We start from the raw sequence: 121,896 nt of genomic DNA, 5'->3' as shown, positions 1-121,896 counted from the left end.
ACCCAATATGGCCGCCACCGCAAAGGATTGTGGTAGCGTGACCAGACCTTCCTATACTGACCTTGGTCTCGCCCGCTCATTACGACACGTTCGAATATGATAAACTATAAAGAATAATTAAAACTAATAATTTCAGAAGGCAAGAAACAGATATGAGATCAAAGATAGACCAAGAGCAATTGTTTGACTTATTTTCTACAACGTATTTCTTACAATATGCTTAAATGAAATAAGTAATTCACGAAAGAAGCAGAGAAATCTGATAGCGAGTTTGTCACTTCTTACCGATTCCTTTAATTGTGCCTCAGAGTATGCTGTCATAAATAACTTTGGGTTTAATCGCCCTTTATCCAATTATCAGCGATCCAATCTTTTCCTCCGCACATCTGATATTTTGACATTCGTATTGAAACCGCTGTTTGGTGAGCGATGTTCTGCCCGTTACGCAAATATTTAGCGTCGTTTCACCGTATTTCTCTTTTTTCTTCTCGTAAAATTACATTTTTGTTCGCCTCTGTGGTGTAGTGGTTAGTGTGATTAGCTGTCACCCCCGGAGGTCCGGGTTCGATTCCCGGCCCTGCCACAAAATTTGAAAAGTGGTACGAGGGCTGGAACGGGATCCACTCAGCCTCGGGAGGTCAACTGAGTAGAGGTGGGTTCGATTCTCACCTCAGCCATCCTCGAAGTGGTTTTCCGTGATTTCTCACTTCTTCTCCAGGAAAATGCCAGGATAGTACCTAACTTAAGGCCACGGCCGCTTCCTTCCCTCTTCCCTGCCTGTCCTTTCCAATCTTCCCACCCCTCCACCAGGCATAGCAGGTGAGGCTGCCTGGGCGAGGTACTGGTCATCCTCCCCAGCTGTATCCCCCGACCTAAAGTCTGGTGCTCCAGGACACTACCCTTGACCGGTAGAGGTGGGATCCCTCGTTGAGTCCAAGGGAAAAACCGACCCTGGAGGGTAAACGGATGAAGAAAGAAAAAAATTAAATTCGTTCTAACAGGAATAAAGCTCCTAAATGACAAATTTTAGCATGCTTTTCAATTTGATTTGCTTTTTGGTCAAGTTCAGATACCGTAAAACTTTTTTTCTGATTTCATTACCCGCATCCTACTTCTCAATTTATAGATTATTTTCTGTAATCTGGTATTTAATTTTCTCATCCATACATTTTTCAGATTTAACAGAAATACTTGTAAGGCCGGTCTCCACTGATTAACATTTAACAACAACATGTTAAATGTTAACTGGTGGCACCATCAACATGTTAAATGTTGAATACTGTTTCATTTAACATTGTGTCCATACTTAATAAACATGTTAAACTTAACTTTCTTGGTTTATATATAGGTAGTTCATCATATCAGTTTGCGGTAATAAATTTAGGTGGTGTCTAGTATTTTCAAACAAGGACAATGGACTCAGATGAAAAAGATTTGGCCTTTGTTATTGCCACTGTTGCTTCTTGTTATGATTTACAAATGAAGTTTTATTAGACACATTTCCTCCCCTCATCCTGCTCATTGCTTCAAAAGCAAAACACTATGAAGTATAAACTTCGTCCAGTCCCGCCCCCCGACTTCAGACTTTTTCTGATTTTTTGCAATACTCGACTGTACTGGGAGCAGAGGTACGCTAGGTTTTTTTTTCGATGCACTCGCGGGAATAATTATAATATAGAGTTCCTGGAAACTGTCGGCTTTCTTCGCTTTGTCTCTGTATTCCTTTGATGAGACATCCCACAAACAAGGCCTTTCTATTATATCATTAATTAAGCCCAAAGGAATCTTGCTCCACTCCATTTCTGCCTATAAATTTTAGTATAGTGCAGACAGAACGACACGCGTACGCGTACTGGTACTGGTACTGTATTTGTAGCTTATAACAAAGAGAATGAGTGTTGCAGAGCGTTGTAACTATAATCCTACTTCACGAGAAGCACGTTGTTGCGTCGTTTGGCTATCTGTTGACAAGGAAACGGCAAGGAAGTTGCCGAAGATGTGCCAACATCTCACGAACAACGAATTGACTTGACATGTTTTCCACTTGGAGCGGAAAACACGCCGACATGTTAAAAGTGTTAACCTCAACATTCTGAGTTAACATGTAAAGTCAATTGGAAGACACAAACACAATATACATGTCAATTGTAACATGTTAAATTTAACATGTTGGTGTTAAATGTTAATCAGTGGAGACCGGCCTGTAGAGTTTCCTTGATATAGAAACGAGACTTATACTCCTTTTTTGTTTGTGGCTGATGTATGAAATGGTATGTTCTTCGTTATCTGAATCGGAACTTTTATTAAATTTTGATGGCAATACATCATTTTTTGAAGCTGTACGCTTCCTGCTTTTGACATTTTCCTGTTTGTGAACAGGATACACAATGAAAACAGAAGGAAATTTGATTGATGTGCTTACACTGAAATCTGTTTTATGAGAAGAATTGCTTGGTACCTAAAGAGATCCTACTATATCACTTTGCCTAGAAATAGTTTGCTTCCATTTCTCCCTTAAACTGCACTCGGAACGGAAACTATGGAACGTCAATTTCCATGCTTTTTTGTGTCATCCGAAATAGAGAGGTACCGGTACACAACAGTGCACCTTCTTCTCAACCTCACAAACACTCACCGACAGAAACAATTTTCACAATAAATTGCACAAATTCAACATAGCATCACAATACTCCGCATATCACAATGTTAAAGTCCGCCAAGAATAGAACGGAAACCTGACATCTAGCGGCCAAATCGTGAACACGGTCGGGCCGCTTTTTCAGCGACAAATTAGTAGCTATGTCCCGGCCTTGTATATCTCTTAGGCAACGACTGTACGCGCACCTTTTAGCGATACATGAACACCAACGAGCTAGAATGATGAACACCCTTGTTTAGAATAGGTCGACCTCGGGCATCTTCGAGATTCATATTGGCAACCTTTGAAACACAAACTATAAATCGCTTATGCATCGCTGTGTGACATCTGGCGTACACTTTACGTACTAGTACTGTTTTTGTTTACACAGCAAAAGCCAAACTATAGAATTCATGCTGGGAACAAGGTTCGCATCGAGAAATGTTATATAATGTTACATAAAGTGTGTATGACACAGTTGTTGGCTTAAGATTATAAACGTTTAGAAAATTAATATCGATCGATCATATTATCGATTCAATTCAGATTTCATTTTCATTCGGTTGGCAGTATTACCGGAACCGTGAGAGGCTCCTTACTTTACCGCCCCGTACAAAGAAATATCGCTAAAAGGTGCGACAGACATACAGAGTTTAGAGCAAAGAGAATAGGATTGAGAGTTGTGACAGGATGGCCGGTGATTGATAACAACGCTGCATTCGTAAAATGTAACTCTGCAACTCCCAATTGACACTCTCCGTTCATAAAACAAAATTATCCAGCAGAGTCTACTCTGTGAGGCGTTCATAAAACTGTAAGGCAGGAGTGAACCAGTGTTAACTCTTTTTACTCCGTGTAGGTAGGTGGTTAGAAACTCTTCATGCGCAATGTGGTCCTGATAGAGGACTACATAAATGAAGCGACGGAATCGTGGAATGGTAACCGCAAAGCCAAAAAAAGGTTCGACAGTGAGTGCTTCCAAGTAAGGCAGGCAACTTTGAAGAAAATGCGAGTAGCCAGACAAAGTATGGACGTCGTCCACCTAGCAGAATACCAATCTGCTAGAAAGGCATACAAAACTCATTTGAAGGATAAGAAAGCCAGTTACATAGAAGCTCATTATCAGAAGCTGATGAAGGAAATAAAGGAAAACCCGTACAAAGAAATGCGTCCACGCCAACCAAGATTCCCAGCAGACATACCAATGGAGATCTGGGAGGTGTACATGGAAAATATACTATGTAAACGGGACTTAACACCTACAATGGAAGGGGAAGTTAAACCATGCAGTCCTTTCACTCAAGAAGAAGTAACGAAAGTGATCTCAAGTGCAAAATCTAACAAGGCAGCAGGCTCAGATGGCCTCTACAACGAATATCTGAAGACATCTCTCCCTTACCTAGAAACAGTATGGTTAGAACTGATGAGCAAGTGTCTGGAAACAGGAAACCTTCCAAACGTATGGAGAAAATCAGTCGTTAAGATGCTCTATAAAGGGAAAGGAGAAGTAAACAAACCGGAATCATATCGCGGAGTGGTTCTTGAATCAGCGGCTTTTAAGATTCTCACCAAACTGACAATTCAGAGAATCAATAGAATAGCAGACCCGCTTCTGCCTGACGAACAGTTCGGATTTAGAGCCGGGAGATCGACTCTGATGGCAGTGGAATGCCTTCTGCACGATATTCATGAAACAACCAAAAAAACCAAGGCAAAATGTTCGTAATATTTATTGACTACTCCAAGGCTTTTGATACAGTAGATAGACGGAAACTTGTTAGAAAACTAGAGGAAATTGTTGGTCATACCTGGCTCACAAGGCTAGTTACCAACATACTTTCGGAGAACTATATTCAAATAAGTGACAATCTCTGCACATTAAGTTGGGTCCGGCAGACAAATGGGGTATTACAGGGGGAACGCACTAAGTCCTCTGCTGTTTAATATCTTCACACAGGATGGAATCAAAGAAATCAAGAATAAATACGGAAGGTTAACGCATACGTACATATGCGGACGACATGGCTATTGCGTCTGAGAGTAAAGACGAACTACAAGTTGCCATGGACTTAATCGTGGAATGGGCAGAAGGTAATAAAATGTACCTTAATGCGAACAAAACCGAATTATATCCTATGTAAAGGACAAAAGGTACGAATTAACAACCAATACAAATAACTGGGGATTACAATAAAGGTAACAGGAACAGGAACAACTTTCCCAATACACCTAAACGAGAGACTCATCGCAGCTATACGAAGCATTAGTGATATTAAACACCTTCCACAGCTATCTTTGGGGACAGCCATGGCTCTGTTTAATACGAACGTTGTTCCAACAGCCATATTATGGTCTAGAGCTAATATAGGAACATCTCTCAAAAATACAACTACAAGAGCTGGAATGTCTGAAGGTTAGATTCTTGAAGATAGTTCTATGTGTTTTTAAATATACATAATCAAAACTGGTATACGTTCTTGCAAAGGAGACGTACTTCATTGAAGACATAAGATTAGATTGTTACTTTCAGCGACAAGGAGTTACAGGGAGTTGCTACAAGAACTGCAATCAAAGACGGCTTTGATATGGGACGAGTTTTACTCACTGATGCGATGTTAAACAGGGATTGGACGCGCGGTGGCTATGATCTGAGGCATACAGTGACCAGGTTTGCCGTACACGGGTTCCGCCATAAGGTGTGCAGAACCATGTAATTTCACAAGGCAGGGCCAGGCTGCATATGTGTCTTCTTCGACTAACGATGCGATATGTACCATGCCATCGAACGTGCCCATAGAAAAGGAAGCTTGACACAATTGTGTAAATAACTGATGATGTTCTGCACACATTGATTGCATATTATTATTAATGCATTTCTAAGTGTATTTAAGTGTATATATTATGACCATTTTGTTGCAATAAATTTATTATTATATTTAGAGAAACAGGGCTTGTTGCACGGGTGGGCCAGACTGGTAGCGCAGTAGATGTTAGTCTTGCTCGTGACGTCATCATAGGAAGCGATTTCCACGTAATATCTACATGTAATTTCTTTCCGAATATTTCAATTGGTTTGAATAGTGGTCTGCTGTATTTTGCGTAGTGTGTGTATCGTAGTTCGTTTCTGTGAGGTCTCTGATAAGTTGCTGTGTTTCGTGCAGCGAGGTGAACTTATTTTCGTTTCGTTAGTTGCGTGAACATTATAATAGTAGCTGAAGTGAAATTTCTGCCCGTTCATAGTATCACTGTAGTGTAGATATTTGCGTGGGCTTTTTTTTTTTTTTTTTTTTTTTTTTGCGATACGTCGAGTGTGAATGAAATTTCTTAAATGTGTTATAGCTGATGAAAACTGTTCGAAATACTGACAACAATGCCTAGATATGCAGTAACTGACTGTCTATCATACAGCAGAAAGACGAAAGGAAGATATATGGTGTATAATTCATTTCCTAACGCTTCAGACCTGCAAAAAGTTTGGATACAAGCATATACAAGGAAGGATGTCTTCAATGTAGCTATATCTACCGTATGTTCGCGGCATTTTACGGAAGCCAGTTATGTTCGTGATTTAAGAGCAGAATTGCTGCATTTCCCTCCCAACAAAATCTTGAAAACATCAGTCGAATGGAGCCATGCAAACGGAGCAGACGTGTGTGCCGAGTGCTGAGTGTTGTGGCGTAAGCGAAATGGGAATAAGCATAGAGCTCTACCGAGCGGTCACCTGTCGATGGAACAATCGAATAAAATATCAGGTATGGGGTTTAAAATGTGATATAAAATACTCTGAAATCGTGCTGGCATCGTTAGTGATTGCTGCGTTATTAGTAATTGGAAGCAGTGAAAACAACCCTGGGCCACTGAATTGGGAAGATATAGCAAAGATCAAGGAGGTGATAAAAGAGGTCAGCCAAACAGACACAACGAGGGAGCTCATTATGGCACACAATTAAGATATTCGGGGTGATATGGCAGGTATAAAAGAATCTCTGGATAAATACCAGGAAGAAATGGAAATTGCTAAGGAACACCGGAGATCAGTGTTTGCCCAACGTAGCAGATGCCTGGTCATACATGGGATCAAGGAGAATAGAAGCGAGGACAAACTGGCATTACTAGATGCTGTTTTGGAAGTGTTCACGCTAGGAGTGAAAGTAAATTGCACGGAATCCGATGTGGACGACATGCAGAGAATAGGAAGAACCCAAGGGAACAGGCCGATTAAAGTGCATTATTGGTATCTGGAATAAAAACATACCAAATTCTTCGGAATGCCAGGAATTTAAAAGGGACGGAAGTCTGGATCCAGAGAGACCTGGGAATTGAAGAAAGGGGGGAGATGAGAATCCTACGATTTCACATGGGGAGAGCTAGAAGAGAGGGCCTTACAGCGTTTATTCGAGGCAAGAGACTATTCATCATAGGCGATGGTTGGAGAAAGAACTACACGCCATCCCAGCTGGAAGCCTTGACGTGAGAAGGAAGTGCGGTACCAGCGCAACACGGAAGAGGGAATGATGACGTGCAGGAAACAGGAGCAGAGCTCGTGTCGTCAAGGTTGCTGACACCTACTGAGAGTGAGGGCGTTGCCACCAGTACGGAGAGACAACCTGTAAGTAAATGTTTAACACCTGATGAGGAATCGGGAAATAGCTCGTGTACTACTCCGGTAGCAGCAAGACACCGGAGGATAAGAAAAAGAAGCATGGACAGAGCTTGAAAGACTTACGGACTAAGAAGGGGGTGCTTTCAGATGGAAAAGGTAATAAACGGCAAGGAAAGAAGCTAGGGGAAATTTATAGTTCTCCTCATGGAAGTATAGTACAAATTGATAAAACAATAAACGCATGTAACAAAACAGGAAGTGTCTCTGATAACAGGAAAGCGAAACAACTAGCAATTAAGAATTGGTTTTGTTAATATAGAAGGTTTATTAAGTAAACTGGGGAATGATGGAGTGTCTGAGCTTGTGGAAAAATTTGAAATATTTGCTTTTTTAGAAACATGGATGCCCGAAGGAAAGATCTTAACATGGAAGGGGTATGTTACGAGAAGTGTAATAAAAAGAAAACGAGGGACTCAAGGGAGAATTCCGGGAGGAATATCACTTCTGATAAAGGAAGAGTTTAGTAGTCAGATAGAAGAATTGCCTAACGATATGCAAGATGTCATTTGGATCAAACTTAAACTGGAAGAGAGTAAGCAGAGAGATATATGCATAGCCTTTATATACAACCATCCGATGGGGTCACCATATACGAATGTGAACTCTTTTGAGGATTTAACAGAGGAGATTAACTTAATGAGAGGTAACTATGAAGAAGCACGAATCATTATGTTGGGAGATTGGAACGCACGAATTGGAGAGTCAATTCCAGCATATAGTAAAGAAGGAATAGAGCCAATGATAGGTAGCAGAAACAGTCGGGATAAAGAACGTAATGTGTATGGGCATAAACTACTATAACTATGTGCCGCAGAGAATTTATATATTCTAAATGGATGGTGGCGGGGAGATGAAACGGGAAAGCTAACATATATCACAGCGCAGCGAGGTAGTGTAATTGATTTGGTTGTGTGTACAGGAGATATCTTAGAGATGGTAAAGGAAATAGAGATCTTAGAATGGGCCGAAACACATCATTCCCCGGTATCTGTTACCCTAGAAGTGTATGAGAAAGAACAGGAGGAACGTAACACTGTAAAAAAAAAATATAATAATAGGATCATTAATAAATATAAGTGGTGCGAGAATACCCCAAAAAGATTAGAGTCATATTTAAAGGGAGAATAATTCCAGATAATTAAGAGTGGAATAGATGTAGCGTTATTGAATAGTAAGGTGGACCTAGCGGTAGAACTGGTAGAGAAACCCTTTAAAACTGTAGCTCGCGTGAAAAGAAAGCAGAATAATAATAAAGATAAAATAAAAGAATGGTATAATGATGTGTGTAAAACAAAGAAATTGGAGGTGATTAGAGCCCTAAAGGCGTATAGAAAAGAGGGGGAGCCTGAGGTTCGGGCACATTATTATATACTAAGAAAGGAATATAAAGTGTTGTTAGTAGAACAAAAGAGGACATGGCAACAGGAGGAGGCAAAATTAATAAACATAGACTGTAAGAATAATCAAAGTGATAAGATATGGAATAGAATTAACAAAATAAGTAGAGGAGAGAGAGTATATTCCAATGTTAAAATTGCTAATGGAGTCTGAGTTGATTATTTTAATAAATTGCTAGGAGGACACGATACTTGGATAAATAATAGAACATGTATGGATATCTCGAGGGGTTTAGAGATTTGTATCCCCTGCTTAGATGAAGAAATATCAGAATGTGAGGTTTTAGAAATGACTAGAAAGGCCAAATGTAGGAAAGTGGGGGGCCTCACTGGTATAACTAGTGAATTTTGGAAAGAAGCAGTAAAAAGTCAACAAATGCTGGAAATACTAGTAAAATTGTTCAATAGGATATTTGATTCTTTGGAGTTTCCTAAGGCATGGCAGACAGGTATGATATGTCCAATCTGCAAGAAGCGTGAGGAGAGAAGTAATCCAAGTAACTATAGAGGTATAACACTATTGGACTCCCTAAGTAAATTATATATAGGAATTCTGGCAAATATACTGATGAAATGGGCGGAAGAATTCTCCATCCTCTTGAGATATCAAAGTGGTTTCAGGAAACGCAGAAGAACAATAGATAACATCACGATTGTAAAAACAATAATAGATAAGTATATAAAACCGAAAGCAGGAAGACTATATACAACGGCTATAGATTTTGAAAAGGCTTTTGACACAGTCAGCAGGGGCGCATTGGTCGCGAAATTACGCCTATTAGGGTTATCTAGTAAGATGGTACAAGCATTGGAGCGGGTTTATCGAAGGGTGCAATGCAGTATTAGGGTAGGTGATGGGGTAGCATGTGGTCAAATAGAATCTCGATTGGGTTTGAAACAAGGATGTAAGCTATCTCCTATTTATTTTTTTAAATTATAAACGGTATATTAAATGGACATGGAGGTGATAAGTGGATGAGTCCAGTTTTAGTAAATCAAGGAATACCAGAACTAATTTTCGCGGACGATGTCCTGCTGATGACGTTAACGGCCAGAGGCATCCAAAAGAGCATGAATGCTGTGACAGAGTTTGCTAAAAAATGGTCATTAAAAATTAACATTTCCAAGACGAAAGTTCTGATCTGTAAGAAAGGCTGTAAGCGAGCGAAAAATGAACAATTGACGATAGATGGATGTCAAGTGGAGGTCACAAATAGATTAGAGTACCTGGGAATATATATAGCAAATAACGGGAAGTGGGTCCATCAAATAAAACAAGCAAAATGGAAGGGTCTTGCAGAATTATCAGTGATTAGAATTCTTGAAAATAAATTCCCAATATATAGATTATAAGATTCCGAGAAATGTCCTGCAAGCCGTAGTAAAAAATCGAATGCTATATGGAGCTGAGCTAGGGGGTGTAGAGAAAGAGTGTGAGATGCTGAACCAGGTTATAAGTAAGTTCTGTAAATTTGTAATGGGTTACCAAATTGTACAGCAAATTGTGGAGTAAGATTAATATGTGAAAAAAATATCCAAGTAGATATTCTTAAGAGAATTTTGAAATATCTGTTGAGACTGAAAGGAAGAGAGGGTGGCGAGCTTCTGCAGATCGCATATCAACATCAGAGAGAAAATATCCAGGGAGAATATTGGTTAACAAAAATCAGAAGTATATTAGACAGGTTGGGATACGGGAGTTGGGAGAGGTTGGAAAGGTTAACGAATAAACTAATCATTAGACGACTCAGAGATATTCAAAGACAGTGGTTGGTATCCGAGTGTAGAAGCAAGGCGACCCTCACAGAGTTTAATAGGATAAGGCAGGATATGAACATAAATATTGTAAGTGTAAATAGAAGAGAAATCCTGGGTTTGATATGGTGGATGATGGGAATTTACAAAAACAAGGGATGGGTTAGGGTGAAGGATGCAACAAGGTGCCTTCTCTGTGGTGAAAACAGAAAAGAATTTCACATGTTGAAATCAAATAAAGAAACCATAGCGGTGGGAAGGAAATTTTCGAATAGCAAGGAACAATAAATGATAAATGAGGATGAGGATGGCTATAGGGTTATTAAGACGATAAGCAAAGAATGGTATAAGCCTGGTAATCTCAGTAATCTGTTAATTGTAATTAGAAATTCATGTAGAAGAGTGTTGAAAGAGCCTACAATGAGGGTAGGACAGATTACGGATGGATGATTGTGTTACAAACCGGTTAGTTAATAATTTGCCAACAGTGATATGTAGTAAAAGGAATATTAGTATAAGTAGCACTGTAAAGTCGATATGTTAGTAAGCCATAACGTAATTAACTGTTAAACTGTTTGTAATGAGACAGGGCCCAATGGATATAATGTTTCTTCCTCAGCTGCTGGCGATCCGTAGCTGTAGGTTGATAACATTCACTCACTACTCATTCCCCATTTAATATTCATTCATTCAATCATTTATTTAATTCAAAACAAGGGTTCTCTCCCCAGTTACTGGTTATCCGTACTGGGAGTGATGAGTCTTCTCCCCTCTCATGCATGCATGAATATTCATATACCCATTCATAAATCCATCCATACATGTTTCCTCAATACCGTTAGGGAATCATTAATTAATTTGCTTCATTTCTTCATCCATTCATGTAGATAAAATCGTATGCGTAGCCCTTGCACGTGGAATGGTGATCCCCCTGTGCAAGGAGGCACTAATATAGGCAGGGAATCATAGTTAAATAATTCATTCATTCATTCATTCATTCATTCATTCATTCATTCATTCACTCATTCATTCATTCATGCACTTTTGTAAGGATATAACCGAAGTATGACGGGATAGGACGGGCCTATCCCAATCGAATATGTAGAGTGTCCACAAATGCAACAGAGAAAGAAGAAAGGGAGGGGGCACATGGGGAGCGGGATTTCCGCTTACGTGTGCCTTGCAGAAATTAGGGAATGTTGAGAAATTAGTGTTTGACAGCTATTAGATCAGGCGGGGTCTTCCGTTTGGGCCTCAAGAGAAAGGGCCGGGCGTGTTATCCCTGGGAATGTGGTCCCTTTCCTCACTAGGGGTGGATAACACGACCGGGCAGTAGTTATGCATAATCCCATCTATGCATTTATTCTGCGAATCGAATGCTCTCTCCTCGGTTGGTGGCTATCCGTGACTGGGAGAGAAGCGTTCATTCCTTTATTCATGCATGCATGACAATTTAATTTAGTCATGGAATCATTCATTAAAAAAACTCGTTCAGGCATTTATATACACATATGTATAGTGCCTGTGAAAATGAAGGAGAAATCTGTACAGACTTATGACAAATAAATAAATAAATAAATAAATAAATAAATAAATAAATAAATAAATAAATAAATAAATAAATAAATAAATAAATAAATAAATAAATAAATAAATAAATAAATAAATAAATAATTAAGATCTTGAAAACCGATGCAGTACATACAAAAATCCTTCCCGGTAGCATTTACAGTAGTAGCCCGGTAAGTGCACAAGTACGGTATTCTTAAAAAAATCGTCAGTTCCACAGTCTTCTTCTTCTTTCACATTCTGTAATTTAAAAAAGTAGAAACATCTATGCATGGCTTCGAATATGTACTTACTTTTGCTGCTGCTATAATAAGTGTTAGCTTTAAACTCGATACCTGTCGAAGTGTGTCAGTATCTTCTTCTCCCTATTCTACCGCTTTTTCCCACAGATGTGGAGTCGCGGGTGCGAACTGTGTCGCACATATGAATTGGCCATGTTTACGGCCGGATACCCTTCCTGACGCCAACCCTATATGGAGGCATGTAATTACTACTGCGTGTTTCTGTGGTGGTTGGTAGTGTAATATGTCGTATGAATATAAAGAGGAAAATGTTGAGACAAACACGAACACCCAGTCTCCGGGACAGAAGAATTAATCAGACGCGATTAAAACTTCTGACCCGGCCGGGAATCGAATTCAGGACCCTCTGAACTGAAGGCCTCAACGCTGACAATTCAGCCAATGAGTCGGAAGTGTGTCGGTATATCGTATGTTAACATACGGTAGTTCCATTTCCTAAGCTTTTACTGCCAACATTTAATATTACCAACATTTCTAATCTCTAAATATTTATGTTTACAGATCTGAGTGCGCGTGACCTTCTTTAAACTATGGAGGAACTTGGAAATGTTAAAAAATTTCAAGCGTTGGCCACTGCACCGTCAGATATTCACATATTAAATTTGCGCCTTATCCGTATTATAAATAATGAAAACCATTCTGTACAATTTATCCATCTTATAACAGCAGTAATCTGTATGACCTGCTATGAGTTGTCAGAAACTGTAATGTTTGCTCTTGTTATGAGTTTCGTACTGATTTGCGTGTCGCACGCTCAGGGCTCAGTTGCTTTGCTCCTACGGTGACGTCATTTCATTAACCAGTAGCACTGCCTTCATGATGTCCAGGCCGCACTGTAACGAGCGCGGGAAAGCAATCAGCTGATCGTTAGGGGGGAAGTTTAGCACATGAGTTAGTAGAGTTAAACATAGATTTTCGCAGTTTTATTGACATTTTTAACGATGGCCGCGTGTTCACTCAGATGCATGGGAGAATGAGTCGTCATCGACTGCATTATTAAGTGGAAAGTCGTTAATTAGTGAAGAAAACTTAGTGTGAGCGTGTATTTATATGAAGCCATAGGTTAAGAAGATTCATTCTTCAGTGTTTTAATTTTGTAGTTTATTTGTGTACAGTTATATTTATAGTGTAAAATTAATTGAGTTAGTGCATTCTGTGTTTTATTATTAACCACGAATTGTATATACGGTACTTGAATTAAGATGATCAGTGAGGGAAATCACCATGCCTAAGAGTTGCTGTGTGCCTGGCTGCAAAGCCAATTATAAACAAGGAGAGTACACTCCGGTATTAGTGTTTCCTTCTGATGAAGAACGAGTTAAGTTATGGAAGAAGGCTATTCCCAGGGGGAATTTAATAGTTAACCACAATACAGTTGTGTGTATCAAGCACTTTCCTGAAAATCACATCCTGAGAGAAATAAGAGTGTCCCGTCCAGATGGTGAGTTAATTTCTTTTATTATGTCATAAATAGAGACGAGAATTATAGGCACTAAAAACAGTTAAAATAGGCAGGCATATAGGCTCCTAAATTAGTCAAAATAGGCATGTAAATAGGCACTAACGTGTAAAATAGGCAACAAAATAGGCATGAAAAATACTTGTATAATTTAATAACACGTTCAATTACTGTACTATAAAAGGAATTTACAACAAGCAACGTTTCAATGTTTTCCGGTAACAATCTTGTTCTCCTATCAGGCAGAGTGTTTCCTACAGAGAGTCTGTGGTGTAGTGGTTAGTGTGATTAGCTGCCACCCCCGGAGGCCTGGGTTCGATTCCCAGCTCTGCCACGAAATTTGAAAAGTGGTACGAGGGCTGGAACGGGGTCCACTCAGCCTTGGGAGGTCAACTGAGTAGAGGTGGTTTCGATTCCCACCTCAGCCGTCCTGGAAGTGGTTATCCGTAGTTTCCCATTTCTCCTCCAGGTAAATGCCGGGATGGTACCCAACTTAAGGCCACGGCCGCTTCCTTTTCTTTTCCTTGCCTGTCCCCTACAATCTTCCCATCCCTCCATAAGGCCCGTCTTCAGCATAGCAGGTGAGGCCGCCTGGGCGAGGTACTGGTCATTCTACCCAGTTGTATCCCTCTACCCAGAGTCTGAAGATCCAGGACACTGCCCTTGAGGCGGTAGAGGTGGGATCCCTCGCTGAGTCCGAGGGAAAAACCAACCCTGGAGGGTAAGCAGATTAAGAAGAAGAAGAAGAAGAAGGAAAAGAAGAAAAAGAAGAGAAATCTCTCAACATCACAGGAAGTGATTGGACAAAACTTCACTGCTTCTTCTACCTCACCTCGTAGCACCCTGGCTACTTTTACCGTCGTTTTCCATCATGGAGTGGTGGTGGTGATTATTGTTTTAAGAGGAAGTACAACTAGGCAACCATCCTCTATATAACACTAATCAGAGGGAAAATATGGAAGGGGTCCGACACTTCGAAAAGTGAAGATATCGGCCAAAGGAAGACAAGGGCCACGAAGGGCGTGAAAATGAAAGACTCCCTAGCCCTCGCAAACGTAATAGCGTCAGGGTCGGAAAAGAACAAAAGTTGACCAAGAGAGGTCGGGTAGGATAGATGAAAGTGAGGAGCCTGGCACAAGTAAGTTGAAGCAATGCCAGGACTCAGCTAAGGACCTCGTGGTCGCTAGCCCACGCTCCAAAGTTCAGAGTCCCTGGGGCTTTTCCATCATGGATTCTTTTGCAGGACTCTTATGGAACTTTTTGCTGACAGCGGCTACCTTCCCAGAGGTTCGGTCAAAACTTCTCCTGACTTCTTCCACAACCCTAAATGACTCTACTGGGGGAAAGCCACTCGTCTCCAACTCGGTAATTGCTCCCGGCAGCTTTTTGAAGTTTGAAGATGCACCAGTTTATGCAGGGGGATGTTAGCTCCCACCATTGTAGTGCACAGGTCTATAGAAAATTGTTGTTGATCGCTGTTCACAGTGGACTGGTAGGAAAGCTGCGATGACAATGCTTTCTGTACTCGTGTCAAATGCATCGCAGTATTTCTATGTTGATCTATATGGTATCTTTTCACATTTGATCTGAAAAATAATAAAATTGACTTAAATTACAATGGTCTTATATTTCTACAGCTAGGCTAATTGGCAATAATGGTTAGTATAAAAATAATGCCGTATGGCCTGCGGAGAGGCCTGGTGCGGGTCTTTTTCTCGTAGACGGCCTATTAGGCGACCGGCACGTCCCAACCACAGAGCCAGTGGAATTAACCAATTAAGGTTAAAATCCCTGACACGACCGGGAATTGAACCCGGGACCCCGTGAACCGAAGGCCAGTATGCTGACCATTTAGCCAACGAGTCGGACAGTATAAATATGTATTTGTTTCATAAAAAAGAGAAAGGCTATTAGAGGTGATGTTTCTAGAAGTACAAAACTTTAAAGTAGGAACAAGGGAATTTAGAGGTGACCTTCCTATATGCTTCCCAGAGACTCACCAAGCTGCCTCTAGCAGTAGTCTTACTTATATAGACGAATTAAAACGGAGGCACTATAAATCTCAGATTTGTGAACATTTCATATGTTGCTATTGGCCGGCTTTGATCAGCCGGGTCAGCTGACATGAAGAATATTTTCTGTTGTCTACAATAGATCCTGCATCATATGTGCCCACAAGGCTGCCACCCTCGTTGAAAATGAGAAAACCGCGTGATTTGAAATTGTCGTGGCATGCGCCCATAAACTTACTTTTTGTCGCAATTTAGCAAAACTCTAGATGGGATGTTCGAGCTTACGCACCTCACCCCTCCCCAACCACCAGCACACCGTACCTCACCAATCCAGACGAACAGTCTTTTCACTGACCTGGTCTTGTAGAGATAGTCTTTGTAGCCTTGTTAAACACGCTGTGATATCGTCCAAGCCGTGCCATCTTGTACTGTATGTCTAGCTTCTGTGACATCGTCCTAGCTGCACCACATTCGATCTTCAACCCATGCTTTTTTTTTCTTTTGTTAGTTGCTTTACGTCGCACCGACGCAGATAGGTTTTATGGCGACGATGGGATAGGAAACGCCTAGGAATTGGAAGGAAGCGGCCGTGGCCTTAATTAAGGTACAGCCCCAGCATTTGTCTGGTGTGAAAATGGGAAATCATGGATAACCATCTTCAGGACTGCCGACGGTGGGATTCGCGCTCCTAACCGCACGGCCAACTCCCCCTACGTTTCGCGAAGGCTTAGCGGAATCGTAATAGAGTTCACTAGAGCCTACACATAGCGCTGGTGAAAGTTACTCATGATTTTTAAAAATTACATTTCATTTGTAGTCCGCTACTGTGATGTAGTAGTCAGCGTGATTAGCCGCCGCACACGGAGGCCCGGGTTCTATTCCCCGCTCTGCCACGAAATTTGAAAAGTGGCACGAGGGCTGGAACGGGGTCCACTAAGCTTTGGGAGGTCAACTGAGTAGAGGTGAGTTCGATTCCCACCTCAGCCATCCTCGAGGTGGTTTTCTGTGGTTTCCCACTTCTCCTTCAGGAAAATGCCTGGATGGTACCTAACTTAAAAACGCGGCCACTTCCTTCCCTCTTTTTTGCCTGTCCCTTCCAATCTTCCCATGCCTACACAAGGCCCCTTTTTAGCATAGAAGATGAGGCCGTCTGGGCAAGGTACTAGTCCTCCTCCCCAGTTGTATTCCCCGACACAAAGTCTCACGCTCCAGGACACTGCCCTTGAGACGGTAGAGGCGAAATCCTTCGCTGAGTGCGAGGGAAAAACCTACCCTGGAGGGTAAACAGATTAAGAAAGAGAGAAAATATTTCAGTTGTAAATGTCTATTTTCACGGGAATTGAATCAGAGTTCAAAACACCGATTTTTAATTTTTATCCACTCTGTCACAAGAGACCACCGGCGTTCTAACTCCTCATTCAGTAGTTAAATGATTATTTACATGTTATCAGTATGAATTATTGAAAATTTACGACTACAGCATTGCAACAAAACAACTTTCCACAATACGTAAATTAATAGGCCTATAAATGCTACAATGAAATGCAATCGTAGTTCAGTCACCAAAAAAGATACAAGGAACAAACGAACTTACCTCGTTACAACAAGCTTGGCAGAAGACTACCTTTCCATCCGTAGTGAAATTAGGATCCTCTGTGATCCATCAATTCAGCCAGTGCAATTACAATTTTTTACGTCACGCCGACGCAGATAGGTTTTATGGCGACGATGGGATAGGAAACGCCTAGGAATGGGAAGGAAGCGACCGTGGCCTTAATTAAGGTACAGCCCCAGCATTTGCTTGGTGTAAAATGGCAAATCATCTTCAGGGCTGCCGACAGAGGGGCTCAAACCCACTATCTCCCGGATGCAAGCTCACAGCTGCGCGCCCCTAAGCGCACAGCCAACTCGTCCGGTGATTTTTCTTTGGGCGTTGCCACAGACACACTTCTTCTTCACAATAAATCACAACACGTTCTGAAGATAAAGCGTACGCGTACAACAGTTCATATCGAGAAGGAGGTATAAGGGTTCGACGTTGATTGGTTCTCGCATATGTCTTAGAAGGGTGGAGGGGTTGAAGGCTTCGAGGTCAAATTGTTCCTTGTTTCTCCTGACCGAAATTTCCCAGGAACTATTTCTGGTGACTTACAAGAATTCCCGTTTTTGTTCGTGGGGTAAACAGACCTTGAGAAATGAGAAGATAATACTGTCGAGCACATCAAATACAATGTAATGAACCGGAAGAAAATCGGCTTCTTTAAAATAGATTAAAAAGGCATCAAATAGGCAATTATACTCCAAATAGGCACAAACTCCTGAAATAGGCATTTATAGGCACAATAAAACCAACGAAACCTGGCTTAAAGAACCCTAAAACGGATTGATATCTCAAAAGCCTACGTTTCTGAACACAGGAATAAAATAGGCAAGTAGGCAAATTCCCGTCCCTAGTCATAAACATGGGTAACATTAGGTAGGCCCTATATTTTTATGTAATCAGACCTACGGCTAATCTAAATTCGGTGTATTTGAAAATGCAAGTCTTATTTATGAGTATCACCGAGCTCGATAGCTGCAGTCGCTTAACTGCGGCCAGTATCCGGAATTCGGGAGGCAGTGGGTTCGAACCCCACTGTTGGCAGCCCTGAAGATGGTTTCCCGTGGTTTCCCATTTTCACACCAGGCAAATTCTGGGGCTCTACCTTAATTAAGGCCACGGCCGCTTCCTTCCCATTCCTAGACCTGTCCTGTCCCATCGTCATCGTAAGACGTATCTGTGTCGTTGCGACGAAAAAAATATAATAATAATAATAATAATAATAATAATAATAATAATAATAATAATAATAATAATAATAATAATAATAATAATAATGATAAATTATTAAAAAATAAAGAAATTATTAGTATCACACAGCAGTGTGATTTATGCAAATCTTATCTTCTGACAGATTCAGATCTTATTTATGAATTACCTCCAGAAGTAAGATACCGGTATCTGAATTTCCTAAATCGAGGGGGCTTAAGGTATCCATCAGACATGTCAATAGAACTTGGAATTGAGGTGTACAAAGTATTTTGTGTGTTAGTGTCAGATACATAAGTTATAAGATGGTATTTCTAAACTCAGACAATCCTAAGTGTGTCACAAAATCCTTGGCTTTGGAGTCAATGCAGTTGGCAGATTCCCTAATCATTTGTGACTGCGGGAAAAATTGGAAGACCTGGCCGGACAGTGTATATATATTTGGGTGAATATATTTTTAAATAACTTTTCCAAAATTCACACCGACTTGTGTATTCAACAAAGTGCTTCAAAGAGAGCAGACCTACTCCATACTGGTGTAACTTCCTGTAAGAGGTCCAGGAAAGCTGCAGTGTTCATGGAGTGGAAACAGTGAGGTACAGAAATAATTTATATTTGTAATAAATAGTAGTGGTAATTGGCTGCATGTTTTCTGTCAGTGTGTATGATGTGAATGTTCCAGTTGACCAGAAAATGGATAAAATCGCAAGAAAATGTCTCAAAGTGTTAGGCTGTACTCACGCAAACGAACGTATATACGCGAGAAATAGAACGTTACGGAGAAGGTTATGCATTGTATGTCAGAATTAACAAATATTTGAGGATAGGTTTTGGTTTTGTTACCGTGTTTTAGCGGTAGGTAGAGGTGAAAGAAGGTGCGGGTGTGAACGGGTCTCAAGCTACGAAAGTAAAATTAATTTAAAATGTAACAAGGTTATATTTTCTTTTCAAAAATAAAGAAATAACAAGCATGGCAGGTACAAAGTAGCAAGTCCAAAGGGTAGTTACAATATTTACAGGATTTGGGCTTCGCGCCCTGACTTCACAATGCTTGGGCAATCAGCTCAGTTTTACCCCAAACGCAAGTTTCAACAGAGGGGCAGAAAACCCCATTCATGCCTAGGAGCCCCTGCTCCAAATTACACTGAAAAGCCTCCACGAGGCATACAACACTCAATTTTCAAAAGAGCCACTCACTCTCAACTTTAAGCCTCTCCCAGGCCACACCAAACTCCACCTTCAAGCTGTCCTCAACGGACATAAACACAGGGGTAAAATACCCAATCTACTGAGGCCTATTAAGTGAGAAAAGGTTAATTATATGGCCTCTAAAATACCAACTTGAAAGGAGGCTCTCCGCACTCCTAATACACTTTATTTAAAACCTACTTGGCACTAGGCCGTTAATGCAAGGGCTAATCCCATACTACAGAGGTGACTTCAGAAAAGAACAATTTACATTATATTAACGAAGAATAGGTTGAGAAAAATAAGTTCACCTCAAAACAATATGATTGGGAGCTCGAGAGGGTTAAGCACTCTCTATCCCGATATGCAGTTTAAGAGATGAAATAGATACAAGTTTCTTTACATTTTAAGAAAGGTTACATAACGGAAAAAGCTTCGGACCCGCCCCGAGAGTTAAACTGCTGAGCTAGTAAAGAAAGAAGTTATTAATTGGCCATTACCTTGTTGTTGACCGCTGCCGAAGAAAGAGGCGCTTCCCGCCCTCTGCTATGTACTTTACACACAGAAAGATGGAACAGAAGTGGCGCAGAGACCCTAAAATCAGCAGTTTATATACTCTCGCGGAAGGTTCTAGGCGTTAGGGGAATGAGAACACCCACCCACAATCACTTTATTGGAGAATAAAGAGAAACCCCTACACCAGATGAAGAAGAAACACATTATTGGTGGAAAATTAATTTCAGAAATTCGGGATTGGCTAGATTTAAAACAAGGGGAAAGAAAGGGGTAATATTGCCAACTTAACCAATGACTGAAAGAAATTTAACAAAGAACAAACTTTTGAAATAAAATTTTCTCCAAAGAACAGTTCTTTTTCTTCGCACTAGGGTGCACCATTGTAGTTCTTCAGTAGTGTCCTCTAGAAGAGAAAGTTCACACTTCTTACTTCAAGCAAAACAAAAACACATAAAAAATGACACAGTTCTAAAACTCCAAAATTTACAGGTAGTGACATCTTCTGAGAAAGTAGAAAATTAATACCGTCAATAAAGTTCAGACTTCCTCCAGCAGAGGATTTTCAACTGGCGCACCTTTTAAATTAGCGGCGTGGAGGTGTACCGCCCGGTACAGACCTCCCCCCCCCCCCAAAAAGTTCCTCCAGGGGTGACACATGAAATTTGTTTGAAAACTAGGTCCAAGTTTTGATGTAGATGTGGAGATTAATTGCAGAAGTATTTTTAAGATTTTCTTAATATGGTTTGATTCAGTTTCAAAATTTTGTTTTTGCAGGTGAAGTAAAGTCTTTATGCTTGTAGAAGTTGAATTCAGAAGATAAACTTTAGTTTTTAAAGTTGAGAAAAAAAATTTCTAAGTCCACCAGGTATTGCAGAAAAATCCAAGAGAAGGTAGTAATGTCGAACTGGAATGTCCATGTAGTTGATGTAGACTAAGTTGAATGGCCAGATCGGCCGTTGCCGCTTGCGTCCAGGAGAGGCCGCTCGGACCCCTCAAGTACCCTGAGATACCGCTCGCCCGCACCATGAGGGGAGCAGTGGTGTTGAAACACGCCGCGCCCGCGGTGAAGATATACAGGCTGCGGGCAAGTAGCAGGTCGTGCGCCGCACGTCAGCCTTGGCCGGGAGGAGAGCTCCGGCTCGCCGTGCACATGTCGTCCTCGCTGGGGTCGAGGGGGCCCATCCTCAAACCCAGTCGCGGCACAGCGCCGCGCGGCTGCGGGGGCACTGAAACATTAAAGCTAGGCGGCAGAATTGTTGGACTATCATCATTTTTTGAGGGCGCAGGCTTGTTGGAGAGGTTGAGGGGCCAGCAGCGTGCAGAAATCCATGGTATTTAATATAAGCAAGCCACAGTGTGTATAGCAGGAGACGGGAGCGTGGTAATGGCCATGGTAAGGACAAAATGGCAGATTAACGGATCGGGGAAGGTTTTACAAAAGGCTTACATATAAAACAAAATATTATAGGAGGAGCAGAATGCCTTAAGAGTGGAAACTCAAAAATATATATATATATATATATATATATATATATATATATATAACCTTCATATTCCTATCAAATTATATGAAGCAAGTTGACACAAAATTTACACCGGTTTCACCTGGGACAGGTGAACCCTAAATATCCTCTCGGTGGCTGGATTGCTTACTAACAATGTAACCGGCGTAAGAAAATCGAGAATGATACAAGGCCCATGAAATCTGGGGGCAAGCTTGCCCGCGGGAACAAAGTTCTTGACCATAACTTGGTCACCTACCTTCAAAGGGGTGGGTCTCCGTCCACGATCATACCTTTCCCTAACCTTTTCATGAGACACTTTAAGATTGGCTTTAGCCTTCTTCCAAAGATCTTTAATGTTGTCCGGATCTATTGTCTCGGGTAGAATGTCACTCAGAGACCAGAGGTTAGAGAGCGGCGTGTTGGGAACAAACTTGAACATCAACGAGGCTGGAGTAAATTTATGTGATTCATGAACCGCCGAATTCAAAGCAAAAGCTAACCAATGCAGGGACGTGTCCCAGCTGGAATGATCTTCATGATGATAGGCAATAAGTGCGGACCTGAGATTACGGTTAACTCGTTCAGCCAGAGATGGTTGAGGGTAATAAGCAGAAGTAGTTACATGAGAGAGGGACAAGTCAAAACAGAATTTACGAAATAAATTAGATGTAAAAGCCTTAGCATTATCAGATACAATATATTGGCACGGACCAAAAGAAGCAAAAATAGAATTTAAGCAAGTAATGGTAGACTGAGCGGTAGCCAGCTTAGTCGGAAATAACCAAGAAAATCTAGTAAAGCCATCTACGCATACAAAGATGAACTTGTTAGCATTTCCCTTTGACGGGGGGAGGGTCCTACATAATCAATATACAGGCGTTCCATGGGGCGCGACGCTTGATGCGAAGACAAAAGGCCTACCTTGGTGGACATGGTGGGTTTACTGAGCAAACAAGCTTTACAAGCTTTTACAAGTTCACGGATTTCACCGTCCATACCTTTCCAGTTGAACATTTCACGAATCTTTTCACGAGTTTTAAATATTCCCAGATTCCCCCCCAATGGGATCTCATGATAGAATTTGAAGATCATAGGCACAAGAACAGCTGGAACGACAACCTTCATCATCTTGTCATGCCTCGAAGGGCAACATAAAACACCATTCCTCAGAACATAGGGGACGACATGTTCCCCAGAAGAAAGGGTTTCCATTATCGGAGCCAGCGTCGGATCTTCACGTTGGTATTTCTCAATATCCCTAAAAAGAATGGGAGCATCTGTTAAGATGGCATTAACACCAGATGGTATGGACTCGGGAGGTGACGAACTGTCGACCGGTTCATGGGTCTCGACGTCGTTAGAAAACATACGACTGAGTCCATCAGCAACAACATTTTCGGTACCTCTGATATGCCTGACATCGAATTGGAAGGCAGAAATACGGATGGCCCAACGGGCTATACGACCAGTACGACGCGGCCTACCTAAGACCCAGCTTAAGGCTTGATTATCTGTCTCCAGGTCGAATTTGACGTGTTCCAGATAGAGACGGAACTTTTCTAAGGCGAATAAAACTGCCAAACCTTCGAGCTCATAGATGGAATACTTGGCTTCTTGAGCCGACAAGGTCCTAGATGCATAGGCGATGGGTCGCCTCCCTAGTTCAGTCTCTTGAAGAAGGACTGCAGCTACTGCTGACGACGACGCGTCAGTTTGGACGATGAATTTCTTCGAGAAATCAGGCATAGCAAGTACAGGGGCATTACAGAGAGCTAATTTAAGATCTTCAAAAGCGGCTTGTTGAGAAGGTCCCCACTCGAATTTGATGCCTTTCCTACGAAGAAGGTTCAAGGGCGCCGCTCTATTAGCAAAGTTAGGAATGAACTTTCTGAAGAAATTCACCATACCAATAAACCTGGCGATACCTTTAATGTCCTTGGGAGGTTTAAAATCACGGATGGCCTGTGTTCTCGAATGATCGACTGCAACACCATCAGGTGACAGAATATGCCCTAGGAATGACATAGAGGGCTTAGCAAAGGCAACCTTGGACAACTTGACAGTTAACCCAGCCTTACGAAGGCGATTGAGAACTTCTCGCAGATGATCTAGATGTTCTTCGAAGGTTTCCGAAAATACGACGACATCATCCAAGTAGTGGTACAAGTATTCAAATTTGATGTCGGAGAAGACCCTATCTAGCAGCCTAGTGAGTACAGCTGCTCCCGTGGGGAGCCCGAAAGGCACGCGGTTGTATTCATATAAATTCCAGTCCGTGGCAAACGCTGTAAGGTGTTTAGACTCTTCGGCAAGGGGAATTTGATTATAGGCCTGATTCAAGTCCAAGATAGTAAAGAACTTGGCCTTACGAAACCATGAAAAACAAGAATGAAGGTCGGGAAGGGGCACAGATTGTAACACCACCTTCCGATTGAGAGCCCTGTAATCAATGACAGGCCTGAAGCCCCCTTGGGGTTTCGGGACTAGAAAAATAGGCGAAGAATACGCTGACTTAGAGGGCCTAATAATACCATCCTTCAACATCTGATCGATAATTTCTTTCAGAGCCTTCATTTTAGGTGGAGATAGCCTATAAGGTGGAAAACGGACAGGAATCGAATCCGTGACCTCAATTTTGTATTCAATAAGGTCAGTAACACCAAGAGTATCAGAGAACACCTCTGGAAAGGACTGACACAATTTGCGAATACTATCAGCCTGCTCCTCAGGTAGATGTCTAAGGTCTAACAACATCTCATCCTGGGTAGGCGAAATAGATGAACATGATACAGAATTACACTTTAACAAGGGAATGTTACAATTGGACGCAAATTTGAATGTGCACGACTTACTCTGAAGATCGAGCACAAGACCAGTGTGAGAAATGAAGTCCGCTCCCAGTATGATGGGGCAAGACAAGTGCTTAGCCACAAACAGTTTGGTTTTCCATGTAAATTTAAAAATACGAATTTTGACCAGTAAGGAACCTAGAATTTCTAATGGAGATGAATTAGCCGAAACATATAGAACAGGAGATGAGACATAGTCAGGTAGTTTACAAACAGATTTCAATTTAGAATACCATTCAGCCGAAATAATCGAACAGACACTGCCTGAATCTAATAGAGCGGTTATAGGCTCATTATTTAACTCAATCTTAAGAAAAGGAATAGGTGCGGGGGAATCCGCCGCAATCCTAAGACACTCTTTGGGGCATTCAAAAGATGCATTTGAAAATTGCTCGTTCCCTGAATTTACAACCTGTTTACTAGGGGCTGAGTCTCGGGAAGATGGATTTGTCGACTCAGCCGAAGCCACTAGTCACTTTTTATTATTGGCATAGGTGGAATTTGCACCAGAAGTTGAGGAGGAGGGGGTGCTATTCGAATTTGGGCAATTCTTGGCAATATGTGAGAAAGCCCCACATTTAAAACAGCCTTGTGATGAACCAGCCCCATTACTTGTCCCACTCGACTTGATCAGTGGACACTTATTGCGCAGGTGGTCAGGCGACCCACAAGCATAACATTTACGAGGGGTGACTGATCGGCGAGGTGGAGGCCGAGTATTACTAAAGGAAGGCGGGGGTTCTTTCGCTACACGCAAAGAATCGGCGTATCTAACTCCTTCCGCAGAGACGGCCAATGCTTCAAGTTCCGAGAAAGTTTGCGGGCACGCCGCGAAACACAAATATGACCTGTAGGGTGGTGAGATCCCTTCCACAATAGCTTGTACAATCTGATCCTCAGGGAAATGAAGAGCAAACACCCTAGTATAAAACTCAATATCTTGGATGAAATCTGCCAAGTTTTCATCCAAGCGCTGTACCCGATAATAGTACTTCTGAATAAGGGAGGACCTGGCCCTAGCAGGGATGAAGTTAGCTAGCAAGTGGGCATGGAAATCCTCAATAGATGATTGCTCGGCAATGGCTCTTACGATTTTATCAGAGAGAATACCAATAGCATACGGATAGATAATTTGCAAAATTTGACATGGAGAAAGAGAAAAAACAAGGGCATGATCCTGAAATTCAACTAGAAATCTTAAAAATGAAATTACGTCACTGGTGGTATTAACGGAAAACTTAGAGATACCTCTGAGCAACATTGCCAATGGATGAGGCAAGCTACTAAACCCGGGTGACATAGTAGGTAAAGGTTTCAATGGCAAGGTGGTTAATTCAGAACGTACATTATTTAATGAGTTACGGCGTTCAGACTCGTCCAATGGGGCAGAGGTTGTTTGAGCAGCAATGGTTTTCCTATTGACTTCTCCCTTATGAGGCTCTTCCTCGCTACCTACATTCACCGTGACGGGTTGATCAGTTTTGGGAGGAACCTCCCCAGTTAACAATTGAGTGACCTTGCTAGATAATTCAGAAATATTTTCAAGCAGCGTACTAGCTTCCTTCCTCTGAACGTCATTCAACTTCAGAGACAACAGATCGTTAACTCTATTTGAAAAGTGATATAGCCTGGCTTGCACACGCTTAATTTGATTAGGAGAAGGATCATTTTCATCAAAAAAACTAACTACAGATGCTAGCCCAGTAATATTCTCGACGATCGTGGAAAGAGAGTCGTCAACTTCTTTCTCTCCCAAGGTGGGGATTGAAATGGGCAATTCAAGGGACTCTCTAAGCTTGTTTGTGTCTACTGCAACCGTGCCTCCAGATTGCACATTTCTAATAGTTAACTCATATATCAACTCCTCTTTGCGCAAATAGTTAAGATGAAGAACATCGCGAGGTCCGGGCATGATGACAGAACAATTTTGAAAAACTCAAAAAAAAAATTCCAGCAACTGAGAAAATTGTTAGAGTTCGGAACAAAACAATGTTTAGCCGTCAAAAAGGGCTAAATTGAGACCCATTCAACCACGCTCTGCTACCACTTGTTACCGTGTTTTAGCGGTAGGTAGAGGTGAAAGAAGGTGCGGGTGTGAACGGGTCTCAAGCTACGAAAGTAAAATTAATTTAAAATTTAACAAGGTTATATTTTCTTTTCAAAAATAAAGAAATAACAAGCATGGCAGGTACAAAGTAGCAAGTCCAAAGGGTAGTTACAATATTTACAGGATTTGGGCTTCGCGCCCTGACTTCACAATGCTTGGGCAATCAGCTCAGTTTTACCCCAAACGCAAGTTTCAACAGAGGGGCAGAAAACCCCATTCATGCCTAGGAGCCCCTGCTCCAAATTACACTGAAAAGCCTCCACGAGGCATACAACACTCAATTTTCAAAAGAGCCACTCACTCTCAACTTTAAGCCTCTCCCAGGCCACACCAAACTCCACCTTCAAGCTGTCCTCAACGGACATAAACACAGGGGTAAAATACCCAATCTACTGAGGCCTATTAAGTGAGAAAAGGTTAATTATATGGCCTCTAAAATACCAACTTGAAAGGAGGCTCTCCGCACTCCTAATACACTTTATTTAAAACCTACTTGGCACTAGGCCGTTAATGCAAGGGCTAATCCCATACTACAGAGGTGACTTCAGAAAAGAACAATTTACATTATATTAACGAAGAATAGGTTGAGAAAAATAAGTTCACCTCAAAACAATATGATTGGGAGCTCGAGAGGGTTAAGCACTCTCTATCCCGATATGCAGTTTAAAAGATGAAATAGATACAAGTTTCTTTACATTTTAAGAAAGGTTACATAACGGAAAAAGCTTCGGACCCGCCCCGAGAGTTAAACTGCTGAGCTAGTAAAGAAAGAAGTTATTAATTGGCCATTACCTTGTTGTTGACCGCTGCCGAAGAAAGAGGCGCTTCCCGCCCCCTGCTATGTACTTTACACACAGAAAGATGGAACAGAAGTGGCGCAGAGACCCTAAAATCAGCAGTTTATATACTCTCGCGGAAGGTTCTAGGCGTTAGGGGAATGAGAACACCCGCCCACAATCACTTTATTGGAGAATAAAGAGAAACCCCTACACCAGATGAAGAAGAAACACATTATTGGTGGAAAATTAATTTCAGAAATTCGGGATTGGCTAGATTTAAAACAAGGGGAAAGAAAGGGGTAATATTGCCAACTTAACCAATGACTGAAAGAAATTTAACAAAGAACAAACTTTTGAAATAAAATTTTCTCCAAAGAACAGTTCTTTTTCTTCGCACTAGGGTGCACCATTGTAGTTCTTCAGTAGTGTCCTCTAGAAGAGAAAGTTCACACTTCTTACTTCAAGCAAAACAAAAACACATAAAAAATGACACAGTTCTAAAACTCCAAAATTTACAGGTAGTGACATCTTCTGAGAAAGTAGAAAATTAATACCGTCAATAAAGTTCAGACTTCCTCCAGCAGAGGATTTTCAACTGGCGCACCTTTTAAATTAGCGGCGTGGAGGTGTACCGCCCGGTACAGGTTTTATAAGGTGTTAACAGTTCTTTAAGTAATTTAAACGAGTGTGTTATTCAAGCGGAGCGTATGTGTATCGCCTTCAAGCCCCCCCCCCCCAAAGCGTGACGTCATCAGAGGTACAGTACGGCCTGGACATTACGAAGGCAGTGCCAGTAGCAGCTCGTCTCACGTTGGACCCAACCTTTAGTAGATTTTAAGAACCTTGGGTTAGGGCGAAAATCACAAAGAGCCCAACACAACATTTCATGAAGAAGAAGAACCTTGGGTTGTTGGAAAAAGCGCAAAAATTGGCGAATGTGTTGACACAATGGTCGTGAAGTGTAATGAATATTAATAAATATAAGTGAAGTTTCAGTTACATCAGAATCTATACAAGTGCTACAAGTGTTACCTTTGAACTAATTTGAGTGCACGGTCAGGATAATCCTGTAACAAATTTCCGAACACGAGTGAAAGCAAGATCCAGAATCTAGCATTCAAAGAAGTTATAGCTTAGGAGTTCGCTCCGATAGCACGAAATAGTGACGGGACAATCGAATGGAAACTACAGATTAGCAAGACCTACTCCAATCCTCAGACCTTCATGCTACTCTCGATCGTTCAAAGATGGCGAATCGAGTAGCTGGAATTGTTGGAAATGTGGGTTTGTTTTGGTTTGTTGTTATCGTATGTAGTCGGTGTAATTTTATGAAATTTGACGATATATGTTAGTTTCATTGTAGAATATAAGTGTGCGAGTGTATTTATATGAGTCAGTGAATACATAGGATCTGTAATTATGGTACGCAGTAATGTGAGAATGTGCTTGTTTTGATCGTGTTTTTACCCATTAAGGAACATGAGGACACTAGGTGGCCCAGTTTTTAGTCTAACTATGGCAATGCCTCTCATATAACTATTCTTAAGTTTACTATGGAATAGAACATCTTCTTCTTCTATCTTAATCTGTTTACCCTCCAGGGTTGGCTTTTCCCTCGGACTCAGCGAGGGATTCCACCTCTACCGCCTCAAGGGCAGTGTCCTAGAGTTTCAGACTTTGGGTCGGGGATACAACTGGGGAGAATGACCAGTACCTCGCCCAGGCGGCCTCACCTGCTATGCTGAACAGGGGCCTTGTGGAGGGATGGGAAGATTGGAAGGGATAGACAAGGAAGAGGGAAGGAAGCGGCCGTGGCCTTAAGTGAGGTACCATCCCGGCATTTGCCTGGAGGAGAAGTGGGAAACCACGGAAAACCACTTCCAGGATGGCTGAGGTGGGAATCGAACCCACCTCTACTCAGTTGACGTCCCGAGGCTGAGTGGACCCCGTTCCAGCCCTCGTACCACTTTTCAAATTTTGTGGCAGAGCCGGGAATCGAACCCGGTCCTCCGGGGGTGGCAGCTAATCACGCTAACCACTACACTACAGAGGCGGACGGAATAGAACATTAGAAGAGAAATCGATTATGAATGTACATCGTGATTATTTTGAAGTCTATGGCAAAACCGTAGCGTGCATATATCATTTTGAGAATAAGTCTTGAGGTTAGGGAAGCCAGTTCTTTACTTCCAAACTATTCGTGTTTCTCGAAAAATATTAACTTAGATAAAATATAATTGATATTGTGTTATTCAGTCAGTGTCTATGTGCTTCAAAGTGTCTAGTGATTTAGATGCAAGTATATTTTACAATAATCTGTTCTTTGCCTGCGGAAATGTTTGGCTGGTTCTTGGAGTATAACAAAACTTATAAGTGTGACAGATGGAGAAATCGGTATACTGTTATACAAAAGAAATAGTGACTTGGAGGGATTAGCTGGGTTTGTAACGTTGGGTTTTACAGTACCAACACCTTCCGATTCATATTGTGGCTATCTGTTATCAAGCAGACTGTGCCGAACTGAAGCTCGTACCATGTGGTTAATTATCAATATTTAGAAAATAGAGTTTTTGCACTCATGTTTTTTAATGGGTAAAAGCCTATTATATCTTTAGTGTCCGAAGGTTTCAAGGTCACTATCATTGTGTGAAATCCTGCTATGCCATATGTCAACATTGCGTTAAAATTACCAGGGCCGTTCATTGGGTTAACATAATCATTTCGGGTGTACTTGATCTGAGTGACTCAGACGGTTAAGGCGCTGGCCTTCTGATCCCAAGTTGGTAGATTCGATCCTGGCTCAGTCCGGTGGTATTTGAAGGTGCTCAAATACGTCAGCTTCGTGTCGGTAGATTTACTGGCATGTAAAGGAACTACTGCAGGACTAAATTTCGGCCTTTCGACGTTTCCGAAACCCGTAAAAAATGTAGTTAGTGGGACGTAAAGCCAATAACATTATTATTTCGGATTTACTTTCCATTCATTGGGTGGTGAATTTAAGAAAATATCCACCACTTCAAAACTAAGGCAACAAGTTATGTTTCACAGTTCTCATGAGAGCGAATAAATCGAGGAATTTCGCACCTGAAATTATTTTGAAACATTCAAAATAATGTTAGAAATATCATTTTAACTGTTTTAACCGAGCTCAATAGCTGCAGTCACTTAAGTGTGGCCAGTATCCTGTATTCGGGAGATAGTGGGTTCGAATCCCACTGTCGGGAGCCCTGAAGATGGTTTTCCGTGGTTTCCCAATTTCACACCAAGCAAACGCTGGGGCTGTACCTTAATTAAGGCCACGGACGCTTCCTTCCCACTCCTAGCCTTTTCCTGTCATATCGTCGCCATAAGATCTATCTAAGTCGGTGTGACGTAAAACAACTTGCAAAAAAAATGCAATACGGTGTAAACCTAACCTTCGTCAGAAAGTACGTAATAGGTGTTATTTTATGAGCAGACGACCTTACATTCATTAACTTGTGGTTAGGGACACAAACATGCATTTTATTTAAAATGAAACGTAATGACCACACCTACTTTAATCGGGACATTTTATCTTATTTTATAGACCAACGTAAGTACTTCAGTTTTTAATCGCTTCACTGGAACATTGTGGAACGTTTGTTACTAGTCTCAATATTTACGCTTATATCACTAGCAACAAAAGAAAGACGCTATAAAAATCGATAGTATAATACAAAAATCCACATTTCGGTAGTTACTAGCAAATGACTTGTTACTAGTACTACCGCAATACAAAATGTATAATACTACTTTATAACCGATTTCAAACCGAATAAAAACTATCCAATGTTTTCGTTCGATAGTCACGCTTCACTGTGCGTAGTCTACCGATAGTTAAAATAATCTATTTCCCCATCACATAAAGTGATACGAAGCGGGGTAGGCAGGACGGCTGCGAACGACGCGACATCTTGCGGTTAACTTTATTTATCTTCTACTGTGTAATGGCTGTAAGGGACGTGTCTTTGAACAGCTGTTCTCCAGCCGTGCACTTTTAAAACTCACCGTAATAAAGACGCGTAATCACAAATTTCCTTGCTTTACACAACAAACTTGGTTTAAATTATGTACGGTAATTAAATGTTATAAAAATCGTCTTCGGAATACTTGATTGTAAAAAAGATATTGTTTATACCTTCTTTTTAATTAGGCCTAGAGGTAGGGTTCCCATTAGAGGCGGCGAACTATCGATAGCAATCGCAGTAGTATAAGTCAGGGATTCTGGAACCACCTCCACATCCGGCTCTCGGCAGAAGCCTAAACCGCCTCCACCTCCAGAGGTCCCTCCGCAGAGGGCTCCACCGCTACCTCCATCCCCGGCTCTCGGAAGAGCCCTCCTCCGCCTCCATCACCGCAGGTTCCTCCACCGAGGGCTCCACCGCATTGCTATGCTGGCTAAGAGCGCACTAACCTCACATCCGCCATCTTGGAGGAGCTTAACCAAACTTTTTACCCTAAGAGAGCTAGCCTAACATAATGGAGGGGCTTAAGCTCAGTTTTACAGCAGGATGCCCTTCCTGGCGCCTAAGAGACAGAGCCTAACCTCACATCCGCCATATTGGAGGAGCTTAACCTAACTTTTGACGCACGAGACAGCAAGTCTAAACTCATGGAGGATCCTAACCTCAGTTTTACGGCCAAATGCCCTTCCCGACGCCAATTGCACAAGATCTCGGCTATGCACGGCTCTTTATGAGACGTGTTAAGTGTGCTTACGCAAGATGATGGCTGCAAGTTGGCTGCAATACATAGGCTCTTATGAGACGCCTTAGGGACGCTTGCGCAAGATGGAGGAGTAGTATAATTGGATGGTTCGGCGGCCACCACCCCCACCGGCTCCCAGAGGCCTCCTCCACCACCACCACAGCCAGAGGGCCCCCAGATGCCTCCGCCACCACCACCACAGCCAGAGGCCTCCCAGAGGCCTCCTCCACCACCACCACCACCCCCACAGCCAGAGGCCTCCCAGAGGTCTCCTCCACCACCGCGGGAAATTTGAATTTGTAAACAAAGCCACGTGCTTTTTGACAGCTATCATCGACAACAACTCATCGCTAACCTCAGTACTGCCATCTTGACGGGCCTAAACCTCAGTAGTACCAACTTAACCTAACTTGCGCGAGATTTGAATTGGTAAACAAATCCACGTGTTTTTGACAGCCACGTGCTTTTTGACAGACAACAACGCATCGCTAACCTCAGTACTGCCATCTTGACAGGCCTAAACCTCAGTAGTACCAACTTAACCTAACTAGCGTGAGATAATCAAATCCACGTGCTGTTTTGACAGCTGTCATCCGCCATTTTTAAACTACAGAGCACCGTGCTGCCCTCTTTATCACAGTAGCTGCAAATTCGTCACCTGTCATCGGCAGTGCTGCCATCTTTCCGGGCCTAAACCTTAGTGCTACCAACTTAACCTCACTAGCGTGAGATAAACAAATCCAGGTGCTTTGTTGACAGCTGTCATCCGCCATCTTTAAACCACAGAGCACTGTGCTGCCCTCTTTATCGCAGTAGCTGCAAATTCGTCACCTGTCATCCGCAGTGCTGCCATCTTAACGGGCCTAAACCTTAGTGCTACCAACTTAACCTCACTAGCGCGAGATTAGAATCGGTAAACAAATCCACGTGCTTTTTTGACAGCTGTCATCCGCCATCTTTAATCTATAGAGCACAGTGGTGCTCTCTTTAGCTACTTACCTTTGAAATGTGGTGGCGGATAATTTGAAAAATGCTTTTTGACAGCAGCCATCTTTAATCTAGAGAGCACCGTGCTGCCCTCTTTAGCTAGATACCTTTGAAATGTGGTGGCAGGCAATTCCACATGACAGCAGCCATTTTTGAGCACCGTGCTGCCCTCTATGTGGTGGCGGCAATTTGAAAAATTCTACATGCTTTTGTTTGGAGACAAACTCACGCGCTTTTTTGACAGCCGTCATCCGCCATCTTTAATCAACAGAGCACAGTGCTGCCCTCTTTAGCTAGATACCTTTGAAATATGGTGGCGGCAAATTCCACGTGCTCTTGTTTGGAAACAAAGCCATGTGCTTTTATGACAGCTGACATCCGCCATCTTTAATCACAGTGCTGCCCTCTTTACCTACTTACCTTTGAAATGTGGTACGTCACAGCTGTCATCCGCAGTGCTGCCATCTTAACGGGCCTAAACGTTAGTGCTACCAACTTAACCTTACTAGCGCGAGATAAACAAATCCACGTGCTTTTTTGACAGCCGTCATCCACCATTTTTAATCCATAGAGCACAGTGGTGTCCTCTTTAGCTACTTACCTTTGAAATGTGGTGGCGGATAATTTGAAAAATGCTTTTTGATAGCAGCCATCTTTAATCCAGAGAGCACCGTGCTGCCCTCTTTAGCTAGATACCTGTGGTGGCAGACAATTCTACGTGACAGCAGCCATCTTTGAGCACAGTGCTGCCCTCTTTGTGGCGGTGGCAAATTCCACGTGCTTTACAAACTCACGTGCTTTTTTCTGACAGCTGTCATCCGCCATCTTGCATCACAAACCTCAGTGCTGCGCTCTTTAGCTAGTTACCTTTGAAATGTGGTGGCGGCAATTTGAAAAATTCTATGTGCTCTTGTTTGGAAACAAAGCCACGTGCTTTTTGACAGCTGTCATCCACCATCTTTAATCAATAGAGCACTGTGCTGCTATCATGCGGGCAATTACGTCAGCTGTCATCCGCCATCTTTAATCTACAGAGCACCGTGCTGCCCTCTATGTAGTAGCGGGCAATTTGAAAAATTCTGTTAGGTGTCATCCGCCATCTTTAATCAAGAGAGCACCGTGCTGCCATCTTTAGCTAGATACCTTTGAAATGTGGTGGCGGCAATTTGAAAAATTCTATGTGCACTTGTTTAGTAAACAAAGCCACGTGCTTTTTTTGACAGCTGTCATCCACCATCTTTAATCAATAGATCTCCGTGCTGCTATCATGCGGGCAATTTCGTCAGCTGTCATCCACCATCTTTAATCCACAGACCACCGTGCTGCCCTCTATGTAGTAGCGGGCAATTTGATAAGTTCTGTTAGCTGTCATCCGCCAACTTTAATCAAGAGAGCACCGTGCTGCCATCTTTAGCTAGATACCTTTGAAATGTGGTGGCGGCAATTTGAAAAATTCTATGTGCTCTTGTTTAGTAAACAAAGCCACGTGCTTTTTTTGACAGCTGTCATCCACCATCTCTAATCAATAGAGCACTGTGCTGCTATCATGCGGGCAATTTCGTCAGCTGTCATCCGCCATCTTTAATCCACAGAGCACCGTGCTGCTCTCTGTAGTAGCGGGCAATTTGAAAAGTTCTGTTAGCTGTCATCCGCCATCTTTAATCAAGAGAGCACCGTGCTGCCATCTTTAGCTAGATACCTTTGAAATGTGGTGGCGGCAAATTGAAAAATTCCACGTGCTCTAGTTTAGTAAACAAACTCACGCGCTTTTTGTCAGCTGTCATCCGCCATCTTTAATCTATAGAGCTCAGTGCTACACTCTTTAGGTACATACCTTTGAAATATGGTGGCGGATAATTTAAAAAGAAAAATTCTACATCAGCCATCTCTCGGCGGTAATTGCACAGGATGGTGGCTATACATGACTCCTTAAAGGTGCTTATGCAAGATGGCCGCTATACATAGGTTCTTATGAGATGCCCTTGGAATGCTTGCGCAAGATGGCGGTTATACAAGGTTCCTTATGAGACGCCCTAGAGATGCTTGCGCAAAATGTCGGTTGCTCTTATGAGGCGGCTTAAGGGTCCTTGCACAAGATGGCTAGAGATGCCCTAAGGATGCTTGCGCAAGATGGCGGACGCAAGATGGCGGCTATACACGACACCTTATGAGACGCCTTAAGGGTGCTTGCGCAAGATGGCTGCTGCTCTTATGAAGAAAGCTAGCTTAGAGGCTAACGTGTCGTGCTAGTTCGATTCATTAAATTTAGGGCTTAAATGCAAAATGTTAAATATCTCGAAAACGGTGCCTCGTAGAGCAAAACGGACAAAATTTTTCTACCCAATACCTCGGTTCGCAGTATGGGGAACAAGTAAAACATAGTCTAATGATGAGATCAATGCCCTTTGGCATTAGCTCTGTTTCAGCTTGTAATGAAGCAAGTCTTCGTAACATGATCAGGTCTAGCTATGGTAGAGAGTATAACGTACCGTGCAGGTTCGATTCATTACATTTGGGGCTTAAATGCAAAATGTTAAATATCTCGAAAACGGACAAAATTGTTCCACCTGATACCTAGGTTTGCAGTATCAGGAACATGATAGCATAAGACAAACATAGTCTAATGATGAGATCGACGGTTCGATTCCTACTTAGGCCCTTTGGCATTGGCAGCTATCTATTTCTACAAGATGGCGGCTATACATAGCTTCTTATGAGACAGCTTAAGAGCGCTTGCACAAGATGGCTGCTGCTCTTATGAGACGCCCTAGGGGTGCTTGCGGGAGGTAGCAGCGAGAAGACGATGACTATACACAGCTGCTTATGATACGGCCTAGAGGTGCTTACACAAGTTGGTGGCTGCTCTGATGAAGAAAGCTAGCCTTGCATCGTGCAGGTATTTTTACAGCACTAAACCTCATACCTTTGAAATGTGGTGGCGGGTAATTTGAAAAATTCGACGTGCTTTTTCATAAGCAGTTAAGGCCTCCTCTTATGTCAAGGCATAGCTCTATCGAACAAGTTTAAACCTGCATCGGAATTGCTAGAGAAAGCACGTGCTGCAGTGATGACGTCATTAAGCATGTTTAGATTTGCAAATCACAGAAGAAACGTAACAAGGCTGGAATCGAAAACTGCACTCTATGCCGTTAACTTTATCATGTGATCGGAACATTGATTGAAGTGTTTAGAACACTAAATAAGTAGAACCGAACACTGTACTCGATGCAACATGTGTTTAGAACATGTCAGGGGATACCTTTGTTCTAAGAAGATTAGTTTACCGCACATTCCTGTAGGGCTAATAGGCTAAGGGGCTAATGGACAAAAGGGCTAATGGGAAAAAGGGCTAAAGGGCTGAAGGGCTAATGGGCTAAAGGGCTAAAGGGCTAAAGGAGCAACAACCTCATCGATCGCTATCAGCAAGAACGCTTGTACTTTGTTAAGTGTAGAAAATTAATCTTTATTTGTAAATGGTTTCATGTTCAGAACAAGGAATGGAACCTAGGGGTTACGTCTTACCTAATAAAATCCCCGAGGTGCGATGAGTTACGTTTTCGAACTAGTGTTTGGAACACTGAACTTTTCAAGATGATAGCAGAGAGTTTAGCAATGTTCTGTTGTTGGATTATAAATTCCGCGCTACAACATGCCTTGAGGTTTACTGCCGTAAAGATGACAAGAGTGAGGTTAACAAAGTTCCGTTGTTGGATTTTAAATTCCGCGCTATAACATGCATAAGGTGGCAGCCTTGAGGTTTACCGCCGTAAAGATGGCAGCAGTGAGGTTAGCGACGCTCTATTGTCCTTCAAAGTGAGGTTAGGGTTCGTCAAGAAGACAGCTGTCCAAAAAGCACGTGGCTATGTTTACCAAACAAGAGCACGTGGCTGTGACGTCACTGTCACGTAATCAATCCTTAGCTCGACGTCGTTAAGAACAGTATTAGGATTAGCTATCCTTAAAAGTCTTGGGAACAGAGCAGCAGTATGAATTGCCATGTTTCAAAGCGTGTACACATCACCTATCGATACTACATAGAGGGCAGCACGGTGCTCTGTGGATTAAAGATGGCGGATGACAGCTGACGAAATTGCCCGCATGATAGCAGCACAGTGCTCTATTGATTAAAGATGGTGGATGACAGCTGTCAAAAAAGCACGTGGCTTTGTGTACTAAACAAGAGCACATAGAATTTTCAAATTGCCGCCACCACATTTCAAAGGTATCTAGCTAAAGATGGCAGCACGGTGCTCTCTTGATTAAAGATGGCGGATGACAGCTAACAGAACTTTTCAATTTGCCCGCTACTACATAGAGGGCCGCACGGTGCTCTGTAGATTAAAGATGGTGGATGACAACTGACGAAATTGCCCGCATGTTAGCAGCACAGTGCTCTATTGATTAAAGATGGTGGATGACAGCTGTCAAAAAGCACGTGGCTTTGTTTCCAAACAAGAGCACATAGAATTTTTCAAATTGCCGCCACCACATTTCAAAGGTAACTAGCTAAAGAGCGCAGCACTGAGGTTTGTGATGCAAGATGGCGGATGACAGCTGTCAGAAAAAAGCACGTGAGTTTGTAAAGCACGTGGAATTTGCCACCGCCACAAAGAGGGCAGCACTGTGCTCAAAGATGGCTGCTGTCACGTAGAATTGTCTGCCACCACAGGTATCTAGCTAAAGAGGGCAGCACGGTGCTCTCTGGATTAAAGATGGCTGCTATCAAAAAGCATTTTTCAAATTATCCGCCACCACATTTCAAAGGTAAGTAGCTAAAGAGGACACCACTGTGCTCTATGGATTAAAGATGGTGGATGACGGCTGTCAAAAAAGCACGTGGATTTGTTTATCTCGCGCTAGTAAGGTTAAGTTGGTAGCACTAACGTTTAGGCCCGTTAAGATGGCAGCACTGCGGATGACAGCTGTGACGTACCACATTTCAAAGGTAAGTAGGTAAAGAGGGCAGCACTGTGATTAAAGATGGCGGATGTCAGCTGTCATAAAAGCACATGGCTTTGTTTCCAAACAAGAGCACGTGGAATTTGCCGCCACCACATTTCAAAGGTATCTAGCTAAAGAGGGCAGCACTGTGCTCTGTTGATTAAAGATGGCGGATGACGGCTGTCAAAAAAGCGCGTGAGTTTGTTTCCAAACAAAAGCATGTAGAATTTTTCAAATTGCCGCCACCACATAGAGGGCAGCACGGTGCTCAAAAATGGCTGCTGTCATGTGGAATTGCCTGCCACCACATTTCAAAGGTATCTAGCTAAAGAGGGCAGCACGGTGCTCTCTAGATTAAAGATGGCTGCTGTCAAAAAGCATTTTTCAAATTATCCGCCACCACATTTCAAAGGTAAGTAGCTAAAGAGAGCACCACTGTGCTCTATAGATTAAAGATGGCGGATGACAGCTGTCAAAAAAGCACGTGGATTTGTTTACCGATTCTAATCTCGCGCTAGTGAGGTTAAGTTGGTAGCACTAAGGTTTAGGCCCGTTAAGATGGCAGCACTGCGGATGACAGGTGACGAATTTGCAGCTACTGCGATAAAGAGGGCAGCACAGTGCTCTGTGGTTTAAAGATGGCGGATGACAGCTGTCAACAAAGCACCTGGATTTGTTTATCTCACGCTAGTGAGGTTAAGTTGGTAGCACTAAGGTTTAGGCCCGGAAAGATGGCAGCACTGCGGATGACAGGTGAGGAATTTGCAGCTACTGCGATAAAGAGGGCAGCACAGTGCTCTGTGGTTTAAAGATGGCGGATGACAGCTGTCAACAAAGCACCTGGATTTGTTTATCTCACGCTAGTGTGGTTAAGTTGGTAGCACTAAGGTTTAGGCCCGCCAAGATGGCAGCACTGCCGATGACAGGTGACGAATATGCTGCTACTGTGATAAAGAGGGCAGCACGGTGCTCTGTAGTTTAAAAATGCAAAAAAGCACGTGGATTTGGTTATCTCACGCTAGTTAGGTTAAGTTGGTACTACTGAGGTTTAGGTCTGTCAAGATGGCAGTACTGAGGTTAGCGATGCGTTTTTGTCTGTCAAAAAGCACGTGGCTGTCAAAAACACGTGGATTTGTTTACCAATTCAAATCTCGCGCTAGTTAGGTTAAGTTGGTACTACTGAGGTTTAGGCCCGTCAAGATGGCAGTACTGAGGTTAGCGATGCGTTGTTGTCGATGATAGCTGTCAAAAAGCACGTGGCTTTGTTTACAAATTCAAATTTCCCGCGGGTGGTGGAGGAGACCTCTGGGAGGCCTCTGGCTGTGGTGGTGGTGGTGGAGGAGGCCTTTGGGAGGCCTCTGGCTGTGGTGGTGGTGGAGGAGGCCTCTGGGAGCCGGTGGGGGTGGTGGCCGCCGAACCATCCAATGATACTACTTGGAGGCTATACATAGCTCCTTATGAGACGCCTGAATGGTGGTTGCGCAAGATGGCGTTCGAAAGACAGCTGCTATACGTAGGCTCTTATGAGACCCCCTAGAGATGCTTGCGCAAGATGGCGGCTATACACAGGATCTTATGAAGAAAGCTACCTTAGAGGCTACTGCACAAGATGGCGTCTGCTGTAATGCATGCGGTGGAGGGCAATTTTAAATTCCACGTGCTCTTTTGACAGCGGCCATCTTTAATCAACAGAGCATCGTGTTGCTATCTTTAGCTACTACCTTTGATATGTGGTGGCGGCCTTTGAAATGTGGTGGCGGCAATTTATACGTGCCTTTTCTGATAGCAGCCATCTTTAAACAACAAGGCACCGTGCTGCTATCTTTATGGCACTACCCTTTAAAATGATGTGGCGGTAATTAGAAATTCTACGTGTTTTTAGATAAGCTGCCACCTTTAATCAATAGAGCACCGTGCTGCTATCTTAACGACACAAATCCACATACCATTGACATGTAGTGGCGGGCAATTTGAAAAATTCTACGTGTTTCTTGACAGCTGTCAGCGGTCATCTTTTTACAATAGTGGCTATACATAGGCTGTTAACGCTTCCTCCTCCCCTCCTCCTAATCCTCCTCGTCCTCCACCGCCTCCGCCTCCTCTGTCAAGGCATAGCTCCATTGAATATGCATCGCGAAGGCGAGAGTGTGCACGTGTAGCAGTGATAAAATCATTGTTCATGTTTAGATTTGCAGATCACAAAAGTAGTGATTGAAACATAACGAGACAAGAATCGAACACTATTCTCGATGTCGTTAACTTCAACATGCGTTCAGAACATTGCTTGATGTGTTCAGAAGACTAAATAAGTGATTAAAACATAACAAGACTAGAATCGAACACTGTACTCGATACAACATGTGTTTAGAACATGTTGGGGAATATCTTTGTTCTAAGAAGATCAAATTACAAAAGAAGTGATTATAACATAGCAAGACTAGAATCGAACACTGTACTCGATGTCGTTAAATTCAACGTGCTTTCAGGACATTGTTTAAAGCGTTCAGATCACTAGATAAGTGATTAAAACATATCATGACTAGAATCGAACACTACTCGATACAACATGTGTTTAAAACATGTTAAGGGATACCTTTGTTCTAAGAAGATCAGATTACAAAAGAAGTGATTGAAACATAACAAGACTAGAATCGAACAGTGTACTCGATGTCGTTAACTTCAACATGTGATCAGAACATTGATTGATGTGTTCAGAGCACTAAATAAGTGATTAAAACATAACAAGACTAGAATAGAACACGATACACGATACAACATATGTTTAGAACACGTCAAGGGATACCTTTGTTCTAAGAATATCTGAGGAAACATAACAAGACTAGAATCGAACACTGTACTCGATGTCGTTAACATCAATATGTGATCAGAATATTGATTGATGTGTTCAGAACACTAAAAAAGTGATTAAAACATAGCAAGACTAGAATAGAACACGATACACGATGCAACATGTGTTTAGAACATGACAAGGGATGCCTTTGTTCTCATGAAGATCAGATTACAAAAGAAGTGATAGAAACATAACAAGACTAGAATCGAACACTGTACTCGATGTCGTTAACTTCAACATGTGATCATAACATTGATTGATGTGTTCAGAACACTAAATAAGTGATTAAAACATAACAAGACTAGAAGAGAACACGATAAAACATGTGTTCAGAATATGTCAGGGGATACATTTTTTCTATGAGAAAAAATAATAAGACTAGAATTCTGAACAGCTTGCGCAAGACAGCGGCTGTTATACCCTCCTTCTCCTCTACCCGCTCTGTCAAGGCATAGCTTTATGTCTCCATCGAACAAAAAATGCGATCTTATGCATCAGCCAGTGCACATATCGCGTAGCTAACTCGCTCAGTAAACGATAATATGAATGTAGCAAAAGTACAACTACAATGATTTGCCTAGTGTGAAAATGAAAAACTAAGGAAACACACTGTGCACACATCGCGTAGCTTAATTGCTCCGTAAACGATAATATATAAACAACAAAAGTACAACTTCAATGATTTGCCTAGTAGGAAATAAAAATCAACGGAAACACATTGTGCACATGTCGCGTAGCTAACTCGCTCAGTGAACGATAATATAAATACAGCAAAAGTACAACTTCAATGATTTGCCTAGTGCGAAGAAAAGTACAGAAAAAATATACTTCATAGCCAAGTCGCTCGGTAAACGATAAAACGAATATATCAAACATAACACTTCAAATAATTTGCCTTGTCTTGTGCGAAAAATCAAAAACTAAAAAACCATACTGCATAGCTAACTCGCTCGGTCACACATACCGCACAGCTAACACGCTTAGTAATTGCAAATACATCACAACACGGGTTATCAACCGGAACACCGATATACGCATACACGTCATGCGAAAATCAAAAACCATACTGCGTCGCCAACTCGCTCGGTCACACATACCGCACAGCTAACACGCTCAGTAATTGCGAATACATCGCAACACGGGTTATCGTCCAGAACATTGATATACGCATACACGTCACTCTTTCTCCCAATAAACGGAACACAAAGACAAGAATGTTGCGAGATACTGCACCTAAGATACTTACATGTAAAAAAAGAGAGGAGGAAAAAAGAATAAATCATAAATTTTTGTATGCATGTTGTCTCTTCCAATTTGTAAGACCAAATGGGAGCAGTACTGTGATTTTCTGCTACCGCTTGCGAAAACGTGAACGGAAGTGACTTGTTATCTCAGTAAAAAATGCGCATTACCTTGTTCCTGCATACACATGTCAGAGACTTGCATTTAGTTTGAAATAAAATGATGGATACTGTGATTCAAATCCCGGTCCTTATACCTTTGGCGTCAGGAAGGGCATCCGGCCATAAAACAGATCCTTATGTTTCTTGTAATTATATGTTGTTAGGATGGCGGACGATCGCGCAGGGAAGGGCTAGGAGCGGGAAGGAAGCGGCCAGCCGCACCCTAGCATTTGTTATCCTTAGGGAGTCTCAAGCCTTCCTTTGCAAGCACCCTTAAGCCGTCTCATAAGAGCAGCCGCCATCTTGCGCAAGCACCCTTAAGACGTCTTATAAGGAGCCATGTATAGCTGCCATTTTGCGCAAGCATCCAAAGGGAGACGCATAAGAACCTATGTATAGCAGCCATCTTGCAGCCACCATCTTGTGTAAGCACCCTTAAGGTGTCTCATAAGGAGTCATGTATAGCCGCAATCTTGTGCAAATAGTGTCGAGAGATGGCTGCTGTAGAATTTTTTAAGTTATCAGCACTGAGGTTTGCGATGCAAGATGGCGGATGACAGCTGACGGATTTTTAAAAATGGCTTACTACTACGATAAAGATTTCAGCACTGAGGTAAGCGATGCAAGATGGCGGATAACAGCTGACGGAATTTTTTAAATTGCTCACTACTACGATAAAGATAGCAGCACAGTGCTCTGTTGATTAAAGATAGCGGATGACAGCTGTCAAAATGCACGTGGGTTTTTTTCCAAACAAGAGCACGTGGAATTTGCCGCCACCACATTTCAAAGGTAAGTAGCTAAAGATGGCAGCACGATGCTCTGTTGATTAAAGATGGCTGCAGTCAGCTGTCAAAAAAGCACGTGGGTTTGTTTCCAAAGAAGAGCACGTGGAATTTTAAAATTGCCGCCACCACATTTCAAAGGTAAGTAGCTAAAATGTGCAGCACTGAGGTTTGCTTTGCAAGATGGTGGATGACAGCTGTCAAAAATCACCACCACCACGATAAGGTTTAGTACTATAAAGAGGGCAGCACTGAGGTTAGCGATGCGTTGTTGTTGAAGCTTTGTGTGCCGTTATGATAGCAGCACTGAGTTTAGCGATGCACGATGGCGGATGGCGGCGGACAAAAAAGCTCGCGCTAGTAAGGTTTAGTTGGTAGCACTGAGGTTTGGGCCCGTCAAGATGGCAGCACTGAGGTTAGCGATGCGTTGTTGTCGATGATAGCTGTCAAAAAGCACGTGGCTGTCAAAAAAGCAAGTGGCTTTGTTTACCAATTCAAATCACGCGCTAGTGAGTGAGGTTAAGTTGATAGCACTGAGGTTTAGGCCCGTCAAGATGGCAGCAGGGAGGTTAGCGATGCGTTGTTGTCGATGACAGCTGTCAAAAAAGCACGTGGCTTTGTTTACAAATTCAAATCTCGCGCTAAAATTCAAATCTCTTGCGGGAGGAGGAAGAGTCCCGTGGGAAGGTCCCCGGGAGGAGGAAGATGAGCGGGCCCCTGGGAAGGCCCCCCGGGAGGAGGAGGAGGAGCGGGCCCCTGGGAGCCGGAGGAGGCCGCCGAAACCGTGATTTATACTACTCATGTTCTAAACACATGTCGTAACGTGTATCGTGTTTTATTCTAGTCTTGTTATGTTTTAATCACTAATTTAGTGTTCTGAACACATCAATCAATGTTCTGATCACATATTATAGTTAACGACACCGAGTACAGTGTTCGATTCTGGTCTTGTGTTTCTTTTCTTTTTTGTTCCTATTTCCTTTACGTCGCACTGACACAGATAGGTCTTATGGCGACGATAGGATAGGAAAGGTCTAGGAGTTGGAAGGAAGCGGCCGTGGCCTTAATTATGGTACAGCCCGGGCATTTGCCTGGTGTGAAAATGGGAAACCACGGAAACCATATTCAAGGCTGCCGACAGTGGGACTCGAACCCACTATCTCCCGATTACTGGATACTGGCCGCACTTAGGCGACTGCAGCTATCGAGCTCGGTGTGTTGTGTTTCAATCACTTCTTTTGTAATCTGACCTTCATAGAACAAAGATATCCCGTAACATGTTCTAAACACAGGTTGTATCGAGTACAGTGTTCGATTCTAGTTTTGATATGTTTTAATCACTTATTTAGTGATCTGATCTTCTTAGAACAAAGGTATTCCCTAACATGTTCTAAACACATGTTGTATCGAGTACAGTGTTCGATTCTAGTCTTGTTATGTTTTAATAACTTATTTTGCAATCTGATCTTCTTAGAACAAAGCTATTCCCCAACATGTTCTAAACACATGTTGTATCGAGTACAGTGTTCGATTCTAGTCTCGTTATGTTTTTTTTGCTAGGGGCTTTACGTCGCACCGACACAGATAGGTCTTATGGCGACGATGGGATAGGAAAGGCCTAGGAGTTGGAAGGAAGCGGGCGTGGCCTTAATTAAGGTACAGCCCCAGCATTTGCCTGGTGTGAAAATGGGAAACCACGGAAAACCATTTTCAGGGCTGCCGATAGTGGGATTCGAACCTACTATCTCCCGGATGCAAGCTCACAGCCGCACGCCTCTACGCGCACGGCCAACTCGCCCGGTCGTTATGTTTTAATCACTTATTTAGTGTTCTGAACACATCAAACAATGTTCTGAACGCATGTTGAAGTTAACGACATCGAGTACAGTGTTCGATTCTAGTCTTGTTATGCTTCAAACACTTCTTTTGTGATCTGCAAGTCTAAACATGCACTATGATGTTATCGCTTCAACACATGCACACTCGCGCCTTCGCGATGCATGTTCAATAGAGCTATGCCTTGACAGAGGATGATGAGGAGGAAGCATTAACAGCCTATGTATAGCCGCTATTGTTTAAAGATAACCGCTGACAGCTGTCAAAAAGCACGTAGAATTTTTCAAATTACCCGCCACCACATGTCAAGAGTATGTGGATTTTGTCCGTTAAGATAGCAGCACGGTGCTCTGTTGATTAAAGATAGCAGCTTGTCAAAAAAGCACGTGGAATTTCGAATTGCCCTCCACCGCAAACATAACAGCAGCCGCCATTTTGTGCAGTAGCCTCTAAGCTAGTTTTCTTCATAAGAGCCTGTGTATAGCCGCCAGCTTGCGCAAGCATCCCTAGGGAGTCTCATAAGAGCCTATGTATAGCAGCCATCTTGCAGCCACCATCTTGCGTAAGCAACCTTAAGATGTCTCGTAAGGAGCCGTGTATAGCCGCCATCTTGTGCAGTTGGCATCGAGAAGGGCATCCGGCCGTAAAACTGAGGTTAGGCTCCTCCATGAGGTTAGACTTGCTGTCTTGTGCGTCAAAAGTTAGGTTAAGCTCCTCCAAGATGGCGGATGTGAGGTTAGGCTCGCTCTCGTAGGCGTCAGGAAGGGCATCCGGCTGTAAAACTGAGGTTGAGCCCTTCCGTGAGGTTAGGCTGCTCTTTTACGCGTAAAGAGTTAGGGTAAGCCACTCTAAGATGGCGGATGTGAAGTTAGTGTCGCGCTCTTAGCCAGCATAGCAATGCGGTGGAGAGCGTGAGGAGGAGGTGGCGGAGGAGGCCTCTGCGGAGGGCCTGTGGAGGTGGAGGCCGCCGAACACGCCACTTATACTACTTTGGTCCTATCACTTTTTGTCGTATCTCGACCCCTTGTACCCTAGTTTGACCTGCTTTTCCCAGTTTTGGTCAATTTTGTTTGTTTTCCATATATTATTTTACTGATTCCCACACATAAGACAGATAGAAACAGAAAATTCAGCAGGATCCTTGGCACAACAATTGGCCATATGTAAACCAGTTTTCATTATTCTATCTGCCATACATGTACGGGCAAACGAAAGATATATGCGGAAACTGTACTGCAATTTCAGCCTAATCTAAGAATCTAAAGCATCCTAATGTGCAGCCGACGAAGATACGACAAAACGTCAAAAAACCAACATTGTAGGTCGTTTGAACGCCGATGCAAGTTTCAAGACTGTAGTTGTCCGCTAAGTTGGCAAAATATTTTTTCAGCTTGTGAAAAGCGTCGAAATTTGACGTCGATCGAAACATTCACCTCTATCTGTGGTATACACTGACTTAACAAATGTCATGAGATAGTCACCTAATCGCGTGTGGGGCCTCCTCTGGTCCTGCGAACTGCAGTGAGACGACGTGGAAATGAGTCGACAAGTCCCTGGTAGTCTTCTGGACGCAGATGACACCAAATCGATTGCAGAGCGGCCGCCAATGCTGGTCTGTTCGTTGGTGCAGGATCCATGGCACGGAGCCTGCGTTCCTGGACATCCCAGATATGCTTGATAGGGTTCATATCGGGGCTCCTGTGTGGCCATGGCAGTCGTTGAACCTCCGCTGCATTTTCCTGGAACCATTCCCGGGCGATGTGGCGGCGCGTTATCATCTTGAAACACCGCAGAACCGTCCTGGCGCTGGAAGGCCAATAATGGGTGGAGATGGTGTCCGAGCAGCTCAACATATCGCGTACCATTAAAAATCTCTTCCAGAACGACTAGGGGGCCCATTCCATACCAGGAAAATGCACCCCAGCCCATAACAGAGACACCAGCGCCCTGGACCACACCTTTGAGGCAGGCGGGATCCATCGCTTCAAGTTGTCTGCGCGATACACGGTGCCTCCCATCGGCATGGTGCAGTTGAAATCGTGATTCGTCCGACCATATCACGTTACGCCATTGTTCCAGTGTCCATCCCTGGTGACTGGTGACAAATGCGCGTCGTTGTGCCCGATGACGTTGGGTTAACAGTGGCACCCGTGTGCGGCGCCGGCTCCCATACCCCATAGAACCCATGTTCCTACGGACTGTCCACTGGGAGACGTGTTTAGCACGGCCTGTGTTGAACTGAGCCGTGATTTGTTGCACGGTTGCCCGTCTGTCACTATTGACAATCCGTCTCAGATATCGCCGGTCATGGTCATCGAGGGTGGCTGGACGGCCGGTCGTTCGTCTGTTGTGGACGGTGACACCCGCATTCAACCATTCACGATACACCCTGGACACTGCTGATCGTGTCAAGCCGAATTCCCGCACCACTTCCGAAATCGCACTTCCCATTCGTTGCGCATCGACCACCATACCCCGTTCGAACGGTGTTAGCTCATGACGACGTTCCATGTTACACCTGTCACATGCACAGCCACTGCTCACAAGGTCTCCTATACAACTGCCGCTGGCACAGGGGGCGTGTGGTGCATAGACAACACACCTGCGCATCAGTGCTCCGCTATCCCATGACATTTGCTCAGTCAGTGTAAATAGCCTATATACAACAAATGTCTCGGGACCAAAAAATTAGGCCACTAAAAGAGTCGTCTGATGACGCAATCCGTTTCTCGGTACGACGTACCGTTTCGTCACACTAATTTTCTAACGTAGAAGCATTGGGGGTTTGTGGGCGGAGCCCCCAACGAGCAAAACTGAGTCACAATCTTAAGTCCAAGTTTTTTTTTTTTTGTTACTTGCTTTACGTCGCACCGACACAGATAGGTCTTATGGCGACGATGGGACAGGAAAGGGTAGGAGTGGGAAGGAAGCGGCCGTGGCCTTAATTAAGGTACAGCCCCAGCATTTGCCTGGCGTGAAAATGGGAAACCACGGAAAACCATTTTCAGGGCTGCCGACAGTGGGGTTCGAACCTACTATCTCCCGAATACTGGATACTGGCCGCACTTAAGCGACTGCAGCTATCGAGCTCGGTAAGTCCAAGTTTGAAGCCATAAATTGAAGTTCCGTCACAATGCCGCAAACTTATTTACACATGCAACATCGGACATCACGTTCAAAGTACAGTCTATTTTTTGTGTGCAAAATGTGATCTTAGACAATTGAAATGACTGAAATGTGACCGAAACAATAAAAATGGTAAAATGTACATGTATATGCCTCATAAAATAAGGCTAAATATGTCCAGAAACGTCCAATTCGTGCTTAACTCCAACAAATAGTAAAAACGGAAGACGGAAAAGTAATATCACATTTCCTAAACAACCAAGCTATGAGAGACATCTGTGCTAGACTAAACACTGTTTAATATCATTACTGCAGCCAGATGCAAACCTGACAATATTGAAGCGTAAATGTTTTACCAATGTTGATTATTTGGCGGAGTGAGGTATATGAACACGATTTCCACAAGTTGTGTTAGAGAATTAGCTTGTGCGGAGTAAGGGTCTACGTGCGCATTTGCCTTCCGCCAGGCATACTGAGCTCTCCGAACGTTTCAAGCTCATAACTAGAAACATGGCTTATTCGTCCTCACGCTTCATTTATTTCTCTACTTACGAACTGTGTCCGCCTCTCTGGTGCAGTGGTTAGTGTGATTAGCTGCCATCCCCGGAGGCCCGGGTTCGATTCGCTGCTCTGCCACGAAATTTGAAAAGTGGTACGAGAGCTGGAACGGGGTCCACTCGGCCTCGGGAGATCAACTGAGTAGAGGTGGGTTCGAATCCAACCTCGGCCATCCTGGAAGTGGTTTTCCGTGGTTTCCCACTTCTCCTCCGGCCGCTTCCTTGTCAATCCCTTCCAATCTTCCCATCCACCTCAAGGCCCCTGTTCAGCATAGCAGGTAAGGCCGCCTGGGCGAGGTACTGGTCCACCTTCCCAGTTGTATCCCACGACCGAAAGTCTGAAGCTCCAGGACACTGCCCTTGAGGCGGTAGAGGTGGGATCCCTCGCTGAGTCCGAGGGAAAAGCCAACCCTGGAGGGTAAACGAACTGCGATACGATACGATACGAACTGTGTATTTCAACCCATTCAACAAGGACGTAGTGATATCACCTTTCAAGTGCAGAATGACATTCGGGGCAATATAGCGTACATATTTGTGTATTTAGTTATGTATTTACTTACGTGTTTATTTTTACTCATTTATGAATGTAAATATGCATTTAATTATATCTTTATTATTTGTTTATTTATTTAATACTTATTTAGCATTTATTTATTTAGTTAGTTAAGTTGTCCGCCTCTGTTGTGTAGTGGTCAGTGTACTTAGCTGTCACCCCCGGAGGCCCGGGTTTGATTCCCGGCTCAGCCACGAAATTTGAAAAGTGGTACGAGGGCTGGAATGGGGTCCACTCAGCCTTGGGAGGTCAACTGAGTATAGGTGGGTTCGATTCCCACCTCAGCCATCCTGGAAGTGGTTTTCTGTGGTTTCCTACTTCTCCTCCAGGCAAATGCCGGGATGGTACCTAACTTAAGGTCACGGCCGCTTTCTTCCCTCTTCCTTGTCTATCCCTTCAAATCTTCCCATCCTCCCGCAAGGCGCCTGTTCAGCATAGCAGGGGAGGGCCGCCTGGGCGAGGTACTGGTCATCCTCCCCAGTTGTATTCCCCGACCCAGAGTATTAAGCTCCAGGACACTGCCCTTGAAGAGGTAGAGGTGTGATCCCTCGCTGAATCCGAGGGAAAACCCGTCCCTCGAGTGTAAACAGATAAAGAAGAAGACTTATTTATGTGATTACTTACTTAGCGAGCCCTCGCTGGCGAGATGTAGTGTTTACAGTGCACTATGTCTTCTGGTATGGGCTAGAGCAATTTGTTACTTTCATTGACCTGTCTCAGTCTCATCCTTGGCTTTGACAATATGAAAGTGACCGAGGTATGAGCGATGCTAGTAATACCATTCCTTATGCAGCCAGTCCCTGTTATGATTAGTGTGAAAATATCGCCCATAAGGTCGGTTGGTGCATGCATTTCAGTGGGCTTGGCAGACTGATATGCAATAGCAACTTCTGGCTCGGCGAGGAAAGCAACGGGAAACTACCTCACTCCCCATTTCCCTAGTATGCCTCTTCAGTGGCGCCTAGGCTGTCTATGAAATCCTTTGGTGGAGCTGTGGAGGATCAGGCCAGCCTTCGGGCTGAATACACAACATACATACTTAGCCTACTTATTTAATTCGTTTACCCTCCAGGGTTGGTTTTTCCTTCGGACTCAGCGAGGTATCCCACATCTACCGCCTCAAGGGCAGTGTCCTGAGCGTGAGACATTTGGTCGGGGATACAACTGGGAATGAAGACCAGTACCTCGCCCAGGCGGCCTCACCTGCTATGCTAAACAGGGGCCTTGTGGGGGGGGGATGGGAAGAATGGAAGGGATAGACAAGGAAGAGGGAAGAACGCGGCCGTGGCCTTAAGTTAGGTACCATCCCGGCATCAGCATTAGCTGCCTCTGTGGATCAGTGGTAGAGTGTCGGCCTCCGGATTCCAAGGTAGCGAGTTCAAATCCGGCAGAGGTAGTCGGATTTTTGAACGGGGGAACAAGTCCATTCGACACTCCACGTCGTACGATGTCGGCATGTACAAGATCTCTGGTGACACATTTGGTGTTTACCCGACAAAATTCATTAAATCTCAGCCGTAGACACCCAAGAGAGTTTCGGTTACAGTGACTCTGTATGTGCAGTGTGGCCAACGAGTGCTTCATTCTGATTGGCTCCGCCGTCTTTTAGCCAAATATCGCGACAGCTGATTTAAATGCATGCATTCCGCACAGAGTAAGATCACTCTTTATGCAATTTCAGTGAAGTGTAGGCTACCTGTTTTTAACATTAATGGGCCGATGACCTTCTATGTTAGGCCCCTTTAAACAACAAGCATCATCATCATCATTAACATTAATAGTACAAAAAATATGTTCTTATTAAACGCAGGGGATTATTTAGTATTATTAGTTATGAAATGTGTGTGAATTTACGAATTTCTGAGGCCTGAGTTTTGAAGAAAATTACGCCAGGCTCTTGTGCTTATGGATGCAGAAACAGATCCCAAAAGTGTTTTAAAATTAAATTGGACTATTGCTTTTTTTTTTTTTTCCCCTATTGGCTTTACCTTGCACCGACACAGATCGGTCTTATGGCGACGATGGGACACGAACGGGCTAGGACTGGGAAGGAAGCGGCCGTGGTCTTAATTAAGGTACTGCCCCAACATTTGCCTGGTGTGAAAATGGGAAACCATAGAAAACCATCTTCAGGGCTGCCGACAGTGGGGTTCGAACCCACTATCTCCCGATTAACTGGATACTGGCCGCACTTCAGCGACTGCAGCTATCGAGCTCGGTAATTGCTTGTTTTCAGCTCTGAAAGTAGCACGTTATAAGACGCACCTAGCAACAATAATAACAAAATGGGTTAGTAATTTTAATTGCTATTGCTATTTTGCTATTTTGCTTTACGTCGCACCGTCACAGATATGTCTTACGGCGACGGTGGGATAGGAAAGGCCTAGGAAATGGAAGGAAGCTGCCGTGGCCTTAATTAAGGTATAGCCCCGGCATTTGCCTGGTGTGAAAATGGGAAACCACGGAAAACCATCTTCACGGCCACCGACGGTGGGGCTCGAACCCACTATCTCCCGATTACTGGATACTGGCCGCACTTAAGCGACTGCAGCTATCGAGCTCGGTGTTAGTAATTTTAAAGAGGCTAAGGCAGTATATGCCAGATTTCTCCGCTAATATCCGCCGTATCGAATAACGAAAGATGTTTAGAATATAATTCCGATCTTTTCCGTTTCGTGCGATTTTACCGTGTGAGAAAAAAATAATGGAGATTTTCACGATTGTAATATTTTTCACAAATTTCCAAATATCCCCGAAAATACATGTTTTATCTAAAACATGTGCATAACAAAAGTTACCGAAAAAGTCCCTTCCGATCATTTATGTCTCATTCATTTTCACCACAACCACTAATCTGGCAGAATGCGCCATTGCACGCAAAGCATTTAAGATGATGATAAAAGAAAAGAAACAATTATACCTTGAGAATAAGGCAAACGAAATTGGCAGAAATAGCAAAAGAAAGATCTTTCCAAGCCCAAAACCCACGGAAAACGCGATTTCCTCATGACATAACAATGGATTCATGGAAGACCCATTTCTCTGGTGTCTTAAATAGAGAAGGTAGTATGCATGCAACAGAGAAGAAGATAGTCACTGAACAAGATCAGGCATTCCAGAATTTCACTAAAAAGCAAGTGGAAACAACAATATAACACCTAGCATCTAATAAAGCAGCGGGCCCCGATGGAATATACAATGCACACATAAAGACCTCAATGGGATCCTTTATTGGAGTATGGACCTCACTATTGAATTGAGAAAGGGGATATACCTCAAATGTGGAGAGAATCTACAGTAAAAATCCTATGCAAAGGCAATACAAGCGCACCAGACTCATATAGAGGCATAGCTCTGGAGAGCAATACATTCAACGTTTTCACCAGACTCCGTACACAACGATTGACAAAAGAAGTAGATGAAAAGATTCCGGACAACCAGTTCAGCTTTTGTCGAGGAAGATCGACTACGCATGCAGTACAGAATCTACTAGATAGTATTGACGACACGTTAAGACACCCAAAACAAAAATTCTTCGCAATCTTCATTGATTACAACAAGGCATTTGATTTCCTAAATACAAATAGGCAGAAATTAATCAAGAAACCAGAAGCGATCTTAGGAGAAAATAACAGATTAGTTACCGTAATAAACAACATCTTCACAGTAAACACAATAACTATAGATGATGGAACCAGTATTTCAGATAGTATTATACAAATGGAGTCCTACAAGGATACCCAATAAGCCCAATACTATTCAACGTGGCAACAGCAGATATTGTGGAGATGGTCATAGCTGAAAATGTACCAGTAGTAATATAAATGTATGCAGATGACATGGTCATCGGCTCCAATAACAAAGAAGAACTACAAAAATCTTTTGACAGACTACAAAACTGGGCTAAGCAGAATGACTTCACTATAAACAGAAGCAAAACCGTGGAAATGATTTTCATAAAGGGAGGCAAAATAGCCAAAAAGGATATCATACAATATGGAAAAGAAGAACTCACGGTAGTCAATCACTATAACTACATAGGAATACGCCTACAATAAGCAAGAACATCGTTCAAAATACATGTAAAAGAGAAGGCGATAGCAGCAGTCAGTGCCTTTCAGGACATCTTACACCCAGAACTATTGGACGTCAAGACGGCATTATTTCTTTTCAATACTAAGATAACACCCATAATTACATACGAGATTCAGTTAATATGGAATAATCTAACAACTACAGACCTGGCAGTCATAGAAAGAGTGAAAGCAAGCTTCCTCAAACATACTCTGTGCGTGTCAAAATTCACACAAACGAGGTTCGTATATTAACTGGCAAAGGAGTCTTTCTATATAGAAGATATCAAAATCAAATTAGGACTCCCATACGCGATTGCATCAGAGAAACATATAAAAGAGCGGTATGAAAAGAGATCAAGTATTTGGGAAGATTTTTACAGCATTGAAGCCATGATGAACAGAGCTTTGGCGATGGCAAACTATGAGCTCAGGCATATGGTGACTCGTTACGCGGTCAATGGTCTCCATCATAAAATATGCGTGATCAAGTCATTCCATACGCCAGGTGATAAGTGTAAATGTGAACTTTGCAACCAAACATGTACAAGATACCATCTACTCAGCTGCGCAAAAGGAGTGAAATCTCTCATAGAGTGCAGAAAAGAGAACTAACTATTTAAGTATGCACAAATGTGCGCATTTCGTTTCATTCATTAATTAATTGAAATTTACTGTACTATTGGTTCAGATTTTAATCTGGAGAGCTTTTATGAAAAATTTTCTTCCCATAACATGAAATTAGATTATGCTGGAGATAGATATACCTGTATTGATACTGATAGTGATCAGAGTTGTAATGTGAATTGAAAATGGGTGACTTTTTTACTCTAAAGTTAATTTAGACGCTGTTCCAAATATATACCTGGTTCGAATGTTTATCAATTCTTAAAAACAATAATGGAATGATAAAAGGAACAGACGTTCAGCAACCCTGATAAAGTCAGAAATTCAAGTCTCGCTCAATTTTGATCGTAGTTGTCAGAAATATCATGATTTCATTGAGGGAGGTTCAGCTTTACTTAAAAAAAAGATTAATAAAAGAGATTAAAGTGAAGAATGCCTTTGCTGGCAGGACCTAGTGTTTACAGTGCACTATGTCTTCTGGTATGGGCTAGAGCAATGTTGTTACTTTCATTGATCTGTCTCAGTCTTATCCTTGGCTTCGACAATATGAAAGTGACTGAGGTACGAGTGATGCTAGTAATGCCATTCCTTGCACAGCCAGTCCCTGCTATGAATGGTATGAAAATGTTTCTCATAGGGTCGGTCGGTGCATGCATTTCAGTGGGTTTGGCAGACTGATATGTAATAGCAACTTCTGGCTCTGTGAGGAAAGCAACGGGAAACTATCCCACTCCTCATTTCCCTAGTACGCCTCTTCAGTGATGCCTAGGCCATCTATGACAGCTGATGGCAGAGCTGTTGAGGATCCAACCAGCCTTAGGACTGAAGACTGAACATACACACAAAAGTGAAGAAAAATACGGGTTTTAAAATGTTTATGTAGAAAATGAAACAGCAAAATACTCTAGTAAAATTTGTGCCTATAATGTATTTATAGTACAGTAGCTCAAGTAAAGGGTTCATAATAGAGCCCACAATTAGAACCGAGGCATCATCCACTCAACCACATGATGTACACAAGGAGAAAATGTGATATATATTAACGCACAATTCTATACTACGCTGCGAAATATCATCTGGACTCCATATATGTTTTAGGATTGATGACAGGAGCAAGAGGCACCATTACTCACACATTTCACAATTTTGTAAGAAATTTAATTTGGATAACCAATTTATTAAGGACATTGGGTTAGCAGCCCTGAAAGGATCGTCAACAATAACAAAACATCATTTATACTCTTAGCTATACCTTTGTCGTTTAAGGAATTCCTCATGGATTTCAAAATGATTGACTGATACGATTTTTAAGTAATACGTTGGCTTTAATATGGTATACCAATCATTTATAGCCATATTTTATACGATCCTTGTAATTATTAATCAACTTTTCATGTAAGCTTTATATTTTTGGCAGCCTCCAAATGGGGGGAAGCAGAAATAAATCCATTTAATGTCATTATGTCGTGTCGACATGAGCTGCCCCTTATTGCCATTTCTAAATCCTAGTTACGTTGAAATAAAAAGGTTAGCACAGGATAGGGTGACATGGAGTGCTGCATCAAACCAGTCTATGCATTGATGACCCCATCTATATCATACGAGAAAAAGTAGATTAGTGTTTAGTGAATAGCCTAGTTATTAAATTCGTAACTCTTTCTACGAGCAATGGGATCATCCAGAAGTTCCTCCACCCGCTGGGAGACGAACTGTAACCTTGTGTGTTGATCGTTGAAATAAGATTGGGACCAGATGAAAGTGTGGAGGAGTGTTCGCTTGCAGCCCCGACCTTGAGCTCCCTAACAAAGGAGTACCGTACCGGTAGGCCAGGTAGCGACCCCCCACATTCCTGAGGCGGGGGCGGGGGAGGGACATTCCATGGCTCACCCCAAGGAGAAGTGAGTCTGGACGGGCCAGACAGTGTGGAGCCACAACATGCTCTGCTGCGGTGAGTACAATATTATCATTACTTTACATCCTCCGAAACCGGGAACACAGCCCGGATTCTCTAGGGTTCTCTGCGCTCGTTAAGTGAGTATGTTCTAGTTTTACGGTAATTGTGATTGTCCTTGTTTTTAATGAGCTGGGGATTTAGTATGCTATGAGTAAAGCGAGGATTTCGTTATAAATGCCTATATTTATTCTAAATCCAAACTGTAGCCTCGCAAGTCTAAAATTTGTTTCAGTCGATTTGTGAAGGAAATAAATGGGTTTTATAGTGCCAGTAAATGCCTGTTTTGAAGATTTTTACATATTAAGTGCCTAAAGTGACAAATATTGAGTTTTGAAATCTTATTTTTCCACCCGTCTCTACTTTGTTAGTCTTTTTTACCAGATGACCTCTAATTAATTAATTTGTGTGGCTATCGCTAGCCGGGTGCAGCCCGTGTAAGGCAGACCCTCCGATGAGGGTGGGCGGCATCTGCCGTGTGTAGGTAACTGCGCGTTATTGTGGTGGAGGATAGTGTTATGTGTGAGCCCCCGACCCACTGGAATTAACCAATGAAGGTTAACATCGCCGACCCGGCCTAGAATCGAACCCGGGACCCTCTGAACCGAAGGCCAGTACGCTGACCATTCAGCCAACGAGTCGGACAGATAACCGCTGAAAGCAGGCATTCTTTGCAGGTAGCTTCCAAATACAGGCACTTACATGCGATTACAGCGTTCTTTCTGTCCTCTTGATTCTGCTTGGAGCGACCTGCACCCTGCACTGGCCAACCGTAAGATTTTCAGCAGTCTCACGTACCGTACATTTCTTCCAAGTTAGAACAGTAGCGGCGATTGGGAATTTGAACTGAGGGGGCGAAATAATGCACAGGCAACAGGAAGTACGCGGGTTTGTGGGATATAGCGGCCGGTGGGGACGGGGTGTATATATACATTAAAACTGAAAAGAAAAGCTACAAAATGGTACGGTTTCTGGTGCTCTCTGAGCGAATTTTGATAGAGAGGTGAAGGCTGACAGTAATAATAGTTTTTTGAGATTTCGAATCAATACTATACAATAACGCCGGCCCCGTGATGTAGGGGTAGCGTGCTTGCCTCTCGCCCGGAGGCCCCGGGTTCGATTCCCGGCCAGGACAGGGATTTTTCTCTCGACCTAAGGGCTGGTTCGAGGTCCACCGAGCCTACGTGATTAGAATTGAGGAGCTATCTGATGGTGAGATAGCGGCCCCGGTCTAGAAAGCCCAGAATAACGGCCGAGAGGATGCGTCGTGCTGACCACACGATCCCTCGTAATCTGCAGGCCTTCGGGCTGAGCAGCGGTCACTGGGCAAGCCAAGGCCCTTTCAAGGGCGTTAAGTGCCGTAACACCTTCACCAAAGGAACAGTTACACATGTATTACAATTAAATAGAAGTACGGCGTGATTACAGAATTAAACATAATTTAGAATTTGAATAAACACTAAGAAACTAACAGACAACAGAGAGACTGCCAGACTGACGAATGCGCGAAGCAAGCGGGTGAATCATACCTGAATGTCCATGACTTGGGCAAAAATATACCCCTGTTACCCTTCCTCACAGGACATGCAAAGACTCCACTACTAGCTGTGGCGCTATACAAATCGGTTAACCGCGACGAACATTTGGTGCGTATTTCCGCTAAGAAAATAAAGGGAAGTATTAGCTCAAGACAACAGGGCGTGTGCAAACAGCTTTTTAAAAATAATTCCTAGTTTCAGCCGGCTAAAATAGCATTTTCTCCACGAAGTTCGGGGGGGGGGGGGGGTGCACCCGCTCAGCTCCCCTAATCGCCGCTACTGCGTTTGAATAGCTAACTTCCAAAATAAAGCAGCTAGAAGAGAGAGAATGACCTCTTGTGAAGGCTGTAGGGATTGTTCGTGCGGTGGAGGCGATCATTGCTAACCTTAATGGAGTGACAGGAGATGAGATCTGTGCCAAATTTCACAGTGTAATGCAGAGGAATCCTGGCTGAAAGGGTGCTTTGGGCATTGCTGCACCAGCACCAGGTTTCACCCCAGCAGAGCTAACTGTTCTTACATCCTGTCCCCTAATGTCATGTAATTTTCTCAATTTAAAACTGGCAGTTTTACTTTTCAAAATTTGGAACAATATCTGGTTGTCCATTGTAAGATGTCCTGACTAAGATTGATTTGAAGTGTCATGTTGACATAATTATTGTCTGGAAGAGATAACAGCGTCTTCAGTGGTAATAATTAGAGCGCGGAAGTTCAGGCATTTAATTTTGCTAAAATATGCAGGCAAATAAGCACGTAACATTTAGGAAACAGGCAGTAAAATAAATAAAATAGGCATTTATAATGACAAAATAATAAAGATGCTATGTAACACACACATGCATCAGATTTTAGTACTTAATCTTACATCCCCCTGTGGGTGGGGATGATAGGATAACGTAAACGGTATCCCCCGTCTGTCGTAAGAGGCGACTAAAAGAGGGATAAGGGCCTCTCAACATGGGAGTGTGGGTTGGCGACCACGGTTCCCCTAGCTGAGTCTGGAGTTGTTTCCACTTATTTGTGTCAGGTTCCGCGCTCTTGCTTTTCCTCTCTAACCTCCCTTGGTCAACTCTTGTTCTTTTCCGACCCCGAAGGTATTAGATTTGCGAAGCCTTCGTGGGCCTTTCCTTTCTTTCGTCGATACCTTCATTTTTCGAAGTATCGGACCTCCTCCATTTTACTTCTGATTAGTGTTAGTAGCGGATAGTTACCAAGTTGTTCTTCCTCTTAAAACAATAATCACCACCACCACTTAATTTTACGTAGCAAGGACGGGACCTGGCAACACTCTCGACCATTTGGCCAGTGGAGTTTTGAGTAGAGACTTGTGTAACATGAAAATATAGTTTGTGTAAATGTTATTTTTTTCTCTTTATTATTAATACAGTACGTTGGAATTATATATTTTCTTTTCATTGATTAATTTTAAGACATAAATAACAGCAGAGTCCGCCTCTGTGTTCTAGTGGTTAGCGCGATTAGCTGCCTCCCCCGGAGGCCCGGGTTCGATTCCCGGCTCTGCCACGATTTGAAAAGAGGTGCGAGGGCTGGAACGGGGTCCACTCAGCCTCGGGAGGTCAACTGAGTAGAGGGGGGTTCCATTCCCTCCTCCGCCATCCTCGAAGTGGTTTTCCGTGGTTTCCCACTTCTCCTCCAGGCGAATGCCGGGATGGTACCTAATTTAAGGCCACCGCCGCTTCCTTCCCTCTTCCTTGTCTATCCCTTCCAATCTTCCCATCCCCACACAAGGCCCCTGTTCAGCATATCAGGTAAGGCCGCCTGAGCGAGGTACTGGTCATTCTCCCCAGTTGAATCCCCCGACCCAGAATCTGAAGCTGCAGGACACTGCCCTTGAGGCGGTAGAGGTGGGATCTCTCGCGGAGTCCTAGAGAAAAACCAACCCTGGAGGGTAAACTGATTAAGAAGAAGAAGAAATAACAGCAGAAAATATCCACATCTTAAAAAAGGCATTAAAATATCAAATAGGCTACGGAAGATAAAATAGGTTAAAAAAGGGCAAAATAATAACTGGTCTTACCGTTCCCAAACGTACGAAAGCATATTTGTCTCTATGTGACACTTCGATATATCCACCCAGATAAAAAAAGCATTTTGCCTAACTTCCGGGCTCACATAATAATAATAATAATAATAATAATAATAATAATAATAATAATAATAATAATAATAATAATAATAATAATAATAACTTTCGACTTCTTCTAATTTTTATCTGCGAACGAAGTAGCATGATTCACATATCATACGCTGAGTTTTTTTAAATGCCAAGGGGATGGTTTATGCAAATTTTTAGGTGGCTATAAGTCCCCGCCGTAGTTGTTAGTTAAGAGCTCGATGTCGCGAAAAATGCGGCCAGTGAAATAAGAGGCTACTGAAGTCTTCTTGCTTTCAAACTTAGTGAGACTTATTTCATCCAATGCTAAGTAGCATATTGGGCGATAATTTTCCTCCAGCGAATCCGATCAGTCACCAGGTTTTCGGCTTTCATCCCTGTTCACTTTCGCGTGTTCAAGATCTTTTGCAAACATTCTATTCTACTCCCGTGTCCACCCGGCGATACCCACAACAGTGCCGTTTTGGGGAGTATTTTTTAATTCCAATGGGTAGAACGTGCCCACAAGTTCCGATCCTCTTTCGGCTACGATTTTTGTTCAGGCAATGGAGACAGTGGCGGCGATAAGGCCCCCGTTGACCCCGCGGGGCGGCGAGGGGTGGGGGCACGGCTTGTGAGGGGTTCATGCCTGTTTCTTACTTCAGTAGCTGAAGAGTGATTTCACATATTGATAAAGCTACACCACACAACACAGTATTATTTGTTTTACAGAGGGTTATTCCAAACTTAGGCCGTCGTAGTGCAGAGCTTTTTTCGTCAGTAGGGGCATGGTAGCTATCCGGTAGCTATCTCTGAAATAATGTGGGTCCAGCCTATTCCAATAATAGCCACTCTTTGCAGCCACTCACAACAATAAACAAGGCTTTTGAAGTAATTAGCCAGTTCTGAGAACCCAGTAGTCAGCGAAGATGCGATATCAAAGACATCCTCCTTATCTAAACTCTAAATAATGAAGTCTCGAGCTGGTTTATAACTCTCGGCAGTCAGTGTAGGTAAGTAGGTCTACGATTGACGGTTGAGTTGTAAATTATTTGGTTCTAGGAACGTGATTATTTCGTAATATTGTGACGTGTTACCGTGTTTTGGTTACTAAATTGGAATACGCATTTCTTGTGTGTGTGTTCGTACCATGTCAGCGTAGTATTTTAATTCCTGTCGTTGCTGTTCATTGTAATAATATTCAACCTTATTCTGCGAAATAAATGTGTAACTTTCCTTATCAGGATTTTTTTTTTGCTAGGGGTTTTACGTCGCACCGACACAGATAGGTCTTATGGCGACGATGGGATAGGAAAGGACAAGGAGTTGGAAGGAAGCGGCCGTGGCCTTAATTAAGGTACAGCCCCAGCATTTGCCTGGTGTGAAAATGGGAAATCACGGAAAACCATTTTCAGGGCTGCCGATAGTGGGATTCCAACCTACTATCTCCCGGATGCCCTTATCAGGAAACGAGGGACCCATTATTAATTATTGCGGGAGGGAGAGGGGGGGGGGGCAGCTTCTTAGCTTCGCTACCGAATACCCCTTCTTCGCAGTACTTCATCCTTCTTAATGTGTTCACGACGCCGTATGTTTAGATTTCGTTCCAAAGCACCGTTGTTGAAAAGCTTGCGTGTAGATTTTACTGACATTTTCTACCTCTCACGCGCGTATATAGCCATCTGCAGGGTGGCAGAGGCATTCAGCCGGAGCTTTATGGACGTGTTAATGGACTCATGACAATCATATACATCACATTCGTTGCAAGACCTCAGGAGCTTTTCAAAATGCTGCTTTGATAAAGCATGTTAAAATCGATTTGATGATAGCTTCTTATGTAAGCTCCTTCCCAGCATTACGCAGAATTTAAATCTGTGCATGTTTTATTTTCCTCTTTTTGTTAAGTGCAGCATATTATAACGCTCCCAGTGATCCTGTCACACTTTATCTCGTCTTTGGACTGACTAGCTGTGAGTTCATCCAATTGTTCCGAGTAAATTCGAGAGATCGAAGTGTCTTCCTCACCTCTTGGAGACCCTTCAGTATTCCCAAATGAACAGCGTCCGAATCTCCAAACTGATGGCGCTCAGAATGTCAACACCTTTAACCCGAAGAGCTTCTCGACCTCTCCTTGAATTTTCATTTGAGAAGCGTCTTATCGCCGCTCCCCTCCTTTCGTCCGCTTTATATTGCACGTACAGTATTACGTCTTCAAAATATGATTGCACTCGGCCGTACCAGGAACTGCTGCTTGTTCACGTGCGGTGCTCTATCGACAGGTTCAGCAGCGCGCTAAATTTATGACTGCTCAGTTGATCAATCGTCACTCTTGATTATACAGTGTCTCCCTTCACTCTGTCGTCGCTAACCTCTGGACGATCAACACACATGCCATTCTGAATTCTCTCTATTTATAGCACTTTCTTCTCTAGAATTGAGCAGGGTGGAGAGGTTTTCACAAAACTTGGCATCTACAAATTTAGGCTATAAATTTTCAGGAGAGATGTTTTGTTTTAATTAACTCACAAATGAAACACAGTATTTTTGCAGCTAATATCAGTTTCAAGAAATTGATATAAAAAAATAGTGGATATTTTACATGTTTTGTAACTAAATATTGTCTCTAAATTATCATTGAAAATAACAGATTTTTATAAAGGTTAACTACACATTTCTATTATCAGTTTCTAAACTTCTCAATCAAGATTTTCAAGAAAAACCTACCATCCTTAGACATTTAAAACATATTGTGCAATGAAAGGAAGAATAATAAATCTCAGGCATTTTTATATGCCTTTGTTCAGATGTATTATTGATTAATTGTCCAAAAATATTATCAATAATAAAGTCCTAAAATAACAGGACACTACACTGATAAACACAATATTATCAACTCATATGAAGTTCCTTCATCAAAATACACAGACGCTGCTTTATCCTCACCATCCTTCTGACAATCCCGTCACACGTCTTCATAAAAAGTTAACACTTCTTGTGAAGACACATCGAAGTACTTCAGTAACTTATTTATATCAGCACTCTTTTTTTCACTAACGTGATTTATGAATGGAAGCTTCTCAGCTCTATCAATTGTCTTTGCATTATTTATTTTCGGCTTAAGAACTTCAAATTCAATACTGAACCCTGCGTATGTTGCTTTCACGGACGTCAGTCATTTTGAATGGAAGCTTCTTCTTCAAAAATTTCCCGAGATTTAGATTTAAAATCAAATATTTGCCAGTCTCTCCCAAGACTTAGGCACTTCCCATGTTTCCCTAACATCGCATGATATTCTGAGGGTCTACTCTTCGATACTCTTTCTCAATATTTCCAAAGAGGAAGTTAACTGTGACCTCGGATGGGGAAAAAATGGAGAATCTTCTTGAAAATAGAATTATCTACTATTTTCATGAGAATGGACAAGACTGTAGAATTTTTGTTCTGTGAGGCACACGAATCCGATAAGAGCCGTAGGACAAGGTTCTTTTCCTTCCTCAAACTCCTTTCCAGTTCAGTTATGTAGTGGTTCAGTGCAAATGCGATTTCGTTTTAAATATATAGATTTCAAGTTTCAGTAAGTGAAGTGTAGAAGTTCACTTTTGTAAAACCCGTTGCCAGTAGATGTTATGTTTTGTGAAAACTCCGTAACTTCATCCACCAGATGTTAAGTTTAGCTAAATTTCGACTATGGCAATGAATTCAGATGGTGCTAAAACAACCGGGCGAGTTGTGCGTGCGCGTAGAGGCGCGCGGCTGTAAGTTTGCATCCGGGAGATAGTGGGTTCGAATCCCACTGTCGGCAGCCCTGAAGATGGTTTTCCATGGTTTCCTATTTTCACACCAGGTAAATGCTGGGGCTGTACCTTAATTAAGGCCACGGCCGCTTCCTTCCAACTCCTAAGCCTTTCCTCTTCCATCGTCGCCATAAGACCTATCTGTGTCGGTACGACGTAAAGCCCCTAGCAAAAAAAAAAAGTGCTAGAACATAAGAACAGGGCTAGTTGGCCGTGCGGTTAGGAGCGCGCAGCTGTGAGCTCGCATCCGGGAGATAGTGGGTTCCAATCCCACTGTCGGCAGCCCTGAAGATGGTTTTCCGTGATTTCCCATTTTCACACCAGGCAAATGCTGGGACTGTACCTTAATTAAGACCACGGACACTTCCTTCTAATTCCTAGGCCTTTCCTGTCCCATTGTCGCCATAAGACCTATCTGTGTCGGTGCGACGTGAAGTAACTAGCAAAAAAAAAAAAAACCAACAACAAGGATACACCAGTATCTTAAAATTGATAAATTTGTAGATGTTAAGTTTTGTGAAACTTCCACTCAATTCATCTTATTCTGTCATGTGATGACTGTACTCGGCCCACTGTCGTCCCCACTGCTCGCCCCGCTGTCGTCTACCAACTGCGATAGAATAACGCTAGCGGTGCGTTGCCCAACTGTAATCGTATTTTGAATGAGAAATACGCGTAGCCGCTGTAGTGTGCACATGGTTTACCTTTAATAGTAAAGTTACTAGAACTTTCGTACCGTATTATTATTATTATTATTATTATTATTATTATTATTATTATTATTATTATTATTATTATTATTATTATTATTATTATTATTGACACGGAAATATCGTGGAACAGAGAGGTGTTGAAGGTGCCGGGGTGAATGGGCGGACAAGGAAATGACCAGAGCATAAGTTAAGGCACAACGTCTTGACATTTTATTTATTTCCTTTTTTATATTTTAAAATTCTATTGAAGAAGGTTTGGAACAAACGACAACAACAAATAAGCTTGTCAGCGCTATTAACAACAGTGGACTGTAAGTCCAAAAATCTGGTACAATAGCAAGATATATTAAGGTATGAGCATTATAGCTCTGAACAGGTACACTATTATAAGAGCATGTTTGCTCCACTAATTTACATTCTAGGAGACTGAGCTCCAAAAGTTACTACAGTTCAGCCTCTCAGAGGCACAAGCTTCTTACAAAATTATGCCTGATAAACTTCAGATACTGAGTTTAGTCTCTTCTGCTCAATTGCTTCTTACATACTTGTCTATCTATAATTATAATTTAAACGGAGGCAATGAGTGCCCATACTAAATGGCCTTAATGTAAAAATAAAAGGTTTAACACAATCAGCCATGAACAAAGGCTAGGATGCGAAACACTTGCACTCCCTTTAGAAAGACTATTCAAACCCTAAATGGGTTTGTGGCCTGAAGTCGCAGAGGCTAAGCCTATACTACAGAGGGGTGATTAAACGAGTAATATTAAATGCCGAAGGAGTGTGAAGAATTTATAGATTTAGAAAATTTTACTCACCCCATACCAAGTTGAATGGGAATCAACAGAGGGTGAACACTCTTTGTTCCCGTAATTTACATGTCTCCCAGCAGGGATTTGAAGAGAGTCCTCAGACTTGCCAAAAATATACATTTAACACCTAAGGTTAGGACTTCATAAAATTAAAGAAGTTGAAATCTTCCCCTCAAGCTATCTGCCTGGAGCTATCACATGTTAAGAAATTTCTGTCATTACCTTGAGTAGTTAGGCCTTCTGAACGCCATTCTGCAGCCCCTACCTCCTAATCACGCGGCACTGGCTAGACCGGAGCGATGAATATGACGATACAGCCCTAAAGCGCCCAGCTTTCATAGTATTTCCGAGTGGAAGTTTCCAGAACTCTTTTCAGATAGGCAGGATGCCTGTACACACCCCCAAATTTAATTGGCTAGAGAAATATACACAAAATTCCTGATTGGTTAATAACTAAGGAAAAGGGAAGCAATAGGAGTGTTGACAACTTTGACACATGAACAAAACAATCTTCACAAACTTAAGGTTTGCCACCTTCAAAAAATTGAAATTCCCTTAAGAATTAATTGTCGTTAATCCCACCAGAGGGGGCACATAGGTCGATGGTAGAGATATCTAATGGTTGAAGGTCCAAGTATCTTGTATTACCTACATTAGTTCAAGATTCATAGCACAGATGGCCTTCTAGAAGGCGCACAGTTCAACGGGACGGAGAAGGTGTACCCCCGGCACAATTAGTATTTAGAGATGTCGATGTAATCGGCTAATCGAACTGATTCACGGATTGATCTAAAAATTCGTTTAACAGATGAATGTGGTTTAACCGATTAATCGAACCAATTAAAATTGTATTCTGGCGAAGGAAAAATAACTGTTTTTTGTGGCATAAAACCTGTGTATTATGATTTGCCGTTTGGTGTGTTAGTCTCAGCTATTGTATGACTGAGAGGTAATTAAAGTAAGCTGATACTTTCAGGCACTTGAAGAGACTGTCATTAAAGACTAGTGAAGTGGATTGTGCAGGATAGTAGGTCGGTCAAAATTGTTTCTGGCCGTGGAGTTGAAGAGGTTTTACGGGAAGCTCTCAAATCTCGTACTTAACTATCTTCCCTCTGGAGACACCGTAACAAACTAAAAAAAAAAAAACAACACAAGTAGAATGAACAACATTTGTAGATGTACTGAAACAAGAAGAATTTATCCATCTCATGGGGGATTTTTGGTCTTCCATGTCTAACTGTAGCTACTTGGGGGTTACAGCTCACTGGATTGATTCAAATTGAGAATATCGTAATTCAAAATTAAAGTTAAATACCCTATGTAACAGAAAACCACAATGTCGCTAACTGCATAGAAGAATTTGAAGATGTAGTTCGTGACTGGGGGTAGGAAAATAAAATTGTCGATGTTTGCACTGACAATGCAAGAAGTAGCTTTCTAGGATTTGAAAGAGCAAAGTAAGACAATTTTTGGTCTACAGCTCACATTCTACAATGAAGTTTAAGTAAAACTATCAAGGATGCTGCTGTCGAAACATTGCTTTCAAAGCGCAGGAAAATAGCATGACATTTTAAACACAGCACTTATGTGGAAAATTAGCTTGATAAAATCTTTACCGGGTGAATTGGCGTGCAGTTAGGGGCGCGCAGTTGTGAGCTTGCATCCGGGAGATAGTGGGTTCGAGCCCCACTGTCGGCAGTCCAGAAGATAGTTTCCGTAGTTTCCGATTTTCACACCAGGCAAGTGCTGGAGCTGTACCTTAATTAAGGCCATGGCCAGTTCCTTCCCACTCCTAGGCCTTTCCTATCCATCATCGCCGGAAGACCTATCTGTGTTGGTGCGACGTAAATCAAGTTGTAAAAAAAAATCTTAAAAAACAAGGTCTTGATGGACGTAAACTAAAACAGGACATAGTTTCTCGGTGGAATAGCACACATTTCATATTCGAGGGCCTTGTCATTCAGTCATCACTCCATAGACTGGTTTGATGCAGCTTTCCGTGCCAGTCTATTATGTGCTAACCTTTTCATTTTTGCTGCATCCTACATCTGCTCTAATCTGCTTGTCATATTCATAGCTTGGTCTACCCCTACCATTTGTACCACCTACACTTCCCTCAAAAATCAACTCCACAAGACCTGGGTGTCTTAAGATGTGTCCTATCATTCCATCTCTTCTTCTCATCAAATTTAGCCACAACGATCTCCTCTCTCCAGTTCGATTTAATATCTCTTCTTCCGTGATTTGATCTATTCATCTCACCTTCAGCATTTCTCTGTAACACCGCATTTCAAAAGCTTCTATTCTCTTTCTGAGCTGTTATCATCCATGTTTCACTTCCATACAACGCCACACTCTGGACGAAAGTCTTCAAAAAATATTTTTATTTCCTATATCAATGTTCGAAGTGAGCAAATTAATTTTCATAAAGAAAGGCCTTCTTTGCTTACTATCCAAGTAACAGTATTCATCTACTTCCTTTAAGACTTCATTTCATAGTCTAATATTTCTTGCGTCACGTGACCTCGTTTGACAGCACTCCATTACTTTTGTCTCGGACTTACATACCGTAGTTGCATCTGTCGGTAGATTCAGAGTGGGTCTCGGCCCACAAGTGGCCATGGCTGGTCCGTGGTCCGACAGCTCTGCACTCCGACCGGCCAACCGAGCAGAGGAGGGGTGACCACAGCTCTACCGTGGCTCTACGCCTCTGCATTCGGGAGACGAGGCAGAGCTGGACCTCACGGCTGGCCCCAACCGTCGGCTGTTCTGAGAATTGTTTTCCTTGGTTTTCCATTCTCCTGCATTAAGGCGAATGCCGGGACAGTTCCTAGTATAGGCCACGGCCGCCCGCCCTCTCACCTTCTCGGAGCATCTCCTCCACCGTAACAAATATCCCAGCTTGAGAGACGGCATTATCGTCTAAGAGCTCCACTTCCCCCTTCAGAGGAGGAATGAAAACATTTTAGTAGCGGTAGTAGTTTCATCTTGTACTCTTTACCCAAAACTCCGTCCATAATCTACCATTCAGCACTTTCTCCAGGTCTTCTTTAGTTTCAGATAAAACACCTTATGAAAGCTAAAACGGGCATTACAGACGTCCTATCGACCCACTGTTCTAATACCAGACCTCTAACAACTAAGTGGCAGATGATAGGTTGGCTGTCAGTATCATAATGGCCGCAAGGTTTTGAGGGTTTCATAGACTTACTTATTAGAAAGTGCTATGATGTGTTCATAACGACAGCTAACCTCCAACTCAGCGCGCGGGTCTCTGAAGGATCGAGACCACATGACCCCCGAAGGGGCCGCCGAACTTGCCTAGGTCCTTTGCCCCAAGCCTACGGGTTGGTAGTTTGCTTGTTTCAGCTTGTTGTCGTATCTTCTTCTTCGTAGTTTCGACCATGCTAACTTGTAGCAATTGTAATTTTAGTCCTAGCTTCCAGCATTTCGGTAAGGTAAGAGCAGGTGCGAGTTATTTGAGATGTGGTGTTGGCGCTATTAAGTTTACGGACGAGGGGTGTTAGGGTATTTGCATTGGAGGCGGTAGAGGTGTAGAGGAGTTTATTGGTGTGCTACATTGTTGTTGTTGTGATAGGCATACATTTCTACTGGGTGGGAAGTGATTTTAGTTGCGGTTGGTGAATTCACGTTGTACAGGTTGAGAAGTTTAGGAGACTTTTCAGAATATCTATGGAGGGGATGAATTGTGATTGTTTGTGTGGGTTGTATGCAGGAGGGGGATTAAGCTTTAGGTTTAATAATGACGGTGGTTGATGGTTGGATGGTTGAGGGTGGCGCAGATGTTTGTTCGCAATGTAGCAAGCTTTGATGGCCGTTTTTAGAAATGGACAGCCTTGGTAGGAAACGGCGTGAATGCCTTTGCAATCTTCATATTGTGATCTTTCCTACTTGTAAAGACACCACTCAAACTTATTCATGTACTAATGTCATTCCAGGCCATCTCTCCGCTGACAGCTCGGAACATACCACTTAATTACAATAAACAATGTTTTATTATAAACCACCTATTCAATACATCAATAGGTGGTTTATAATGAAACATCGTTTGTTGTAATTAAACAGACTTCCAAAACGGATTAAAAGATGAGGTTAGTTACTTGCAATATACCACTTAGTCAAGAAGCTCGTCTCCTTTATCCCAAGTCTTTCCAGCCCAAACTTTGCAACATTTTTGTAATGCTGCTCTTTTGTCGGAAATCACCCAGAACAAATCAAGCTGCTTTTCTTTGGATTTTTCCAGTTCTTGAATCAAATAGTTGGGGTCTTACCAGAGACTTACATGCCCTCTCCTTTACATCCTTCCTGCAACCCCTAAATACCCTCATAACCATGTGCAGAGATCTGTACCATACCGGTACCCTTTATTTACAATCATATTTATGTGATTACCCCAACAAAGATCTTTCCTGATATTGAGACCTAGGTACTTACAATGATACCCAAAGGGAACTTTCACCCTATCAACACAGTAATTAAAACTGAGAGGACTTTTCCTATTTGTGAAACTCACAACCTGACTTTTAACCCCGTTTATCCTCATACCATTGCCTACTGTACATCTCACAACATTATTGAGGTCATTTTGCAGTACCTCACAATCTTGTAACTTATTTATTACTCTGTACAGAATAATATCATCTGAAAAAAGCCTTATTTCCACTTCTTTACACATATCATTGATATAGGCCTATATAAGAAAACATAAAGGTCCATCAATACTGCCTTGAGGAATTCCCCTCTTAATTATTACAGGGATAGATACAGCTTCGCCTACTCTAATTCTCTGAGTTCTATTTTCTAGAAACATAGCCACCCATTCAGTCACTCTTTTGTCAAGTCTAATTGCACTCATTTTTGCCAGAAGTTTCCCATGATCTACCCTATCAAATGCCTTGGATAGGTCAATCGCGATACAGTCCATTTGACCTCCTGAATCCAGGATATATGCTATATCTTGCTGGAATCCTACAAATTGAGCTTCAGTGGAATAGACTGTCCTAAACCCAAACTGCCTTCTATCAAACCAGTTATTAATTTTGCAAATATGTCTAATATAATCAGAAAGAATGCTTTCCCAAAGCTTATATGCAATGCATGTCAAACTGACTGGCCTGTAATTTTCAGCTTTATGTCTATCACCCTTTCCTTTATACACAGGGGCTATTATAGCAACTCTCCATTCATTTGGTATAGCTCCTTCATGCAAGCAATAATCAAATAAGTACTTCAGACATGGTACTATATCCCAACCCATTGTCTTTATTATATTTCCTGAAACCTTATCAATTCCAGCTGATTTTCTAGTTTTATACTTTTGTATCTTACTGTAAATGTCATTATTATCATAGGTATATTTTAATACTTCTTTAATATTAGTCACCTCCTCTATCTATACATTATCCTTGTAACCAACAATCTTTACATACTGCTGACTGAATACTTCTGCCTTTTGATCATCCTAGTTTACACACTCCCCTTGTTCATTAATGATTCCTGAAATGTACTTCTTGGAACCTGTTTCTGCCTTAAAGTACCTATACATTCTCTTTCATTTTTCACTAAAATTTGTATGACCCCCAATTATGCTTGCCATCATGTTATCCTTAGCTGTCTTCTTTGCTAGATTCAATTTCCGAGTAAGTTCCTTCAATTTCTCCTTACTTCCACAGCCATTTCTAACTCTATTTCTTTCAAATCTGCACCTCCCCCTTAGTCTCTTTACTTCTCTGTTATAATATAGTGGTTCTTTACCATTCATCACCACCTTTAAAGTTACAAACCTTTTTTCACATTCATCAACAATTGCTTTAAACCCATCCCAGAGTCTTTTTACATTTTTATTTACCATTTTCCACCGATCATAGTTACTTTTTAAAACTTCCTCATGCCTGTTTTATCAGCCCCTATCATAACTAGACTAACGTATCCATAGTTAACACATGAAACACATTCTGACGGTAACATTTTTTAAAACCAATCGGACTTCAACCAACTAACCACAGTGTCAGACCATATAGAATTGGAGCGTTAGCAATTATGGCCAGCAAGGAGGCTAATTATTATTATTATTATTATTATTATTATTATTATTATTATTATTAATGTTATTATTATTAACCACACTCAGGCAACTGGAGTTGATTTAAGATGATGATGATTGTTACGAGAATTTCGTGGAACGCAGAGGTGTAAGAAGTTGCCAGGCTGAATGGGCGGACAAGGAGTCCTATTTTTTGTGCTATATTTTGTAGACTTGTTATTTGATTTCTGGCTTCTTGGATGTTATTAGCTGGCAGCACTAAGTCGTCTGCGAATCTCAAGCAGTTTAAGTTCCTCATTACGTATTTAGAGCACAGGTGAGAATTCATGGCGATAAAATATTTCCCTGTCTTAACTCCGTTTTAATCGTAAATGGCTCAGAAATTTCTCCACAGAATTTTACTTTGGTGTTTGTTAGGGTTAATTTTATCATCTATTATTATGTACCTTAAGGAAAGATCCTTGAGAGTTAAACAGCGTTATATGTACAACATAATTAAAGAAAATTACTGGAAGCTAGAATATAGAATTGTAAATGAACATACACATGAAACAAGACTGAGGCATAGGAGTTATTTTCAGATCATCAGGTACTGGTACTGCAACAAATATGGATCTAGAACTCTACAAGTTGTAGTTCCTAAATGTTTGAACAAGTTGTCCTCAGAATTGACACACTTAAAAACAAAATATTAACTACAAAATTTTAAAAATGTAAAACTAAGGGTCATAGAAAATAAAATTAAAGTTTAAATATTTGCTCATTTATGAAAAATGTACCACAGACTTATCTATTTTGAATGATACTTTCAGGGATTGAGAAAAGCTCACACCACAGGACAAAATGACCATGCTAGTTAAGCTAATGTAAAAGTACAAACCCTATTAATGTTGTAAACAGTAAGGATTGCAACAATGTATAAAAATATGAAACAATTTCACCAGCAGATAAGCTCATTAAGTGCTTTGCAGGTGTAAATAATTGCAAAGATAATGTATAATATCCTACTACACATTTGCAAATGTATGTTAGATAAGTTATAAAAAATATATTATTATTATTATTATTATTATTATTATTATTATTATTAGCAGACTTTTGTCCTGGGATGGTCTTCTGAAAATATGGTTACCCTATTATTCCAACATAACTAATGCTGAGTTTACACATGCATAGATTGACTAGCGCCAGTAGCTTTTGGCGTGCAAGGTCAATCCATGCATGCATGGACCAGAAAAGTTGTTAGCAGTCCAACTTTTCTTACACCAGTGATGGCTTATCGCTCCACAGAAGATTGCTTGGCAATATGAGAACAAGAAGATATTAAAATACGCTGAAGTTGCTTTTTTATGAAGTGTTGTGTCGTGGAACCAGAATTTAATTAATAATGAATACAAAGTGGAATTCAGGAAAAGTTATAAAATTCCTGCAAGCATACGAAAAATATCCTTGTTCGTGGGACTTGAACTGTAGTTTGTATAAGAGCAGGGATACTTGAATTGTGCATTTTGGAACTCATTACAAATACTGTAAAGATGCAAAAGAATCTCCAGATGCTAATATCTCAGCATAATTTCCAGCTTCAGTTTTGGCAGTAAAGCATCTCTCATTCTGGTATTCTGCTTTCGTATCATTGGTGTCACACATTCCGATTTTTTTTTTAAATTCCCTTTTTCATTCATAAATGATCTTCTTATGAAAGTTCAGTTAAAAGCCATCCATAGACATCTACTTCATCCCTTTGTGCAATCCATTTTCTCACCCACACGCGACTTTTATTTTTTGTTTTTCAAGATCATTTATCATGTTCTTAACCAACAGTGTTGTAACTATTCGGCAGGCATCACGAATAAGTTCAACTTCGCCCGATACCTTCTGATAACCTTTACTGGCTAACCCACTTCAAAATGACACTGGTGAGACATGTATATAAACCTGTTCTGGTGAGCCAGTAGGACTGGCGAACGAACTGGGGCCAGTGAATCTATGCACGTGTAAACCCACCATAAGGAAACATACAACTCCGATCTTTGCACTTATGATTTAGGTAAGAATCTATTTTTTGTTTTTCAAGATCATTTATCATGTTCTTAACCAACAGTGTTGTAACTATTCGGCAGGCATCACGAATAAGTTCAACTTCGCCCGATACCTTCTGATAACTTTTACTGGCTAACCCACTTCAAAATGACACTGGTGAGACATGTATATAAACCTGTTCTGGTGAGCCAGTAGGACTGGCGAACGAACTGGGGCCAGTGAATCTATGCACGTGTAAACCCACCATAAGGAAACATACAACTCTGATCTTTGCACTTATGATTTAGGTAAGAATCTTAATTTTAAAAGATAAATAGTAAAAAGATTCACAGCATGAGCTGTGTTTAAACAAATAGAAAATTAACCTTGAATATTTCCTTTCTAATATCATAGCAACCACATCTATATATATAAAATAAGAGTTTTGTCTGTACATTGCTCAGAATTTGAAAAGAATGGTATTTCTGTATCGGTCATGTCCACAGTAACAAGAAAATGCATTTTTTACTTTTCCGTAATTTCTGTCTGTCTGTCTGTCTGTCTGTCTGTCTGTCTGTCTGTCTGTCTGTATGTATGTATGTATGTACACGCATCACGAGAAAACGGCTGAAGAGAATTTTATGAAAATCGGAATGTAAAGTCGGGTGATGAACCGCTACAATCTAGGCTATAAATTATTTTAATCACGCTGAGTGAAATGGTAGTTTAGGGGAAGGCCTGAAATTTTATTCTCAAATATTTATGTTATTAGTGGTCGTGTCTTAATGAAAATCACTAGACAAAGATGGGAAATAATTCGCTACAAGATAGGCTATACACGCTGAGAAAAATGGTAGTTTAAGGGAAGGCCTAAAATTTAATTGTCAAATATTTATTTTATTAGTAACTTAGTCGTATCTTCACGAAAATTGGTATGCAAAGTCGGGGAATAGGTCGCTATAATCTAGGCTATCAATAATGTTATTCGCACTGAGTGAAATGGTAGTTTAGGGGAAGGCCTGAAATGTAATCTATATATAAAATAAGTGTTTTTGCCTGTGCATTGCTCAGAATTTGATATGAATTATATTTCTGTATCTGTCATGTCCACAGTAACAAGGAAATGCATTTTTTACTTTTCCATAATTTCTGTCTGTCTGTCTGTCTGTCTGTCTGTCTGTATGTATGTACACGCATCAATAGAAAACGGCTGAAGATAATTTAATGAAAATCGGTATGTAATGTCGGGTGATGAACCACTGCAATCTAGGCTACAAATTATTTTATTCACGTTGAGTGAAATGGTAGTTTAGGGGAAGGCTTGAAATGTAATTCTCAAATAAGTTATTTATGTTATTAGTGGTCGTATCGATAAATACTACATAACTAACATAACTTTAGTTATGTCGTAAGTTAGTAGTAGTTATGTAAGAAGTTATTAAATTTCCGATCACTTATGTCTTATACATTGTTACCGTACCGCATATAATCAGAGATATTCATGAATTTGGATTTTTGTTACTAAGTCCATATCAGCGCCGAGTCACGAGAAAATGGGTAAACAGAATTTAGTGAAAATCGGTATGTAAATCTGAGAATAAGGAACTACAGTCTACGATATAAATAATTTTGTAAAACACCCTAATATCACAGAGTCGAAAGAAGGCCTGCAATATAGAAAGCTCATAAACTTTATCAACAATAACATTACATTGACCATTGTTTGTTGTGATGTGCTTTTTGTCTTCTGTTTCCTCTCATCCTCGATAGAAAGGATTACTGCAGCATACCGAGGTTTTTTTAATTTGCTTCACGTCGCACCGACACAGGTAGGTCTTATGGCGACGATGGGATAGGAAATGAATGGTGGTGTGAAGGAAGCGGCCTTGGCTTTAAGGTACAGCCTGGTGTGACTGGTGTGAAAATGGGAAACCACGGAATACCATCTTCAGGGTTGCCGGCAGTGGGGTTCGAATCCACTATCTCCCGGATGCAAGCTCACAGCTGCGCGCCCCTCACCACACGGGCAACTCGGCTGGTCGTACCGACAGTAGCAGCCTGCCTGTATATTGGCGGGAAGTAGCTGGGGAGTAAGATAACTTTCTTCTTTGGCATGCCATTCCTCTGGTTCATACATTTTCTGATATATCTGGTACGTTACACACTGGTTCATCGTAGTATTCGAGCTATTCAATCCCTACTCTGAGGCACTGATTGGAATGAGTAGTGTGCATATTTAACGGAATAATGACAGAGGAGTATTCATGGCAGTCTGAGACCTGGTTATACCAGCTCTGGAACTTTGGACTGTTAGATCGGCACCGTAGTACTGTTCGTTGAAAGTGAGAAAGTGTGTGGTTTTTCATTTGATCAAGTATTTTATATGATAACATTACTTTCAATCGCTACATTCCTACTGACGTTTTTGTAATGACCTATGTTGAATTCAGTTAGGAAAACCACCAAGTCAGTCTTTGTGAGAATCCCGTAGCGAAGCATGGGTACATTAGCTAGTAAACAAATATATTCAAGTATACAGGGTAGTCAGAAACAACACGTACCAAGTATATGAGCGTTAGAAGATTGGTTATACTGATAAATCATTTTAAATATTTAGATATCTTGCACTGTTCTCATTTTATTAGCTGCTGAAGTTATCCAATCAGATCCCTTTGTGGGCGAATTGAAATGGGCTTTGCCAGGTTGTGTTGCTAAATCTGTGCATGGCTTAAGATCAGCATGAGAGCACCAGTCGAAGAATAAACATTCGCCAGGAGAGGAGTTTGGTTACAGACGTCCGAGCTGAGAGGATTGCGCCATAGCAAGTTGGCTACGGTGACACCAGCTGAAACCAATGGTTGTGCTTGCGTTTGACACTGTTTTCTTGGCATGGCTCTAAGTTGGTCTTAATCCACGTGCAGATTTAGCAACACAACCGCGCAAAGCCCATTTGAACTCGCCTGGGAAGCAGTTTGATTTGCTAACTTCAGCAGCTGATAAAATTACAATAGTGCGAAATATCGAGTTATATTTTTGAAATATTTATCAGTATGTTCAACCCTGTAACAATCATATACCCGGTGTTATTTCTGAGCACCAGTGGCGGTGATAAGGACCCCATAGACCCCATGGAGTGGGGGGCCCATGACTGTTTCTTACTTCGGTAACTGAAGAGTGATTTTACATATTGATAAAGCTACAGCACACAACACAGTATTATTTGTATTACAGAGGGTTATTCCAAACTTAGGCCATCGTAGTGCAGAGTTTCTCTCGTCAATAGGAGTACGGTAGTTATTTCTGAAAGAATATAGGTTTCCCAGTCTGTTCCAATAATAACCATCCCTTGCTGCCACTCACAACAATCAACAAGGCTTCTGAAGTAATTAGCCAGTTCTGAGAACACAGTAGTCAGGGAAGATGCGATAACAAAGATATCCTTATCTAAACTCTAAATACTGAATTTTTGAGCTAATTTATAACTCTCGGCAGACAGTGTAGCTAAGTAGGCCTACGATGGATGGTTGAGTAGTAAATTTTTTTTTAAATTGGCTTTACGTCGCACCGACACAGATAGGTCTTATGGTGATGATGGGATAGGAAAGAGCTAGGAGTGGGAAGGAAGCAGCCATAGCCTTAATTGAGGTACAGTGTGTGAAAATGGGAAACCGCGGAAAACCATCTTCAGGACTGCCGACAGTGGGGTTCAAACCCACAGTCTCCCGAATACTGAATACTGGCCACACTTAAGCAGTTATCGAGTTTGGTTATGTAAATGATTTGGTCCTAGGAACGAGATTATTTCTTAATATTATGATGGTCAGCGTGTTTTGGTTACTATAATTTGAATATGCATTGTGTGTGTGTGTGTGTTCATGTTCATGTTCGTGTTCGTACAATATAAGTGTATTATTTTAATTCCTTCCGATTGGAAAAGTAAATTGTGTAAGTTGTTGTTGTTGTTGTTATTATTATTATTATTATTATTATTATTATTATTATTATTATTATTATTATTATTATTATTATTATTATTATTATTATTATTATTATTATTATTATTATTATTATTATCGTCGTTGCTGTTCACTGTAATAATATACAACCTTGCACTGCAAAATAAACTTGTAACTTTCCTTATCAGGAAATGAGGGGCCCATTTTCAATTATTGTGGAGGGAGGAGGGGCAAGCTTCTTAGCACTGCTACTGCTGACCACCCTATATTTTCAAGGTTAATGTGCCAAATCTTAACAAAAACAATAAGAAAACATATTAAGCTATAAAACATAGAGGTCTAAATTCATGACATCAACCATACAGTATAAAATTCAAGCCAATGATATTGTATAAAATTAGAAAGATATAAGAAGCTCAGAATGCTTTGTCTTCCATCACACCATTCACAGCATGTTTAAGGAAATTCATTCTATTATCTTCAACTTCTCTGTTCCATTTCTTGTTCTTTGTGTTTGCAGCCTTTTAGTATGTCCTGATACAGATATAAATACTATAAGAATGGTGAAAATATCTACATTTTGTAATTTTGCTCCCTGTTCTAGGTCCCAGAACTGAACTGCACATTTCTACAGCCATTGTGGCTGTAAGCTGGCTAGTGAGTACAGACAGATTCTCTCTGCATGCTAACGGTACCGGGCAAATTGGCCGGGTAGTTAGGGATGCATGGCTGTGAGCTTGCATCCAGGAAATAGTGGGTTCGAACCCCACTCTTGGCAGCCCTGAAGATGGCTTTCTGTGGTTTCCCATTTTCACACCAGGCATATGCTGGGCCTGCACCTTAATTAAGGCCACGGCCGCTTCCTTCCCACTCCTAGGCCTTTCCTATCCCATCATCGCCATAAGACATATCCGTGTCAGTGCGAAGTAAAGCAAATAATAATAGTAACATGCTAACGGTTCTGTGAGATGGGGATAGCATCATTCCTGGCTTGTTAGAACAGGGTCCACTTACCCTCACAAGATCAACAGAGTAACCCTCTGATATAAGAGGCAATGAACTTGATCAAGAGAGCGGGGTCCTGACTATGACAAGGAACATATTCCACTTTGAGTTCAGGAAAGTAAATATTTGCATAGATAAAAGAATTATATGACATCTAAATGCATGCACTATGCAGGCTGTATCTAAATTATACCGATTTAAAAAAATCAGGGCTGCTCTTCATGCTATGTAAAGAACGATGGCATGATTGGATTGGCGGAGTAAATTTTTCTTTTAGAAAAAATGAGGTTACTTTGTTACTTCCAGGCATAAAATGAAAATCATAGAATACCATCTTCAGGGCTGCCAACAGTGGGGTTAGGTGGCGGTGCCAACAACGGTTAGTGTCCATGGTCCTGCCTGGAATAGCTAGTACAACCGCTACATTGCCGGTCATTTCCAAGGCTACAAGATATTCCTTGAAGGTGACTAACCTACTGACTGGCTGGAGGGTGTTGACTGACGAAAAAGGATAACTTATTTTCCTTTCTGTGGGAGGTCCCACCTCTTACTAAATTCATAGGTTCTTATTTACTGGGGGTCTAAAAAAACTATCCTATTTATTCAATATGCTGTTATCTGGTGTTAGATGAAGCCTTTTCAGACAGTTGAGCCTTTCTTCTCTTTGGTTTGGATTTAAAACATAAATAAACCTTTAACAATATTATCTTTGAATAATGAATGTACCGTATTTACACGAATAATCCCCGCACCCTAACTTTAGGTAGGCTTATTTCGAAAAAAAAAAAAATGCCAGCTTTGACGCAATAAACCGCATCCCAATTTCGTGCCTCTAATTTTTAAAAAAATGTGCGGGTATTATTCCGTAAATACGGGTATTTACACAAATAATCCCCGCCACCGTATTTACGTGAATAATACCCGCCACCGAATAATCCCGCACCCTAAATTTAGGAAGGCTGATTTTGAAAAAAAATTGCCAACATTGACGCAAATAAAACCCGCACCCCAATTTCGTGCCCCAAGTTAAAAAAAAAAAAAATGTGCAGGTATTATTCGCGTAAATACAGTATTATTAAAGTACAAAATGTTACCTTGGATTACCTTTATTATTATAGAACACATTTTTCCCACCTCAGCTTTGGTCTACCAACATTTTGAGATCCCTCTGTCAATAAACCTTCATTATCCTATTATCATATTGGCATGAAGCACACGTACACACACTCTGGCCTTTCGATCTTATGATTTCATCAATAGCCTATTATGCTCGAAAGTTGTTGAATTCTGTTCTAATAATGTTAATAATAGACAACAATAACTTGTGCGCAGTGCTCGGCGGTGTTGTGCTGCCTCTCTCCAGACAGCAGCAGTCCCGACAAACCAACGCTGCCCTTCAAGCTGTGGGCTCGCTCCCCCAAGTCGCCCCTGAAGCCTCGTCAGAGAGACCTCCACGAGCCGACCCTTTCCAGGCTGTTGGGTGCAGATCTGGAGCCACGCTGGATGAGAACTCGGACGGTTGCACTTGCCGATACTCACTTGGTACAACTCTAGATTCTATTCAGAAAATACTGTGCTGAAACCTTTCTGGAAAGCTATAGACAGTTTCATGATTTTTAAAATTTCTTCTTTACGATGAGACCTGCTAGGGACAACATCAATTTCAGTTCATCCTTTCTTGTTGTTGTTTCCTCTTCCAGTATTCCTTCATCATTGCACTCTCTCCTCAGACCACTTTGGACTGGGTTTCCCTTTGATTCTTCCTTGGAATCCTTCCATTCTTAAAATTTTCCTTTAAAAAATCTCTCTTTCCATAGTTTCATTTTTTCTAAATTTCTTGACCTCTTGTATCCAGCTCGTTGTTGGCTTTTTTTCCCAAAGGTACTTGAATATCTGTTTTGTCAGTCTGTTATCATCCATTCTATAGATAAGTCCAAAAAGTAGCAATCTTCTTTTTCTTATTGTTTCTGTTATATTTTCTATGTTCTGGTATATTTTATTATTACTTCTTAATTGAACAAAAGGGGTGATAGTTCCTATCTTTAAGGAAGGGAGTAGAAGGAAAAGTGAAAATTACAGAGGCATTACCCTCTTATCACATGGTCTTAAAATTATGGAGAAGATCGTTGAAGCCAGAGTAAGGGATATACTAGAGCCTATATTAGAAGAGGAATAACATGGATTTAGGGCTGGAAGAAGCACAACAGATCTGATATTTGCTTTGAGATGTTGGCAGAGAAACACTGGGAAAGAGGAAAAGACCTAATTATTGTGTTTATGGACCTTGAAAATGCATATGATAATGTTCCTAGATCAACTATTTGGAAAAGTTTTAGAAAACTTGGTGTACTTTATTAGGAAGATCCACATGCTATATACTAATTGCAAAAGCTGTGTCAGTATTGGAGATGGTCACTCTGAATGGTTCAATACAACCAAAGGAGTACAACAGGGAAATGTCTTATCACCTCTTCTATTCATAGCAGTTATGGATACCATTCTAAAGGAACTAAAAGGAAAAGGTAATAAAGATCTTTCAGGCTCTGGTGTTTGCAGACGAGATTGGCAATATGGGATGAAACAGAGAAAGGAGTGCAAAATAATTTGAATGCATGGTGTAAGAAGTTTGATGATTATGGAATGAAATTGAACCCATCAAAAACAATAGCATTGAAAACCAGCAGACATAATACAGAATGCAACAAAAAAATACAGGACCACCACGTTGAAGTAGTACACCAATTCAGATATTTAGGAAGCATAATGGCTAGTAATAATAGAGCTGTGATGGAAATAACAAACAGAGTAACCAAAGGCTCTAATTTTTACAGTATCGTTAGACACCTACTATGGGATGAGAAGGTCTCACAAAGAACAAAAATGACCCTGTACAAGTCATATTTCATTCCCATCCTTACATATTCTCTGGAAACCTGCACACTAACATCAAAGGAATTAGTAGGATTAAAGCCTGTGAAATGAAATTTCTTAGAACTGCCCTCGAAAAGACATGAGTTGATCACGTGAAAAATGATGAGATCCGATTTAACCTAGGTCTAAATGAATCGATGGAGGAAAGACTTAGGTCATCTAGACTTAAATGATTTGGGTATGTTAAATGAATGAATAGCACAAGATTACCATGTGCTTATTTGGAAAAGAGAATAACAGGTAGAAGACAAGCTGGAAGACCAAGAAGAAGATGGAATGACCAACTGAGAGAAGACATGGAGAGAAGAGGATGGAATTGGGAATCTGTCATGGACAACAAAATCTTTTTGAATAGGCAACTTTGGAAGATGCTCGTTTTCAAATACCCTATCCAGCACACTGGAAGGGCAAACCGATGATGATGACTTCTTAATTTCCATTGTTCTGTTGTTTACAATTTTACATTGGACCTTGGAATTTTTATTTAGATTCTGTTTCTTCATATACACTATAGTACAACCGTTGATCACAGATTTGTGAAAAGACTGAGACTTACATTCTAAACTGGTCCAAAACAACCAGTTATCTATTAGAGGGTACGCACAAAAATGTAGCCTGCCTCCCAGTTGAATGCAAGTGTGATATTTTTACCACCTGAAATTCTATTATTGCATTCTGTCGTATTATGTTGAATTGATTCAACACTGGACACATTCATGAATAAATGATTGTCAACGTTCTTCTCATCAGCATTTCATTTTATTTCAAATTACTGTTACAGAAAAAGAGGCAAACCAGCAGTTAACGATGTTATAATTTATAAAAGAGAAACACTATTGATTGTCACACATTATAAATACTTAGAAATCACATCAGACCCATGAAAATGTACCAGTATACAGTATCTATGTTTGGGATCGAGTTATAGCAGTATAAAACTTGGTCTTAACAGTATACCAAATTTACAGAAGTTGTCATTAAATACTGCGTTGAAAAATTTAAAATTAAAAATCATCCCAACAGTGACATATGGTTTGATATTAATCTGGGACCAATTCAAAAAAGTTGAACTTCGAGGAAATCGAAAAATTAAAAGCAATATTCCTGAAATTTCTCCTTTTTAATTCATTTCCAGATTTACTTCTTTGCGTCAGGTCCTAAGTGAACTTTGAGACATCATGACAAGAAGATCATGACCATAAATTTTGTTATTATCTTCTTTATCTGTTTACCCTACAGGGTCAGTTTTTCCTTCGGACTCAGTTTTTTCTTCGGACTCAGTTTTTCCTTCGCCTCAAGGGCAGTGTACTGGAGTTTCAGACTCTGGCCCAGGTGGCCTCACCTGTTATGCTGAACAGGGGCCTTGCTGAGGATGGGAAATTTGGAAGGGATAGACAAGGAAGAGGGAAGGAAGTGGCCATGGCCTTAAGTTAGCTACCATCCCGGCATTTGCTTGGAAGAGAAGTGGGGAAACCATGGAAAACCACTTCCAGGATAGCTGAGGTGGGAATTGAACCCACCTCTACTTAGTTGACCTCCCGAGGCTGAGTGGACACCGTTCCAGCTCTCGTACCACTTTTCAAATTTCATGGCAGAGCTGGGAATCAAACCCGGGCCTCCAGAGGTGACAGCTAATCACACTAACCACTACACAAAAGAGGTGGACAAATTTTGTTATTATATGTAATTTAATGTTATAATTATTCCTGCAACATTGTCTTTGTCTGTTATACGTATGTTTTGTTAAATTAATTTGGCTGAAGATGGCCACTAAGTGGCTGAAACTAGTCCCAAGACTTATGTAATATCATTTACATTGTATTGAAAAGGTGGAACCTCTTGTCAATTTATTCTTACACAGAATACTGCCATGTGCGTAAGAACTTGGCAGCATGCCATGGAGAGAGCTGTGCTCGTTATCATCTCAGGGACAGAGTGTAGAATGAGGAGATGCTGATGCACACTGGGGTCACAAACTTCATGCGACACATCGCCAGTCTCACCTGGTGGCTGGTGGGTCACATCATGAGGCAGAACAACGGGCAGTGGACGAAGAAAATCCTCTCGTAGCAACCAAGAACCACCAGGTGAAATGTCGGCAGACAGCAGCTGAGGTGGCGAGGTGACATCGAGAGAGTTGCAGGGAGAGACTGGCTGCAAACAGGCCTACGTCCAGGAGTGGACGGCTGTGGGTTGAGGAGAATGATGAGATGGTTTCAATGGCTGACCAAGCGGCCTACGGTTAACGTGCCTACCTCTCATCTAGCGGCCCCGGGTTTTATTCTCAGCCAGGTCAGAGACTTTTTACCTGGATCTGAGGGCTGGTTCAAGGTCCACTCAGCCTATGAGATTAAAATTGATTACGGTGAGATAGCGGCCCAATCTAGAAAGCCATGAATAACAGCCCAGAGAATTTGTTTCACTAATCACATGTCACCTTGAAATTTATAAGTCTTCAGGTTCAGAGGAAGCTTGGTAAGCCAAGACTCTTCAGGGATGTTGCACCATGGGGTTTATTTTGGATTGTATTCCTCCTTAGTTTTGAAATATAATATGGATACAGTCCACTGTTCATAGAGTTCTGCTAATGCTTTACTGGCTGTCATACTCACCAGTCCGAAGTGGTCACTTTGTAGTACGTTGTTGTATCCTTATTGCAAATCTACTTTCAGCAGTTCACGCACATAGCACTTGTCTTTGTATTCTGCCACCAGGCACAGGTACGGAATGTATTGTGGGCTAGGGTTAGCTTTCACCTGCTGTTATTGGAGTGAACATTTAGAGTGATTTGATTTTAGGATTTCTCAAAGTAAACTGAACATAGAGACCCATGAGTTACTGATCATTCATTCGCAAGTAATTCCAGAGAGAATAAAACAAAAATGAAGCAAATCAGTCCAGTAATAATTTCGTGTGGCTATTTCTAGCCGAGTGCAGCCCTTGTAAGGCAGACCCTCCAATGAGGGTGGGCGGCATCTGTCATTTGTAGGTAACTGCGTGTTATTGTGGTGTGTGAGTTGCAGGGATGTTGGGGACAGCACAAACACCCGGCCCCCGGGCCATTGGAATTAACCAATTAAGGTTAAAATCCCCGACCCGGCAGGAAATCGAACCCAGGACCCTCTGAACCGAAGGCCAGTATGCTGACCATTCAGCCAACGAGTCGGACATCAGTCCAGTAGAACTGCTGGACAGATTGGATAAAGCTGTTTTAGTAAACGGTTTTAATATAACAGGGTGGTCGGGAAGTAACTAGGTATTGAAATTGATGTATAACTTTTATGTTTGCTGAGTTATTAATTTGAAATTAATACAGTATGTACACTGTTATATAGGCACATGTTGCATCGACCAATCTCCTCAAATGACCTGCAATGGAATCCATAGCTTTCTGGCGGAAGATGTGGGGGCATTGCTAAAAACTTCCCGAATCTGTGCTTTCAATTCGTCCAATGTGCGAGGGTTCGTCCGGTACACCTCCTCTTTTGCCCAGCCCCATAAAAAGTCACAGGGTGTCAGGTCTGGACTTCTTGCAGGCCATTTACGAGGTCCATGTCTCCCCAGCCAACGTCCTGGAAACTTCTCTTGCAACCAGTTCTGCACGACATGTGCAAAGTGAGGAGGTGAGCCATCTTGCATGAAGATAATGTCGGTGGTATTTTCCCGTCCAGATACCGTGGGTCAAACATAATCCTGAAGCATTTGAAGGTAGCATTCCCCATTCATTGTGTCATGCAGGAGATATGGGCTGATGACATTTGTAGCAGTTATTCCACACCACACGGTCACTTTTTGACGAGACTGCATCTTCTCCGGGATCCTGTGCTGCCCAGTAATGGCATTTGTGCTGATTGATGAAACCTCCAACATGGAGTAGGGCCTCAACACTCCAGAGGATGTTATGAAACAATTGATGCCAATCTTCATGCCAACTCAACATCAAACCCCCATACTCCATTCTGCTATCACAGTCTTCTAGTGTTAACTGCTGCATGTAATGGGGTTTCCATGTTCAAAATTTTAATTCTTTATGCAACACCTGACACACAGCGTGCCTTGTGAGTCAGCTCTCACGAGCTGCTTAGCTTAGTGATTTCCCCGGACTACGATTGAATATGTTCCGCACAATTGCCACATTCTCAGGACTCCAAGACGTGGATGGATGACCTGTTTTTGCTGCATCCTTTACCAATCCTGTGGTCATTAGCTGTGTGTGAAAATTCTTTATTGTCTCTGGATGAATAGTCACATTATTTCCCTTCACCATATGCCATCATCTCTGCACATGAACGATCGAATTCCACAACTCATAGCGTGAAACTATCTGTGCTCGTTGTCTTAGTGTAAGGCGATCGGCCATCTTTGTTATTGTTGAGTGTACCACCTGTTGTGGCCACCGTCGGTACTGTATGGTTGAAAAGTCACTATCCTACTGAATGTTATGTATGTTTGTGCTACAGTTGAACCTGACTTATACATCTATCAAGGCTAATTACTTAGAAATCAGACTTACACACTACATCACATATTTACTGAAAAACCAATGGAATAGACTTACATATAAAATAATAAATACATTAAGACAGAAAATATTTTGAACTTGGCCCAGCCTTAAAGAAATCAGATGGTTGGCTTGTTTCACTTTTTGTGCATTAAGAGTATAAACCTCCTTTTGCAAACTTAGTAATGAATTCAAAGCATTTTCACTACAACTTTTCACACTGATATAATGCCTACACACATTGATTGCACTTAACACTTCACTCAGTTCAGGTGTTTCAAGATTCAAGTCGTTATCACCATCTCCATCACTGTCACTATCGCTTGTAGCTGGTCCCTCACAACCGCGTTGTTGGCAAACATCAGCAATCTCTTCATCCGGAAGTTCTCCACATACAGCCAGATTATCATTGAAATGTACAAAAGTATTGAATTCTACACCCTCTGATAGTGTTTGCTCATTGCCAGACAAAACTTCGTCCCCATAATCATCATTAGAGGCAGCCTCTTCTAGTAAGACTCCAGCTTTGCGGAAACAGTTGCTGATTGTGGAGGATGACACCTGCTTCCAGGCAGCCAAAATAAAGTCCATGGCTTTTAGCGAATTAATGGAGAGAGGTTCATTTCCTGCATCACTCAGTGTTATTAAACATTGAACCAGCATTTTTCTATAATGCACTTTGAAATTTACAATGATGCCCAAATCAAGTGGTTGTAGAACACTGGTACAGTTAGGAGGGAAAAATTCCACTCGGACATTCTCCAGAATGATTTGAGGTGGATGTGCTGCACATCGATTCATAAGAAGGAGGATCTTCTTCTGTTTCTTTTTCATTTCAATGTCCAGTTTTTTCAACCACTGTTCAATTAGAAGCATAGTCATCCAAGAATTTCTGTTGGATTCATATTACGTAGATTTTGTTTTCACACCCTTAAAACACCTCAGATTCTTTGATTTTCTTAAAAATGTGGAGGAAGTTTGTCAGATCCATCTGCATTGGTGGCGAGAAGTACTGTTACACGAATTTTACTTTTCTTCCCTCCATGGCATGGGTCACCTTTTTCAGCTAATGTTCTTTAGGAAGGAGATTGTAGAATAAGTCAGTCTCATCACAATTGTAGATGTTTGGAGGCTGATAATCGCTTGTGATACCCGGCAGAACCTCTTCATTCCAGTGTTGCACCGTGACGTCGTCCACAGCATTTGGAGTCACTGCAAATTATTCTCCCTGTGATTCCATGACGATTTTTAAATCCTTGCAACCATCCTGATGAAGCCTTGAAATCAGCAGTGATACTCATCATTTTAGCTGAATCTATCACCTTTGCCTTTGGGATGTTGCCACTAATTGGTAGAACTGCAGCCCGCTTTTGCTGGAACCATGTGAAAAGTGCTTTCTCCAAAACTACGTACCTTCCTTCTTGCTGACGGCTCCGCTTTGCTGATTTTGAAACCCTGTTTAAAGTACTCATCCAAAATAGCATTTCTTTTACTGATGACTGTACATAGCGTGGTATAAGCAATCCCTAAGTCTGAAGCAATTTCACTTTTTGTTTTGTGAATAAATTTTACTTTTTCATCAAGGGTATAACTTTTCCTTTTTCTGTTTTCCATGGCTAATCAAAAACAACTGAATGACAAAACTACTTTTCAACAGTAAAGACCAGATACTGGCACCGTGGACATTTTACTTCTCCGTTGTTCCCACGAAAGAAATTCTCATATTCAAACATATTTATTGTATTTTCTTTTGTTTCTGCACTGAAACTGCCCACTTTGCTTGTAATATATTTTAATCTTTGGCGGCATTGTGAAGGTCAAAAACAACAAAGGTAGAGGAGGAGAGAGATATAGAGTGAAGGGGACTCGCTCGGTTCACCTTTGTTAAGCTGCCACCGAGCTCGATAGCTGCAGTCGCTTAAGTGCGGCCAGTATCCAGTAATCGGGAGATAGTGGGTTCGAGCCCCACTGTCGGCAGCCCTGAAGATGGATTTCCGTGGTTTCCCATTTTCACACCAGGCAAATGCTGAGGCTGTACCTTAATTAAGGCCACGGCCACTTCTTTCCAATTCCTAGGCCTTTCCTATCCCATCATCGGAATAAGACCTATCTGTGTCGGTGCGATGTAAAGCAAATAGCAAAAAAATGTTAAGCCGCCAGTAAGTAAGGGTCAACAATGTCACTCGGCGAAACTCTTTGTGTTCTGTTTCAGCACCGAAACCCGACCGCTCTACTTCCGCTTACACCGACAAAGAGGAAATTTCGTAAATACAGTAGTTTCTTTTAAAAAAAGCATGTGTTCATAACAATTATGCAAAACTTAGTTATATTTCACTGACACTTAAGACCTTAAGACATATAACAATGAATTACGTATAAATGGATTACGTATAAATAAGGTTTAATTAAAGACATGATACCGTATTGGCTTTTGGGCTTATGCCATGTCAAGAAAATAAGGTGAAATTCTTTATGTGTCGCAGAGAACTGTGCTCTTCAGAAGAAAGGCTTTTTAAACAATGACTCTTTGAATTTAGACATTATAATAGAAGTGGAAATGGTATGTTCATTCACCACCAGATGGCTCCCAGGACGTGGCAGAACACTAGCGTTCGAAGCAGAAGCTGACCGAACCATCAGAACCAGTCTAAGCGGTTGTACGTAACATATGACATTGACAGGTGTATGTCATGGACACAAGCCTGGAATGAAACATCTGGCGATGAGGAACGTATGAATTTGGAAAACGCCGAGACGAAATAACAATAGTGAAGGGACAGGGAAGGGAACTACCTATGTAAATTCTTAATGGCTAGCAACCAGGTATTACTTAATTGATAGCTGGTGTCCCTGTTGAAATTGTCAGGATTTCTACTTATTTCCACAGCTTCCCGTATAATTCTGGACCTGTAGTATCTAGTGTGGGTAAGAGCTCGAGCATCTTGGAACATGACATCATGACCCGATGATAGAGCATGCTCAGCTATTGCCGATTTGTCTGGTTGGTTGAGATGAATATTATGTTCATGTTCTTTGATACGAGTACCAATGGACCAGCATGTTTGGCCGATGTATACCTTACCGCAAGTACAGAGAATTTCGTATACCCCAGGATGTAAAAGTGGGGACAATTTGTCCTTGATTTTACTCAGACTGTGAACAATTTTAGTGGCAGTGCCAAACACGGTTTTTATATTGTGTTTTGCGGAGGACCTTGGCAATTCGATCTGCGGTGTTGTGAATGTAAGGCAAGTAGGCAGTTCCCTTCACTTCTTCCTTCTGTGAGTTTTGCTTGGTCATTTCTCTATGAATCTGCAAATCGCTGTAACCATTACCCTTGAACGCGACTTTGAGCGTGTCCATCTCCCCTGGATATGTGAAGGCTCACAAATTTGTCTCGCCCTCTTGGCGAGTGTTGTGAGAATGCCCTGTTTTTGTGCTGGATGGTGGTGAGAATCTGCATGAAGATAGCAATTGGTGTGGGTAGGCTTACGATAGACGGTATGTCCTAAGGAGCCGTCCGGTTTCTTTCTTACTGAAATATCCAAGAAAGGAAAGCATCTGTCCGACTCCATCTCCGACCACAAATATATCATCAACATACCTCCACCATATCATAGGTTTGATGGGCGCTGAAGCAATAGCCTCCTCTTCAAAATGCTCCATAAAGAAATTAGCCACTAAGGCGAAAGTGGACTTTCTATAGCCATCTGTTTGTAAAAATTCCCACCCCACAAGAAATAGCTGGAAGTCATACAGTGATAAAATAGCCTAGAATAGAAGTTCAATTATTATGACTTTTTTGTTTGATTGAATATGATTATTATTTATAGGATTTGTATTGTTTATTTCAGCTTTAGTAATTTTTTATAGTGATGAATATATACATGGTGATTTGACTATTAATAGGTTTATTGTTTTGGTATTAATATTTGTTTTATCAATAATATTTTTAATTATTAGACCAATTAATTATTACTAGAACAGGGAACAGGTGTTCAATGAGAGACATGACTGAGTCAATCGGCACCTTAGTGAACAAGGACTCCACATCGAAACTCACCAAAAGTGCATTATGTTGAAGGGTTATGGTTGACAGCTTATTGACAAAATACCAAGAGTCCCTCACGTATGATTCAGTACATCCTATGTGTGGCTGAAGCAATTTGCTTAGGTATTTAGCCAGAGCATATGCAGGAGAACCTATCGCACTAACAATAGGTCTGAGGGGAACATCTTTTTTATGGATCTTAGGCAGTCCATATAATCTAGGTGGCACTGCATCCCCTGGGGACAGATGTTTAGTCTTCTCCTTTGGAATTGAAGATTGGCTTAAGAGCTTCACGGTGGCATTGGACACACGAGTGGTGGGGTCACGTGAGCTCAATCTGTAAACAGGCTCTGACAATATAGCCGAGATGTTATTCTTATACTCGTCAGTGTCCATAACCACTGTCGCATTACCCTTATCAGCTGAGAGAATGGTCAGTTCAGAATCATCTCTAAGTTCCTTCAGAGCTCTCCTTTCGCCTCTTGTTAAATTGGGCGCAGGTACAACAGCGGACCTTATGAGTCTCACACATTTCTGTCTTAACTCCTCAGCCTCATCCGTAGGTAGTTTGTGGATGGCTGCCTCAACGGAAGTAATTAACTCCTCAGTGGGAATTTTAGAGGGAGCGACAGTGAAATTAAGACCCCTAGCTAGAACTGCCGTTTGATTCTCGTCCAAGGATTTCTTTGAAAGATTGACGACAGTTTTACTAGCATCTGGGTTCGTGCGAGAGACCACATGTTTCTGAGCTAGACGAAGGAACTTTGATTTCTGTCTGAATGACACTTGGTCGAATTTTTGTTCAGCCTGTATAGCAGTAATGCGATTGAAAGTCAACCACGATTCCTGAGAGAGTGTTACTTAATAGCAGGTGTAAACGAAACAACTCTCGGGAGACTGAATCCAGTTCCCTACGAGTGTTATGCACTCTCTCGATCACAAGAGCCTTGATAGCACATTAATATATTCTCCTGGCCTTCGGTGTATTTAACGTGTGCTATAGCTTCACACAGTTGGGAATGTTGTTATGGTAAGGATCAGTTCAACATTTGGTCTCTACATGAAGACTAAAACAAAGCAGGTCTCCCTGCACATGAAGAACACAATTGTTCAGCAAGTTTCATCCTTGAAATACCTTTGGGCTATACTAAATGAACATTGCAATGCCAACAATGAAATATCCAGGACTGGGCAAGCCAAAAATTTGTTCAATGATATAAGGGCCTTATTCTCCAGTAGAGATGTCAACCTTCAGTTTTGAGTTCAGATGTTGTGATGCTATGTATGGTTTTGAAGGCTGGACGCTCAGCCCTATACTGGAGAGGATGATTGAAACTTTTGAAACATACCTGTACAGAAGAATGCATTGGATATTCTGTGTAGAAAGGAAGATCAATGGGGAAGTCCTCAACTTGTTAAATAAAAAAAAGAGCTTCTAACCTTCAACAAGGAATGAAAGTTCAGGTACATTGAGCACATCGTGAGAGGTGAACGATATGAACTCCTCCAACTCATCATTGAGGGGAAAATTGAAGGAAAACTATCTGCAGGGAGATGAAAAAATTCCTGGCTTAAAGACTTGCATCGTTGGTATGGATGAACTTCTATTGAAATCCTTTGAGCTGCTGTTTCATGAGTAATTGGATCCATTTATTGGTGGTATTTCCAGGACTCATTCACCAGTATCTGGTCGTGAGACATATCTTCACGGATGGTTCTAAAATCAGAGAAAATGTTGGTTGTTCTTTCATCACTGATGATATGAGCATGAAGATCTCGCTTCCTAGTGTATATAGCATGTAGACTGCGGAACTTTACGCCATTTTAGAAGCTCTGCAGTTTGCACTGGGTGATGAAAGAAATCATTTTCTTATGTGTACCAACTTGTTAAGTTCTCTGTTTCTCGCAACAGCCCCTGGTGCAGCAGATTCATGACCTTCTAGCCAGGTTAAGTGATGCTGGCACCAGAATCACTTTCACGTGGCTTCCAAGCCACGTTGGGATTGCAGGAAACAAACTTGCGGTTGAAGCTGCAAAGGAAGTGGTACTTTTACCTCCAAGACCTGTCAATGTACCTGCTAAAGATATTTGTTCTCAGCTACGTCGAACCATCTTGGCGTCCTGGGAATCGGAGTGGCTAGCCATCCGAACTCCCAACAAGCTGAGAGCAATTAAGAAGACAACTACCGCGTGGTGGTCCTCTTTCCAGCCTTCATGGAGAGAGGCCATAGTATTGTGTAGGCTGAGGATAAGTCATAGACGATCTACGCACTCGTATTTCCTAAAGAGGGAAGATCCCCCCCCCCAGTTTGTTCTTGTGGTGCTGACTTCACCGTGGCCCACATCTTCACAGAGTGCGCCGATCTCTGTGGCCTAAGACGGAGCCTCAGCCACAGGAAACACTCAAATGCATACTAGCTGATGACACAACTACTGCTGATCTCGTCATCCGCTTTATGTGCGTCAGTGGATTAATCAAGGGTATCTAAATTACAAGTTTACTGTTACTGAAGGAACGCACATTGCCTTTTGATTCATTAGTAACTTTGTGGCTTAATTCAATAATTTTTTGTTTTATTTTGTACTGCGTTTCCAAATTTCATAGTGGAATAAATAATTTTGTTTTATTTTAAATTTCTTTTCCACTAATTTATTCAGAGAGGATGATTACCTAATTGTACTTCCTCTTAAAACAAAAATCACCACCACCAAACTTGTTAGTGAGACGGCAACCTAAGAAGATATAAATATATTGATTTTACATCCCGCTAACTACTTTTACAGTGTTCGGAACTAAGAAGAAGAATCACTCAACAGATAATAATAATAATAATAATAATAATAATAATAATAATAATAATAATAATAATAATAATAATAATAATAATAATAATAATAATAATAATAACAACAACAACAACAACAATAATAATAATAATAATGTTATTGTATTTACGTCCCACTAACTACTTTGGATGGTTTTCGGAGACGCCAAGGTGCCGGAATTTTTCCCCGTAGGAGTTCTTTTACATGCCAGTAAATCTACAGACACGAGCATCTGAGCATCTTCAAATACTACCAGACTGAGCCAAGTTGCTGTCAGAAGGCTAGCGCTCTACCGTCTGATCATTCAACAGAGATGTTTTTCTGTGGCATCTGGAGGAATAAAGCGGAACATCGCAATTGACGTGCAAGTAGCCTAAATGGTCTCAAATGAAAATGCTTACACGCGGTATCTGATGCCATACAATTATTATTATTGTTGTTGATTAATTGTACTCAAAACACTACAGGGAAAAACAGAGGTGTCTCTAATGTGACTTTAACTAGGTAAACAAACATACAAGCTGAGGTTGGTATTTTTTTACATACGTTTCCATTCCATCTAGATGGAAACAGACACATGAACCTCACATTTTTACAAATGTTTTACTATTCCTTCACTGACTCAACCATAATCAACATTTCATACTGAATTTATAGGGAATTCTATATAAAGTAAGCCTCTCACAGCTAGGTTCTGTGGTTCAAATCACGGTCAATTCTTGTGAAATTTGTACTGGACAAAGCGGATGTGGGACAGGTTTTTCTCCTGGTACTCCGGTTTTCCCTGCTTTCATTCCAGTGACACTCTTCAGTATCATTTCATTGCATCTATCAGTCATTAATCATTGCCCCAGAGGAGTGCTACAGGCTTTGGCAGCCGGTACAATACCTATCCTCGCTGCTAGATGGGGGCTTCATTCATTCCATTCCTGACTCGGTCAAATGACTGGAAATAGGCTGAGGATTTTCATATCTCTGTCAAACAGGAGCTCTTTTTGCCTTGAGGGGTTACTCTGAATTGTCTGACTATGCTACTGTTATGTTGTCACATTATCGCACTCACTCAGTGCAGTGCATTAGTTCGGCTCCATGGCTAAATGGTTAGCATGCTGCCCTTTGGTCACAGGGATCCCGGGTTCGATTCCCGGCAAGGTCAGGAATTTTAATCATTGGTTAATTTCCCTGGCACGGGGGCTGGGTGTATGTGTTGTCTTCATCATCATTTCATCCTCATCATGACACGCAGGTCGCCTACGGGAGTCAAAAGACCTGCACCTGGCGAGCTGAACACTTCCTGGGATCTCCCGGCACTAAAAGCCATACACCATTTCATTTCAGTGCAGTGCATTAGATATCATGGCAGGCCAAAATATTTTGACTTCATAAACATGACCACAACAGAAACAGCTTCCCATTCATTGTAGAATATAGGTTTCAAGTGATCATGCTTTATGGAATGAACAGGACGAAGTACCTCGGCAGTCGGTGAGCACACTGCGAGAGCTGGTGGCCCAGGAAGACATCCTCCCAGATGTGTTAACAGCGGAGCACCGAGCAGCAGTACGTGAATGGCTGGTCCAGAGAGTCACCTGCCCTGTGCACTACGTGTGGGAGGACCTGGGGCCGTATTTCTGGCCACGGTGGGTGCGACGTGGACAGTGCGGGGACGAGCACAGAGGTGAGCAGACTGTTTCCAGTTCTGTATCCCGGAGCGATGCTTTCCGACAGTTTCACCCAACAGCTGTGCTCTGTTCCAGGGAATGACACCCTCTCCTGCTCCTGGCCACCGGGCATGCACTGTGCTCCTGGAACGGCTAAGACGCTCAATATTCTTCGCTGGCACTGCAGGTACAGCACAACATTTACTGAATGATCTTGTCTGGTTAAGTGTTAGTGTTTGTGTTCTTCATTTACATTTGGACCTGAGTTATATGTATATCAGGGTGAAGAGCATATTTTATGTAAAGCTAAGAATTACTTACAAATCAGGTTTAGATATTATGTCATCATCATCATCATCATCATATGCAGTTTCCAGCTGTTGGCGTGATTGAACTTATTTAGCTGATGTCATTGCCTTTTTCTTCTCACAGAATCTCTTCATCTTCTCGCTGCGGCTTTTCTTGTGATCTTCTGACCAAGTTTTGTTCGTGGTAGTGCTTGGGTGATGTTTAAAGCAGTGATTGACGACTAATTTTCTGACCTTAGATCTGTCTAACACAATGTCATCTGTGATGCCTATTTCCTGAAGATCTTTTCCAACTTCGAGCAGTCAATTATTTTTTTACTTTCATTGATAGGGCAAGTTTCAGAATTCTTTTGGTCAATCTCTGATTACTCATTCTGAGAATATGTCCATAAAATTTCAAATGTCTTTTCCTAAATGTGTCTGAGGTTTTCTCTGAGTGTTGGTACAAGTCATGCAATTTCCTTATCATCAAATTCCCCCTCTATAGACGGGTCCAAAAATTTTGCTGAAGATTTTTCTTTCTCTCAGTGTTTCAGATGCATATAGTGCTCCAGGCTTGATTACAGTGTTATAATGTATTAATTTTGTTTGGTATATAGATTATTTATTATATTTGCTCCAAGTGAGTCTGCATGTTCTTTGCAGTTTAGAGACCCTTTCTCTGTTTGCTTCATGACTGAGTGCTGAAGGTTGGATGACTTCTCCCAGGTATCTGAATTTAGACACTTGGGGTATTTTGCCAAATTGGGTTTACATTGGTTGTCCATCTAGGTACCGAAGAGATCCTTCCATGTAGTGAGTTTTCTGATATGAGATCTGGAGTCCTGTTCTGGATGAAATTTCATGGAGTTTTTCAATGGATGCAATCGCTTCCTCTCTGTTATTGGACAACACTGCTAAGTCATCAGCAAAGGCCAAACATTGTAAATTAATTTTGTTTCACGTAACATGCCAAGGGTTATTCCTTTAACTTTTTTTTCCCAAGTCCTAGTCACTTTATCCTAAACAATAAAGGTGACAACCCATCTCCTTGTCGAATTCCTGCTTTAACATCAAATGGTTCAGACAATTCCCCTAAGAATTTAACCTTGGAAGTGGTGCCTGTTAGTGTTTTCATGATTAATGCTGTTGTTTTCCTGTCTACTTTGAATTCTTCCAGTATACAGAAAAGTGTCAGTCTATCTACAGAGTCATATGCCTTTTTGAAGTCCTCAAAAGTAATCACCGCTCGCCTGCTTTTACAAATTTGTAGGATGGTCTTGAGGTTAGGGATCTATTCTGCGCACGACTTGCCTTTCGTGAACCCTGCCTGTTATTCTTCAATCAAATGGTATGTTTGCATTTCAAGTGTCTTGAGTAGGAGTTTTGAAACAATTTTATAAATGACTGCTAGTAGAGAAATACCTCTGTAGTTATTTGTCAGTTTTATCCCCTTTCTTACATAATGGGTGAATTATTGCACACTTCCAGTCTTCAGGAATTGTTTCACTGTTTCAGATATCTGTATGACTTTTATGGATTTTTTGAGCAAGATTTCTGCCACCTAGTTTCCGCCTTTCAACAATTATACCATCTTCCCCTGGAGCTTCATTGTTTTTTAACTCGTGTATTATTTGTTCATCTTCTTCTATTTTTGGAGGCTCTGAATCTGGATTTGGTTCTGATGTTTCAAAAGTGAGTTGGTCAGAAGGAGGTTCACAATTTAGAAGGTCACAAATGATCTACCGTAAGTTTACAGTTTTCTTCATTATTTGTTTCTGAAATACCATCTGGCCATTTAAAACATAGAGTGGGTGACCAAAAACTTGCCAGTTCTTCTTTAAAGGTTCTGTAAAAGTTCCTAGTATGCTTATCTATTATTATTATTATTATTATTATTATTATTGCATTATGCCCATTCATAGAGCACGATGGAACTTGTTCATTGGCTTGATGTCTTTCTTCTTCCTTTTCTTCTAAAATCTCTTCATGAACTTACTGTATTGCCTCTTCCGTTCTTCTGACCACTTTGTCCCAGTCTTGCTGCTAGTTTTCACCACAAATGTGTGTTTATTTATGGAGATCCTGAAGACTTCGCGATTTTTCATGTCGTCTTCCCCAAAGTTCAACTCATTCAGGTCCCCTCTCGTTTCCTCCAATCAATTTGTTCTCCTATTTTGGGAATTTATTACATTGAATAACATTTTTGTGAGTCTATTATTATCCATCCTAAAAATGTGTCCAAAAAATTTCTAACGTCTCCTCCATACAGTATTGATGAAACTATCTGTGTAACTGTAGAGGCCTTTTGATCCAAATTCCATTTTCTTGTATGGGGCCAGAAATTTTTCTAAGAATGTTTTATTCTTGTTTTCCAATAGCTCCAATTATTATTATTATTATTATTATTATTATTATTATTATTATTATTATTATTATTATTATTATTATTATTATTATTATTATTATTATTATTATTATTATTTTCATTTCAGCCATCTATGGGCTGCGATTATGCAACTTCCATTTCTTTCTCAAGTTCTTTCTCCTTCCTCTTTCGCCAGTATTCCTTCATCCGTTGGCTTGCTTGTGTTCGTTCTTCTGGCGAGAATACTCTATTCTTCCTCGTTTTCTCATCAGCTAGGTCCTTCACCTCCGCAACTCTCTGCCTGAAGATTTTTCTGTTTGCTATATCTTCTGCCGTGATCCCATATTTTTCTAAATCTCGGTGGACTTCTTTTACCCATAGGACTTGTGTCTTCCTGTTCTCCTGGAAGGTGACGATCCTGTTGGCGAGTCTCTCCGATCCCATCCTTTTAATATGTCCATATAATAATAATAATAATAATAATAATAATAATAATAATAATAATAATAATAATAATAATAATAATAATAATAATAATAATAATAATAATAATAATAATAATAATAATAATAATAATAATAATAATAATAATAATAATAATAATAATAATAATAATAACAATACTATTATTGTTATTATTATAATAAAACTATTATTATTATTATTATTATTATTATTATTATTATTATTATTATTATTATTATTATTATTATTATTATTATTATTATTATTATTGTTATTATGTTATTATTATTCTCTTCTTCAGCGATGTCTGTTCAAAGAATCACTGTTGGTAGAATTCTGATCGCTTTTGCACTCTGTTTGTAATTACCTTTCTGACCAAGTTATCACTGGAGATTACACTTCCAAGGTAAGGAAAAGTATCCATACACTCTAGCTAGTGGTCTCCTAGTTTTATGCTGACATCACTGAAGAAGGGAATGGATGATTTTCCTGAAACATGTATAGTAAAATAAATAGTTATTATTATAACTATTATAACAATTATTATAAGGTGTATTGACAAGGCGGACTCAAGTAAAACCTATTTTAAATAGTTCTGTAATAGATTCAATCAATGCTCATTATAGCCGATAGTCGCACAAAACAGTATTTTTGTTTTGTCACTAAAAATTTTATACCTGTACGTTTTGGACTGCACAGCACATGGTTGATTAACAGATTTGAGTTAAAACTTCAAAAAATGTAACTGAAATAAGAAATGTACTTACAGTAGAATATTTGTGGAGTGGGACTGCGAGGAATATCATTAGCTTTCACTTGAAGAATAGGTCCATTGATCGGCACATTATTTAGGAAAAGACTAGCTGAACAACAGATTGGGAGTCTGCCACCTGGGTGATTGCCCTAACTGCGGATCAGTAGTGATTTATTATTAGTTCTTTCTGCTTAAACCTAAGTAACAATTCTTCAACATTCAGGGTTATTCATAAATCATTGTTGCATTTCTGAAATTTATCATGAAATAAATACTTTACATATCATTGTGAATGATATACGAAAAGAGGAACAATCTCTCCAAGTTTGTTTGACATACCTTACAAGAGTGTTCTATTTGTGTGCCTTTGGATACACGGCAGACATCCAGAAAATAGTCCAACTCCGCCCAGACATGCGCCAGCATGTGACGGTCGATCGTTCCTATTGCTGATGTAATGTGATCTCGGAGTTCATTCAAGTCACCAGGAAGTGGTGGAATGTAGAACCTGTCCTTCACACATCCCCAGAGAAAGAAATGACATGGGGTTCGGTCTGGGGATTGGGCCGACCACTGCAACAATGCAACGTCATTGTCTGCAATTCATCCAATCCAACGTTGCAGTGAGTTCTCTTTCAGGTACGTGCGCACGAGTCAATGGAAGTGGGGCATCGCCCCGCCTTTTTGGAAAACAAAGTCGCCATGGTCTGTACACAGTTGTGGCATAAGCCATTGTTCTAACATGTCCAGATAAATGATGCCAGTCACTGTGGATTCGGCGAAGAAATAGGGCCCGTAAAGCTTGTCCTTTGATAGGGCGTAGAACACGTTGATCTTTGGGGAGTCGCACACATGCTCGATTATTTGATGCGGGTGTTCTGTTCCCCAAATGAGTACGTCGTGATGGTTCACTTTCTCCAACACATGAAACGTTGTTTTGTCGCTAAAGACGAGTCTGTCACCAAAATCATCATTAGCTGCCATTGCAGCCTGCATGTCGGTGGCAAATTGTGTATGAACCTGCTTGTGAGCACCTGCAGGTGTTGCTGTCTGTACAGTTTCACCCTCAGTTGCTTGTGAAGAATCTGCCACACAGTCAGTTGTGATATTTTTAGCTGCAGAATACCACAAGATGTCAATTTCTGAAGGCTGCAATGAAACAACTCACGGACACGTGAGACAGTGGTCTCTGACAGTTCCAGCCTTCCGAGTCATTTGGGTGGACACAGATAACCCGTGCGCTTGAATGTTTGAACTTTATGATCGTCCTGCAGTCTGGTGTGTCCTTGTGCAAAATCACCGCTGAACAGTCACAGTAGCCTCTGTTTTCACAAATTCTATCACACAAAACACCTTCTCGTTGATGCCATTTTGAACTTTTCTACACTTCTGCTGCCTAGTGGCCAACGGTGTCACTACAACATGCGCATGCTTAATTTGACACAAACTTGGAGAATTTCTGTTTCCATACGTACATGATTCGAACTCGCACGTCTCATATTGCAACATCAAGATGTTATCCAAATGTGACCCTGATTTAAGAATAACCCTGTATTTGTGCTCAGATATTCTGACACGCGTGATTTTTAAAGATTTTTTTAAAAAGAGTTTGTGTTTTCTCTCTGTCCTTCCAAATTGCGATATATACAATTCCTTCATGATGTTGCCATTTGTTTCCCCATTTTGTAATCACCACATTATATGTGACTTTCCTTCAATATTTTCCTTTTATTTTCCAACATCTTCACAGCGATGCTTGTCTTGACTATTTAACAGACAGACTTATTTGAAATCTACAGTAATAGGCACTACATTGTTGTCAGCAATCCCCAAATACTTAAGAAACAAAAATCGACATTGGATGTTATAGAAGATATATTTATCCAAAAATGTGATCAAAATATGTTGTTTTATACGATATGTCATAATAAGCGATTTTTTAAATACAGTGTTTATGTAGGATTTAGAAGGAACTCTTAGATTTCACCGTTATATCCAGTATGTCATTAAAAGTGACGTCGCAATAAACTGTTTTGACTGTACATTCTTTTGTCTCTACTGTAAACGTTTGAAAATTATCTGAGCTAATATGTTGTACCGGTAACAGTGAATTTTAAAAGAGATCTCTGCCTCTGCATTTCCTTGGTGCTCACACCTGAATCATCTTCGTCCGTTGGGTGAAGCACCACTCAAATATTCCCTGTCGCTGAGCAGTCAATACATCCCGTTGCAGAAGATGCAAAACCCTTCCTCACGTATTCGTGTTCTGTCCCAAGGGAAAGCTAATGAGAATCAACTGCCACAAAGCTGTGCGTAGTTTATAATTTTCATTATCCATGTTGGTTTCCCAGTTCCGTGTGAAAAAAGGACTTGATTACAATTCCCATCTAATCAGCACTGTAAGTAGGCATAAATTCTTAATGTACCTTATTAGAAGTAGTACCCATTTCGGTCAATATCAGACCATCCTCAGCTACATATAAAGAAAATTAAAAACTAAAAAACACATTACATATAAACAATGATGTGATAAATAATAGCAAGATTACATAGTTTCGTAAGGTGAGTCTTCCTAAAATATAGGTTAAAAAAAAAACATCCACACTGTATAATCATCAAATCTTCTTTAAGATTTGGCCTATGAATTATGAGAAAAACATTTTCTTAAAGGGAAGTTAAAAAAGTTCTAATTGTTATTCGATAAATTGCACTATGCTTAAAACTAGTTGTTGAAAAAAGGACTGCACATTTATGTTTTGAAGTAAAAACAACCGGGCGAGTTGGCCATGCAGTTAGGGGCATGCAGCTGTGAGCTTGCATCTGGGAGTTTTACGTCTTCCTGCAGGTTCTTTTCCCTCCACCTGTCCTTCCAAACTTATTCTGGCTGTTCTTGTAGGCTCTATCCTCATCACATGCCCGTACCACCGTAGTCTGGATGTGCCGATTTGGTCTAATAGGGACGTATTTATTCTGGCTTCTTTCCTCGTCTCCTCATTTCTTAACTTGTCCATCTTGGTCTTCTGGATGGTGGATCTAAGAAATTTCATCTCTGATGCTTACAGTCTTGACGAATCTCTTTTTGTGAGAGTGCACGCTTCAATACCATAGGTCAATATTGGTATGAAATAGCCATTAAATATCACTTTGGCTAGTTTTGGAATCATGTCATACCATAAAAGTGACTCTGTTTGTAATTTCCTTTCTGACCAAATTATCACTGGAGATTATACTTCCAAGGTAAGGAAAACTACCCACACACTCTAGCTGGTGGTCTCCTAGTTTTACACTTGCTGGACGCCCTTCTCTGTTGACTGCCATCACCACTGTCTTGGTCTCACTGACGTTGAGGTTATATTCCTGGAACGGGGATTTCCATACGTTGAGTCTGATCTGTACTTCCTCTTCTGTTTCACCCCAAATCATTATATCATCAGCAAAGTCCACTGCATTCAGTTCACCTAACTTTTCCTTGACGTTCTTCATTATATAGTCCATAACAGTGATGAACAGTAGTGGGGACAGTGCACTTCCTTGCTTAGCTCCACTCTTGGTCTCAAACGATGATGATCGACCTTCCCCAATTTGTACACAGCTAGTACAGTCTTTGTACAACATCTGAACTTTCCTTATGAGTCCTTCAGGCCCATTTCTTTTCCTCAGGCACTCCCAGATCTTATCTCTTATAACACTATCATAGGCCTTTTCTATATCCAGGAACACAATGACCAGGTTCTTGCCTTTCTCCCAGTACTTTTCCATCAGCATGCGGGTGCTAAAAATGAAATCCATTGTTGATCTGTTACTTCTGAATCCATATTACTCCTCCTCTAACTGTGGTTCAGTGATGGTTCTCAATCTCCTTTCTATGATCATCTCTAGAATTTTTAACCCATGACACAGCAGTGTTATTCCTCTATAGTTGGTGGGTTTCTGTCTGCTGCCTTTCTTAAACAGGGGAATTATGGCAACCCTGAAGATGGTTTTTCGTGGTTTCCCATTTTCACACCAGGCAGTTACTGATGTTGTACCTTACGTACGGTTACGGCCGCTTCCTTCCCACTCCTAGGCTTTTCCTCTCCCATCGTCGCCATAAGACCTATCTGTGTAGGTGCTACATAAAACAAATTGTAAAGAAAAAAGTAAAAACAAACACCGTGTTTACAAGATTTCACCGTTGACTGGTAACCGGCAAAAGTAATGCAATACAATCTCTCGTAATTTTGTGTTATAAAACTACCATTGGCAGTGGTAATATTTTGTTGTTACAAAGAGAAGAAAGCCTGTGGGACCTTAAAAAGGTCCTATGCATTATTTGAAGGTCAAATGGACCGATATGTTGGAAAATCAGACTGTGCTTCAATCTATTAGGTTCCAGGATGTACTGACACATAAGCCACCGGCGAAAAGGAGTTCCGTTTCTTCGAACCAGTACATCCTGGAACCTAATGGATTGAAACACAGTTTCATTTCCCAATTTATATCGGACCATTTGACCTTTAAACAATGCATAGTCACTTTTTAAGGGTATCTCCCTTCCATAAAGCCCCACCAGCTTTCCTCCTTTCATAACATCAAAGTCACTGTCAGTGGTCATTTTATAATACAAAATTACGAGAGATTGTATTGCACTACTTTTGCCAGTTACCTGTCAACAGCGAAATTTTGTTACTACAGTGTCTGTTTTTACTTCATGACATAAATGTGCAGTACTTTTTTTCAACACCTAGTTTTAAGGACAGTGCAATTTGTGAAATTACAATTACAACTTTTTAAACTTCCCTTTAAAAAAATGCTTATCTCATAATTCACAGGACAAATCTTAAAGAAGATTTTATGATTATACCATGTGGATTTTTTTATTGAACCTACGGCCTCATCTTAGAAGACTATGTAATTTTGATATTGTTCATCACATCATTGTTTATATGTAATGTTTTTTTTTTTTTTTACTTTGTAAGTTTCTTTATATGGTCAGGTTCTTTCTGTGGCTAGATGTATTTTTAAAAAAGAGAGTCCTGTTATGGTGAGAGAATAGCCTGAAATGAAAAAAAGAAAGGAAAATACCTTAGTTGTAAGGCTCTAGACCAAAATAGGGGACTTCTCTCAAGTCCCCTCTTCTACTCTGTCCACATAGGGCTGTTTTGTCTCCACGAGTATGTAAATAATGCCCTGATCCTATGACAATACAACTTTGCAATTTAAAATCTATAATTACAAACATGAGCAACAGTTGCATTTTTTTATTCCAATGAAGTTATAAGTTTTTGATACATATTTAAAGTTATTTTACATAGTGTTTTAAGCATAGCCTAAGGACTAATTAACCATTTTAATTTTAGTATTAAGACAACACGGCTGAAGATGCCTAGTATATATAGTTGAAACATGTCCCGTTATTCCATTATGTAACATTGGTTTTGATTTCGCATAAATCACTAATTGTTTTGAAAAGGTGGACTTCTACGAGATAATTCTTTCATGAGCTTATTTGTAGTTCAATAGGGATCCCAAGATGAACTTTATAACTTGTAGTGCTCTCGTGCCAGTCTTGAGGCAAAAGTGCCACATAAAACGCATTTGAATTCACCTGCAAAGTGATCTGTTAGGCTAACTTGAGCAGCTGGTAAAATGACAACGGCGCGACATATCAAAATTATTTCTTTCAAATTATTTATCAGCACAACTAACCCTCTAACACTGACATACACTGTTCACGTTATTTCTGACCACCCTGTGTATCCCTAGAAATCTTATCAATCCCAGCTGCTTTTCTAGCCTGCAATGATTACCAAACAGCTGTCCTGCTTTCTGTCAATAGCTACTATAGTCACGTGTTTGTCAGAGCCTTCAGATGACAAATAGGATAGTTCTTTGCACACTTGAATATAGTTAAAATTAAAACATAATCAATAAATAGATAATTACAGTCGAAACCGTTTATTGTGACATCGCTTTTAACTTATATGGTAGGAATCAGTTAAGGGATGTTCCACCATTCAACACTTTATATAGTAATGCGTATCATTTATACATTTAATACAAATACACATTATACAAAGTGAGTCATTACTTAAAATCCTTAAAGAATTTGGGTTACACCACTACTACTACTACTATTGGTCAGCGCTACAGTCCTTGTAGGTCCTTGGACTCCTTTATCACCTGCCTCCATTCATCTCGGTCCTCAGCTTTTCTTCTCCAACGTTTAACTCCTAACTTTCTAAGGTCATCCTCAACATCATCAATCCATCTTTTCCTGGGTCTTCCTCTCCTCCTCCTTCCATCAAGTTTCCCTATAAACACCTTTTTAACGGTGCAGGTTTCTGCCATTCTCTGAACATGACCGGCCCACCTAATTCTTCCCTGCTTAATTTTAGTAACAATATCTGGCTGGCCAAACAGTCGTTGCAACTCTACCTTTGTCCTCATTCTCCACCCATCCTCCTCTCTTACTGCACTGAATATCTTTCTATCTTCCTTTCCCACCGTAACAGCCACTGTTCTTCTCTGGAAGTCATCACCCAGCATTCTGATCCATACATAACTATTGATCTTAGTACTGTTGTGTATATTTTAATTTTTGTATTCCTGCTGACATTCCTGGATTTAAACATATTTTGCAAGGCGTAAAAGCATCGGTTTCCACTTGTTATCCTCTCCTGTATTTCCACGGAGGTTTTATTGTCCTCTGTTATTATAGAGCCTAGATATTTGAAAGATGTGACTCTTTGATATTCCTTCCCATTTAATCTTACTGGGGTCCTTCCTCTTACTCCCTCTGTATCTCCCATCTTCATATATTTTGTTTTGTTTAGATTCACTTCTAGTCCTAGGTCCCGTGCTTTCTCTTCTAATACTGAGTAGCTCTCTTCAAGAGCTCTTTCATTTCTTGCAATTATTGCTACATCATCAGCATATGCAATCACTTGTACTAATCTGTTCAAAATGGTTCCCCCTGGGTTGATGGGCAATTGACGGATTACTTTTTCCAATGCTAGGTTAAAAAGTAGTGTGGAAAGTACATCTCCCTGTCTTAGTCCTCTCTCCACTAAAAACTCCTCTGACAGATCTTGCTCCACTCTCACCTTGCATACTGTTGTTTTCAAAGTTATTTCTGTTAATCTAATCAATTTCCTTGGGATTCCAAATTCTTTCATAATCTTGTAAATTTTACCCCTATCTAGACTGTCATATGCCTGTTTAAAATCCACATACAGCTGACGTAGCTGTTTGTCATATTCATAAAATTTCTCTAGTACTTGTCGTAATATAAATATCTGATCCAGAGTAGAGCGATGTTTTCTAAAACCTGCTTGGTAATCCCCTAATATTCTTTCCATCCATAATTCCAATCTTAAGGCTAGTACCTTACCAAAAACCTTGTACGTTCCATCCAGCAAGGTGATCCCTCGATAATTTCCACATACTGCCTTATCTCCCTTTTTATGTATTGGGTAAATTATACCCAATGTCCAATCCTTGGGTATTTCCTCCTTTGTCCAAACCTCCTTAATCAATTCATAAACAGCCTTTTCTATTCCCTCTCCCCCATATCTCAACAGCTCTGACTCCATTCCATCTTCACCTGGGGCTCTATTATTCTTTAATGCATTAATTGCAGCTTTGACCTCTTCTAAGTCTGGCTGTTTTACTGATTCCTCTTCCAATTCTCTTTCTTCCCCATCAACATTTATATTTTCCTCCTCTCTACCATCTTCATTATTTCCATTGAGTAACTCGTAAAAATACTCCTGCCATCTTCCAAGCACTTTGCTTTTATCACCCAGAAGGTTTCCATCTTTATCCTTGAAGAAAACAGCTCTTGTTTGAAATCCTAAGGTCTTTTGTTCTTTCATAGAACTTTCGTACCTCGTTTCTATCCTTCATTTCATCCAGTTCTTCGATTCTCTTTCTTTCCAAAGCTCTTTTGTTATATCTACATATCTTATCTGCTCTTCTTCGTTTCTCTCTATACTCTTCTACTGTTTGTCTTGTTCTCCTTTGAAGCATTCTTTGGGTTACACCAGAAACTCATTAATCTCGTTGGTGTTTCCCTCAAGAACACTAGAGTAAAAGTTAAATTCCGAGGAGAGTTGTCTGAATCATTTGAAATCCGGACTGGATTTCGACAGGAGTATGGTCTCTCACAAATACTGTTTAACTGTGCATTGGAGAAAGTCATGCGAGAATGCTCTAAAAAATGTCAGCCAAACATCAAGATTGGCAAAAATATCAAACTCAATTGTCTAGCATTTGCAGATAACCTTGTGATACTTGCAAATCGTGTGGAAGAGGATAAACTCCAAATTGAAGAATTAGAACAAATAGCAGCAAAAATTGGATTAAAAATCTCCTTTGAAAAGACAGAAATGATGCCATCCTTCAAAGTGGAAACATCACCTATCACACTGACTAATAACAAACAAATTAAGGTTGTTAATAAATTTTAATATCTTGGAGAGATTATAACTTGGAACTTAAAAGAGCAAATATCAGTTGAAAATTACACCAAATTAAAACAAGCATAACACACTACTTGGCCAACCTACAAGAAGAAATCTCTCTTGATAAATGCAAAATTTAAACACTACAACTCCGTTATTAAGCCTGAAGCAACCTATGCTAATGAAACCTTATTCAATTTGAATACAAAATCAACTACAGATAAATTACAGAAAATAGATAGATGAATCATTAGAACAATTCTAAACAAAAAACACCAAGTAGATGGACAATGGCGATTACTACCTAATGAAGTTGTATACCAGGAGACTGAGTCTATAATAGATACAATGCGGAAAAGAAGAGTTGCTTTTTTCTGTCACATATTACGACTACCAGAGACTAGGATACTCAAACATTTATTCAACTACTTTTGGAAAAGTAAAACTAAAAATCACTGGTTCAAAGAAGTCCAAGAAGATTTAAATGAATTAGGCTTGACAATTCAACAAATTGAAAACAGAGAAGAGAAGAGGATCCTGAGAAATAACGACGTGAGACTTAAACTGAAGACCTATACACGCAAACAGTACAACATAACTGACGAAGAACGGGCAGCCAGATCAGAGAGAATGAAACATTTCTGAGAACAAAAGAAGAAACATCAACCAAATTTGTAACCAATATTCATAAGACTTGACTGTATATAGATTGATTTCAGTGCTCCAATGTGGACATAAAATAAATTAAAAAAATAAATACAAATACTAATTCCTATCATATGTCAAATGTCAACATGGAAATGAAAGTTATAAATTATGATCACTTTTAAGGATGTAATTTAATGGCAAAATCTAACGGTCGTGTATAAATCCAATATAAACACTGTATTTAAAAAAATTGAGGTATATCTCTTGTAAACACGGCCTACAAAATTCTGTCTTTTATTCTTTTACAGCATTTAAAACTGTTTACTGAAAATGTCATTGGGGACTATCAGAATGGTTTTCGTAGTAACAGATGTAATACAGACAACATATTTGCAATTAAGACTATTAATGATAATAATGGCGTATGGTCTCCGAAGAGGCCTGGTGCAGGTCTTTTTCTAGGAGACGGCCTATTAGGCGACCTGCATGTCTGTGAAGATGAGGGCCGTACCTAGGATGATTTCTAATATTGAAGACGCCACACACACCCAGCCCCCGAGCCATTGGAATTAAACAATTAAGGTTAAAATCCCCGACCAGGCCGGAAATCGAACCCGGGACCCTCTGAACCGAAGGCCAGTATGCTGACCATTCAGCCAACGAGTCGGACACTATTAATGATAAGGTGTGGAAACACAAGAAGTCAGTCATTATCTCTTTATAGATTTCTTCAAGGCATATGATTCAATCCATAGAGAAGGGCTGTGGAACATCATGATGGAGTTTTGCTTTCCCATAAAATTAATTAACATGTGCAACCAGTATATGGATGGTAATGTTAGCTGTATTTTGCTCAAGGGCAGGAAAACAAGTTCCTTCCTTCCAGAATAAAACTGGTCTGAGACAAGGGGATGCACTATTTCCTCTTTTACTCAACATTACACTGGAGAAGATTATCAGGAAATTATCTCTTGTACCTGCTGGCATAATATTGGGGAGACAACATGAAGTCCTTGCATATGTGGATGATATTGTTCTTATTGGACGCAATGAATTAGAAATTAGGCAGTCATTTGTGGTACTAGAGGAAATGGCAGCAAAAATCGGCTTACGGGTAAATGATGAAAAGACACATTACATGGTTGTTCAGAGACTGAATCATGAGAAGGTCGACAGATTGCCTTTGAAGATTGGGAAATGTATATTTAAAAGAGTAGAGAAGTTTAAATTCCTTGGTGTATTAATCGATGAGCAAAACCGAAGGCAACAGGAACACCAAGGTAGAATTAAGAATGCAAATAACACATTTTACTCTAAGAGTTCTATATTAGGCTCCAAGTTTTTAACAAGGCATGCAAAAATGATTATCTACAATACAATCATTCGACCAGTACTCCAGTATGGTTCCGAGACATGGAGTAGAACCAAGAAAGAGCAGCAGCAGTTGCAAGTCTTGAGAATAAATTTATAGAAAAATATTTGGCCCATGGTTAGATCCTGTCTCTCAAAGCTGGCAGAAAAGATCTAATTATGAGATTTACACCCTCTCTCAACAACACGCTATAATGGGTGAGATAGCATCCAACAGACTGCATTGGGCTGGACATGTACTGAGGATGCAGGATAACAGAGCACCAGAAGATCTATACAAGGGATCTCTTAATGGGAAAAGACCTTTAGGAAGACCCCGAAGCACCTGGAAGAAGGAGATCAACAAGGTATGCTGGATGCTCCATATTAATAACTGGGAAGAGCAGGCTCAAGATCGAAAAGGATGGAAGAGGATTGCGAGATCAGCATGGGAACTTCGCGTCCCTCAGAAGCCTGCGGAGTGAGTGAGTATTTAAAAAATAGCTTATTACAGCATATCATATAAAACGACGTATTTTGATCACGTTTTCGTACAAATGTCTCAGCTATAACGTCTAATGTTGATTTTTGCTTTTTTACGTATTTGTGGATTGCTCACAACAATGTAATGCCTGTTATTGTATATTTCAAATCAGTCTGTCCGTTAAACAGACAAGGTAAGCATCACTGTGAAGATGTCGCAAAAGGAAAGGAAAGTGTTGAATATTGAAGAAAAGACACATAATATGACGATTAGAACACGGAGCAAGGAAATGTCAGCGTCGGTAAGGAACTGGGTGTATCATACTGAATGATTTCTACAATTTGGAAGGACAGAGAGAAACTACAGTCTATTTTTGAAGAAAATTCTTTGAATATCAAGTGGGCTGGATCATCTGAGCACTAGGATATTGAAGAATCTTTACTTAGGTGGGTTGAGCAGAAAAGAACAAGTACAGTAATATGCCGATTATTGGACCTGCTTTTCAAGCAAAAGCCAATGAAATTCCTCTCAGTTCCAAGTCACTAATACTGTACTGTTCGTGCAGCCAGAATTTGGTGTTCTGACTGCTAGTCAGCTGATCTTTGCAGGCATGGATTTCAGTTTCGTACAGTTTGACAACAGTCTACAGAATTTGGGGATTGTTTTTGGATTTTCAAATGAGGCATGTGAATCAGCACCCGCCACATGTGCTTCACAAAGCACAGACTTTATAAATAAATTTGTTTTGTGTTTCTCTTGAAAATAACATTTCCTGATGGTGGTATTCTTAAATCGGTCTAGGAAGCCAAGAATAACGGCCGAGAGGATTCGTCGTGCTGACCACACGACACCTCGTAATCTGCAGGCCTTCAGGCTGAGCAGCGGTCGCTTGGTAGGCCAAGGCCCTTCAAGGGCTATAGTGCCATGGGGTTTGGTTTGGTTTTGGTATTCTTAAATAAATTCTTAATTAAATGTAGCAGTCAGTCGCGCATTCTGTTTAATGAACATACATGAACAGTTAATTTGCATCTAGTGCTTGTTGTTGTTTGAGTCATCAGTCCATAGCCTGGTTTGATGCAGCCCTTCATGACAGCCTATTCTGTGGTAACCTTTAAATTTCTAACTAACTACTGCACCCTACATCTGCTTGTCATATTCATAACTTGGTCTACCCCTACTGTTCTTACCGCCTACACTTCCTTCAAAAACCAACTGAACAAGTCCTTAGTCCTATCATTCTATCTCTTCTTCTCGTCAAATTTACCCAAATCAATCTCCTCTCACCAATTCGATTCAGTATATATTCATTCGTGATTCGATCCATCCATCTCACTGTTAGCATTCTTCTGTAACACCACATCTCAAAAGCTTCTATTCTCTTCCTTTCTGAGCTAGTTATTGTCCATGTTTCACATCCATACAATGCCACACTCCAGACAAAGGTCTTCAGAAACATTTTTCTAATTCCTATATCATTGTTTGATGTGAGCAAATTTCTTTTCTTGAGAAAGCCCTTCCTTGCTTGTGCTAGTCTGCATTTCATGTCCTCCTTACTTCTGCCATAGTTTTTACTACCCAAGTAGTAACATTCATCTACTTCCTTTAAGACTTCATTTCCTAATCTAAATTACCTGCATCACCTGCCTTCGTTCGACTGCGCTCCATTACTTTTGTTTTGGACTTATTTATTTTCGTCTTGTACTCCTTACCCAAGACTCTGTCCATACCATTCAGCAACTTCTCGAGATCTTCTGCAGTCTGAGATAAAATAACAATATCATCAGCAAATCTCAGGGTTTTGATTTCCTCTCCTTGGATTGTGTTCCCCTTTCCGAATTCCTCTTTGATTTCCTTTACTGCCTGTTCTATGTAAACATTGAAAAGGAGGGGGGACAAACTGCATCCTTGCCTCACTCCTTTCCGGATTGCTGCTTCTTTTTCAAAGCCCTCAATTGTTATCACTGCAGATTGATTTTTATACAGATTGTGAATACTTCTTCATTCTCAGTGTCTGATCTCAATCACCTTCAGAATCTCAAACACTTTGGTCCAATCAACATTATCAAATGCCTTTTCTAGATCTACGAATGCCATGTTATGTGGCTTGTCCTTCTTAGTGTGATCCTCTAAGATCAGATGTAAAGTCAGGATTGCTTCCTACGTATCTTCTGAAGCCAAACTGATCTTCTCCCAACTCAGTTTCAACTTGTCTTTCCATTCTGCTGTAAATAATATGTGTTAAAATTTTGCAGGCATGACATACTAAAGTAATGGTGCGGTAGTTTTCACACTTGTTCACACCGGCTTTCTGGGGAATAGGTATAATAACGTTCTGCTGAAAATCGGATGGTACTTCTCATGTCTCATACATCTTACACACTAAATGGAATAACCTTGCCATGCTGGTTTCTCCTAAGGCAGTCAGTAATTCAGAGGGAATGTCATCAATTCCAGGTGCCTTGTTCCTATTTAGGTCTCTCACAGTTCTGTTGAACTCTGATCTCAAAATTGGGTCTCCCATTTCATTAGCATCAACAGCCTCTTTCTTGTTCTAGAACAAAATCATCTACGCCTTTACCTTGATACAGCTATTGTATATGTTTCTGCCATCTTTCTGCTTTGTCTTCTTTCCCTAGAAGCACTGGCGTAGCCAAGGGGGGGGGGGCCCAGTGGGGCCGGGCCCCCCCCAAAATATTTCCTGAAACTAGAGCGAGGATCAGCCATTATTTTACGTACGGTATGAACAACTTAAAAACATACGCCGAAATGTTAAGTTAACGTAGCGACAAGAATCTACTAGCAGGGCTCAATAGGGCCATACATAATTCTCCATATTTGTACTGCTTGAATGAAAGGAAGACACTTAGGATTGTGATGCGTGGTGATATTTCCCTGCAGAGGCCTCAGTATTGAGAATGTAACCGTGTGTTGACAAATGTCAAGACATGAAGAAAGGGGCAATTAGCAAGGGATTACTCAGTAAGGGGCCGGAACGTGACCACCGAGATAACGGGGGGCCACGTCCAGAAACAGTTGCAAGCTTATAACATTGTGTCAGCTTTTGCATATCGGTTCCAGGAAACAACAATGTCCTAGGGATCCTCGGGTTGTACCATGGTTGAGAGATGTGCTGTGTTTAAGTTGCAGCGCTGGGAAGACTGTGACAGGATTGTGAGTTGAACGTTAGTTCCTCATTTTGTGCCATATAAGTAACTTTTTTTGAAGAGGGACCGTTCTATCACTGAGAAGCCAACACCATGTGCATCCTCGGTAAGTTATGAAAAAGATTTTTTACTTTGAAAATAGCAAGACAATCGCGGAGTCGTGCCTAAGTTCGATAGGTAGGCCTATATATTTTGTCAAAAGCGCGGGGACTGATTGGAACCTCAAATGGCACCATCAAAAGTGCGGGTAACTATTTTGTAATTGGCGGGCATGATAACTCAGTTCCAATGGTTCTATCTTCTCATCAGGACGGCCCAGGCTTGAATCGCAGTCGATACATGGAACATTTTTAAAATGGGAAGTCACGTTCTATTGATACGGATTCTACTTAAAACACAGATCCCGTCCCTTACGTTTCCTTACACTTTTGAGCCAGAACCGCATCATTTATGGTGATGTATTTTGAGTATCCAACCATTCTTCGGACTTACCTTGTACCTTAAATGGTGAGTGGATGCAGTGGCGTACCCAGAAAATAATTTCAGTGGGTGGGGTGTTAAGTCCAGGCCAGTAGTGTGGGTACAACTTTTCTTTGGAAGGGAGTGTGAAAATTTTTTTCATTTTTTTGTTTAGAATTTGCTTTACGTCGCACCGTAGGTCTTATGGCGACGATGGGAAAGGAAAGGGCTGAGAGTGGGAAGAAGAGGCCGTGGCCTTAATTAAGTTACAGCCCCAGCATTTTCCTGGTGTGAAAATGGGAAACCACAGAAAACCATCTTTAGGGCTGCCGATAGTGGTGTTTGAACCCACTATCTTCCGGATGCAAGCTCACAGCTGTGCGCCCCTAACCGCACAGCCAACTCGCCCGGTGGATATAAAAAGAAAGCTGGTCATACCGAGTGCGGTGACGGATCTTTAGTAGATATTGTTGGTTTTGATTGTTACCATGTACAATCATATCTTCTGTACTCTTAACATACACCGGCTGCATTATTGAAACTGTTCGTAAAATTGATATCGTTCTTCGTTTTTGAGGAAGTAGAATCTTTATTTAATTTGTCTTATTAAAAAAGGAACCACTTTGGTACTACACTCCGTGAAGGTGACTACCTTCCAGGCCATAGATATTTCGATTATGGGAGACGCAAGGAAAATTCTACTGCACTCAAAAACAAGGTTGTATCCTCCCGATCCCATGCCTTTCTTAACTCTGTCAGTGCCGGGAATCGAATGCAGAATGCCTGAAGTCAAATTCGAAAATAAGGAGATCTAAAAGTAACCAGCCGGCCCCACGGTGTAGGGGTAGCGTGCCTGCCTCTTACCGGAGGCCCTGGGTTCGATTCCCGGCCAGGTCAAGGACTTTTACCTGGATCTGAGGGCTGGTTTGAGGTACACTCAGCCCACGTGTTTATAATTGAGGAGCTAGCTGACGGTGAGATGGCGGCCCCGGTCTAGAAAGCCAAGAATAACGGTGGAGAGGATTCGTCGTGCTGACCACACGACACCTCGTAATCTGCAGGCCTCCGGGCTGAACAGCCATTGCTTGGTAGGCGATGGCGCTTCGGGCCTGTTACATCATGGAGTTTGGTTTGGAAAAGTGAACAGAGAAGGAAGCGACACCCCTGCAAAGTTCCTTAGCTTCCAGCTAGTTCTTCTGTCCGGCCTCGTGCATTTAGGACAGTAAGAAAACGTACGCCTTAATAAATGCTCCTCATAAAACCTTTGTAAAAATACTAACTGCATCTATTTATAACAATAATCACAAAAGCCTTCTTTTCATGTGGCTCAGTTGGTTGTGTCTCTGTCCTTCTGAGTCCTAGTTCGCAGGTTCAAATCCCGGCTTGGATCGGTAACCCTTAAAATGGTGTTGAAATGGCAACAGCTCAGTGTCGTTGGTTTCTGACACGTTAATAAAAATTATACATACGAATATTAGCGTCACAAAACTCTAACTTTATACTACTATATTCTGTATCCCAGGCTTGTGAGGAAAGTAATTAACAATTTACTTTACGTCGCACCGACACAGATAGGTCTTATGGCGACGGTGGGATAGGAAAGGCTTAGGAGTGGGAAGGAAGTGGCCATGACGTTAATTAAGGTACAGCTCCAGCATTTGCCTGGTGTGAAAATTGGAAACACGGGGAAAACATTTTCAGGGCTGCCGACAGTGGGGTTCGAATCCACTATCTCCCGGATGCAAGCTCAAAGCTGCGTGGCCCTAACCGCGTTGGAAACTAATAGGACAAGGTAAACCCTTCATAGCATATGTTGTAACGCGTGTTTTTCTTTACCAACTAACATAATATCTATACCCATACGCTTTACATTATTTATTTATTTATTTATTTATTTATTTATTTATTTATTTATTTATTTATTTATTTATTTATTTATTTATTTATTTACTTATTTATTTATTAGTGCCTTCAGTACAGTGGCGAAGTTAGGGCTACAGGCCCTCTCGTACACTTTAACCACATACTAATCAGAATCTTAAATAAAATACTGAGATATTTAAAATAGTTAAAACTACATAATTAATAGAATTGAAAATACATTTAAATAAATTACTTACTAAATTAATATTAGAACTGATTAATATTAAAAACTCTTAAAAATGGCTAATCCTCAGGAACGCACACATTCATACTTCAACCATTCAGTCAGCTGTCCTCAGCAGGTAGTCTCGGCAGGTGACCTTAAATCGTGATTTAAAAAGCTAGTTTCTCTGACCTGAACTGGCAGGGAATTACATAATCTGGCGACAGTCACCACAAATTGTCTATTAATTTTATTTGTGCGGTGCAGTGAAGTAGAAAGAATGAATCTAGAACGCATATTTAAGTTGTGAAATGATGACAAAAAGATGAATTTAGAAGAAATATACATTGGCTGACTTTCAGCTACCACTCTGATCACCATCGTTAAAGTGTGTAGCTGCCGACGTTTATCAGACATCAGCCATGAGACAGCCTGATAGTATGGGGTGATATGAACATCGTACCCGATATTGTAAATAAATCGCAGGCAGGAATTCAGTGCTCGTTGAAGTTTAAGTGTTTCTTCTCTCGTCATGTCAACTAAAACAACGTCACAATAATCAAGAATAGGGAGAATGAGTGTCTGTATTCGTTTGGCCTGTAGCTCAAATGGAAATACATCCCTCTGCCGGAACTTCCTCATATACTAAACGTTCAAAGTCTTTAGAAAGCGCAGGGCGTACGGACATAGGACGATAGTCGGAGGGTGATTGTGGGTCTAAACTCTTAGGTACCGATATAATATTGGCTGTTTTCCAGACAGTAGGGAAAGTTCCGTTTAGTAAACAATAGTTCAGTATGTGCGTCAGTATAGGCGAGATAGCACCCATAATGTTATGTATAAAAGTAATAGGAATATCATCTACATCTGTAGTCTTTGATTTAATCGAGTACAAAGCCTTTTAACCTGATTTTCTGTGACACTGTGAAATGTGAATGCTGGATTGGCTGGAGGGGAGGGCGGTGAGTCGTTGCAGTTAATTGGGGTAGGATGAATATTTATTCTACTAAAGTAATCGTTCAGTTTGTCAAGTGGAATGTCAGGAGTTGTCTGTCTCTGTTGATGTTTTCCTATTCCCAGAGCTCTAAGCTGGTCCCGTGTGCGATTAGAATTTAAGTTGTTAGCTAAATTCCGAAAATATATACATTTTTTAAAATTTCTGATTAACTGCTTTGTGCGATTTCTTAAGATGCGGTAAGATTCGAAGTCTGTGTCACCTAGGGTTTGTTTATAATGTCGAAATAACGAGTCACGGTGGGCCATCATTCTCTTGCCTTCATCATCTAGCCATGGACAAGAAGGACGAGAAACCTGTATTCGACGCGTGTGTGTGTATATCTTTGCCGCATTATTTGTATAAAATGTCACTTCTTTATTGCTTATCACATGGCCATTATTATAGTAACATTGCCGTATTTATTCTAAACCAGAATATTGTATCCTTACTCAAATTGTTTATTCTTGCATTCATTTCACTTGTACTCGGAATGTATGAAATGCTGCAGTTATGTTGGGATGGGAGTAACAGAGGTAGCTGGGGGACGGGTTGGGGGGGACGGGGGGTTGTCGCCCAAGAAGTCCAGACACCCCAGGAGTTTTAACGAATGTACTTTTATTGAGCATTTTATATATAATGTACATTAATATTAGCTTACTGAGTCCAACTCATTGGCCGAATGATCAGTGTTGAGGCCTTCGGTTAAGACGGTCCCGGGTTCGATTCCCGGTTGGGTCGGGGATTTTAATCGCGTCTGATTAATTCTTCTGGCTGGGGACTAGGTGTTTGTCCCAACATATTCATATTCAGACAACATACTACACCACCAACCACCAAAGAAACACACAACACTGATTACATTCCTCTATATAGGGTTGGCGTCGGGAAGGACATCCGGCTGTAAAACAGGGCCAAATCCACATGTGCGACACAGTTAGCACCCACGACCCCACAGATGTGGGAAAAGCGTGGTGGGGGGGGGAGAGTAGAAGAAGAAGAAGAAGAAGAAAATTACTATTAGCTTCCAGAATCCACACGAATCCACCACTCTTACTTGGATCCAAGGACACTCGGTTCCTTTTTCGGTATTGTACACCAGCTAAACTATGGAAGTTTGGACACCTATCAAAATAAAATTCTGGATGTATGGGCCCCCCTAAACTGAAATCTTGGCTACGCTACTGCCTAGAAGTGGTTTTCCATCTGAGCTCTTACTATTCATACACCTAGATTTCCTTCCTCCAGAGGTCTCCTTGATTTTCCTGTATGCAGCATCTACCTTTCCCAGGACCATACAACCTTCAACATCCTTGCACTTCTCCTTCAGTCAGTCTTCCTTAGCTATCATGCACTCCCTGTCCACTTCATTCTTAAATCACCTGTATTATTTTCTGCCCTCTTCATTTCTTGCATTCTTGTATTTTTGTCATTCATCAATCAGGTCTAGTATCTCCTGAATTATCCACTGATTCTTCGTTGGTCTTTCCTTCCTAACCTTCCTTCAGAAGCCCTACTGACCTCGTATTTCATGACTATCCACTCTTCCTCTACTGTGTTTCCTTCAGCCTTTTCATTTAGTCCTTGTGCAACATGTTCCTTGAAACAATACTTCACACTTGCTTTTTTTTTCAACACGTCTAGATCCCATCTCCTTGCATTCCTTCCTTTCTTCAATTTCTTCAACTTGAGGTTGCATTTCATGACCAACAGGTTGTGGTCATAGTCCACATCTGCTCCTGGGAATGTCTTGCAATCCAACACCTGGTTTCTGAATCTCTGCCTAATCATAATGATGTCTATTTCATACCTTCCAGTGTCTTCAGGTCTCATCCACACAAACAGCCATTGTTTGTGGTGTTTGAACCAAGTATTAGCAAGGATTAAATTATGTTCAGTGCAGAATTCCACCAGCCGACTTCCTCTTTCATTCCTTTCTCCCAATCTGAATTCTCCTATTGTATTACTTTATCTTCTTTGGCCTACCACTGCATTCCAGTCTTCCATCAGAATTAGATTCTCGTCACCATTTACATACTGTATTAAATCTTCTACCTCTTAATACAGTCATTCGATTTCTTCATCATCCACGGAACTATTGTAGTGGGCATTGGTTTTGTGTCTGTCTTGACAACAATATTCCTTTCACTATGCCGTTCATAGTAGCTTATCTTCTGCCCTATTTTCTTATTCATTATTAAACCATCTGCTGCATTTCCCCTGAATGATTTTGTGTTGATAATTCTGTACTCTCCTGACCAAAAATCCTGTTCTTCCTGTAAACATACTTCACTTATACAAACTACATTTAACTTTAGTCTATCCATCTCCCTTTTCAGATTCTCTAACCTACCACAATGATTCAAACTTCTAACATTCCACGCTCCGACTCACAGAATGTCAGTATCCATCTTCCTGATGATCGACCTTCACGTGTAGTCCTCACCCGGAGATCCGAATGGGAGACTAATTTACCTCCAGAACATTTTACCTGGGAGGAAGCCATCGTTAGTATATCATTCATACAGAGAGAGCTACATGTCCTCGGGAGTTATTTATGGCTGTAGTTTCCCCCATTGCTTTCAGCCATGTAGCAGTATAAACACAGTTAAGTCATGTTGAGTATTATTACAAGGCCACATTATTCAATCATCTAGACTGCCACCCTTGCACCTACCAAAAGGCTGCTACTCCCCTTTCGATGAACCATTCGTTAGTCTGGTCTCTCAATAGATACTCATCCAATATGGTTGCACCTGCGGCTCAGCTATCTGCTTCATTGGGACGTGCAAGTCTCCTCACTGTGGCAAGGTCACATGGTTCGCAGGGGAGGTACAAAATCAATATCATGAAAAACACATGTTAACTGTCAATGTAATTAAGTCTAGATATTGTAGATAAACTAGATAAATTTTAATGATCTGTTAGTCAGTGCTTAGTGACAGGGTGGTAACTAATCATGAATATAACAGATTGCTGATGATATAAAAACTTGTATATTTTCAGATGTCTAGTTTTATGAGTGACTCCAGTGAATCTTCAAACTGATGAAGACAATCTAGATTTATTTGATGATATTAGGCCTAATCTGAATGGAGCAAGGCCGAAGAATGAAAATAATTGTATTATAAATTAATATTCATTCATCCTTGCATCGTATTATTGTCACCGATTGAGCTATTAATACCATCGTGTAAAAATTCTTAGAAATTACATTATGTAGAATTCAAAATTAGTTGATTTATTCGTAACTTGCATGTTGCATGTAATTGTTCCTGCTTTTCGGTACAAATGAGCGATGCATTTATGAGAAAATATTAAGTTCTGTAGAATCAATCAATCAATCAATCAATCAATCAATCAATCAATCAATCAATCAATCAATCAATCAATCAATCAATCAATCAATCAATGAAATCCAGTAGAAATTAATTTGGACTGATGTTGACATCTAACAGCAATATTTATCACTACATGGCCGTTGGCGCAGGAGAGAATCGGAAACCATTCCCAACTGCTTCTAATCTGTGCATGCGCTCTTGTACAAATCACAAACTATCTCAGATTTGCTGCACAAACAGAGCCAGTACTTATTTCTGTTGCCGGTACTTTTTAAAGTTTTAGCTTAATTCTGTTAAGTAACCATGTAAGTGTGCAGCCCAAAACTTACAGACATGACATTTTTAGCAAATAAAAAACAAAACAAACGGTTTGTGCAACTATCGCCTATAACAACTGTTGATTGGTGATCCCTTCTGTGTCGTTATAACCGATGTTGGCTGTAGAGACAAAAATTAATTTTAATTATTCTTTTCTATTTTTGCAGATTACGTAAGAATGCCCTAGTCACCATGTCTTGGCTGTCTGCCGACAGGAAGTATCGCAAGAAGTATCGGTGTCGATGGCTCAAGGTCCCTTACCCTGTACCCGAGGACTGCTCCTGTTCTTGCTGAAGGAGCCATTTGCTGTGTTAGTGGAGTCGTCAGTCAACACTCGTTTATGTACAATAATTGAGACACGAGTTTTACCTGATAGACGGACCCTCCTTATGTACATTTTCTACATCACTGAGGATATACTTAGAGTTAATTGCTATCCTTAAGTTTTATATTGTAATTTATGTTCATTTGAACAAAAGTACCTATTAAATAAGTAAGTAAATGAGTATTCTTCATGTTACCATTGATGCTTTCACGGCCCATACTTATACCTGGTGTATGCATAAGTCTTTTCCAGTTTCACTAAGAGATGACACCGGTGAACAGTATGCAGCATACATCAGTTTGTTCGTCTGACATTAACCTACCAACACACATAAGTTGAGTCCGCCAAACACTAGCATCTGTGTTATATCGTTCAGTGATCATGTCAATGTTTGTGCCTGAAAAAGAACATTTGCGGCACATGTTGCTTTCCTTATTTAATCAAAAGAAGGCTGTGGAAGGTCATCATTTGCTGGTAGAAACATATGGTGACCACGCTCCATTGATTAGAACATGTGAGACATGTTTTCGACGAATCACTTCAGCAAGAAGACAATGCTTTGTGTCTGTTGGGACCAGAGTGGTATTGTGTTTCGTGAGCTCTTGAATCCCGACAAAACCATTAATGCACAGTGCTATCGCCAACAAATGATTAATTTAAATCACACATGGATTGAAAGGCGACCAGAATGGACCAGAAGACATGGCGAAGTGATTCTGTTACACGACAATGCGCTGTCTCACATGGCAAAACCAGTGAAAGACACCTTGAAATCGCTTGGATGGGACATCCTTCTGCACTCACCACACTCCCCCGACCTGGTGCCACCTGACTATCACCTCTTCGCATCAGTGGGGCACGCGCTCGCAGAGCAGCCCTTCAGCAATTTTGACCAAGTTGTAAAATGGCTCGATGAATTGTTTGCTGCAAAAGACAATCAGTTCTTCTGGCATGGTATACATAACTTACCCGAAAGATGGGCAAAGTGCGTAGAAGCCGATGGCCAATATTTTGAATAAACAAAAAATGAATTTCCCTTGAAAATTACGTGTTGTCTTTACCAAAAACCAGCAAAAACTTATGCATACACCTGGTAAACATGATATAGGATTTTTCGGCTTACGCCGTGTCAAGAAAACAAGGTGAAATTGTTTGCATTTCGCAGAGAACTTTGCTCCGCGACTTCCTAAGAAAATCTTGACTGTTCACAAGGAAGACTTCTCCAAGAATGGAAGTTTGAATTTAGACATTAGTAATAGAAGTGTAAGTGGTTTTTTGTTTTTCATTCCTCACAAGATGGCTCACCGTACGCAGTACAGTGTTAGCATTCGAAGCGGCAGCTGACAGCACCATCAGAATCAGTCTAGGAGGGTGATGACCATGCAAAGCTCACAGAAAGAAGAAGTGGAGGGAACTGTCCACTTGCCTTACATTGACAACATCACAAATCGAATTGCCAAGGTCCTCCGCAAACGCAATATAAAAACTGTCACTAAAATTGCTCACAGTCTAGGTAAAACCAAGGACAAATTGTCCCCACTTTTACATCCTGGGGTATACGAAATTTCCTGTACTTGTAACATGGTACACATTGGCCAAACATGCCGGTCCATTAGTACTCATATCAAGGAACATGAATGAAATATTCGTATCAACCAGCCAGACAAATCAGCAGTAGCTCAGCACACCCTATCGTCGGGTCATGATGTCGTGTTCCAAGATGCTCGAGCTCTTACCCACACTAGACACTACAGGTCCAGGATTATACAGGAAGCTGTGAAAATATGTAGAAATCCTAACAATTTCAACAGGGACACTGGCTATCAATCTATATCTATAAAATAAGAATTTTGTCTGTACATTGCTCAGAATTTGAAAAAAAAAAAAAAACAGCATTTCTGTATCGGTCATGTCCAAAGTAACAAGGAAATGCACTTTTTACTGTTCCATAATTTCTGTCTATCTGTCTGTATGTATGTACACACATCACGAGAAAACGGCGTAAGAGAATTTAATGAAAATCGGTATATGAAGTCAAGGGATGAGCCACTACAATCTAGGCTATAAATCATTTTACTCACGCTGAGTGAAATGGTACTTTAGGGGAAATCCTAAAATTGAATTCTCAAATATTTATATTATTAGTGGTCCTATCGATAATACTACATAAATAAAGTTATATGGAATTAAATTTCTGATAATTTATGGCATACATTGTTACCGTGCCAGCTTTGATAACACAGATATTCATGAATTTGTATTTATGTTGCCAAGTCCATATCAATGCCGAGCCACGAGAAAATGGGTCAACAGAATTTAATGAAAGTCAGTATATAGAGTCGGGGAATAAGAAACTACAGTTTAAATTAAAACCAATTTTATTCGCCCTGTATAAAATTGTAGTTTAGGGGAAGGCACCTAAAATTTTATTTTTAAATACCTATGTTATTGGTCCT

The 121,896-nt window shown here is 41.0% G+C and overlaps 1 protein-coding gene across 1 annotated transcript; it reads left to right on the top strand.

Annotated features, from left to right (window-relative positions):
• The first annotated feature begins 4,659 nt into the window (after positions 1–4,659).
• LOC136856792 (noggin-2-like) lies at positions 4,660–119,409 on the top strand. The gene is made up of 6 exons (XM_067134906.2): positions 4,660–4,729; positions 77,583–77,635; positions 79,316–79,525; positions 93,757–93,970; positions 94,050–94,140; positions 119,283–119,409. The coding sequence occupies exons 1-6, from the start codon at positions 4,660–4,662 to the stop codon at positions 119,407–119,409; spliced, it is 765 nt and encodes a 254-aa protein (XP_066991007.1).
• The last annotated feature ends 2,487 nt before the right edge of the window (positions 119,410–121,896 follow it).

This window comes from Anabrus simplex, chromosome 1 (assembly GCF_040414725.1).
Source record: "Anabrus simplex isolate iqAnaSimp1 chromosome 1, ASM4041472v1, whole genome shotgun sequence".
Taxonomy (NCBI): domain Eukaryota; kingdom Metazoa; phylum Arthropoda; class Insecta; order Orthoptera; family Tettigoniidae; genus Anabrus; species Anabrus simplex.
This window is presented reverse-complemented; position numbering and strand designations above follow the sequence as displayed.

Excerpts from the sequence above, each read along its gene's own strand:
- LOC136856792 (XM_067134906.2), top strand. The coding sequence starts at position 4,660 with ATGGCTATTGCGTCTGAGAGTAAAGACGAACTACAAGTTGCCATGGAC. Across the intron at positions 93,971-94,049 it reads GTGCGGGGACGAGCACAGAG|GGAATGACACCCTCTCCTGC; the intron begins GTGAGCAGACTG and ends GCTCTGTTCCAG. Across the intron at positions 94,141-119,282 it reads ATTCTTCGCTGGCACTGCAG|ATTACGTAAGAATGCCCTAG; the intron begins GTACAGCACAAC and ends CTATTTTTGCAG.